Source organism: Anabas testudineus, chromosome 24, assembly GCF_900324465.2.
Source record: "Anabas testudineus chromosome 24, fAnaTes1.2, whole genome shotgun sequence".
In the NCBI taxonomy this organism is placed as follows: Eukaryota; Metazoa; Chordata; class Actinopteri; order Anabantiformes; family Anabantidae; genus Anabas; species Anabas testudineus.
In genome coordinates, this window is record NC_046632.1 from 12,825,798 (window position 1) to 12,969,976 (window position 144,179).

At 39.4% G+C, this 144,179-nt stretch overlaps 8 protein-coding genes across 10 annotated transcripts; 6 read left to right on the forward strand and 2 right to left on the reverse strand.

Annotated features, from left to right (window-relative positions):
- The first annotated feature begins 526 nt into the window (after positions 1–526).
- tagapb (T cell activation RhoGTPase activating protein b) lies at positions 527–8,204 on the forward strand. Its single transcript, XM_026341776.2, has 12 exons — positions 527–614; positions 1,408–1,572; positions 2,937–2,978; positions 3,375–3,459; positions 3,563–3,616; positions 4,054–4,123; positions 4,391–4,539; positions 4,852–5,013; positions 5,142–5,251; positions 5,503–5,689; positions 5,998–6,079; positions 6,301–8,204. The coding sequence occupies exons 4-12, from the start codon at positions 3,433–3,435 to the stop codon at positions 7,458–7,460; spliced, it is 2,001 nt and encodes a 666-aa protein (XP_026197561.1). The 5' UTR covers positions 527–614; positions 1,408–1,572; positions 2,937–2,978; positions 3,375–3,432; the 3' UTR covers positions 7,461–8,204.
- A 3,840-nt stretch (positions 8,205–12,044) lies between these two features.
- rsph3 (radial spoke head 3) lies at positions 12,045–16,376 on the forward strand. Its single transcript, XM_026340831.1, has 8 exons — positions 12,045–12,792; positions 13,132–13,213; positions 13,301–13,442; positions 13,527–13,672; positions 14,710–14,913; positions 15,424–15,586; positions 15,753–15,839; positions 16,246–16,376. Exons 1-8 carry the CDS (start codon positions 12,557–12,559, stop codon positions 16,320–16,322), a joined length of 1,137 nt encoding a protein of 378 aa, XP_026196616.1. The 5' UTR covers positions 12,045–12,556; the 3' UTR covers positions 16,323–16,376.
- Positions 16,377–17,948: 1,572 nt separating this feature from the next.
- Positions 17,949–41,818, forward strand: ezrb (ezrin b). Of its 2 annotated transcripts, XM_026341400.1 has the most exons (14): positions 17,949–18,070; positions 19,538–19,645; positions 25,443–25,526; positions 30,075–30,170; positions 32,038–32,312; positions 33,045–33,128; positions 33,225–33,371; positions 35,550–35,646; positions 36,118–36,281; positions 37,422–37,552; positions 37,963–38,123; positions 39,107–39,199; positions 39,442–39,687; positions 40,297–41,818. In XM_026341400.1, exons 2-14 carry the CDS (start codon positions 19,634–19,636, stop codon positions 40,459–40,461), a joined length of 1,755 nt encoding a protein of 584 aa, XP_026197185.1. In that variant the 5' UTR covers positions 17,949–18,070; positions 19,538–19,633; the 3' UTR covers positions 40,462–41,818. The 2 variants fall into 2 exon arrangements, with proteins under 2 accessions (XP_026197185.1, XP_026197186.1); XM_026341401.1 differs by lacking the exons at positions 17,949–18,070; positions 19,538–19,645; positions 30,075–30,170; positions 32,038–32,312 and having other exon boundaries at positions 25,468–25,526.
- Positions 41,819–43,115: 1,297 nt separating this feature from the next.
- On the reverse strand, positions 43,116–50,427 carry sytl3 (synaptotagmin-like 3). Its single transcript, XM_026340948.1, has 14 exons — positions 50,407–50,427; positions 49,146–49,409; positions 48,406–48,621; positions 47,223–47,290; positions 46,803–46,854; positions 46,635–46,701; positions 46,468–46,540; positions 45,964–46,091; positions 45,588–45,710; positions 45,269–45,438; positions 45,088–45,184; positions 44,820–44,990; positions 44,537–44,609; positions 43,116–43,533 (listed from the first exon to the last, which is right to left on the reverse strand). The coding sequence occupies exons 2-13, from the start codon at positions 49,241–49,243 to the stop codon at positions 44,577–44,579; spliced, it is 1,296 nt and encodes a 431-aa protein (XP_026196733.1). The 5' UTR covers positions 49,244–49,409; positions 50,407–50,427; the 3' UTR covers positions 43,116–43,533; positions 44,537–44,576.
- A 1,306-nt stretch (positions 50,428–51,733) lies between these two features.
- enpp1 (ectonucleotide pyrophosphatase/phosphodiesterase 1) lies at positions 51,734–73,543 on the reverse strand. Its single transcript, XM_026340947.1, has 23 exons — positions 73,201–73,543; positions 69,958–70,030; positions 66,772–66,832; positions 65,497–65,594; positions 65,334–65,413; positions 63,640–63,759; positions 62,552–62,661; positions 62,368–62,433; positions 62,213–62,285; positions 61,714–61,822; positions 60,842–60,973; positions 60,687–60,718; positions 60,421–60,548; positions 59,831–59,900; positions 58,432–58,519; positions 58,048–58,232; positions 57,775–57,814; positions 57,524–57,684; positions 55,964–56,099; positions 55,591–55,665; positions 54,428–54,560; positions 53,526–53,670; positions 51,734–53,370 (listed from the first exon to the last, which is right to left on the reverse strand). The coding sequence occupies exons 1-23, from the start codon at positions 73,327–73,329 to the stop codon at positions 53,218–53,220; spliced, it is 2,397 nt and encodes a 798-aa protein (XP_026196732.1). The 5' UTR covers positions 73,330–73,543; the 3' UTR covers positions 51,734–53,217.
- Positions 73,544–85,776: 12,233 nt separating this feature from the next.
- On the forward strand, positions 85,777–111,638 carry kcnk3a (potassium channel, subfamily K, member 3a). The gene is made up of 2 exons (XM_026340842.1): positions 85,777–86,122; positions 109,210–111,638. Exons 1-2 carry the CDS (start codon positions 85,840–85,842, stop codon positions 110,127–110,129), a joined length of 1,203 nt encoding a protein of 400 aa, XP_026196627.1. The 5' UTR covers positions 85,777–85,839; the 3' UTR covers positions 110,130–111,638.
- Positions 111,639–123,732: 12,094 nt separating this feature from the next.
- Positions 123,733–128,976, forward strand: slc35f6 (solute carrier family 35 member F6). Its single transcript, XM_026342010.1, has 6 exons — positions 123,733–123,924; positions 125,480–125,552; positions 125,830–126,001; positions 126,117–126,332; positions 126,757–126,867; positions 127,243–128,976. Exons 1-6 carry the CDS (start codon positions 123,848–123,850, stop codon positions 127,728–127,730), a joined length of 1,137 nt encoding a protein of 378 aa, XP_026197795.1. The 5' UTR covers positions 123,733–123,847; the 3' UTR covers positions 127,731–128,976.
- Positions 128,977–136,828: 7,852 nt separating this feature from the next.
- hlx1 (H2.0-like homeo box 1 (Drosophila)) lies at positions 136,829–140,564 on the forward strand. 2 transcript variants are annotated; one of them, XM_026340651.1, is made up of 4 exons: positions 136,833–137,431; positions 138,013–138,192; positions 138,336–138,520; positions 139,665–140,564. In XM_026340651.1, the coding sequence occupies exons 1-4, from the start codon at positions 136,990–136,992 to the stop codon at positions 139,995–139,997; spliced, it is 1,140 nt and encodes a 379-aa protein (XP_026196436.1). In that variant the 5' UTR covers positions 136,833–136,989; the 3' UTR covers positions 139,998–140,564. The 2 variants fall into 2 exon arrangements, with proteins under 2 accessions (XP_026196437.1, XP_026196436.1); XM_026340652.1 differs by lacking the exon at positions 138,013–138,192 and having other exon boundaries at positions 136,829–137,431.
- The last annotated feature ends 3,615 nt before the right edge of the window (positions 140,565–144,179 follow it).

Sequence of the window (144,179 nt, forward strand, 5' to 3'; positions counted from 1 at the left end):
CTTGCAACCTGAGTAAAAATGTCTTACTGTTTTAAAAAATCTAAGTGGTAATGCTCATGTGGCGTTTAAGTAACTTTCCACTAAAGTAAATGACATGTTGGTACAGTTGAATGAAAGAGGAAGTAAAAACAAAACGTGTATTTTTGGACCCTAAACTCGGGCTCTCAGGGAATCTCCCAGCACGCAGACTGTTTGTGTTTAGTCAGAGTGGATTCAGACTAGTAGAAGAAAGCATGGTGCTTCCCTTAAAGTGGAGTCACATGAGGGGAAAGTCAACACTTTGATTTCAACACACTGGTTATCTGAAGTACTGTAGACATTAAAACATCAATCAACATACTGTATCAATGCTTTCACTTTAAAAAGCTCAATATTATAATGAACAGAGAGTAGAAAAGTGATCCAGACTGATCCAGATTTCTTTAACATATTAATACAAAGAAGCTTTAACTTGTTTCCAAAGCAGGTTTCTCAGCTTAGTCACATTCGAGCTGTTTATTAAAGCTGGTGGAAGTTTTATAGCTCGTGAGTGGGAGGATATTCACACTCATCTCTGTACCACAACCTGCCCACTGTTCCAGTAGCTCACACAGCTGGGACTACGCTACCATACAGTAAGCACACCTTGAAGCCTTTTGAGCTTATATGTATGAGCAATGATTACGTCTAGGAATGATTGTACAGGATACTACTCACTGTTCATTTTAGTCTTTATGTTTGTTGTTGAAAAGGTGTCTTTTTTTTTTTTTTATTATTCACGTTTACTCATCGCGAGCTGCTTCCCAAACTTGGAACATGGTTCTGTTTGGTTTGTCTCAGATGGTTTTTTGTGAGCATTTCAAGTGAGACTTACTTTGTTGAGACAAGTCATAGTTTCACTTATGATATAAAAAGAGTCTTAGAGGAATAGTTCAAACTTCTTGGAAGAAGTACCAACTTCCCCCTTTTCTTTTTTTGCTGCAACTTAGGCAAAAGAGCGATGCACTTTTGTGTCTGGTCATGTTTGTACTGTGACACTGGGTCAGCTGGAGCACCCATTCATATTCCCAGAGAGCCCTATGAGATATCTCTCTATGTTTATTACTCACAGCCTTTCAATATTACTGATATTACCCAGCCGTGCACGACATTTCTCTATTTTTGAGCCATAACACCTTATGAAACTCCAAGGTCCTTCCTTCTGTCCCCGCTCCTCACCTCAATACACATCACACAGGTCAAACAGAACAGGATTGCTGTTTCGACATGAATTGTTGCCAAATAGAGGTGTGAGACTTTATATTTGTGACTTTATTCCAAACTAAACGATGGCACAGAGAGAGAAATAATTGCAATGAGACCTGCACTGTAATTTTGAAAAGGGCAAAGACCATTTAGGGGACATGTTATTTTACTTTGTTTTAATAGGTCAACTGCCAGCTACCGTCTGAAGCACAGAGTGAACCTTGAGGACGTCTGGATTCATGGTTTTGAAGATGAGCTGGAGGAAGAAGAGGGAACAACGGAGGATATTGACCTTAGGGTGACGATCGTCTTGGCCTGGACGCTCACTTTTTGTTTGGTGTGTTTTCGGTAAGCAGACACACGATCGATGACAGCACCAGCACACTGGTTGTTGTGATTCCCATATATCTGAATACATAACCACAAACAGTTTGTGGATGTGCAGATCTTCACTCTCCTGCTCATAGAAAGTAATTCTTGGTATAGTGTGATTAAAGGAATAGTTTGACACTTTGAGAAATATCCTCAGGCTGAGCAATGTGGCAATGTTCCACAGAATACGTGACAGAGGGATCTATTTTCTTGCACGACTCGCGAGGCCAACATGACTATTTCCCAGAATTATTACTTAAGTCTTAAAGTCAGACTGATTCTTGCACAAACTGCACACTCAGTCATGTTATTGTGATTAATGGCATCAACGAAACCTGAGCCTCAAACGTTCACAAATGTAGTAAATTATTATTTTCACATGATCCATGACGACCACAAAATATGAGGAAGTAGCGGAGAGAAAGTCCTTTTTCTGGAGCGTCACAAGACGAGCGGTTGCAAAATAGGAAGTCCGGAGCTGGCCACCAAACCGAACTCCATTAAGGGGATTAACATCAACTGACTTTATCTGGAAACACTGACCTTTACAATAAAGATGAAATGTAGGAGAAACACAGCCTTGTACTTGTTGTCTAGACAGTTAGTTGACTAAAATGATTTAGATGGTGCTTATCTTTACTGTAAATGCTGTTGAATGTCCCCTGATCAACCACCGCCATCGCCGACAAATGGCCCCAGTTAGAAAATAGTTCACTGCTTATAGTCATTCATGTTTTTCATTGACTCCCACGTTTCAAGTGAAGTAATTAGAATCAAACATGAAGCTGTTTGTCAGTCGTTAGTGTATTCCAAGAAGATGATGAATCCCTGTTTGGGTTTTTAGTGGCTTTGTCTGAAAATGAGATGTCGTTGTCAGATTGACTGTTTGGCTTTGGTAATGATTCAGTGTGTGAAAGTTTCATTCCTGCTCACTTGTTTAGAATTGATCAACGAGTCCCCGAGGAACCATGCGCTCACTTGTTGACACTTGCTTCATGTGTGCACACGACGCTTGGCATTAATAAGGCCACAGCGTGTGACAGGTTATAAAAGGTGAAGCCCTGCAGGTGTAAACGTAGGCACACGTATCTGTTTCGTCGTCATTTTTCCACTGATGGACAACAAGCCGCAGCAGTACTAGTCTACGAGGAAGTGGAAGGAGTTTGGTTGGGGGCCGCCGTGACGCAGCTTCCTGTTCCCATGACTGACTTACAGTTTCCACCAGAGATGTTAAGAGGCAGTGCCTGTACGCTTCGTCTCATTCCTCCCACTGTATCTGCTGCTTGTTTGATTCTCTCTGTGGATTCGTAACTCATACCATGCTGTTATTTTGCCCACAGCTCGCCTGAGGTGAAAGAACGCTGGTTAGATACACTTCACAGGTAAGAAACATTATTGTTATTATTATTATTCAGTCCTCCTACTTGATAAGTGACATAGTATTTATAATTTTGACAACTAAGGTTTAATATCTATGCTATCAGGATGTTATATAACACATGTTGAGTACAGCAAGATAACATCTTTGAATGAACAACAGAGTTGATTTTCTTGGTTGTTGTTGTTGTTTAAATAAATATAATTAAATTAATTCTCTCTTAAGTTGCATGGTAATTTCAAATAACAGCTAGTTTTTCTTTGGTTATGTAAAGTCAAAACCAAGACTAAACATGTGAAAACACAAGCGCAGGGTGCAGAAGGTTGTAAACACATTGTAAATGTACGTATGTGTTTTATTTATGCTTTTATTTATTTATTTATTTTTTTGGTTGCAATAGAAAAATTAAAGACGCAAAAGCGAGAGCTGGTTGTGCTTCTTCACCTCCCGACGTCCTCATGAAGGTGTTGAGTGGCAACATTGCAGTAAGTCTTTCAATGCCAACATTTCCATGTTCACTGCAAATCAAGATGTAGCTAATAAAAAGTACCTCTTACTAAACAACAGGTGTTTTCGTTGTATTTTCAGACTAAAACTCTAACAGGAGGCGGCATGGAACAGTTAACAGAGTTTCCACTTGATGTAAGTAAAACCCCTTTTGATGAAGTGGCTGTTTGAGATTAAAGATATTCAAGCGAAACCATTGTTTGTGAAAGACACCTGTGCGTTCCCACTCACGCTGAAAGGAGCCTATTAAACAGATTTTAATGGGTAGATACTGAACAATCTTTGAAATGCATCAACAGTAGATCCAAAAAATACAGTAAAGTGTAACTGAGAGAGTTTATATTCAATTAATCCGACCAATTCACAACTTTTCTTAGTGTAAGTCTTCGGTAGTATGATAACTTAACACTCACTCATACACGTGTTAGAAGGCATGAAGGGTGTGTGTGTGTGTGAGTGTGTCTGTGTGTGTTGCATGGTGGTTGAAGCCTTCCTTCTTTTCTCTTCTTTGCATACCCATGTTCCTCTTGTCTACTCATCACTGAATTACTTTTTATTTATTTTGTTTCCAGGGTGATGCAAAGATATCTGCTCCTCTGAAGCAGTTACATAACCAAGAGGACAAGTCGATGCAGCCCATTGGTGAGTTTGAAAGTCCAATGCCAGTTTTGGTCGGTGGGGGGGCGGGGTTCATTAAGCATGCAATGTGTGAGACCACAGACAAAAAAAAGGAAATAAAGTACTGGTGACACTGGTGACACACTGGCACTCTGACTTCCACCCATCTAATTCTGTTGTTCTGCTATTTTGCACCAACTCCGTCATTCAGTGATTCAGTTTAGAATCATTCATTTAAATATAAAGTTGGACTGAATAAGCTCATGGATGAAACGTTTCTTCTGTTGTCAGAGACCAAGTGGAACCTGGTGAGGAGGCTGAAAAGTAAGAGTTTCATCAGCAGAGCCAGTCGAACTGAAACGGACGCTAAGCCTCAGCTGTTTGGACAACCTCTGTGCAAGATATGCCCAGACAACTACTCACTTCCCAAACCAGTCTCAGTAAGCATCATGCCTTCTCTACTACCCACAAATGTCACCAGTTTCACTTCATTATTATTCCCTTGTTTCTAGATTGACGTCTTGCCAGAATTTCCTCTTGTTATAAGCAATAGAACTACAGAAACTAGGACAGCTAGTTAAGACGACTGTAATGAGCGTGAATAATAAATAGGCATGTGCTCAGTTGACTTTTGACAGCACAGGAAACCATTTGTGAGCTGCATGAGCTGCATGTTGATTGATCTCACTCGCGCAGGCAGTTTCTGCTTTGACTCTAATAATCTCACCTCTCGCTCCTTCTTCTCTCACCAGGAGATGCTGGTGTTGCTGAGGAAAACAGGGCCGTCCACCGAGGGGGTGTTTCGGAAGGCGTGCAACACCAAGAACATGAAGGACATCAAGGAGCAGCTCAACAGCGGCCTGGAGGTGGACTTGGAGAGCAAGCCTGTTTCTCTGCTTGTCGGTCTGCTTAAAGTAAGTTCTCATACTTGATAACTTACTAAAACTACCAATACATCTGATGATCCTGCCACGTCCCTTCAGCCATTACCACTGCTGGTGCTGTATGATACTAATCAACATCTATTTCTTCATTTTTGCAGAGTTTTCTGAAGGAACTTCCTGGCAGCCTGCTGGTGTCTGAACTTTATGACAGCTGGATGTCAGCTCTGGATAAAGAAGACGTCCAGGAGAGAGCTGTGGAAACCAGAAAGTAAGCAGTCAGCAGAAATCAGCATTTCCATAAACATGTATGTGCTCAAACATAAACAGACTTAGATGGTAGATTTTTTTTACAAAAAAATCCCAGTGATCTCCATATGTAGACTGAACACTTCTCTTTTTAGTCTGTTTTAAAAAAGGAAGAAACTTTAAACAAACAAACAAAACAAAAAAAGAGCGGCAGACTAATCTTCTTCCTGTTCTATTTTCTTCCTTCCTTTTTTTTTGGTGCCCGCTAACCAGGGTGGTAGATGAGCTACCGGAGCACAACAAACTCCTCCTGCAGCAAATCGTCTGCGTCCTCCATCACATCCTGGAAAGAGCTGACACCAACAAGATGGACGCCCACAACCTGGCGGTGTGCATCGGCCCCACGCTGCTACAGGTGGACGACACCCCACTGGATGAGCAGAAGGAAAAGATGCAGAAGGTGAAAAGACTTGTTATGAATATACTTTCTCACTTTTGGTGCTTTGAAGCCTTGTGGTTTGCACTGCAGAAAAACCTCAAAAGGTTTCATAACTAAGGTTATACTTGCACAGATGCCTGTTTGTTTAGTAAAGTTCAAATATAAAAACACATTGTATCTGCTCAGAACATCAACTTTGATTTTCGAAATTCTTTATCAAATGTTGATAACTTTACATAACAAGTATTATTATCTTATCGCTGATTATTACGATTATTAATGTTGTTGTTGATGTGACTCATAACATTTCTTATTCTGATTTGCTGCAGGTCACAGATCTAACTGAGTTCCTGATTGAGCACTGGGAGATACTAGGAGATAATATCCCAAATTTGCTGGATATTGATGAAGGTACGCTGCCACTGACACTCAAATCTTTTTAATCTCCCTTTAGGGACTCGAGACTTACAGTAGGAAAAATTGTTCTTGTGCAAAAAACTCAGAAGTACAGAGACATGATTGTTGTTTTCTGCATGTACCTCAACACATACCTTAATAATTCATTGCACAGATTCAGCAAATGTGAAATTTGTGAAGATTTTAATTATTTCTTTCCTTTCCCCACTCTATAGACTCACTGTCCTCCCAGCATCCTGACTCTGCCTATGACAGCACGGACCCCGATGGAGATGGAGAAGCAGGAGAGAGCACAAGCTCTGCACATGGAGAATGTGGTTCATCGTCCTCCCTCAGTCCCAGCGCAACCACTTCTTCCTGGACGTCAGATGCTGTCTTCACCACAAAGCCTGAATTCAACCGGCGCTGCTCTGAGCCCATCATCCTCCTCCCAGCGGATATCCAGAGCCTACGCAGCCATGCCAGAAGCCATGATGACTGCTCTGTGGAGAGGAGAGACTTTGAGGAGCAGCCTCTGAAAAAGCAGATCTCAGATGACTCCCTTTTGCTGAGAGGCCGAGGAGGAGCAAGGCCAGTGTTGTTGTTTCCAAAGCTAAGCAGCTTCAACGTGGACCCAGTGCCTTACATGGAAAGCCGTCGCATCAAGGACTGTTCGTGCTCTTCCCTGGAGAGCGCTGCCTCCAACCAATCAGAAGGCTCAGTTTTCACCAGTTCCCCAGTGGGGTCACCGGGCTGCTCCAGGAAGACAAACACCACCAACCAAGCTTCACTGGCAATGAGGTCTCAGCAGGACATTACCAGGCCAATTCCAGATGAAAGGAAGCGCTCACAGTCTATGAGAGTAGCTACTAAAGTCCTAATGAGGACAAGGAGCTTGGCAAGCTTCAACAGGAGCAGCCTGAAGAAAGACTCTCAGAAGGAAAACCCCTTCCCTTGTGAAACTCTCCAGGAGGACTCTCAGAGTGAAGCAGATCCAACAGCAGATCTTGTGCATAAAGCTCGCCCACTGTCAGCCATTGAAGTATTTAAGCACGTGGACAGCAGGCTGCCCTGCCAGCCTCCAACATACAAGCAGGCAGTGCAGAATGTGGGTCTTCCGCCGCAATATAAAATGACTGTACAGGATGCCATCAACAGGAGGTCACGCCCTTCCTCTGTAAATTATGACTTCCCATCCACCTATTCTGTCAGTGAGTACGGAGACAGTTTCCCTCAGGTGGGAGAGGATAAAGCCAACGTTGTTGAACGGCGACAGCCTTTCCGCCAGAGAGCCATGTCTGAATCTGTGTCGGTGGGCCATCATGAAATCATTTCACGAAGATGTAGCCAGCCCGTGTTTGAGGAATTTTCTTATGCCAAAGAATCTTATGTTTGATTGGCTTTGGAACTTTTTTCACAGACTGAACTATCGTTATATAAACATTTTTCAAAGACTGAAGTAATTTAGAGTAAAGTATCAGTGGGCAAAGCCAAAGGACCAGCTTTCATACTGCAAGGTAGCAACTCACCAACCTTAATTGGGACCTTGTGGGTTTTCATTTAGCAAGAATTCTTCAATAGCAGCTACTTTTTGCTAACTCATTATGGTTTTACTGTTTCATTGATTAGGATCTGTGTTTTAAGGCTGTGCCCACAGAGCAACTCTATGTTAATGCAATCTTTGTATATGCACAAGTCCAGTCTGTTTCTTTTTCACTGTTTCACTTTGAATGAATGTCAGTTATGTGCATCCTTTGTGATGGCACATGTTTTAGTAGTACTGTTTAGAGTACAAATATCAGCAGATGGTTATGTGGTTAACAGGATAGATATTTAGTCTATCACAATGAAGCTATAAAACCACATTTAGCTGTGGATAATATGCTAAAAGTCTTGACTTTCTGTGAGTGTTTGACATGTTGTTGATATAGTGATATATGTATAATATAGCACACAGAGCACACTTTTATTTTTTGGCTTTTTGTAAATATTTTTCACCTTGCATAGTCTACTTCTTCCACTACACTAAAGCACTTTTCTAATGATGAACTATGCTTGATTTTACTTGTATTATGCTAAAAATTAGAGTAAATGAAATGGAAAATATATTCAATAAACTAAAATAAAGTGAAGAAATGTCTGCTTGTCTGTTTCTATGAGACCTTTGATAAAGTTTTTGGAAATAGATGCTGCAACACCATCCATTTAATTAGTGGTAGATGTAATGAGAAAATGGAGGACAGAGACTAGTTTGGCTCATCTTCTCTCTCAAAGATGTGTTGCATAACTCAAGCTAACAGCCCTCATTGAGAGAACACCATGTTCTGGCACATATGCTAAAAGAGAAGGAAACCAGACAGGGTCATGTGGACGGATTTGGTTTTTCTCTGAATTTGCAGTTCCTCTCTTGTCTCTGAGCTGATGCCATCTCGTCTTCCTTCCTATCTACAGTGTTTTAAGACATTGTTTCCTTCCTGAACAAGTTGATCTAATTCATAAAATGCATAAATAATCCCAAAACACTGCAACAAGATTAAAACTCAGTCTTATTTAGGGAAATATAATGGTGAAAGGGAAGCTAAATACTGTTTATCCATGATAGCGCTTATGTTTAATAATGACTTCCACATGGTAGGGACAAATAAGCTGCTTCTCTAAAATCCAATACACTAGGTGTGCAGGAATAACTCCTTCTTAGAAGTTTATTGTATCACAAACAGTCGTTGCACACTATACTTGCTATTTCAATGTACATAGGAACAAAACTATGAAGATTTTCCAGTGTAATGCAATGCACTACCACAATTTAATTAGAAGCTGTGACACAATATCAGCAGAAATTCATTACACATTACAAGCTTCAATGCCAGACTTTACTGCAGGTTCTGTATTTCTTCCACTGCATTTATCTTGGACAGGCTTTCATTCATTAGCTGTCAGTCAACACCATTCATGCACCATACGTTTAAGTGTGAAAGGAAACTCAACTGGGGTCTCACATGATTTGTTAAGTGAGATCTCACACATCATACCAACTGCATATCATTTATTATTATTATGCATAGAAAGTACCATGAAGTTGCAACATGTCTGCAGCAAGCCTTGTGGTCTGTTTTGATGCCACGGCCGGGGCCAAGATAAAGTAAGATAGCTGCAAAACGAGCACAAAGCAGCTATTATTCATTGTAAACTGCACATAGATGTTGAGCATTTCTTCTCTGCAAAGAAACTTCGAGCAACATTTTAATCTTTTATTATAGATATGAATGAGCTTTAGTCCTCACCTCATATCCATATGCCTGTGTCCGAGTTCCCAAACATGGAGGTTGGGCTGCAGGTTCTTTCCCAAAAACATGTAATTAAAATACATTTAATGAAGGGGACAACAGCCAATTTGAGCACTAATGAAAAAACGACTGGATGGGAAATATCTCTGTCTAATTATGTCCCTGTCTGATAACAATATAAAGTTTCAGTTGTTTGAAACAAATTAATTTTTCTTATTTACATTATTGTGCCTGACCAGTGTTTAAGACTTGGATATCTGTACGCTGTATTTAAAAGTTTACTGTAGAATAACTCTTAATCAAGTTCCATTTACTTGTTTTGTCTTGGTTTTAAAATAACAAGGTTGCATGTACCATGTGCTGTAATTGAATTTGAATTCCAACCTCCGTGCTCTACCTGCTACCATTACCACCTCTTACTACCTTTGATAAGTGAACTGCTTAACTAATATCTTTTTCCATTCAGTTTCCTTATTGCTTAAAATGCCACATACTGCTTAAAACAGGCTGTGTGAGGGAAATTATTTAATAGCACACTGAGGATAGCTGTTTGCTCATTATTTAGAAATCTAGTATTGTGCACATAGTGTAAAGGTGAACCAAACCAGAGGGTGTGTGTGCACGTTACCGTGCAGAGAAAAGATGAATGTGTGTATACCCTGATGGTTGCGTAATGTCATGGCTGACAGTTTACACTAATGAGAAAAGGCTAGCACAGCCGCAAGCTGAATGGTTCACCCTTTAATAACAAGTAATGACTTGTGGCAGCTGAACAATAAAGCATATAACATGCAGAAAGGAGACAGAATCTGTCGTTTACAATATGGTGCCATCTTCACTCATTCATTATTGCTTCTAAAAAAAGAGGTAATAAAACACATGACATAGCTCCAGCATGGCCCTCTCTTCTAGCTCTGCCTATATTTAGCTATTTGTGTTGTGCCGCCTGTTATGCAACGATCAAATATACTCAGTTGCAAAACTGCGGCACAATTATCTGATTGTACTAGTAGAGTTGCAGTTGGTTGGAGTGGTAGTGGTGTTAAAAGTACATTTAAGCAGGGACAAAAAAAGAGAACTGTGGTACGTCTTATTGCATTTATAGCCATTTGAAGCGTTTCTAGTTGTACCATTGTATTATTATAGTTGCAGTAGAGGTTATATACAGAGTCATAATGGTGGCATCATAACCGAAGTGGAGATAGAGCTGGTAGTAGCACTATTAGTAATAATAATAGCAGTAGTGTTTTGATGTTTGCATCTAAAGTAATGTTTTACTACAGTTACTAGCAAATGCAGTTGTGGTGATGGTAGCAGTGGTACTAATAAAGGTAGTAGCAATAGTATAGCATTAGTAGTACTAATGGTAATAGTAATAGTTGTAGTAGAACCAGGATATTGGCTGTTTGAGTTGTGACTAGTGGTAGGTGATAGCTTTAGTAGTAATGATAGTAGTTATAGTGGAAGCAGTAGTGGTGGTACTGCATTAATAAAGTAAAGTTAGTTGATGGTGATGGTAGCGATAACATGAATTTCTGTTCTGTATTAGTAGTGATGGGGTACAGGTAGAGGTAATAGGAGTGGTAATAGTAGCTATTAAAGCGGTCTTGGTAATATCAGCAGTATTTGTTTTCTAGGAAATATTACACTATAAATGCTTGAAGTTTGTGTTTAAAGTTTCCTGTTTTGTCACAAAACAAACTTGTTTCAATGCAAAACTGTGGTACAATCAATCTTTGTCATAAAATCTCTCCATATGAAAATGATAAAAGGTTCAGTCATCACACAGCGCTTTCACCTTTGTCCTCACAAATACAGCGCTCAGTGAATTCAAGTGTCCTATTTTCTGTGACACTTTCAGCCTTTTTGAAGAGCTGATACTGCTGTCTGTGGTTAACGTGATCTTGTGTCGAGTTTCTGTTTTCCTTTACTAAATGTCTCTTGCCACCCACCTCTCATGTGTTGCCTGCAAGTAAAACAATCTGTTTTCAAGTGCAGTTTTGTTTTGCTGTTGCTGTTAAGTGTGAAATAAATAGCAAATGCCAAGCCTGCAGCACAGCCAATCATGTGACTCCTAACTACCCAATCACTACTATAATCTCAGTAGAAATGTGTACAATGAATACCAGATCTTTAAAACACTTTTGTAACTTTGACTAGTTCATGAAGAGCAGCAGTTTGTTTGTCACCTTCTGACTTCACTGTGCAGGAAGTGGAGCCTGCATCAAAAGGTTATACTCAGAAATTCTGTGTTGTAATACTGAACAAGCAAAACCACTAAAGGTAGTGACTTTTTTTTTTTTTCAGCACAATCTTGTTACCTTTGGAACTTTAGTGATACTATAGCCTACCATGTATGTTGCCCTTTCATGTTTGGTAAAGTACCTTCTGGCATGATTAAAAAAATGGTGAGTTTCTATAATAATTTCACCAAAGTTTGCTTAGTGATAACACATTGACTTGATATTGATTTAACAACATATTGCAGAGTGTCGTAAACATGCACGGATCATCTTTGTGGTGAATATCGGTGCTTGCAGTTTATTGTGAAAACCTGCAATTTCCTCACTTGTGTCATTTTATTTGGGTAAATGGTAGTAAGAAAAGAAAGAAAAGCAATCTCAGTTTTTCTCATTCCAGATAGAACTGAACTCTAACCTCATTACTCAGTTTTCATGTACTAATGGCACTGTGCAGTTAATATAAATACAGTTGACTGCAGTATTGTACTGTGATGTAGAAACTATAAATGTGGCATTATGGGAAATGTAGTTTATAGTCAAGTATGCGCACTAAATGCGAGTTTATCATGTTAACGTAGCTAGCTGCAGTGGTGATAGTGGAAATTGTATTTTTTGCTGCTGTAAGAGTGTTTAGTTAGTTCCGTTTCTGGTGGTGAAGTAGCCTAGTAGTTAGTAGTACAGTGTTAGTAGCATTAATAGTAGCTGTTAATTTAAAGTTAGCAGTAACGTTACCAGTTGATGTTGCTAATTGCTTGTAGCCTACTGAGCAGCCTAAAAACTAAAGTATAAAGTTGTGTGTTCTATGTAGTTCTTAGCCAAATAGTAGCAGTAGTAGTAAAAGCAGTAGACGTGATACATGTAATAGTTAGAGTAGCAGTACAAGTAACATTAGCTTGTAGTAGCAACAAAACATGGAACGTGTGTGGCTAACAAGAATAAGGAAGTGACGTAACGACGGTGTTATGACTCTTCCTGGAGACGGTTGCTACAACACTTCGTTGCCTGCTTCCCTCTTGGTTTTGGTGTCAGGCCGCTGCCAAACAGTAACTTTAACTATTACAACTAGAGTCTCGGGTGGTTTGCGACAAATGGCTTTTGTTTCTCACAGCCAGAGAGAGCAAAACGGAACTTACACCTTCTCAAGTCGCCCCAGACCCGTTGAGAACCGCTCCAAATACAGGGAGCCTCCGACTGAACAGTACGTTTCTTGCTAGGGTTGATATGTTTTAATGTGAAGTGCTCAAACTAGTATCATGTCGTCAGGCAGTGCAAATAATAAGCAAAACTGTGACTTTTCAGCACGGAAATGTAATGTCAGATCCTGCAGCTGATAAAATATAAGCTATGTGGATGTGCATTGAGTGCGATGGATATAGTTGCTAGTTACTTTCCTGCTAATAATAAACATACATATAATCAAACAACATGGAATTAGGTATCTGAATCAGTTAAATGGGCTTCGCCTCAATCACAATAATGCAATCATAATAATAGTCTTCAAATTCTGATACCTATGTGTTTTTCCTTGACTATGTAGGACTCACAGTAATTATGGAAATATTATGTATGACCGTCGTGTTGTCAGGGGAAACACTTATGCTCAACACATCATACCAACTGTAAGTATGTAAGAAACATCCATTTTACCAGTCTTTCTCATTTCTAAATCTAGAAAAAAAATGTGTATTATCATCCACCATTGACAGGCAGCTCAGCCAGATCCAGCTGAAATTCAGAGACAGCAGGAGCTCAGGAGGAGAGCCATTGCTCGGAAACATGCCAGAGAGCAGTTCAGATCCAAGACTCCTGAGGCTCTGCAAGGCAGAAAACACATTGATGTGCAAACAGGTAAAATATTTCGTTTGACAACTTCACAAATTGTGTTTATGGATATGAGAAATGTGTTTTTGCTGAATTTGACCTTTTTTTCAGAGCTTTACCTGGAAGAACTGAGTGATGTTATAGTGGCTACAGACATTCAATGCCAGACTGATGCTTTCCTGGACAGACCTGCCACTCCACTCTTTATACCTGCTAAAACTGGCAAAGATGTTGAAACACAGATAGAGGAGGGAGAGGTAGGCAATCTGTACAGGAATATTGTTAACTGTATGGAGGGAAATACGTTATTCTATCTGTTTAAGGCATTATTAAAGGGGAATTCAACCGGCGAACTACTGAAGAGGAGTATTTCAGTAGAAACAGCTGTAAAATGCTCTTGAAGGCTCTGGAGCATTGTCAAGTCTAAGAATATAACTGACAGTGACATTATAATTAGGATATCATAATAGAAAACTTCTTATTTGTTTACCCAGACGTTCCACAACAGGCGAATATGAAACACATGAAAGACCATGACTGTCAAACTTACTTACAATCTGAACTTTCCTTCATGTCCTTTGCTCCAAAAAAGCACCACTAATGATCAGCTGTCAAAACAGATACACAATCAGTAATTACTGCAGATGTGTTAATCACATCCCTGTCATACCGTGCTAGTAATACTGTTACCACAAGATAAAACAAGGTACCGACCACAAAACTCTGAGGAACTTGAATTTATTGAGAAAAAAAAAAACAAAAACTGAGCAGCTGAATTTTTATCAGCATGAAACCCCAAAGATCTGTAAGAACAAACATGGTGCTGCTCTCTCTTTTCTTCAACAGAAATCATTAACTGACTCCTTTGTTTTACTTTTATTCAGTTAAGGTATCATCACACAAATATCCTAACCTCAACTACTGGTCTGTTCTTCAGCTTGCATTACAAACTTTGGTTTGCACATTGACAAGTGTTAATTGACCTTGACCCATATTAGTAACTGAAAGTCAGCACCATATTAGAGTGTGCTTTTTACAAAAAATATGTTTTTATATGTATATATCTTTGTGGAAGTAAAATACTAAATTGCTGGACTAATTATGAAGGACAGTGTCATGTGGGATGATGATGAACAGCTAAACGTATTAGAAACCATTTCATTTTTATGCTGTCTTGTTCTGACAATATAAACTAAAATCAAGTGTAAACATTTTGTAGCTTTTGCTGAATTGATCTTTATTTATATTAATTGCATTACACTGTAATACCCCTCACTGCTCATATCCTCCGCAGTTGTTTGACTTTGACAGGGAGGTGCAGCCAGTCCTGGAGGTCCTGGTGGGTAAGACTATAGAGCAATCTCTGCTGGAGGTGATGGAGGAAGAAGAGCTGGCCTGTCTGAGGGCCCAGCAGAGGGCCTTCGAAGAGCTGCGAAACAATGAGCTGGCAGAGGTGCAGCGGCTTCAGGAGCAGGAGAGACGCCACAGTCAGGAGAAAGTACGTACATTTTAAAATGTCAGTTTTAAAATGACTGAACAGGAACTAAGATTACTTACAAAGATTTTAAAAAACTAAACTAAATTTTCTTCAATTTTTTTCTGTTTATTTAGTCACACAATATTTCATGTTATAGAAAATACGAAATAATATGAAACAAAGTTTTATTACATCACTGACCTTTTTAGGATTAATTCAATAATGTAATCTAGGAAATAAACCGTTTCAAAATCATGTCTCTAAGTATGTTTTATAAGTGCTGTGGTGTTTTTGTATTGCGTTTCCTAAAGACAGCTTAGCAAATAGTATGTCTGCTTTATTTTCTTTTGTTTTAGAACAAACTTACACTTGTTAAAGTCATAAAAAGCTTCTGTTTCGGGGTGCAAGTTTTTTTTTCACAAAATGTTTGCACCAAAATGCACCAAATGTGAACATTTAAAAGATATTTGTTGTGAATTGCATTTGTGTCGCATAATGATGATGCTGTTTTAAACTATTTTCTGACCTCAGGAGCGTAGAATTGCTCAGCAGAAGGAGGCACTGAAGAAAGAAAAAGAGACTGCAGAGAAGATTGCTGCCAGGGCATACACACAGCAGTACTTAGATAACCTTCTACCGGCTGTTTTTACCTCATTAAGAAGCCACGGCTACTTTTTTGACCCTGTCGAGAAAGGCGAGTGTTCCTTTGTGTTGGTGCCTTCTCGTAGCACTCAAACTCAGCTATCCGTTTCTAACACAAGAGGGCATCACTGCACAAACAGTGACATTTTACATAACACCACCTGTAGCAGTAGATGGGTTTTTATCCTTTTTATTACATCTATGGTTCTGATTTCCAGATATTGAGACTAATTTCTTCCCATGGCTGATGGCAGAAGTTAACAACAATTTGGAAAAGAGACACACAGCAAGAGAGCTGCTGGACAGTAAGACAATTCACTATAATGTTTTTAAATTAAAGCACTCCTGCACTTGATTTCTACTAATTATTTAGTTATAAAATGTTTCTGACTGAGCAGTAGATGAATTCAGTATTGTTTAATAACAGTATATGAAATGACACACTTGTAGAAATTGATAAAAGCTAACGAAATGTATCTGTCGGCAAATTTACAAGATGTAAAAAATCAAAACACTTGATCCTTTGGTTAAAGAATATGTTTAAAATGAAGCCAATCTATGTGCAATTTCTAAAGATGATCTAAAGATTCTTCTTACCTGAGGGGTTGAAGGGGTCATCAGGTCAAAGACATTGTTTGAGTGCCATCTAGTGGGTAATGTTTAAAATAACAGAGGTCGTTAACACGTTTTGTTCCTGTCTGTCTGTTTCAGCTATCATTCATGATGTCAACCAGAAGAGACTGGAGAGATTCAAAGATTTGGAGAAACAGCTGAAATCTGACATGTAGAGATTCAGTGATAATAATTTACCGAGATATGTCAGAGCATGCATGACCCCCCCCCAAAAAGTCTACTGATAAAATCACCACAAGTACATTTGATCGTGTATTACATGTTATAGTTCATGGTGAATCTTTTATTAATATATTGTTGTGGTAAAAGTTATTCTGTGATCCTAGAACACAAATTTGTGATGAACTTGTAAAATTGTGGAAAATTCAAAGGGAGTCTTGTGTTATGTGCTTTCACACGTATGCAGTACTTTTAGGCTAATATTATATTAAATATCAACAATTTCTTCTATTTTAATACAAGATCTGAGGTTCCTAAACACCTGGGGCTTCACTTCTGCTACAGGTTTGATAAAAGAAAAAAAACAGGCTTTATCATCAGCCTCATATTTGTGATAACCAGTCAAACAGTCACTATCCTTCAACAAATGTTTTATCTTAGAAATGGTATTTATCATTGCACAACTGAGTAGTTTTAAGGAACTCTAGATATGCAGACCATTCAAAGCGACTTTCTGTGACTTTCTTTATCTATTTGCATCTTGCACCACTCAGCAAACAGTTCATTCAAGTGTCCTGATAAACAAATTCAGAAATGTTTTGCATTGCTTATAAAGGCTCAGAGAAGAAGTGTATTTAAGACACTGAGTTCTTTGTTTTCATAGACCCGCTTTAATCCAGCCTCCAACATATTTAATTTCTATTCAAGTCTGATTTACGGAAGAGGTGGTGGTGGTAACAATGGTGGTGACAATAATCGGCTACCTAGTGAAAGGTGCTAGGTCTGTCTAGTAAGTCATAGTTTGGTTTCGAGTGATGGTGAGAAGTAGGTCTAACCTCCGATATATACAGCGCTATTTTAATCCCGTCACCTCATTGGTCAGTTCACCTGTGACGCGTCGCTTTTCACTTAGCAGCGCTTCCTCGATTCAGGGCCAATGACGCGCACTTCCCCAGAGAAATACTGAGCAACAACAACAACAAAAAAAAGTTTCTACTGTGATGCAACTGTGCTCGGGAGGACAGGTGACGCCTTAGTCTTTACACAGCTGAGAGATTAGGTTGAAATGTGTTTATCCACAGTCATAGTTTGTTTTTTACCTCTAGTTCAAGCAATCAAAATCTCATACTCATAATCTCATACATAATATGAGGTATGCTATTTTAGGTATATTATTTTAAGCCGCGTACAGCAGCATAAAGAGTTAGATGACATAACATAAAACACTAAAAAACACTCTGTCACAGCACTTTCTTCAAAATGATCTCAACCTATAACCAAATCTTCATTAATGCGCATTAATCAGACGATGTAGGGCCAGCTTCACTGGCTTGAACCATGCTTTCACAAAATCCTACAATGGATGACCTAGAATCTTTATGAGCTTTATTGATCCATAAAAGCCATCTCCAAAAGGCTAAGATGATTAATTTCAATCCTTATTATTATTATAATTCTGTGAAACCCTCTGCAGGTGGGGAAAGACCCGCTAAAGTTAAAATGTCCCTTATTTAATAATGAAACTGTTTTGGTTTTTATAGGAAAGTCCCTCACGGGTCCCCGGACCCCGGGTTGCGAACCCTCCAGCCTATCGGTGGCAGCAGGAACAGGCTCCACCGGGCTCCACGATGGGATGGACGAGCGCCATATTGCGGCTGGCTGAACAGAGGGAGGGGAAGTCTGCGGCTGCGAGCTTCGGACCATCGTACAGTCCTCATCTCATCTCCAAACCTCACCAGCTCCGGTAAGACTTGACGCAGATCTGTTGTGCTGTCTGAAGCCCGCAGCACAGCGATTTGTAGCCTGCGCAAAAAGACACTTTGCGCACTTTTGCCCTGGCACTCTGTGCCGCTGTGCACAAAGGAGGTAAATCTCACAACAGGTGTCAGTGGGATTATAATGAGGATGTGGCTCACTGCTGCGCAAAGAGCAACGCTGTTAAAGACCACGTTAAGTGTTTTAGGATTTGTTTTAGTAGGAAATCTTTGGCCTCTGTCTCCGTCAAAGCTAAAAAGCTGGAATTTCTCGTTTGCTGAGCGCATCGTTTTCCTGTTTGATGTGGGTGTGTGCGCCTTTGATCCATAATAAAGATGAGAATATACCTTAAAATCATCACTTTGTTATATTTTAACACTGTAACCGCTTGAAAAGGTTAGAAAGATATAACAGTGTGACTGAGACAGTTGCCCTGACCTTTGATGGTTAGTTATATTTTAATCCAGGAGCGTTTCTACGGTTTGTAAAGCGGCGTTTTGAACGATAGGAACAAATACGGGTGGTAATGGCTTCTATTAATTAATTAGGGCGTGTGTTTGTCAGCAAAATTAAAGCGTCAAGTGGCTAAAACAGTGCAGGGTGGAGACTATAAGTTTATCATGGTTAGGGGTGAGGCACGCTGAGGACCATATTTAACTTGTCTAGCGCCTCGATGATTCAGCACCGTCAATGCACAAAAGAGGTTTAGGATTCCCGGTGCGTAATTTCAGAATAAAACGATTCATCACGCTCGAACTACAAAAGGGTCTGGAGTGTTAGAGTGAGACTCGGTTTGACTATTATTAGATTCTTAGATTTGATAAAATAGATTGAATGTTTGTTTTGGACAGAACAATAAGAACCCAGTGTTCATTACTATTTTTTACTCTTAGTGTACCACCAAGTCATGTCAAAGGTAAGTAGCTCTTTGTTACTTCAGGATTATGACAAATAGGTAAGTAAAAGCTGTGACTTATAAAAATTTTAGAAATCAAACGGAATGGCTATTTTGTTTGGATTCTATCTAGACTAAACCTACTAAAAGTATCATTAATCGTTCAGTGTAAATAAGAGTTAAATCATAAAGAAAGTGGTCACACATATAGTACCTATAGGCTATAGTACCTCCCAGCTTGTTCAGTTTTAATTAATCTACAGTGCAGTCTTGACTTTAAATGAATCTAATCACCCATCAATACATATATCACCAAGGTCATTGCTTCCTTGTCAAAATGGTTGAATTCTGTAGGAATGACACATTCCTGCCATTAGCGGCCCTAAAGCGCTCTTATTCTGAAGGCCATCCAGGTGAACTTCCTGTGCTGAGTCAGGTGGCTGCTGTTCACTTGTCGGTTTTCAGCGGTGATTCATCCTGATGAGTGTCGCGCTGCCCTCGACCCGGTTTAAGTAACGCACAAGTGGCTGAAACTCGTTTCTCTTCTTTCTCTCTTCTCAGGAAGGCGCAGTGACAGCCGCACGGAGCACAGGTCTCTTTATTAGAAACGGTTTTATTTATCAGCTCCTCGCATAGAGCCAGGAAAAGGACAGAAAAATGCCCAAAGCGGTAAGTAGCCTTTGGATTTATTGATATTTGAAGTCATTGCTTGTTGTAGCACTGCTGTAATCTTTAAAGGAAACAGAAGTCCCCAAATCACTATAATATTTTATTATAGCGACTTGACCTTGATCAAATATTAAAACTAAACTAGTTTTTAAATATTATATGTAGTGTAAATTGGTCTAATTTACTGACAGTTTGTACAGACTTTGATTCACAGTGAGCTTGTAGAGGTGTGACTGTGATTTATGACGAGCTCTAAAATGATGGGACTTTTTTGTTGCCAGTTTTTAAAGAATATCAGTCACTTCAGGTCTGTGAATCTGACCTGCCCAGTTAGTATGTGTACCATGTTAGGTCTCCTAAAACCCAGGTCCACCTTCACAGACTGAGTAACAAGCAGAACAAAACACATTTTCACTAAATTCAATATATAGTTGTGTCAAACAGTCAGTGGGGTTTGTGTTACAGGGCAATGCCACCACAACTGTACACTACTCTTAAATCTGAGGGTGCTCATAGGAGCGTTAACTTCATCCACTTTGCTCCAAAGCTAGAAACAAGAACTGTACCGCTCTATGTCATAAAACGCATAGTTTACAATGTGTGTACGAAGTAGGAATACTTCAGGATCAAAACCATTTGCTGTGCGACACAACTTTTGTGCAACATCATCAAACAGGGAGGTGGAAACTCTCTTTTTTACAGAGGTGCTGGAATAATCCTTGAGCCTTGCAACCCTGATGAATACAGGGCTCCCTCTTAGTCTTTGTAAGTTACACTAGAGGCTGAAGATTGTGGGTGTGTGGCTGCTTCCTACATAATATTGCTTCCCTATGGTTAACTTTAATCATATTTGTACAAATCAGTGACGTCTTGTCATTAAAAATGCAAAACCGAGGACAAACAAAGAATATTTGACATGGTTGTTTTCTAATATTTGATCAGGGTTTTGCCTTCAAATTGCTCTCGACTCATTCTGCCCCACCCCAGCTATTACACACTGTACAGTTCCACATGGCACATGTCCCTCCCTAAGTCTCACCGTTTCATATTATATTTTCTGTCTGAAGGAAACTGTAATAGAAATGAGAAAAACATATTAACCTTTTTTTCCAATACTCAGTAAAACTTTTCTGTGCTTTCTGTTCTTTATACTTGTTCTATATATGTTGTCTTTATGGCTGAGATGGCTAAAACATATAGTTATTGAAGTTTATTAAGGAACAGAGAAAAGATTGGAAAGATTTTTGTAATAATGGACAAAGAAAATCCAGCTAAAATCCTCCCAGATCATGACAGAGACAGGTTGAACAGAGCAGTGTATTGTGATGACTCTGACTAAAGCTGCAGTCATAAAGTTTGTTGTCATTTTGTTTAGAATAGCTTCAGGGTTGTCATGAGCGTTACTGCGGAAGTGACGTCAGTAGTGTCTGATAGCAGCGGCCCTGGTACCACAAAACCAAACCTTTTTGGATGAGAAGGTCTGACTGTTTTCTTTTCCATGACATTAATGATTTAATCAGCTTTAATTTTAGTGTTATCCCCTAGTTGCTCACTGACTGTTCAGTACGTGGCCTCTTGACTGGCCCATTTTCCAGTTTGTACAGCATGCCATGAGAAATATCAGTGGGGCACTAAGTCTGTTATAATGAAGTTTCTCCTTTGATGCTATTTGTAGCAGAAAGCTTCATAATCTCTAATTAATTCTGCATAAAGCGAGTTTATTTTTAGATTATGTAAATAAAGGTTTATATTTTGGCATAAACATGTAAAGTGTGAACTTAGATTACTAGTTTGAAGAGTGTTAGTAGCTGAAGCCAGCGACACACGAAGCTACAGTCAGATAACACAGGATTATTTTAGGGCTGCTACTTGTGTTAAGTTCAGTTGAATGATCTGAGCAGTTTCTTCAAATCCTGTTACAAATACTGTTGATTAGTTTATCACAGAATAGATGCAGCTCTAGTTTAATTACCTGGTGTTAGGTATACTGTACATGGAAGAGAGATATTGAATATATAGATTCAAGTCTTACCTTTTAAAATTACTTGTATTCTTCTTGTTTTTTGTCTTTTAAATCATCATGACGGTGTTCATTTCTTAGGCCACCTGACACCAGACACCTTTTGTTTTGTTCAATAACATTTGTAAAATCTCACCTACATAATTTTGACCTATAGCAAACTGAGTAAAAGAACTCTAAAGACAAAACATTTTCTATACTGTTGTGACTTGAGTATTTAGGGAAAATGTGTACAAGACTGTGACAGTTTTAGATGTGAGATACGTGCATCTTCAACTTCAAATTCAAGATTGACAAAAAATATAAAAAAACAAAATTTAAGGGACATTAAGAAAAAGAAGTGAAATGAGACCAAGCAGTCACATAGGCTACAAAGTTATAAATAGTGTATTCTCAAAAGTAACTGTAGTTGCTGAAAAGCAAAGATCAAAGAGGATTCAATTGAATTTTTATCCTTTTAAATGTGACACTAATTGGCACAGAATCGCACATGCACTCTGAATTATTACACTTCAGAAAGTTGGCGTGAAATCAAACATTCCAGTATTGTGTGCTTGGAAAAGAGAAGAGGAGGTTGGACCAGATTTAAGGGGTAGTGAAGGTTCCTATATTGGTACTTCTGTGACTCATGTTTCACTTATCTGAATGACACATTGTCAGAAGAAAATGATAGAGCTCCCTGGTTCTCCCTGAATCCTGCTTCCTTGCGGTCACAGCCGCGTGACACAAACCATACAAGGCGTAGCCACAATCAACATGGATGGGTGTTTCCTTTTCATGTCCAGTACCATTGTTAGTATTTGTTTCTTTAAATAATTGATAATTGGAAAATGTGTGGAACGCCCTTCTGTGCTGATTCACAAATCCCAAAATGGTTGCAAGTCCTTCAGCTGTCATTTGTCAGTGGTGTGAACCTGTTAATGTACACGTCCAACTTATCTGCACTGAAATGGCTGAAGTCGTTTTTGGCTATATTGCTCTCAGACCATTTTCAGTGAAATCCCCATGGTGACTCCCATTGCAGAGGACAATTGTGTTGCAAACTATGTAGAAGGATAAATATTGAATGGTCGTCACTGAAGAATGCAGAGCAACCTATGTACAGCTTAACGACTGAGGTGACGACCACTTCTTTTCTTTCACTTGAGTCGGAGCCCCTCCTTAACTTAAAAGGCCGAAAGATAAGATTTTTTAGTTAATGATCATATCCGACTGGGAAGGGAGGTGTAGACGTATACTCTGGATCGGAACTAGGAAATATTTGGGATTCTTTGGCGTTGGCTTGATTCGTTAATTGAGAGAATCATAGGCCCACCAAGTTCTGTGGAATATCTCGAGACAGTGGATCTGGGATTTTTTGGGGGGATTATGAGAAGTTACTGATATTTGCTGTTGAGGAAGACGGACGTTTAGTCAAAGTGACTGAAAGTGTTACCTAGAAGCATTTAAAGAAATAATTAATACACTTTTACTTCGTTGTATGCTAGGCTAAGCTAACTGGCTCCTGGCTGTGGATGCATATTTGTTGAAAATAGCAATTTTATCATCTAAATTCAAAAGAGTGAATAAATATATGTCTGAAAACCAAAATGTTTCTTTATATTGCAACATCTATTTTCATTGTAGGCGTCACCATGAAAGCATCTCCTCCTCCACTATTGATCACATGCACTTTGTTCTTCAGTATGGATTTGTTCTACTGTTTTGTTACCATGGAGCTGCTGTTATTTGTTATCATTTGTTGTAAATCTATAGATGCTTTAGGTCATTGTAGTAGATTATTTGAAAACCTGTGCTCCTGTAGTTAAAATTATTGAGCCATTTCTGACTGCGCTGACTAGTGGAGCTGGGATGTGTACGGTTAATATGAATGGCTGGACTTTCCTCTGACTAAATTTGCTCATTGTGGAACTCTGGGTTCTCGCCCAGTATATTTTTAGCATATGTGTCATGTTTTCTTTATTGCTGTGAATGGCCCCAGTTTATTGTGAGTTACTGTTGGTTGACTTCACGTTGAGCTCGGATATCACTCACTCAGTAGTTTCTGTTGGAACCACACATTCACATATTCCATTTTGTGCTGGTTAGGGTGTGTGTGTGTTTTTTTTTTTTATAGGTTCTCAGTCTGTCTCTGCTGTAAATATAGACTCTGATGCTGAGAGAAGCTTCTCAAATCTGTCAGGGTTTCTGCCTATTCACGGAACAGGGGAAGATTATACACAGCTTATGACTTATTAGAGTGGTTTATGATCTTCTGATGCCAGTTTGTGTTGGTTTTTGGTAATCTGGCTCTGTGATGATAGCAAGGAGCTGCTGGGTTTCTGCAGCTGAAAGGATCTCTTTGTTTTGCTGTGTAAAGTAAATGCAGTGTTGCCTCTCCTTCCCCTGGTTTCTAGCTGTGACTTGAAGCTGGTATAAGTCGCTCTGTCTCTCCAAAAATCTCAAAGTGGGCAAAACAACAGAGCTCAGAGACTGCTTAGTTAGGAAAAGTTCCGCTGATTCTCGGTTTTAATCATAAGTGAGTCGTGTCTGCTAAGCTAACATGACAGCAGCAGATATATGGATGATAAAACGGGGCATCCCTGAATATCCACTGTCTAGACTGCTAGTTCCTTAAAGAATCCCGTACAGCACAGTTTTACATCCAGCGCTGTGATTGGATTTGCCTTCTCTGCAGGACTTAAGCCTGTCAGTTACTTGCTCAGCCTGTGCATCTTCATAGGAATCGACCCAGCTCTGAGTCACCATACTAGTCACTGCAGCAGCCCAGACGTCCCTTTTTGAGTAGGCGTCATTGAATTTGTTTCACCGCTAAGCCTCAGCTCTGGTCACAATGGGCTGGAGTTGAAAGATGTCACTGGAGGCTTTCTGTTTGGCGAGCTCTTAACTCTGTGTCTACCAACCTCTTTGTATCTTTTTCACTGTGTATTTATAAATTCAGTCAATAGTCTGGAGGTGGTTCTGTGTCTTTTTATGACCTCCGCACATACCAGAGACATTTGCCATTAAACCAACAGAAAAGAGATTCAACATGTACATTACCTCAAAGCAGCTATTGTAAACATTTGTGCATTGTTGCATGGCCTTTGTGAGAAATTCAGATGCCATTTGCTGATTACAGATCAAACTTACAATGCAGAATATTGTTTCTACCTATTATGAGACACGGTTGACGTCAGTTTTTATTATTCTCTGTGGTACACCAGTCATGTTATTTGTAATGGTTTTGAAATTGCGGATTAATCACTGGGGTGTGAGTGAACATTAAATTACATCAGGTTTCAGTTAGATGGAGCGACTCTTTTTGTGCACAGTTCATTCTGATCAATCATTAACCGGGGAACTGAAAGAAGTGCCTTTTTTCTGTGAATGCGAGTGTGTGACTGGAGTAGCTTTTTAGAATAACGTGTCTTATCAGCTTGTGAAAGTCGTGCCTGATACTGTATGCCTCCAATTTTGTTTATATGGTAAAGAATGACATTTTTTATATGTATTAATTTCTTGAGTTAAAATTTTAGATCAGCTTCATATTATACCTAAGAAGCCAAAGATTTTGAAGCAGAATTGCCTTGAATCAACTCCTCTGTCTCTGAGAAAGCATAGATAAACACAGAGCCCCATGTGTTTACTGTGCAAATACACCCTCTACCAAACACACACACAAAGCACTATGCAGTAGTTTGGCATACTTTACCATGTATTAGTCTTTACTTGTGAGAACCTCTCTGTTGCTCTGGGTCAGCTCTTGAACTGCTGTTTCCTTCTGTTTCTCCACAGGTCAATGTTCGCGTCACCACCATGGATGCTGAGCTGGAGTTTGCCATCCAGCCCAGCACCACTGGCAAGCAGCTGTTTGACCAGGTACAGTGGTTTTCAGTTGTGTATTGACCTCTGGCATCAGTGGTGTATATCAATAAGTATATTACAAAAATCCTGTTTCTAGTCTTTCTACAAGTGGCTGCAGCTACATATTTACAATAAGCACCTTCCCCCCCCAAAAAAACACACATTGATAAGATGTTGAAGAATAATGTAGGTGTTTCACAAACATAATGCAAAGTGGTCACAAACTGCTACGGCCTCCGTCTTCATGTCAGTTAAGTGGATTGACGTAAGTCATGAGAAAGATCAGTGTTAGGAGAAAGTGTCTGCTCTCATTATCATCCCTCCAAAGCTCTTTCCATTCATTATGTCCAGGTCCGACAAGTTATCTCCTACAGATGAGATTACAGGAGCTTGTGGCCTCTTTAGCGTCTTTATCAGTGTCTGTCGTCTTGGTGAGGGTCATGGACTCTCTCTCTCTCTATATAAAGATACATATATGGTTTCCTGTGAAGATAAATAGTAGCTTAACATACCACAAATAAAATGTAAGGCATTTATTAGGTTAATGATTAATGGCATTAGGGAAGAATGTGAAGAAGCTACAGAGGGAAAGGTGTGGCCACAGTAAAGGAGAAGTTGTCTCTCTATAGTACAGGACACTTTGTTTTGGAATGAACTTTAGTTATTCTGATTACTAAATACTGGTTTGATTATTTTATGGAGAGAAACCTGGCTCCGTGGTGTCTGGCACCATTTTAAGAAACCCCACTCCCATTTTCCTACTATAGCTAATATAAAACGTAGTCTTGTTGATAGTAAATAATTATTTTTGAACACATAACACTACAAACACTTGTGTGTTTACTGGGTGAATATTTGTTATGTCATAACTACAAATATGTGTCATGGTCTTTTATAGGCACAGTCCCAACGACTGGTCTCTTGCAATATGATTAAATTAGGACTTTTCTTTTATGCACGTTTCCTCTCATTATACAACACTATTGTGAGCTCAGTGCCTAAAATCCAAATGTAGATGACATGTCCTCAGCTCCCTGTAGGCTGAATGACAGCACCGGGGGAGGAAAGGCATTGTTTTAGGCACTTCCTGTTTAACTCGTTTTTCAATAGCAAGTGGAGTGAGTGTGTGTCTTGAGGATACATGTCAGGGGATTCACCCTTCGTGTCAGCAGCACTGTAGAGAACATTTTACTCAAAATAGATTTGAATACAGTCATATTGAGCATAATAACGCAGGATAAGAACTGTAGTAAGATATTTGCATATTTTATTGTGATATTGATGTCACTGCTTGTGTTTAGATGGGATTTGGTGAGTTTTTTTTTTAATAATGACAGTATGCATGTTTGTTAAAGGTAAAAACAGCTTTTCACTTTATTTCTCTATTTATTCCCTTCCCTACTTGTTAGCATAGCCCTGAGTTAGGGGTGCCACAGATAATCAGTCATTCTCTGTGATAGTGCCAGAGGCAATTCAGTGCTTTATTTCAGCACAAAGATACAGTTTACTAATGTGAAGATGTGAAAATGTCTCTAAAGTTTCACACCTTGTCTGAAGTCCAAGCATCTGAATGAATTCTGCTGCTTAAATTTAGCTGGAGTAGCTGTAGCATGGGTATAATCAGCAGCAAAGACGCAGTCACTGTCTGTGACAAACTATGCCAAACATCTTGCTGAGTAACAACAGTGAGCTCACGGTCCGGCTGAGTGTGAAGCATGGTGTGGCCTCAGTGGTCAGCGGGTGGTAGTTCCTATCACGCTGTTCTAAAAGTAGAACATCTGCCACGCCCCTACACGCCCTTGTATAGTTTCATTACCGTATGACTGTGTTCTGTTTCACTTTACTGAGCCATCATCGTTTACAGTAGACGTAATAATTAGTTATATTTATCCTCTGCGTGTTTGCCTTTTTTTCAGATGTTGTAAACCCCGTGTCCTTTGTTGTTGTGGTTTCAAAAGACTTTCAATTTCAGCTTCAGCTTCGGAGACCTGGATTGGGTTAAACAGCTGAAACACTGGCCACATTTTACACAGTCCTATGGCAACCTATGATGAATGAGTCCAAGTCATAATTATACAGTAAACAATAACAGACTGGCTGTGCAACACTCCCTTTACTGTTTCGCATTGAACCTGTGGTCTGACAGTCATAGAGCAGTTTCCTTTGGGCCGGTACCTACTGCTCCACACTAACACTCCCCACCTCGAAACGTACTTCTTCATCTTTGCGTCAGCCTGACTGGGTGAACCCGTCCCTTCCCCTCCTCAGCTGCTAGAACAGTCGGAACAGTATATTATTTAACCCAGGCCACGCAGTGAGTAATGCTGTTTCAGCCCAGGGGCATGCCTCTCTCTCACCACAGGGCCCGAGCTCCTATAGAGCAGGAGGAGAAACTCTCACTCACTGACAGACGAGTGCAAGATGAGAGTACAGACATGCTGCTTTTGCCTTTGTGGCACCACAGATGTTTGGTCCTTCGACATACAAGTTTGTTACAATGCAAACTCATACAAAGTTTAGCATTATTGACGTGGCTGCAAATGTTTCACAGAGTTTACAGTTTTGTAATCATTGCCAGAATGAACTAGACGTCTGCTTGTATCACCTTATAAATAATAAGAAATTTGGCCTACAGAGATATTTTTATGCTAGATTTTATTTTTAACAAGGCTGGCTTAAGATATTTAAAAACGACACATGGTGTTTTGTACATCATGGCAGGATGTCCATAGCTTTCAAGCGTTCTTGATGTACATTGGAGCAAACTAGCAACCCATTACAGACATGGCAGCCTGCCAAACCAACCTGCTGTGATGTCTATTTACCAAATTCAAATTTAATCCCTCACCAATGAACTGTATTATTTTCAGAGTCCTTTGCCAGTGTGTTTTTCAAGCTAGTTTGCCTATCTGTTATGTGAAGTACAACATTATTAAAGGTTGGTAAGGTTACCCAAAGAAATGGTTATTTGTCCGACAGTGCCAATGTCATATCAAGTCTCTTATCCCCTGAGAAAAACATTCATTTAGGAATCTGTGTGGGAGCCCACTCTGTTCCTCTGCCTCTCACTTTACGCACCCCAAAGCAAAAACCACCATGAAAGGGCTGATTGTTTTCAGATGCCTTATGAGTTTCATTACAGGTGAGGTGCAGCCTCAAGTACTCTCTCATTTCAGGGCCATGGTAGCTTGTTGTTCTTGCTTTAAAAACAGTCCACCAGAAAACCCATTCATCTTTACTCCCACAGGTCAGCCTGCCTTGTGTTTTGTGTCGGCCACCAGGAGAGGTGGAGAGACCGATTTTAATTTGAACCTTATCATTAGGAATGGGCCTTGCAGGAGTGCCAGCGTGTTGACTCACACTTCACCCAGGCAATTTAGCACCTCACCTGGTGACTGGGTGGGGAATTTGGCAGCGATGCGTTTAAAAAGGGCCTGGTGTCGTTTGTCAATTCAGCACACACATAAACACACAAAAAAACCTGAATTTCTACGCAGTTCTTCTGAGAAAGTTGCTCTCACTCTCAAAAGACCATAAAGAGACTCTGGCAGTTGAGGTTTCTCTCAGAAGCCAGTGGAAAATGGCATCTCCTCTTACTGCACAAGGGATTATTCCAGATCTGTAACAGGGTTTTCCATTTTCTGTCTTAGCTGCAAAAAATCTATCAAAATGTGATTGAAAAAAAATGTAAATTTGCTGATCTGAAAACCTTATTTTAAATGTTTCCAGTGCGGGTGAAATTAAAACCGGGCTCATAACTTGCCTTTTATTAATAATAAGGAGGAGTAATGGCTGCTGCAGCTATGCCAGAAACTAACAGGCTTTATAAGCTGGAGCAGACTCCCTCCACCCTTCTCAATCTGTTCCTGGAGTCGGAGACAGGATGCTAGTCATGCAGCACGCCCTTATTATACAGTATCACTTCTCCACAGACAATGAGACCACTTTGTTTAAGACCACTCTGCTAAATGCTACAGAAAACTACACATTTCAAAAGGTTCACATACTTTTTCTTGCCACTCTATGTAACTGAAAGGATCCAGATTTCAAACATGTTGAGTTTTTAAGTTTTACAGTGTACTTTTGTTTGCCCTGGCAGTAGTAGTTGTACTTTGCCAAGTCCATACTCAGGCCTGGGAATGTGTAACATTATGAGGCTTGTCCACCAGATTAGCCTGGTACCTGAGTATGTCACCTGAAGGTTAGATTCTTCAGACCTTGCCAGCACCTGAAAAAAACCTTCAAACCTTTTTATGACTCATGCTGAAAGAAAAGTATCAGTAATTCATTTACATTTATTGGAAAATACGTATTAAGTATGAAAACGAGTATTAATCTCTGCTAGTTACAGTTTCATATTATATTAGAACATTTTCAACCAAATCAGCTGGTGTGAACCCTGAATCTCAAAATGTCCTTTAACATAAATAACTTGAGCTTTTATACTTAAAATACTTACTTTTATTATTTATTATTGTCAGCAACAGAAGTAATTGAATATTCAAAAAGAATCAGCTGATTATGAGGTGTAATAATATTAATTTTTCTTCTTTCTCTGCGTAGGTGGTGAAAACCATTGGCTTACGTGAGATCTGGTATTTTGGACTCCAGTACATGGATGGCAAAGGCTACTATACTTGGCTAAAACTGGACAAAAAGGTAAAAAAAAAGTCCAACACATTTTGTTTGGTTTTCTTTCATAATGATCCTTCTATCTTTTAAATTAGCACTAGCTGTATTATTATTATTGCCGATAATCAGCCCATGCTGTGTTTTTTACTGTGAAGTTATTCAGTATACACACACGTTTTCAAATTATTGATAGGATTATTTCAGATCCTGACCAGAAATTCCTCTGTGATTACATATGATGATACCGACAACCTGCAGATCATATCTAGTTTTAAGTATGTGTCAGCTGCACACATTGCAACACCTATTCCTGTGGACTAATAGAGAAAGAATGCATTCTTATGAGGGGACAATGCAATCAGTGCTTTCCCTTTCAGTCAATCAGTAGCCATGATATTACACTAAGTCTACAGTCATTTGCTGTATTGTTGTTTCACTTCTGACATGGCTGTTCATTTTAAAGCCCAGTCTGGTTTCTTTCTGTGCACTGCATGCAATCATCTGGAGCTGGGTTATTTGACAACAGTGTGAACTCTTTGTGAACTATAACTGCTTCTGTGTGTTTTCACTGAGTAAACACAGCTGTCTTGGACTAACTCCTATTCCTGAGTTATAACCAAACCTGTAAAAAGCAAATCAGCCAGAAAAATGAAGTTATGCCCGTAAAAACGCAGAATACCACATATGCGAGATTGCGTTGATATCGCAATTTCAATGCTATCTAGCAACCGCTGTAGCTTTTTAGATTAGCTGCTTCTTCATTGGGGTTTCCCTTAAAGGAGAATGCCACCAATGTTTTTACAAGAATTGGAGAATACTACTTAGTATGTGGCATAAAAACTGGTTAAAGTTCTTTGTGGCTCTGCTGTATCATTTTTGATCCCTTGTTTCAACTGATAATGTTATAGGAACGCTACTTAAGTGCTCTTTAAATATATATACCTCACTCTACTGGCCCTAATTTTGCAGCTTTAGCTGGAAATTGTGAAGAAATAAGAGGATCAGAAATGTATTGTGTGTAAAGTATCTAATGGGACTGGTTGAAAATGTAGGAAACCAGAAACTACAAAAGTTGCACTTTTTCATTTAGTAATCATAAACAAGTGTCACACAGAGTGAGAAAAGATTATGCTTACCTCAGTCATCAGCGGTAAACTGTTTGCTGACACTGCGCTGCAGCTCATCAGCACAATGCAAAGCTCCAACTGGAATATTCCCAAGCATGTACAATCCAACCCTCTCCATCAGGACCGCTTGATATCTGTTTCGATATTAGGGGCAAATTGTGTAAACACATTACATACACTGTAATAGGGCGTTATTATAATTGTATTTTCCACAAATCCCATGGCAACAGAAATTGGTGCTTCCTACTATATAGTCTTGACAGTCAGCATTTATTTAGATTTGTAGCTTTTTGTTTATTACATAAAAATCTATTAAAAAACATCAAAACAGAATAAAGACAATAATATAGTAAAAATACATGATATAGCAATAATACTATAGAAATAATTAAACTTAATCTGAGAGATGAGATACTCGTAAAAAACTAAGTGTGTTACTACATGAGAGACACCAGCGACATCACATTGACAGGAGCTTGAGGCTTTGCAATCAGGCAAATCAGTCTGAAATTATCTGATTCACTCCAGTGCCCATTTTTCTCATTGCTTCCCTCCACCTCTTCACCTCCGCCTCCTCAGCTCCTGGTAGATTAGTCAAAAAGAGAATGTTAATCATGCATTTTGCTTCAGTAAATATATTTTATAGAAAGAGAGGTGCAAGTAACCAAATCAATGTATAAGCATATTTATTGAAATATCGATCTGTAGTATTACTTAAATGCTCATATGATACATAATGTCACCAACTATGTTTTATTCCTCTCTAGGTATCATCCCAGGACGTGAAGAAGGAGAACCCGCTGCAGTTTAAGTTTCGGGCCAAGTTCTTCCCAGAGGACGTGTCAGAGGAACTGATCCAGGACATCACCCAGAAGCTCTTCTTCCTGCAGGTGAAAGACAGCATCCTGAGTGACGAGGTCTACTGTCCACCTGAGACAGCCGTGCTCCTGGCCTCCTACGCTGTTCAGGCCAAGTTTGGAGATTACAACAAAGAAATCCACCGATCTGGATACCTGTTGTCTGAACAACTGCTGCCACACAGGTGAGTTGTACTTTTCAATCTCTGTTGTTTATGCATGAACATTTAGACCAAAAGTCAAGTTTCTATTTCAGTCCTGCCTTTGTCACTGTGGGAAGTTGCTAATTAATCTTATAAGACACTTGGATAATCATACGTGTATCTATCAGATCAGTGTGCATGCTGCATTTTAAAAAGATAACAAATGTACCTCATTTGTTGCAACAGAGCATTCAAGATAATGAACATAACTTTGCTCACTGCTGCTAATTGTGCAGCAGCTGATAAAACTGAGCAGCCTTGTTTTTAAAGCAGGCGGGGCACCTTTGGCACACTGAATAACAACATTGTCATAATAGAATTTTTATATGACAACTGCCTGTGTTAGTAGCTGGTAATAATCATGTCCAGTCGGCACATAAATACTTTGATGCCCTGTGTGATGATAGAGAATCTGAACCTGTTTCTACATGCATGTGTGTCAACGTTAAACACTTTTTTTGTACATATAATGTGTCTGCTTGATTAACAATGTATTAGTAAAACTTGCACAAAAAACTCGTTTGTCTTGACACCAAATTCCAGAGCACTGCTCCGTTGTGGCACGCCCCCTTTTGTGCTTTTCCTCCCTCTATGGTACATGAGAAAATTTCAGTATCCATAGAAATGGAGTCTCTAATGTCAATTAACACACTGGAGCCGAATATATGTCTGACAGTGATGGTGATATAGCTGATGTTTTCTCTTATTGTGTAGAGTCCAGGAGCAGCACAAGCTATCCAAAGAACAGTGGGAGGAGAGGATTCAGGTGTGGCACGAGGAGCACGGTGGGATGATGAAGTGAGTGTGTGTTTTTTATAATGTCACTCATCATATAGTACATTTAAACACCAACGTAAAAGTACATTTCAACACCAACTCCGTTCATTCTTGCAGGGAGGACGCTATGCTGGAGTACCTGAGGATTGCCCAGGACCTGGAAATGTATGGAGTCAACTACTTTGATATCAAGAATAAGAAGGGAACAGAGCTGTGGCTGGGAGTGGATGCCCTGGGACTCAACATTTATGAGAAAAATGACAGGTAAGCACTGTGTTTGGACAGAGTTGGAAGTAAACGGCCCTGCTGTTACAGTCTGCTCTGGCTCTCGTTGCCTGCACCCTGCTAGCTGCAGCCCTGTGATACAGAGCTAAACTGGCTGGACCAGGTCCATGTCTGTACTTAATCACTGTTCCTGTTTCTCAGCAAACGGTATGACAGGAATAACAATGAAGGCCAAATGGATACAGACTCTGGGAGGAAAGAATTGGAGAGTTTAACCCAGCAGTTTGCCTCTATCTCTTGTCTCTTTATTATAATTTTTACAGTGACATTATCTAGGTTTCAGAGCTGAAATAATCACTTTAATCTGAAGATTTTAGGTATATTTGCTGAGTAAGGTCCAATTATTAGTGAACCATTGCCTCCATTTTAAAGAGAACCAGTAAAAGTGAACATATTTTATTCTCCTTGGTTGAGTTTTTCTTTGTCTGGTGTTGTGTTTTAGGTGGAACCTATATTTGCAATCTGTCAGGGTGTTTTGGTTGTGTTTGTCGCTTTGTTTATAGGATGTGGCTGTTTAGCAGGTAATTACCCCCTATTTGCTTAAATGAGTTCTGAGATCTCCTGTGGCTGGTGGCCTCGTCGGTGGGGTTACATGGGTGAAGTGCACTGTGTTAAAGGAGCACTTTGTCTCAGGTGACTTGCCTTTCAGTCAGTGACCCTGAGCTGAAATTGCTCCAGCTGTGCTCTGGTGGAGTTGTGCTGTTTGCTCCCAGGTTATAGCTTTTCCCGTATTACAGTAGTAGCACTGTGAGCTCTCTTGCCTGTGTGTATTGAAGGCAGCTTGGCCTACTTTGTTTGCCTTAGTGGAAGAAATCAATGCATCTTGTTGTTTGTTGGCAGGATAATGACAAAGTTTAGAGGGTCAATTGCCGGTGAGGCCTCTAATTGACACTGAGTCTAAATGATTTAGAAACTGTAACTGCTATTGTGTTAAAGTTATCTAGTCTGTCATTCAGCCTTATTGCAACTTAACTGTGGTGTGAAACTTTATTCAGGAACATACTGGGTTCCTCTGACCTTGTGCGAGTCTGTCTCTTTATGTGCTCCCTGTGATCAGCAAAGAAATGCCTCTCTTCCACGGTGCCCTCTGCTGTAACCATGGCCACGCCGACTGGTTTTTCAAGCTGTGCGGCACATAAGAATGTGAGGCTAACCTACAACACTGTCTCTGCAATCAGGGCAGCTGGCCCAGTGCAGCCAAGGCTTCGCCAAGGCACAGTCTGGTGCGGCTTTAACTCCTTGTGCACCACAGCTCTGCTAACCACATCGCTGCTCATTTGCAGGACAGAGAGTTTTTTTCCTTAGCAACCACAGTAAAACACACACCCACAGTGCAGCCATGAATCCACACATAAAGGGCAGCTCCATTAACTGCAAGTCTCCGGCAGAAATATTCAATGCCTGAGATACCATCCACGCACATTGCTTTCTCAATTCCATAAGCATGTGTCAGGGTCAATAATTGAGTGAAATTCCAGTTCAGGCAGTGCGGTTTCACAGGTGAGTTTCGCTGCAAGGTGGAAGGCAGCCTTTCAAGATTACAACACTATCAGCTTGTCAGTGTTTACAGTACTACTTTGTACTGTGTTGAATGAGAGTGGCATCCATTCAGTTTGTCTAGCGCAATTGAACAATGAGCCACACCCTAGATTCAGCCGTCATACTTGAACAGTGGATTTACCAAAATCATTGTTCACCGACGGTCTGAGAGAGGTTTATTCTGACTCTGCTGATTGTTTAGAATAGATAGAGAAGATGGCCTATCCAAATCCTGAAACCAGGGAACGTTGATTATCCAAATAGTTGCAGCTCGGATACATGTGTCTTCTTTTAGGCTCAGAGTTAAGAGGGAGAAACAGCTGGCTAAGTGTGGAGGTGCTAGCCAACTAAAAACTTTAAAAACAAGTGCTAAAATTTTAAAACAGAGGCCTGAAGCCACAACAGAAACAGAAAGATGTGCTTCTTGAATTCTTGAACTATTTCTCTGCTAAAAAAAAATGTGATTCAGTTGTGTGTGCTTCACGTAGCTAACCGATAACTGCCATTGTAGAATTTGCCTCATTGGGACTTTAATTAAAACAAATGTAATTAATGTGGGAGGCTGAAATGATCTCATTTTGTTATCGCCTTAAATTGTTCCTATGGTCACTTCCTCAGACTGACGCCAAAGATTGGCTTCCCCTGGAGTGAGATCAGAAACATTTCCTTCAATGATAAGAAGTTCATCATCAAACCCATTGACAAAAAATCTCCGGTGAGTAAAAAAACCTAAGGATCAGCCATTGTTAAGGTTTTACTTATGATGACCCTTCTTCTATTAAAAGTCTCTTTTCCCTAACAATTTTCTCCAAATGAAGAGAGAGGGAGTTAAGAGTTAATAGTTCTTGCTCTTCTTTAGGTAAAATTCTAACTCTTTTAGGATGCAGTGAGTTTTATTTAAGCTCTTGGCGGCATCGCGTTTCTCTATGCTTGAGAAAAGAACCATTAGATGTATCCTCAGTCCGATCTAGCATACAGAATAAACAAGGCTACTTTGCAAACAGTGCAACTAGTGATGTACCCAGACGTAAGTGGAGCAATTTGTACTGTATTAAAGGTTTTCTTGCACCTGGTCAGACCCATTACTGAGCAAAGTCCTATACAAAGGAAAGCACAAGGTTATTAACCCCACTGTTTGTTCACACTTTTTCCTTCTGCTCTTCTTTCTTTCTTCTCCTGATTTCAGGACTTTGTGTTTTATGCTCCAAGACTGCGCATAAACAAGCGCATCCTGCAGCTGTGCATGGGCAACCACGAGTTGTACATGCGTCGCCGTAAGCCAGACACGATTGAGGTGCAGCAGATGAAGGCCCAGGCTCGCGAGGAGAAGCACCAGAAACAGCTGGAGAGGTATGCAGTTAGTTTCAGTATCAGTTTGATTACTGAGTATGAGTTTTCTTAATATTTATTATGATATTAAATGGATATTTACTTTGTCAATAAAAATGTAAATGAAATGTTAATTCAGTGTTTGATCTTTTAATATTCATTTTAATATTGTAATAAGGATTTCCATCATATTGTAGATTAGTCAAACAAACTTTAGTTTTTAGTTTATTTTGTAGTTTATTTTACAGCAGTGACAGAAAGGATGTAAGAGTTTACACAGCTTTTATAATCAACATCTCAACGCGCTGCAACTTAACAAAACACATGCAGAAAAGACAAAACACGACCAAACTAAGAAAACAGCTTCACCAACTTAACATAGGTGCAGCATTCAGAAAACAACACTGCAAATTGTCAAAATACAACCAAAAATCAAATGCTCCCTGTATACATTTCTGTTAGCACCTGGTTTGACCTCTTTTTGTTGACACAGTTTTATCAATGGAATTTTAAACTCAGTTTGGTTTCCTGACACAGCTGAACTTAAAGTAACTTAAAGTGAAATCACTATTTATTTGTTGACAATACAACACTCATATTTAAATATGAGGAATATTCTTCCTGAATTCGCCCCTTGCTCTCAGCTACAGCTGTCGTCGCACTCTCTGTCCTGCACAGCTGTTCAAACACGGTGATGTAACGCAGACAACACAGTAAATACCAGTGGGAGAACCATTAGATCACCAGACCCCAGTAGACAGTTAGGGTTCACACACAGTAGCTCTGAGTGGTCAGTATCTGTGAACGAAGCTGGGCTGGAGTCCAAACAATCACACAGTCATTAGATGGTTTCTGAGTCCCTCAAGATGCCTCAATGAAATATAATTAAATCCTTGGGGAGATGTTGGGTTGTCGCTGCAGCTTCAAGAATTAAATAATTAGTTTAAAATAAGCTCATCTCTCATATCAAAGAGTCAGAATTTGTGCTAAAAAAAAACGTACTGTACTCTATTTGACTATGACAAAGCGGTACAGTGGTAATAGAGCAGCTTCTGCTTCTCTGAATCTCAGTTTGGGTGTTTGGGGGGGGGGATGTAACTAGGTGTCAGCTATGTGAGCTGTTTCTTTTGTGGGCTCACAACAACTGTCTCTTATCTGCAGGGCCCAGCTGGATAACGAGAAGAAGAAGAGAGAGGCCATCGAGAAAGAGAAGGAGCAGGTGGAGCGAGAGAAGCAGGATCTGATGATAAGGATCTTCCAGTTTGAGGAGAAGACTAAGAAGGCAGAGAAAGGTGGGAGCTGGGGGTGCTCTGTGGCTTATCGCTCACTTAAAAACGAGAATAGAAAGTATGCAAGTGTTTTATTGTGTGTATGGGACAAAACAGTAATGTATTCAGTATACAGGAAGTTAGATTTTGTGTTTTGATTTTATTTGTCCAGACTGGAAAAGCAAAAGCTAATTGTGAAAATTAAAATCTTAGGAAGCAGTTAATTCTTAGGAAGTAGTTAATTTCTGTTGATAAAATTACAAGTAGCAGATCTTCCCTGCTTCTAAATTGGTGCCAAATGAGCTGTTGTTTCTTTTTAATTATCATCAGCCGATTGTGTCATTGGTTAAGCAGGTAGTTTTGTGTTTTTCTGTGTGTAGTAGCTTAGTATTTGTCTCATATCTCTTCTTCTCTTCTTCTTTCCTGCATTTCAGATCTGCAGGACCAACTCCAGAGAGCCATGATGCTGGATCAGGAGCGGAGGAGAGCTGAGGAGGAGGCAGCTCGACTGGAGGCAGAGCGCCAGGCTGCTCTGCTGGCTAAAGAGGAGCTCACCCGTCACGCTGAGGACCAGAAGAAGAGTCAGGATCAGCTGGTTAGTATTTTATTGATGCTGTGCAATTGACTTAAAATCAGTTTTAATTCTAATAATGTGAACTTTTCCAACAGAAAACACCCTGTGCTTAAAGTAAAATACATTAAAAGCTTCTCTCTCACCACATTGAGCTGTTATTTTGTCCAGGTCTGTACCAGGCACATTGCACCGTTAGTGTATTCAGCAGTGCCTAGCTACTGTAGCTCCAGAAGAAACCTCATTGTAGTGTCCAACTGGACCACACCCCATTAGTTCAGACAAACCGCACAGAGTTGCTGGGCAGTGGACCACCCACAGGAGTGTGTGCTTCCACTTTAACAGCCTGGGCAGTAAAGCTGTGGCTCCTACGACACATTCAGCCGCTGATAGTGTCGGACAGACACCTGCTGCGACACCCTTTATACTTAAACCCTATTAAAATAGTTGTGCAATGGATTAAGTCTCTGTGCAAGTTCCACCCACTGTGATTGAAAAAGACGTGGGAGTGTTATCAACAGGCTACTAATGTTTGAAAGCACACAGAGTAACTGATTAATAATCGTGCACTGTGTCCCTGTGTTTCCACTGAGTGACCAGTTTTCTAGCTCAACACTTTTCACATAACAATTTCACGGCCAAGTGCTCCATTGAGGGCTGCAGTGTGTTTAGCGTCTTTACAACTCACACAAACACACAGAACAAAGCAGGTGCAGCTTCACGGTGAAAGACAAGCTGTTCACATTGTTGTGGTCGGGAGGAATGTACCACAACCCGCTGCTTGTGCTAATTTGTGGAAACAAAACACTTTAAGTTTAAGATGTTTTGTTCGTGGATTTGATGAATAAATATATGATCTCATATGGGAGATTTAATTATTATTATTTTATCTTTATTTTAGAAAGCAAGACTAAGCAATAATGCAAATATCTTAAACACGCTTATCACTTTTATCCACCTGTTTGTATGTAACTTGGAGTTTTTTATTAATTCTCGTTTCGTATCAGGCTTCAGAGCTGGCAGAGCACACGGCCAAAATCGCCCTGCTGGAGGATGCATGGAAACGCAAAGAGGAGGAGGCCAGCACATGGCAGCTGAAGGTGAGAGCTTTAACTGTGGGCAAACTGCAGCGTACTGTCTGCTGAGGCTCGTGCATCTATTTCTGTTCTGGTGGGAAAATCGGAGATGGTGATTTATGGCAGACAATTATAGTGTGTTGTACCCACAAAGGACTGGAATTGTATTAGTTTAGACCTTTTCTCCACAGTTACAACAAACAAACTAAAGAAAGGAACCTAGAGTATAATTAGAGTGACTGACTGCTTTTCTCCGTGTTCCCCAGGCCAGGGAGGCCCAGGATGACCTGATCAAGACTAAAGAGGAGCTGCACATGGTGATGACGACCCCAGCACTGCCGCCTCCTCCTCCTCCTACTATGTACGAACACATGGATGACAACAGCGACAGCGAGGAGAACACCAGCACACACAGCGCCGAGCTGCACATAGAAGGCATCAACGATCATCGCAATGAGGAGGATCGCCTGACCGAGGCCGAGAAGAACGAGCGCGTCCAGAAACAGCTGAAGGTGAGGACGGTGTGATCTGAAACAGAGAAAATGAACGTCAGTCGTTCTTATTATGCAAATATTACATTTCTTTCATGTGAAACAAAGAATGAGGACCATGAGGAAATAACATGGTAATAGTGAAAAATGAGCTGACAAATTACTTTATAACGTGATAGAGCACGATAGATTCCACACCTGCACTGCGGTGGAGAAATGTCGTGCAGAACATTACTGTGGTTTAAAGTTATCACAAAGCAATGTGAGTTGCAGTGTCAAAACAATTCTGTTTTGACACTGCTCCAGTTTCAGCCTGTCAGACAGTCACAGCTCAGTTCTTGAAGTTTAAACCAACCAATCGCTCCACAAACTAAATAGGGGATCAGGTTCTCATGCTTTGAATTGAATGATTTCTGCTCTGGTGCCTCAACAAAAAATGCTTTAAAGAAATGTAATCTGGAGCTTGTTCAGGGCAGTGGCTTAAATCACCTCCTGTTTAATGTCATTTTTATTTGAGTAAGAAGTGGGGATTTTAAATTTGCTTTTATCCTACAACTGTGTTAGCAGCAGAGTTGTTGGTTGTGTCCTCTCATGCTTCTTCTTCTTCTTCTTCTTCTTCTCTGCCTTCAGGCCCTGACCTCAGAGCTGGCTCAGGCGCGCGATGAATCCAAGAACACCCAAAACGACCTTCTTCACTGTGAGAATGTCCGCGCCGGTCGAGACAAATACAAGACCTTGCGACAGATCAGGCAGGGCAACACCAAGCAGAGGATCGACGAGTTTGAAGCCTTATAAGAAGCCTTCACCTCTCGGCCACGTTCCCTTTCTGAATGGTCACTACACTTTGCTCCTCAGCTGACTCATACCAACACAAAAACACTCGAAGGACTCAAACACACATCAGTTGCAGACTAAGGTGGAGCAGTAAAAGCACAGCGGAAGCATGACTTACAGAGAGAGAAACTCCTGTCGTGAGTTTGTTTGGCAGCGTGTAGGGCTTTGCAAATCATTTTAGTGCCAAAATCTTTTCTTTTTAGTTTTTCAGATGTTATTTCTGTATTTGATTTTGTGTAATTTGATCAACTCAGACCAAATAAATTTTGTTTGTAACCAGATGTGAGATGAAGTAGTTGGAAATAGCCAAATTTGATCATTATTTCACGATGTGCACATAGAATATTTGTAATCAAAGCCTGGCAGCCTGGCTTTTTTTTTTTTTTTTTGTGTGTGTGTGTGTCTGTCATTTGTTGTGTAGGAAGAAAAGTTTGTCGACTGTAGTGATCACTCAGAAAGGGGAAAACAGTATAAGCAGAGAAAATGTTTTTGTTTTCCATTATATTTGGACACTTTGTTTTATGTTTATTGGTAGTATAAAATCTCATCTAGTTTAATATTTATATTGTATATGGGATATTAAAAAGGGTATTTCATCTTGGTTTGTATATTTTTGCTATCTACTAATGATAATGAAAACATTTAATATGTTTCAGAGGTTTTATATATTGACCAAAATAATAGCAGTGTGTTCCATGTTTTCTTTAGATCAGTCAATTAAATTATTGTTTTGTACTGAAGCAAATATCCAGCTGCATGCCAATAAATCAGTTGAGGAGTTTGCTATCTATCTACAGTAGGTACTTTTGATTAGTTTATTGCCGTGCAGTTCACAGCGTGCTAAGGAAGAACCATCTTCAGAGCACTGTGTTTACTGGGTTTAAAACTTAGGTTTAATATATTTTATTTCTATCTATTCTGTCATGTCACGGATGAGTGAGACATAGCACGTGTTGTGTGCATTTACCCTCCTAAGTGGCCTTTCTCTCTGGCTGTCCCTCTGAGCGGTGCACTCCCAGATAGTTGGTGTTCACTTCTTAATCATGAAAACCTTTAGTTGTTTTAGTGTTAATCCTCACGTGAGGGTAAATAAGGATTGAGGTGAAGGTTACTAAGAGTTTTCATTTTGCAGATTGATCACAAAGGGCGGATCTAGACAGTATAACAGCCACATCACTCTCGTCTCTCCGGACATGGATTAGAGTAGCACCTACTGACACTGTAATGGATACACACAGCTGTGCTGGCCTTTGTATATGAACAGGATTTTATATTGAGGTGTTCATTATATTGGCAATAAATATATGATTCCAAGTGAGTGTGTATTTACTTTATACACTGATTGATTACATGCATTCGGGAACTTCTGCACTGGACAAACTATTGATATGGTTTGGTTAAGCTTATCTTAAGTTCCGCTTTGCCATTAATAAACACACCCCTGTCTCCTTCAGAATAAACTTATATGAAATATGTGTGTTACCAGGTTGTGACAGAAACTCTAGCTTGATATTTATGTAGAAGAAAGAAAGAAATTATTTATCTCCTGGGCTCCAGGACGTATGTACTAAGCATAATTTATAAACAGTTAATTAACATTTACGATCACAGCGTTAATAGATCATAACACTCTATATGTTAATATGGTGAGTTACAGATTGATTTGAATTTATATATTCATAGCCATGTATGTTTGAGAACCCTACTGTATCTTTAATGGTAAAGTAATTCAGATTTGCAGATAATTAATAAAAATGTTAGGATTTTGTTCCACAGATGACTCAGTGGTCAGAAAAGCGTCGTCATGTCCTCCTGACATTGACCAGAAGGTTCACGCTGACGTCACGCCTGTTGTTCCAGCCTTTCTCCATGGTGGTTACCATGGAGAACCTGGAAAAGAGTGTGGTAACAAAGAATTCCAGGTCTATGACATCACTGCTCTTTCCACAGGAGCGTTCTGGGGCTGTGTGTGTGTTTTTTTTACGTCTGTGTGGTTCTTGTGAAACCAAACACTAAACATGTCTTTCACATGCTGCCTAGAAGGACACAAGAAAGACTTCACTGTCAAGAAAGAAACACTGAAGAGTCATTCACTGAAATAACTTCCTGTCACATGCACACGTTCCAAGGTTCATTTGTTAGAAATATTATCCAAGTGTGTTTTACAGTATTATTATTTAAAGGATAATTTTATGTGCCTGGATGTTTAGCTGCTTGACTCCTTTAATACAGCTTCACAGTAGAGAAAACATTTAATTTTGAAAGATATCTTGAATCTAGAAGAACATATACGAACATATGTAAGATTAATATTCTTAAACACCTCATTTACAGTATTTTTACACTGAACTTTAGATTTATTTTCATTCTTTCTCTACATTTGACATTGTGGTAAATATGTTTTTCCTTTTTGTTGATAGATTACTTTTTATAAAGCTATAACTCTATATAAATATAAAGTTACAGTCAGCTGCTCGCTTACGATTAAAAAGAAAGTGTATTAGAAAAGTTTATTAATATAAACTAATCATTCACGAGTGGGTTAAAAAACACTTTGTATGTAACAATTTGTACAGTTGTGATGAAGAGTCAAGAATTATTCATAAATAAATACTTTATTAATAAATAGAATGAACATATGGGAAATAAATAATAAGACATCACATTTGGTGTTTTTATCAAATCTGAAACCACACATTATTTCTTATATTAATTTGTAGAAATATTTTGCATTAGAAGTTGTTGAAGTTTCATTGATAATCACTTAACTTAGTATTCTAAAAGTCTATTTTAAACACGCTTACAACTAATATATAGTGTGCTTATATACAGTATTGCTTATAACTAGGTGGGGTTAAAAAGTTACAAATAAATTAGTTATGTTGGATTTGAATAAGGAAGTCTCTGCTGTTGCCATCGTCTATGTGGTTCCACCCAGAAGGTGCATCATGGAGTTTAAGGGGCTTTGGTCCCACAGGTCCAGGTTCAGAGAGATGTTCTGGAGCTTCTGTCCCATAGCAGCTGGTGAGACACCTAAACAGAACACAAGCAGGTATTTGAACACACCTTCACGACTATTAAATGCCACACTTTAATGCATTCATAAACACACACCAGAACACACACAACACACCTTGCAGGCCTGCAGACACTGAAATGCATGCATGCAAGAGGCATGCAGGAACACAAAGAGGTGTGTTTACACAGTGACGCAGGTGTTCGGAGTCATGTTTGCACTAATGGGAATGGTTTTTGGCGCCTTTGATAAGAACAGTTAGTCGATCACTGCAATGTGGCCCATTGTTAACCTCTGGAAGAAGCAAGGCAACATGACTGTATCCAAAAGAAATGTTCTTCTGACCCCTAGTGCTGTAAAAGAAGAGTGAGGCGCTGATGCTGCCGACGTGTGCTGTGTTTTACACAGTTTCAGATCATTGTGTGGGACTTTTATGTTTTATGTTTAAATGTCATTGTATGATTTTGAAAAATTTTGAATACCTACAGTATACTTGAGTTGCTGGTTATCACACATATAACATCTGTGGTACATTCAACACTTTATAACCACGTCATAAAACACTATACCATCTACTTTAATGGCACTGGACTGTATAAGACTCTTATAATCTACCTATACAGAAACCAACACCATGCTTCTTTGATCAAATTTATGTGTAAAACCTAAAATCAGATATGCTGACATAGTGGATTCCAATCCTGAGTCCTCTAAAGAAGACAATAAAAAGCCTTTGATGCTAATTTAGTTTATATTATATATATATATATATAATGCTCTGTGTGGTTGGAGAAAATAAGAAATATATGAGAAAAAAAACAAAACACAAAGTGGCTGCAATTTCTTTTCAAAGAAAGTGTTGTATGAGCATGATGACAATTTCAAGATTTAGAGAAAACATTTTTCCTTCATTTCCTTAAAAACGTAAGTTTATATTAAATTAAACTAACATGAAATGATCTAGCAAAAAAACTGATGTGCTTGTGTTTTTCTTAAGGGTGCAGAGCTGCAGGAGCTCACCTTGATTCTGCTTGACTCTTCTCAGCCTCTCCTCTCTGTCTTACTCCACAGCGCCTCCATCTGGACTCTCAGACTAATGGACAAAGAAGAAAATGAGCTGATGTGGTGACTTAAAAGAACAATGTTTAACTTAAATATGAGAATTGGAATAGCAATGATTAATGCAGAATTAAAAAGGATTAGGACATGGATAAATGATCAAAGATACAGTCAAATCTTTTTTAAACAGCTAAACAAGGGGCGGAAGTAAAGCTGGATATTTGAAGTGTCTGCTCTGTTTTACCTTTGGACACAGTGGGTACCAGTTGAAACGCTGTGAGTCCATGTCTTCAAATCTCCAGCCATCCAGTGGGATCAAGACTTCACCCAGAAACACTTTCCTCTTCAGAGTCCCTGTGTGCCACACGGTGGCCTGCAGTCTCTTACCAAACAGCGAGTGGCGCTCTATCTGATACTGTCCGAAAACAGGCAGAGAAATATGTTAAAGCTTGACAAAACACCTTATTGACTATTAGAATAGCTACTGTAGGTAAAAATCTTTGTCTTTTTACCTTCAAAACCTCATTATACACTGGATCAGTTGTGTTTTTCTTCACTGACGTTTTCATTTTGCCACTTTTTTCTGGCAGGACATACAATTTGATGTATCTACACACAGACACAAGGTGCTTTAAGTATCACAAATCACAGTTATACTGTACATCACTAATGTATATGTATGATTTTCCTTACGGCTGACACTTCCTCTTCTTCGTGTCTCCATAGCTGAGATTTCTGCAGGCACCGACTGTGATCTCCAGACAGGAGGTTTTGGTGTTGTAGGCCAGACGCAGCTCCAGCTCTCCTGTCACGCTGGTGCTCTCGAAGAGGCCGCAGTCTGTGCTGATGCTGCTGGTACTGCCCTGAGGGAGCAAAGGACAAGCTGGGACTTTACCATTTTATTTTTAAAACAACATCACATTCAGAATGAAGATGATGAAATGATCACATTCTATAATCTGATATTTCAACCACAGGATGTTGCGTGGGGATTTTTTCAGATGCTACTTACTCTCCATCCTCCGGAATACTCAGAACTGAAAGAGGTTTCTTCCTCTGCCCCGGTGGAGGAGCCTTCCTGGTCGCTGTCTTTGCTTTTCTTGAACAGGTTCGGAAGACTTGGTCCTTTGGAGAGCTACAAAAAGAGGGAAGGATCATTCTACTGTGCTTTTAGATTTAGTCTATTAGATGAGATTTAGCTTAATAAACAACACCTACTACATTATCAGAACTATAAAACCATTATTACTTTAGGGCCTCACTCAGTTTCTCAGATACGTCCACCTCAACCCAGATTAAAGCGTGGAGAATCAAACAATGTGTGTGTCACGGCGTCTTTAGACTGTCAATGTGTATTTGTAATGTCTTCAACATATGCCATAACTCACATAGCCACATTTGCTAATGTCGGTGTCAGACAGGCTCTTCTGAGTGCTGTAGATGAAGTGCATCCTCTTGCCTCTGCCATCAACTGTCAGCAGGTCATCTTGCACATCGTTTTGTGAAGTTGAAATCCCTGCATTGACAAAAGCGAAGTCAGACGCACACATAAAATATTTAAGGCAAGAACATTCATCTAATGTCATAACAAACATCAGTGTTTTTGCAGTGCAGGCAACACGTTGTTGATATCTGGGCCCATCATCTTATGCAACTTCCGCTGATACATAGTATAGTGAGGTCACAAGTCTTTTTTGTGCATCATTTTATTTCAGGTACATTTCCTGTGAGGTTTTCACTGTGCACGCATTCAGTTCATCGAGGCAGCGACGAGATTATGAAGCGATACCACCCACAGGAAGTGAAGGTTGTGATGCTGAAGAGCTACACGCTGTCGGTGTTAACGTGTTCACATTTTAACTCATGTGAGGACGCGTTTTGTGACAACTTACTTCTGATGTGACTCGTGAAGGAGACCATTAGATTCTCCACCGATTTGTTCAAAGGTTTTGAGTGTTTCAAATCCTGCAGATCAATACAGAAAATGATTAATACAAACCATATTAATGTTTTTACTGTGAAATAATAATGGACATAGTCAGTATTTATTCATTTTTACCCCAGATCTGTTTAGAAACTGATAATCCAAGTGGGGAGGAGGGGTGGGAGGCACGACTGATATGTGGCTGTGATAAAAAAAAAAGAAAAGTTACTTTTTATTTTCAGGTTTCAAATGAATCAAAGCAGGAACACAGACTGAAATTAAATATATGAAGCTTTTTCATACCTCAGCACATTGTAAGTCTTCAACAGCGTCTCTCCAACTGTCTCATGTTTATCTGTAAAGAGCATAAATATTATGAATGACCAAATGTTTGCAGAGTGTCAAAGAGGTGGATGAAGTTCACTGTGTCAGGACTGTTTATATCATACAGTGTCAGCTAAAGTGACAAAGTCATTATGCTGTGGCCAAATCACATTCTTCATGTAGGCAAAGAACACTGGATTTTCTGATGGCAATACTTTACTACACTGTTCTGTAAACAGCTTCTACTGAATTATTTAGTCATTTCATTTAAGGAAAATGTCTTCAACAAACATAACTCATATTATTCATATTTTATTAACAGGTGTAGTAAAACTGAGTGATATCAGGAGAGCATCAATAATTAATGACGACAAGACACCAATTGTGCCTAAAACAAACCTGTCTTTGCTGTAAACTTCTTTGCCTTTTCCTCTAAAAACCAGTCTCCAGATCTGATCTTCACATCCCTGGAAAAAGGGAGAAGAAGAAAAACACTGTTAAGCAGATAGATAGTCAAAGAAATTAACAGTCAAGTGTCCAATAGAAGAAGCTTTTGGTATTCACTTTCAGATTTCCATGACCACACCATGGACACCCATTGTCCTTCAGTGTTTTTTCAACATTGTTCATCGTATGAACGTCCAAACTATGAAAGAACATGTATGTTGGCTGCTTTTCCTTTATTCTCTGGTATATCTCATCTCTTGCCATCAATTGAATACACATCAGTTTACTGTGGTGGTCAGGTTAAATGTGCCCTCAGTTTTAACTAAATCAGTAGCTACTTTAAACAAACTAAAATATGATAAAAGCGTCTTTGTTCACTACTTAAAGAATTATGTAGTCATAATTTGTGTTTTTTTATATCCTCAGCATTCTACAATGCTAAATGAAAATATTAAAAATAAAGAAAAAACACTGAAGGACAAGATATGTCCAAATTCTATGCTGTATACAGCAGACTGCGAACTGCTTCACTAGCTTAACTAGTCACAGTGGTCTCTAAATGTGCCTGCAGGGCAGATAAGGGACACGTTACATGATCTCTATCACTGAAACAGCTTCCTGTTGAATATTTCTTCAAGCGTGAATTAAGTACCATGATATTAAAATCATAGGTTAAGTTAACTGCTTGTTGATCAACTAATTGATTAATTAATGCATATCTTTTTTTTGTTGTTACCATTTTAGTACCAGTTTCAACAGACTGGCTAGCTGGCATGGTGGTGCTTATGGTTTAGGGTGAGGACTAATATTGTGGACAGGTCAGCTAAACAATGAGCTGAAACACACTATGAAGGTTGTTAAAGCTGAGGGAAGCTGCAGATTGAGATGATAATTCTTTTTCACTCTTGGGATAGGTAGCCACTTTAAATAGAGGTAAAATTACATAAAAGTTTAAAGGTGCATCACAAGAAATTACGTCTTTGTAGTTTCCAGAGTGAGGTAGTACGTTGCAAGTTACTGTACATGCAGTCACAAGCTGTTTCTGCAAAGATACATGCAGTGTCATTGTGGTCCGAGCACAGTTGAGTCAAATAGGTCTGTTCTCTGGTGGTTAGGTGGTTTAGCTCTACTGTACCTGTAGGCGTGGCAGACTGTGCACTTCCAGCCCACCGTTCCCACGCCTACGCGACACTTGCTGCAGATCCGGTGGCTGCAGCCACGGCAGACCGCTCCTGAGTTCCAGAGCTTTCTTAGGGGCCTCTGGCACCGGGCGCAGGTCCGCTCACCGTACTGCCGGGCAGAATTCTTTGCACCTCTCCGTCGAAGCTCCTGGAGCTCACATTTCATCCTCCTGAGGGGAGAGACGATGGAAAACACAGACATCATGAGTCCCCACTGGCAATTTAGAAGTGTAAAATCTATTTTTAAGCAAAATTAGAAACACGTCTTCACAATGATGTCATACTACAAATTAAATATAGTGTAGGAGTATGACCAAAAATAAAATAGGTTTAAATTTTAATTTGCACTTCCCCTGATGCTCAGAAATACACTTCACTTTCCAAGAGTCATTGATCCTGTCATATCTGGATGTTCAGAATGAAACTACAGACAACAGCTGTTCTCTGGAAACACGGGGGAACCACACGCTTTGTGCTGCCCAAAGGTAAAATCTGCTCAACAGCATCTCTAAAACCAATTTACTAGCTTAAAACTACTACCACTGACTGATTTAAAGCTTACTGCATGTCACATAAGGGAGGAATCAAATGCTGACATGCATCTGATGATCACGGAGAGGAGGAAGATCAGCATCAACAAAAAGAATTTCCCACACGTCTGTTTGTCACAGAACATATGAAAGTGATTACTCACCTGATCCTGTCTTCTTCAATAATACGCAGCTGTTTGTCTCGCCGAAGAACCTCCAAGATTCTTTCTCTCTCCAGAGCTTGCAGCAAACTTAAATCCATTTCTGAACAGCAGTCTCTGTTGATCTGTCCCTGTCACAGGTCTTCTTCACTCTGTCCTCCTCTCTGCTTCAGTGTCTTCTTTTAGTTTCTGTCTCCTCCTCTGCACTTTAGCCCTTCCCCTTTGCTGCAACCAGACTCAGACCTACTGGTTAGTTCCTGGTTAGAGCTGAAAGAGTAAAAGATAGTATCTTTTAATTTATGCACTGCTGCACGAAGATCCCCCCTCCCACCTGATTGTGATCTCCTCTGACTTAACATCCACGTCAGAGTTAGATATGCACCTTCCCAGCGGATATAACTACATGTAATGTTTCCACTTGGATGATTAGATCTCACTATCTAACCCAACAACAGTGAAAATAACCTGCTTTATGATTTGTTTCTCTGAAGGCAAGTGAAGAACTATACTTTTTCTGCCTGGTAGTGCTGATAGTTACTCAACCAGAGTATGTAAGTTGTATTTCAACATTACACTTGAGTTATTTTCTGGGCCCCTGACCCTTTCTTCACATTGTTCATGTCCTCATCTTCCCCTCTTATGTCAGTGTGACAAGCTTCCCCCCTCCCCAGTTTTCAGCTCTCCTCTTGGCAAACCACCACTGCTTCCTCAGCTGCTGGAAGAGCAGTGATGCTTCACTGATGGCAGGGCTGCAAAACAAATCAAATGCCAACCCCTGAATTATTGATGGCTGACGTGTGCGCCTATGTCTGTGTACTAGTTTCTTCTTCTTTGTTTCATAGCTCAGTAGACTCATTTAATTTTAACCAAACAGCCGAAATGCTGAAGAGGAAAATGGTTTAGCATGTTATAACTGATTTATTTATCCTGTTTATTTCTTGGTTGGGTATAGTGACTTTCTGAACACTTTATTTAGTTGTAGAAAAAAAAGAAGCATGGTGTTGGTAGATAAGAGCTTGTCCTTGTTACTATCCATAGCTACCAGGAGGCTGGAGAAAACAATCAGCGTCAGCTGTAATTTGGGCTAATGGTTCACAGATGAGCACTGCTGTTATCTGTCCTCTGCACCACGCCTGCAGGGATTCTCAATCAATGAGGCAAGATGTGAAATATGTTAGTGGAAAAGGGTTACGATGCAGGGGCATTTCTTTATACTTTGAAACCTAACAGCCCCCAGGTTGAAAGTTTGATAGCAGGCACTCACTTGTATTGCATATGATACTGATCGTCGCCTCCATGTATGAACAGTCATTTCACACTTGCCACTACTATGCAAGGGACCATAATGATTCATGCTACACGTGGTTTAGTGGCTTGAATGACCTAACATCCGAGAAGAGAGGGTGGAAGCCCATATCAGACCACCATGACACTGACAGTAAAGACATCAACAGCCAAATAGGGCGTCTGAATGCAGTGAGAACGACCGAACAAGTCACAAGCCCTCTGACGTTTCCCAGCCAGAGCAGAGCTTCCTGGAAGACAAGTGAACGCATACCTTAAATAAGCTCTGATTGCGTGTCAGTGGCCAAAAACAAACCTAATCAGTTGTCACGCACACTCACATACAAACTCTCACTCACTCTAAAAGCGTGGACCCTTATTTTTTTAGAAAGATTGACCTGTTTTGCCAAAAGCCTGACAAAGTCACACAAAGCATCTGTGTAATTTAAAAACTGCGCTGTGCATTTATTTCCAAGTAGTTTTCAACAGTGTAGGGTTCACTGGGTTGTTCACATGGACTCTAAACTTGCACGTCAGCTAAAAATAAGCTCAGCAAATCCTGCAATAACAATAAGACACGTGACAAACATAGAAACTGTATGTTTCACTGTACTGCTCTGACAAACACGTGCAACCTCCATGTATACTTTTGCAAAGATATCTGCCAGTGAAAAAAAAAACTAAACAATGATTTGTTACATCAATGTGTTCTTCTACATGTGCGGTTTTATTAAAATGTGTGCTCTACAAATATGCTCTTGTGGAAATATGTGACACTAGAATATCAATATACATAGAAGACTGGACGGCGACAAGAACTAGAAATTAGCCCATGTGCATTAAAAACAGCCAACTTACGGTTTTCCACTGACAAGTACTAAAACAAATGAGCTGTGATTGCGCAACACTGACATAACAGCCTGCTTTGTTGCTAAATCTCAACCAACAGATCACAATCATAATGAGACAACCAAGTCTTACACCAGTGCCAAATAGAAGGCAGATTAGTGATATGATAACTAGGTCGCTGCAGATTCAAGAGGTGCAGAGCAACAGCAACTGCAAAACCTTACCTTCATGTGCTCTGCTCTGACGGAGTGGTCAGCCTGAGGAAGTGGCAGATTTTATACGACATACTGAGCTCAGTTTCCTTCCGTTTTGTGCTCACACATACTGCTGCAATTTGTAGGGCTACACTGCAACTGCTGTTTGGTTGCATTCTCACGTATAAGACTATTACTTTTTCTTTGCTGTTGTCACTTGGATTTAAAGAGTATTAAGAAGAATTAAGAATTAAAGTCACAAAGTCAGTGTAAAGAGAATCCTTTATATGAAACTGTGTATTTGCCCATAGCTGTCGTTCCTGACAATAATGAAAAAAAGCTTCAACACATGATAAAACTTTTCACAACTAAGAGGATCAAAGTAAATGGAGTCAAAAGTTGAGTTCAAAAAGTGTGTTGATCCAAAACATTAATATTCACAAACATACATCTCCACACACACTCATAGACAGATTCCTTAAGAGGCCACAGATAACCTGTCTCTTCTACATATACAGTAGTACACACACACACACACACACACACACACACACAATCAAACACTGAATCATCTTCTCTTATTAAATGTCATCAACCAAACAACAATTAAAAAAAGACAATAACAATACTCCGTGACAACATTTTGGCAAGTGAAGCTTTAAAATCAATTCTTCTTGAGCAACAACACTGTTTCCTATTAAATTTGCATGCTGTGCGGTGTTTTTTCCCAGCTGCTGCAGCAGAATTTCGTAACCAATGATGTTTCCAGAGTGTCAGGGTGTTTCCTAAAATGGCCCTGCCCATAAAAGCATCAGTGGTATGAAACCTCTGTAGTAATAGTTTGTAATTGACAAGGTGATAGAGGAGTAATATCTCAGTAATAACAAAGTAACTGAATATGTTAGTAGTAACAGGATAGTATTTTGGTAATAATGATGTAACGGTGTCAGAAAAATCTATTTTTGCATCATAATTACTAAAGTATTATAATAACCAGGTATAAACTTGTGTTGTATTAAAGCAATGGAAGGCCAGAAACACATGGGTAATAATGGGAAAACCAAATACTAAGAGCAACAGTAATTTGGAAACACATGGTTTTAAGAGACAGAGCTGTAAAATAGGAAACTACCTCTTTTTACTTAATTTCATTATATCTGTAGCAACAGTTCCAGAGAAAAAGGCATCTTAAGCCAGAATGAGTTATAAATCACACCCTCTCCTTGTCAGCAGATCGTTACGATCATGTCACCCATACAGACATTACTGTCATATTAACCCTATTACTTTGCAGTTACGTTGTTTTTACCAAAATATTACCCACTATTACCCGATGATTACCGAGCTGTAAAGTGCTCCTGTCTTTACTGATGACATTAGTTCATCTTTTCCCTTTCATTTCTGACGCCCCTTCCCTAACTGAGGAAACGCTTTGGAGCCATTTGGCACATGCGATGGCGTTGTTGTAACCCCTGACTCAGTTACAGTATCTTTAAAAACACAATCAAAAACAAAAAGCATGATTTTCACAAACTGAATAATTATAAAATTGGTTTTGGAATCAGACATACTACAAAAACTAACAACAAAAATGGACGGAACTGGATTCATTTGGTCTGACAACAAAGAGCACCTGTTAAAGCCACTCAGAGTAGATCAACTGTGTGTCCATGTGGACAGAGGCCTGTTGTGCAGACCAGTATGGCTTCCTTTGGAAATTCAGAATTGATTTGAAAATGTCTCGGATATTACGAAGTCTGTAGGAACGTCTTGAGCTGCAGCGTCTCCTCCACTGATATTCTGTTGTGATAGAAGCTGAGTCCAGTCAGGAGTTCAATGTCTCGGACCCGAGCCGTGTGAAACTTCAGCCAGTCCTCCACCCATTTCAAGTCAGACCCATTCTGAAAGGTAAGAAGAGGAAAAAGGAAGAACATGTATTAATAGCTGATCTATTTAAAATGAGCTCTATTCAGTTATTTTTCCACTATGTGATTTGTCAGCAGGTTTCCACAGCAGCGTAGAAACGAGTAGGTGGGGAGTCAGCGCTATTACTCACAGCACAGGTCTCTGTGTAGTCGGGTCTGTGGGGCAGGATGAAGGACTTGGCCTTCAGTGGTCCCTTGCAGTTAACAGGGCTAAAGGTCGAGTTCCTACAGCTGGTCAGGATCACAAAGAAATGTGTCGGGATAGGAGCCTCATTCCTTGAGAGACAAGAGATCACGGGGGATCAACATTTCATTCATAAAACCTGAGCTTACAGAGAGGAATCACAACTCCAAAGTTCGTTTTAAAGCATCTTCACATAACGTTAAGTATTTTAATTTGAAAGTAAAGTGCTAATCTTATTCATTTTACTTTATTTGTTAAGATATTAACACTTAGCTAATCTGCTCTACAACAGATACAGGTCAAATGCACTACAACAGAGTATCTGACCTGCACAGCATTGTGCTCAGGTCAATGCTTAAGAAAATATTGATTCACACTGACAATAAAACTGTAGAGAGGCTGGTTCTAACTGGCTATATGTGGTTAAACTCATTCCTGTTAATCAAAACATTTGATGTGTTTGACTGTTGGTCTAAAAACTGAAAGCTTGACTTCATTAAAAGCCTGAAGTGAGTGTGCACAGCTCTATTTTCTCAGCAATCATTCATAAAGGAAAAGAACAACAGTTCGTGGGAAACTGAAACCTAGTAGGCCGTTTCATTAACAACCACAAGTTAAAGACTGATGCAGGCAACATCCCCTCTGTGTTCCTGAACTACGGATTTTTAAAAGCTTAATATAAACTTCCATCAAAAATAACTTCAAAGAAGGAAAATCAATTGACGACTATTTTAATAAGAGTCACAGTTTTTCTTTTTCATATAAACAAATGTTTAATATACGCCTTAATGAATAACAATAACCTCTGGTTGCAGCTCTAACTGACTGGACTGTGTGCTGCAGACTTACCCCGAGAGTGTTTTGAATGCATCAACATTTCCATCATAGTCTTCATCGAAAATCGGCCCACTCATCACATTGACTCCGTTCAGCTCTTGTGAATACTTCAAGAGCAGGACGTCGTGGATGTGGATCCAAACATCTGCGGTCACACAGAGTATGGTTAAAAACCTTTTAGTGCCCCAACAATGCATCACAACAAATGATTAGGTGCTCTGTGTTCTACGGAGAGGTTGCAGCCAAAGTCCCACTTAACAAACAGGCTCAGACACAGTGTGGGAAAATGAAGGTGCCAGCAGGGGGCAGCATGAGCTGCATGATATGTGGTCTTCCAAAGAACACAGGCTATAAAGTTTTGATGGGACTTCATACAAATGAGAAAGAGTTTCTGTTTATAGCGTGGGTGGCCCAAGTGGAAACACAATATGGACTGTGTTGTCTGAAACGCTCAACTCCTCGATTACCTAATCACCCAACACAAAAAGCAACAAAAGCACGGCTGTGCAGCTGTGTGGTCCACAGTCAAGAATCAACAAATAACGCCAACCCGACAACATACTTTCACATTTGACACAGGTGATTTTAATAAAGCTATGTTGTGGTGGTGTGAGTGCGGCAATTAAGCAAAAGAACAACCCTTAAGGTTGTAAACAAACACTGATCCAAGTCAAATTAGTGCATACGCCAGATTATTTATGGCCCAATACGCTGTGTTTTGAGCTTTTGAATCAGCTCAGATAACAAACTGAACCATCTTGAACATAATCTTTTAGTAAAAATAAAAATGTGGCGTCTACCATGAGATGACAGGAGGATTAAGTCTGGAGAGGTTCCTCAGACTAAACCTTTAACTGGGCTCTACAGTAAGACTTAACAAAATGAATGTAGAGTATACCCATATAATCACAGTAGTTAGATGTTTGGACTGTGGGTATATATATTGAAGAACCAATAGGCTGTGTTTAGAAGAAATCGGCTATAAAAAATATAATATTGAGAAGTAAAAATGGGAACAGGAAAGCCACAAGACTTTAACTAAACAGAGCATGACCTTGTGTGTGTCTAGTGATCCAACTCACTTTTTAGTTCATCTATTACCACAATTCCTATTTACAGTTTTGGATGCAGCTAAAAACACCAGCAACCAATAAATATTTGTAAAACTGACTCACCTTTAAAAGCAGGAAACATCGGTGCCATGTTGCTTGTGATTAAAGAGTCTGCCTCATGTCCGTTAAGACTCAGATCTACAAAATGACAGATGGATGGGGCAAAGGGGAATGGGTCTGTTACTTTGTTATAAGGCACAATATACATTAAATGTTCATTTTAATGTAATAAAGCCAGAGATTGTTTAACATAAAGTGTGAGAGAGGTCTGAGGCCTCCTGTCTCGCAGCTGTAGGACTCCTTCGACTGTGTTGCTTTCCTAAGGCACATGAGAATGTGGTGCTTCGTACACGTCAACCTGGAGTCAACACCCGGCTGGAGAAGGCACGCTCTGACCCCCTCCCCCACCGCCACACACTCACTAGCACACACTCACTGGGGGGGTGCAGAAGGCCGTAGGACAAAACAGGGTTGCTTCTGTAGCGAAGACACATCTGGCTGGCGGTTGGTGGGATGCGTACGTCAGCACGGACACACGCCTGCGACTCCGGGCTCAGGGGTTGGAGTCTGGCCTGAGAGAGAGAAGAAGTCAGTGTTGGACTATGTTGGAGTGGGACTGCAGGCCAGCACTCCAAAGTGTTGTGTAAGATCACTTGGTTTGGTTTGGCTTTGCCTGTGCATGTGGGTCAGCAAGGCCATTGGAAGGTTTCTGCTTGCAAAGCTCTCCAAAAATAATAATCTCTTCCCTGGTCCTCGAAGCCAATGGTAATTGGAATGAAATGTGCTACTTGGGAATTGTCAGTGACTTTAAGGGCTATGTCACTGGCTGCTAATAATAGGAAATATTTTTATGATATAAAAAGAGAAAGAACTGCAGGGTCCAACTGAGAGAAAAAGTGAAACTGAAACTGCGGAAAAGCTCATTTAAGCTCATTTTCTTTGGCGTCACTTCTGTATAACAGCTTTGCAAAAAGAAGAAACAAACATTTCATACATGTAATATCTGAAACAAGTGTAGATTCAGTACTTCTGTTTTTAGTGGATTTTTAATGAGCACCATTTCCCATAAACCTTTAACATTCACAAATGACTGAACAGCGGAGGCAGAAAATCTCTAGAAGCACGTTTTTTGAAGGAAGACCTATGAAAAGAATGCTGAATGAGAGACTGCACTAAGTTCCAGTTGTTGTAATAAACGAATAGTCAAACCTTGAATATTTACCCGGGTTTAAATATATACATTTCTATTTTCTCTATAATTACCACTAAATTACACAGCTCTTTCAAGGAAACTTCAGAGAAAAATATCTCAAACTTATTTGAAAATTACAGGCTGGCAAAAGAAAACATTTCCAAATTCCCTGCGACTGATTACAGACAGAAAAATGCAGCATCAAAAGCTTTGCATATTTCAAGCGTTGCATGTACAAGAATAGAAATGCGTCCAGCATGGCTTCAGTCTTTTATTGATTAATTGATTTCGAGTAGGCACTAGCTTGGAGCTGACTTTATATGGAGATGTTAACTAACAACCTGTGAAAATGAAGCTTTCTGTGGGTTGAGTATAATACTGTATGTTGTGCCGTGACAGAGATTAAAACAAATATTTCAAGCCAAAATGAATACAGAGAATACAGTACAAGTAGTATTTAGCTGTTCTGTGTTTGGATAAAGCTTGAATGAAAACATCTACATCCTCATTTGCTCCATCACTCAGACAGTAACAGTGTAAACTCTCCTGGGAACACATCACTCCGCCTGAGGTCATGATTTACACCAAATCTCCACCACATAATGAGAAAGACAAGAACTGTTTGAGCTAGCAAAAGGAGAGAAGATGAGTAACAGCTGTGTGGAGGGAGAGAGAGGATTCAGATGCTACAAAACTTCTTACACTCCGCCGCCAAAACTTAACCGCAGTGGAAATACAGCCGGGACAACTCAGCTGAAAAGGTTATGTTTAGACATAAAAGACGGCTCCAAACAGAGGACTCACCAGAGGCTGGATGGTGTACGACACCCAGAGGGGCATGAGGCGCTTTTTATTGTACCCGTTGACGTAGTCAGAGTGGTAAAGGAGGCAAAATGAGGCGTCTTGTTGGACAACTTGAGGAGTACCGAACGGACTGTGGAGACGCTGTAAGTTGGCTTTAGCACCTGAAGAGGGATAACATCAAAATGTCACCATAAGTTTGTTTATTCTTCCAAAAGCACAATAAATGCAAGAGAATAATAAAGAGAACTCACTGGAATTTATGGCCAAGAGGCGCACGTTCATATTGGTCTCCTGAAAATAAATGTACTTGTTGTTAGCATGCTGGTGGTAAATACACTTTGACAATTCACTGAAGTCTGTATGATCCAGCTTCTAGTGACCATAAATGTCTGCAGACTGGTCAAATAGTTATCAAACTTGAGGACCGAGGTGATGGACCAACCAAAATTACCAACTTAAACAACTGATCCATGACATCAGTGTTAAGAACGAATGCATAGCAACATCAAGCTGTTCGCACACACCATCGCCTGAGTTTGTGATGCACAGGTGCACTGCAGGTTGTCAGTGGGGGTGGGGCTGCTGGCCTCGCACGGGGTCTCATAAGAAAGCGCTGCAGGATAGCCAGGCCGATGAACGGGGCGATTCAGGAGGTGGTTCAGACTGCCGTGAGTCCCGTTGTTTGGAGCAGGGCGGACACCGAGGAGATCTGGACGAGGAAGACGGAAAAACAGAGGACAGACATTTCAGATAGACTTATGTATTTATAGGAACACTTATGGAAAAACACTACACATCCTTGCTCATTATCTTTGTTGGCAGTGCACCTGACGTTTGCCAAAGACACATCTTGACCCTCCACAATGCAGTACAGTAAACTTATGATATGATCTCACAAAGCGACTTACCACACATAAGGTTATATAGTTCAATGTTTTCAAAAGTGGGTACAACAGTGGTGCTTTTAAATCCGGGACCATAGCCAATGAAGATCGCCTGCAAATGTGAATTAGACATTAACATATTGACATTTATTTGTTCATTTATGTGGAGAGAGAACTGCAAAGCATCCAAACAACATAGTTCAACAGTTTGTGAACAGAAAACCTCCATGTGGAATGTAAATATTTGAAATGAACCAGTGCTATAAAATGCTCTTACATAACCTTTTATATTAGGACACTATTTCAAGCACACTTTGCTCTCTGTTATGTGGAAGCAGCAGGCTGAAAAGTGGTGACTTTTTTTTGTTTTTTTTATGAAGCAGGACAATGGACCCTCAACATCGATGTCACAGACCTGTTTTTAGAGAAGTCGGCATCTGTGTCAGCTAATTTGATCAAATTAGCTAATGTGCAGACACCGCGAGTGACGTACTGCGATGATTAACACGAAGGTGCTAGACAGAAACACATTTACAAATTTAAAAACTGAGCGGAGAGCCGAGAAATGTGGGCGTGCAGCAACTTCTCCCAACAAGTATAATTACTGGTGTGTTTGCGTTTGAGAGCACACACAGTATTTGTGTTTCTCGTGCACATATCCTCAGTAGACTTCCAACTACAAGACAAAATATCAATTATACCATATGTCTTTATGGAAAGTAATTAAGTAAAGAAGAAGAATTTATTGTAAGAACTGGATGAACTACTCTTGTGGTTTTCTCCAAGAGCTGCATTAGATTCTAATGTTTGTTTTATCATTGCGAAATTCTGGATAGTTTTCAGCTTAATGAAGCAACATGGACAATGACATCACTGGTGAGAGATAGGTCATTGGTGAGGACTAACAAATGTGAAATCTATAACCTTCTGTTGACAAGTAACCAGCGTCCATTGTTGGATTTTAGCTGATTGCTTTATTGGTAGCTAATGTGTAATTTACTAAAGCCTTCCAGGTAATTCATAAAGCTTTAGTAGGAACAGGTCTGTTTATTTTACAGCGGACTCTTTGAACCCCTTATCCAGAGAAAAGCTGCAGGACAAGACATGTTTATAAAAAGCGAATTAACCACCTGATATAACTTTCTCTACAAATTTATAAATACACTCCTAATAGCTTACTAGCATATGAGAAGCATGCACATTTATTAACCATTTAAGCCATTTAAGCACGGTCAGTTTATAAATGAGAAGCTGAGATGATGGCGATGTTTATCTCTTAACAGTGAGGTAGGAATTTGTCAGACACCTGTTGTATAGTGCACTTTGCTGCAGAGCAAATATTAAAATACCCAAATAGGATGTTGTAACATTGTTGTAATATTTTTCATCAATCACAAACACACACATTCTTCGTTTCTCTGACCTGCATGTTGGTGAAGAGGTTATCTGAGCCATGGAATCCGCCTTTGCAGTACTTAATTTCGTAGTTATTGCTGAGAAAATAAAATACAAATAGTTTATTTGAGGTGCGAAGACTGATAGGAATGAAGTCACTGAAACCAGAGGAGTTTTTTTTTTTTTCAATTTTTCACCCTGAAGCTAATTTAAAATTTTCTGTTGCAACCATAAAGCAGTTGCACAACTCCTCTCTCAGAGAACATGTTTTATTCATTATATATGGTTGCTAACACTAATTATTGGAAATGTTGCAACTTCTGTGTGGTTAAAGACATTTTTGTCTTTTTTTTTTATCCAAAAATCTGTTTTAATCTGTTTCTGTTGCACTTCCTGTAATCAGTCTTCTCTTATTTTGCATTTCCCAAAACATTACTTGCAACTTTTTTAATTTTTAACTTGCTTCCTTTACACTCTGTTGTAGTTTGGGGAGAAGACAAACACGAATGTACGTTCTGTCTCTGTCTTCACTCGTTATCTAGTAATGTATTCAGTATTACCTGTTATTACCAGTAGGAATGCATGTAAAACTACAAACGTTCAGTGTTTGTGACTTACAGTGCTGCCTGCCAGCCTAATTTCATATAGAGGTGTCCCCTCTCTATGCGTACGTTGTTTGCAAAGTGCATCCTCTTGGGCAGGTTTTCTTTGAGGTATGGCCTCATTGGCTGATCAGGGGTCCTGCACTTCAGAACAGAGACACACATGAGAAGAATCAGCACTCAGTGGAGTGGAAATGTGCTTGTTTGACGTGAAGCTAAGCAAGCAGATAATTTTTATTCTTCTTGTCAATACAAGAGTCACGTTTGGAATACTTTGCATACCGACAAGTTCTTCACGAGGCCTTCGTAGTCGACTGGGGAAAGAAACACAAGACGCAGGGCAAGGTCACAAAAACTGGCTTCAAATATTTGAAGATTTGCAGATTTGCTGCAATGCTGGGAAGGAAGGCAAACACGAGTTATCAACAAGAACTTACAAGAAAAGTAATCCTCTGGGAGGCGAGTGGGCCTTATGCGGGCAGCAGGACCTTGAATGACACTAAAGCTATGTGTGTCGTCCTGGTAGGTTGATACATATGCTGCCTTTTCGCACGAAGCCTCCTCCATGCCTGAGGAAGGAAACATTCATTTATTACATTGTAAAGACTTTGGACAAAGGTGGAGTGAATTTTTATAGAACTTTTTCCTTTTTAAATCCATGACTTTGTGCGAATAATTTTGCCCGATACTCATGTTGTTTAAGTTCTTCTCCCGCAGGGTTACGAAGGTTTATCTGATCAGAAGTGGGCCTCCCTTTTGACACTTTGTCAGCTGTTAAAATTTATAGCACATGCAGGGTGTGACTTGTACATTTGTACTTACAGTATAGCGTGTGTCAACTAAATGTTGGGTGTGACGTGAACCCTGGTGAGTCCTCCTTTCATGATGATGACTAGCTGCCAACAAATTTCAATGTCAAAGTGATCATCTTGTCGGGGAGGCACAATGACATCTGGGTCCTTCCCATTTAGTCTTGTGTAATGATCTTTAATTACAAGACTGAACATAAGGTCTCCAAATGTTCAGGGCAGCTTCTCATCATAAAAATATTCTCCTAACGTGCTGCTGAGAACTGTTTTTACCGAGTGTACAGAGATTACAGAGATATCGTGTCTTTTCTGCCACAGGTTGGTAGTTTTCCTGCAACAGGTGCTGTGACTCAACCAAGTCAAACATTGGAAGCTGACACAAGTTTCCATCAGTGGTATATGTGCTTCAAAATGATGCTTTGTCCAACTATTGCAAAACCACAGATATTATCAGACTTCTATTGTTGATTATTTTGCTCATATGTGTGCAGACATCTCACCGTGGTCTGATACAACTATCAAGTTAACACAGTGTTGCAGGTTTCTCTCTGCCAGGCCATATAAGAGCTTGCCCAGAATCGTGTCCACATTCTTCAAAGCTGAAACAACCTGAAGGTACAAAAACAGTTAAAGTTTTAACAGGCTTAACATGTGACTGCAAAACAATGTTCACCAAAAGCCAAATTAAAGAACAAGCTGCATCAGAAAATAAATAACTGGCTAATATAATGAACTACAGTGGCAAGAAAAACTTTGTGAACCTTTTGGATTTTCATGGTTTTCTGTATTAATTTGTCATAAAATGTGCTCTGATCTTCATCTAAGCCACAACAATAGAAAAACACAGTCTGGTTAAGATAATAGTACACAAACATTATATGTTTTCATGTTTTTATATTTTCACATGGCTTTGTTGTCAGTGCTCATGAACTTGACTTTTTTAAATGGAGGTTATGAGCAACCAGCTAATAGTTGTGTGATGTTAAGTGAGTGACTGACCTGTGAGCTTTCTGGCCCATAATAATGTCCTGATGAGTCTGGTTCATCCAGGTACAAAGTGTAAAAATCAGGTCTAAAATCATAAACGCCACAGTTGAGTGTGATGCTCACAGTTTTTAAAGTTCTTTGTAATGAGGATAAAAAAGATGCAATACCTTTGTCCCTCAGGTAAACTGAGCCATTCAAGCAGAGTCGACACTCGTTTCTCAAATGGAATAGACCTGTGCACAAAAAAGGGCAACGTGTCATTTAGAAACACATCAGTAATGCCCTAAGTGTACGTTATTCTATAGAAATGCATGTGTTTAAAAGCATGGAACATGAAGGCATCACTCTTACTTGTCATACATCTTGTAGTAATTTGGAAGGGTGCCATTGATGGCTACATCTGAACCCGGCCAGAAAAAGGTTCCTGTTTTCAAATTTTGACGCATGGCAGTGATCCAGACCTGAGGACCAGAGGAGAGAGGAAAGAAAGGAAGAGAGAGGTAGAAATGGGAATTGAAGGAAGGAAGGAAGCAAAACAAAGAGTAAAGGACATCACGGAGGTAGAGGGTCATCTAAGTGTATGATTAATGCAAACTCACTGGGCTGTAACAGACTCATAACTAACTCATTCACCACAGCAGCAGCCTTTAATCCATTAGGATAAAAGCCCAATCCCTCACATATCAGTCTGCTCTTATGAAAAATGTTCATGCAACTAAATCAATACCTATTAGACTGATCAGCAGGTAGATGTGTTTTATTTATGCAGGTGTATTTTAACTGATGCACTTAGTTGCATTGGACCATATGTCATTATGGAAGTGTGCATTCATGCAGAATAAATCACTCAGCGGGGGGGGGGGCATCAATTTCTTATTCCCCTGGAAAGTCATATGGACTGCAGCATGGTGCGTTTTCGAGAGGAGCTGCCTGTCACACAATTGAGGGATGAGATTTAAGAGGCCTGTCATTTAGATGGAAACCACGAAGCATCTAAACAAGCACAACTCGCAGCCCTCACAAGCTGTCATTCAGCACAAACAGAATCCATAATTACATCAAGAGGCTCATTAAAGAGGGAGCCGAGCCTCAGCAATCAGACTCCCTCACTGTCAAAAACAAAGTCTCTCGTGCCGTTCATAGACAGCTAATTACACTACAATTTGAGTGCAGTGCTTCCTGTTTCTTACACAACATGTGTCTCCTCTTGATTCATGTCTGGTTCTCCACAAATCAGGATGTGTGAAATTTCACAACTTACTTAGTAAGTTACAGTTTGACCCAGAAATCTTATATATGTGAAGAAATATGCTAGGAAAGCATTTTTCTAAACTGTCGTGCTGTGAGACAGTTTGCTTAGGTTTAACATTAGCTAATAATAAATATTCCACCAACAGTCCATATTCACACAACATCATAGCAAGAACAAGATCACTTACTGGCTCTCCTTGATACCATTTTGGGTTTAGCTTTTCATTAGTTTTCAAACTGAAGAAAGCATTTCGGGTCACATCGTACATCTTGTTGTCCACGATCCCGTGAGACTCTGGATAAAGACCCTGGAGGAATCAGAGTTCAAATAAACAGTAAAGGTGAACTGCTTTGTTACTGCGGCTGCAGGGATTTCCAGTGATTACCTCCTCTCTACAATCTTCCAAACCTAAATATTACTGGTAACCACATCTGTTCATTTTAATTGCAGGGTCCCTTTCCAACCATAAGAGGCGAACTCTACTCTGCAGGCCCGGCAGTTGTGCTGCAGCTCTTCTTCAAAAGCACATGCAAGTCATTAGGCCTCAAAAGTATATTCCTGCACAAAGTGAAACTGGCTTTACAATCGCATGAAGAGCCTCCATAGTGTATGTAGAAGTTCATTGTTGAACTGTAAATATTTCCTCTCTGAATTTCCCAAATTTTGTCACTCAAGATAAACGTTAGAGGGAAGTGAAGTGAAAATCTATTGTAAGTTGAACTGAAGTTAAACCGTAGCCCAAAATCTTTACATTTAGCTTTTTGTTTAATCCCCTCCTCATCATAATCATTCCATCGAAGAGGCCTGAGCCACAAGTACCGAACCACTGAACAAAACTGGTTTCCTAAACCTTAAAGGAGCTACACCTCAACTAGCTGCAACAGTAAAATGCTTCTTAAACATCGTTCCTTCAAGAAATATCTCTGTACTTTTAGCTATATGCAGGATTTTGACTGGATATATTGTATTTTATATTTTATTCAACAAAGAATTCTCATAAGCTGTTTTGGAAACCTACACTGATCAGCTGGATGTTTGGCGTCTAACTTCAATCCCAGAATAAAAAGTTATCTTAAAGTTGAGCAATTGGACAAAAAGAACGCCAGTTGCTACAATGGTCATTAGGCCTACTCAACTTCCAAAGAAGTTCAGTCACAGCAACATTGCCCTACAGTAACCCAACTTCCTGACACTTTCTCCTGGATGACTGATAATCTTAGCAATACAAACTAATTATTATTGCAAATTCTCAAGTGCTGCTACACTGATCAGCCACAACATTAAATCTATTTGGCCCCAGTGAAGAGTAAAACCAGAAGCGACTGGACGGTGTACACTCATTCAGGATGAATGCATGTAAAGGGAAAGAACCTGTTGCTGCACAACCGAAACTCGAACAGGGTGTCTCAGAATGGTAGGAGCATGTCCAAGGTTCATAACAGCTGAAGTCACTCTTTCAAACGTAGCTTTAGAGTAGCTAGTGTATATTCATCCAGCTTAGTAACAGAAAGAAACAATGTTGAAGGCATTTGTTTTGTGCTTCTTTTAAATGTAAAACATCACAACGGAATTCAATTCATAATTGCTCAATCTTGATTTGGGCATTTCAAAATCACTTAACCTATAGAGACAACATTTTGTAATTCTACAGCGCAGGAGACCCCTAACCCTCACACTATTGTATCTCAGTGCTAAATTATGTTCTTTTTCACAATATGATTACTTTAAAACCACGTACTGTATCTTTACATTGTTCTTTACATTTGATTGCATAGCTTGATATAGAGCTTTTCTTCACTGTCAAAACAAGTCACCCTATCTAGCCATTTGGATCCAATAAATCAACATTTGGCTCTATAAAACAGACCAGAAAAGACTTACGGTAACAATAGCGTAGTGGTTTGGAAATGTCTTTGTGGGATAAGCAGGCCTCATGTGTGGTGTTGTTGTTCCGACACGTCCTGCAACACATTAATGTTTACTCATACCAGGATGCTGAGTAAACCTTGAAGAGCAGTGAAGCCCAAAAATGTTGGTGACTTACGCAACTTGTTGATGACAGGAAGATGACTGCCATGATCTTTCAGATACTCTGCTCTAAATCCATCCAAAGACACCAGGATGAGAGGCGGCTTGGAGAAACTGGAGGGGAAGACAGAGGGAAAAGATGATTCCTAAATAGGCCACTGAGGTGGGTTTGTAAATGAAGACTGAATTAATTACTCAGCAGGAGACATGGCTATCTTTGGCACCAGTAGTTGCCATTTTAATACAGCTGGTTTGTGTAGAAGGAAAACAAAGCAGCTCTTTGACTCAGACGACAGGAGGAAAAATAAAGTGAAAACGTAAACCAGACAAACACATAGAGGAGGAGAGGAGGAGCAGAAATGTGACCTGCTGAGAGACTCAGGGAGGCTCGGTTAGTATCAGCAGATTTCTTTGTTCACAATAATCTCCTCTTTCAGTGGGAGGATTATAGTCAATACATAGCTACAGGTTGAATATCATACATTCATCATTATACGTTCATCCTTGACCCCAGGTCAGAAATTGTGCATAATCTGAAGAAATTCCCCTTTAACATATTCCAGACATATCAGTTCACAAGGATTGAATGAAAGTAGGCTCACTATATCCCCGACCTTTAACCTCTAATCAGTCCATTTACTTGTCCATTAACCTTTCAATTACAGTTGAAATAACACTTAGATCCTTGGGAAATAATCAGATGACAGAACTTGTAAATAGAGAAAGAAATTAGCATCGGTCAGCATTTTCCAAAACAGCTTATTTTTTTTATATGAGAAGACAAAAAACACACATTAAAGGAGTCACAACTTCTCTTTTCCAGAGTCTGATGAGTCTGTCTGGGGTCACTCCCTTCACCAAAGTAGAAACACACACATGACCACACAAACCCACACACCAACACATGCCTGATTACTTAGAGTCATTGGCCCAGTTTCCATAGAAACTTTTCCCATTAAACCAACAAAACAAGAGTCATGAGTTTGGGTTGTTTACACACTACTTATACAAGACTAAAACTAATAGACCCAACTGTCTGCCTGATTGTGATAAAAATGTTTATTTTTCCATTTAGCCCCAGTTTAATTTCTGCAACACTGGTCTCAAACCAGAAGGAATGTGAGCGATACAGCTCATTAGCTTCATTCTCCACACTAAACACGCCTGAAGATATCACACGAGTGTAGGGGAGAAAGTGATGTAATCAAAACTTAGCTAAACTGAGGTTTGAGATATTAGTTTCTTTTAGAAGTTTTCACATTACAACAGTCAAACAGAAGAGCTGTATTACCCAAGTGGACAATGTAGCTGATTGTTTTCATTGTACTGCTCCAGCCAGAGGTCCCCTTCCCCTGGAAAAGAGGAGTGACATCAGTAGGAGAAAAAAAAGTACATTTACAGTCGCATGCATAATATACAATATGTTTCTCAGTGCTACTGTGACTATAAAACACAATACTGTTAACAGAGACCAAATCATTTAACAAGGAAAACAACCAGTCTCATTTTGGACAATGAAATGTGTTAAAACAGTTTAATGTGATTTTTAAAGCAGCTATATTTATCAAATGCAAAGGCAAAATGAAATTGTGTTTGTATGCTTCTGCCAACCAGTCAAACTGTAGTTTACATACACGTCGGCCCAGACTGATATTCTGATCAGTTCATCTGTAAGTCCATGTGGACGTTTGTACCAGATGTCATGAACTTCCTTCCAGTCAAAGCTGACTGAATTACCTTATTGAAAATGAGACAGCTGTGAGGTCACAGTGACCCTGACCTAATGTAATCAGCTCATCCTTAGCTTCAAACTAATGTTTGTGCCAATGAAGAAAGAAATTCCTTCAAGGCTTTCCTGTGATACTGCATTCCCAAAAATAGGACGGATGGACGGACAATCTTACAGTGCCGAAAACAAAGATTTATCACCGGCTCCCCTTGGTTTAAGTTTCCCACTGTTCAGCTACAGCCTGTTGTGTCATATTCAGTGAAAAAGCTCTGTAGTGCAGAAGAACATACACCAGGTAGACACAACACAGCTTCTAATATAGTTTGGAAAAAAGCAACCTTATGTACTGTTTAAGAGTTTCATGTGGGAGTAGTTGGGTAAGATTTAACAGTGAGCGTGCAGAAACAATCCCGCAGCTGTCAGCATGTTTTCATTCTAACTCTGCCAAATTGTATTTGGTGCATGAAAATACATGACCTCACCTTTTTCCAAATGGTAAGAAAGACAGAGGGCAGAAACAGAAATAGAGAAATCTCTCATTAAACAAGTTTCAAAGCTGCGCAAATTCTCAGTAAAGCTACTTTGGTCATGTACATAATAATGAGCTGACTTAAGACAAAAAGACACTGAAGGTTTCCTGTGTTTCCTGGCCAGTAAAATTTCCACTGTTTCTTGGAACAAGAAAAGAGCGCAGCTCTGTAAAGCACAAGGACGCGTTACATAAAGGCACAAATGGGTAACAGCAGAGAAAGACAAAAGACAAAAACAACAAAAAATACTTGGCTATCCTGTTATTATGCCAGATTTAGTTCTGGACGTATGCTCACACAAAACAGACACTGTCTCAACTTTATGCTCACGTAGACGGAGAAAACAAAAAGTATTTTTAAAGAAGAAGTGTGACGAATGAACTGGTGATCAGTTTATGTTTATTTTAAGGCCATATGTGCACTTGAAACAAGAGACATCACCCTCCCACACTCACTTAACAATATTTCAATTGTCTGGAACCTTCACCGAAATATTTCAATTGCTATAAATAAAGTGAAATTTTGGGAAACCAAGACAGTAAAGTGAAAAACTAACGTTCAGAGGTGATAAATACGATAATACAGATACAATATACTGTGTTCTCTATAGTTTTCCCATTTAAATATTTAGAACAAATTGTGCTCCAGGACTTTCCCACGGACAAGGTGACTCCAAGCAGGAAGTTTTGGGCCACCTCGTTCACCTCTCGAGCAACTGCCTTCCCAACACGTCTTTCAAATCTGCTGCTGACTGGACACATGACAAAGAGAGTCTTAACATGTTGGTGAGAAAGCCCCTCCTCGCTGCCTCTTGAGGCCAGCATTGTGGTTTGGGCCGAACACGGGGATGCTCTGTCTCAGGAGACAAGTTGCTGTGGTCTGTTATCCGTAGGAAAACCCCGCACTCAGCTTTTAACACCGCACACTGGTGAAATTGAGTCATGTGCTATATTTACGTCTTTTGATCTGTTTCCAACGTCCTTAGCAAGAAAGTGGCCTCATAAAAGATGTAGAAGTCCCAACAAAGCTGCATGTATGCGAATGACCCTAAAGATAGTCTGTTCGAGTGAAAACTTGAGGGCTATTCGTTCCATATGGCTTTAATGTGAGCTGGTTAGGCCAGTTAAAGGAAAATGCCACAGTAGAAAAGTGCCCCGCCCAGCCTGGGGGCAGCTACCCACAGCCACCGCCACTGCCCCTGAAATGGAAGAGGGGTGTTTTGGCACAGCGGTTTGCAACAAAGAGCTTACTGACGCCACTGCCCATGTCTAACCCGAGGGAATCTATAGCTGCACAAAACATACCAACCACTGGTGAACATTCCTGTCCGGCTGACTGTCATGTGTATTTATGACATGGTTTGCGACGGTGGGCTAAAAAAGATGTGTAGAATCCACCCTGACTGAAACATATCCTGTTGACAAATCCCATGCAGGGTGTTTGTAAGGGCTACTTGTTAACATGACTCTTTCTATCCTCTATATAGTCAAAGTGTACAGTTTCTGAGGGATCTGCAGTGAGACGTTAGCAGGCTCTACATTACTGTGGGTATTTCTAGGAGCCAGCAGGTGGTTAGTCTCACAGCGGTGCGATGATAGGTTTGTTTGTTCCTCTTATCACTGACAACTTGAGGACTAAATTGTTATCACTGTTGTCAGCAGTATACTGACAAGTGATAACCATGCTTCAAAGGAAAAACATTAAGGAAGCATGGCTCATGTTGATAGATATGTGAATAACTGTGCAGTGTTTCATTTTGACAACTGTAGTTTTTCAAGAGCAAAGTTGTTTACTGGGAACACTGTGTCAAAACTTGTTTCCCCTTTTCATTTTTCACGTACCATAACTACAGAGACTTTGTGACGTAAAGCCCCTTTTTGGACATTTGTTTATGTGACTGTCTTTAAAGTTACACTGATAATATTTGTTCTTTTCCTGTTGAGAAATGAGACAGTCCCAGTGAACATTAGTGCAGTTTGTTGGTTTTAACTCATAAATTCCAGTGACGAGAGTGGTTTTGTAAAAGAGATGTTTGCCATAGTATAATATTTTATGTACAGTTCCCTGTGCCGATGAGTCGACCTGTGTGCAACAGCACACGCAGACAGTCCTGCCGATGGTGCCAGGCTACATCACATATGTCACCAACACATGCATGAAAGAAGAATGTAAACAATTTACTGCACAGCGGGTATGTAGGTTAAGTAATGTAGCTCACCTCTCCCGCCACTGCTCGATCTCAGAGATAACACCACAGCCAGGATGATCACCAGTAAACACAGCAGCAGAACCTAAAAATCCAAAGAACAATGTTCAGGATGTTTATTAAAGTGACAGAAGTGCATAAATCACATATAGCTTTAAAAAAAAAAACACGATGGAAGATGTTTAGATGATATTCTTGGCTCTGGTGAGTAGAAGGTAAAACACAAAGAGAGATGAGAAACTCCACAAGCCACAAAGTCAAACACTCAATAACAACAGTGTTCAAGGCATGACACCCATTTAGAAACCAAACTTAGTCAAAACTGGAACAAAAAAAAATAATAATGACATTGGCTTCGTCTGCTGGCACTCCAGACACAGTCTGGTGTCAGTCACATACCTTTGAGACCATAATATAAACACACTGTAACAGACTTCTGGCTCTGTGAGAGGAGCCGTAAATTAGGACATTCTGCAGAACCAAAAATACATTTTCAACTAATGCAACAGAGAGTGTAATATAACCACCACACGCAGCAATGTTGACACTAGGGATGGCAAAGCTGACCGCCGGATAGATTTCTGTAACATATACTGTACAGATTGTTAGAGACTGGATCCCTTAAACAACCCCAGACTAGTTTTTTTGTATGTTTTGTGTTTGTTTTTCATCATTCTCTGTCTGTTTGTGGTCATTTTGCATCTCTTCTGGATATATTTGGTCCTTGTTCATAATTTTTCTGTTGTTTAGCATCTTTTTAATTGTTGTTCTTTAACTTTGAGATTCTTTTTGTGTTTTTGTGTCTTTCAAGCAAGAGATCACTTTGACATAGAGGCCCTGACCTCTTGAGTCCTTTGGCCTGTGCGTGGTAAGCCTGTTCTGAAATCCATCCATGCACCCAAAGCGGAGGAGTCTCAATGACTGTGGTGAACACCTGTCTCTACAGTTTCTCTAAAACCCAAGGGAGCACTGACAGCTACTGGACGGGCTGTCGTGAATTCATGAGACTTACCATCTTCGTTCAAGATGGGATCATACTGTTACGTGACGGTTGTTGAGCAAACAGGGACTGACCGTAATCATTTCAACAATCCCTCGCACACAATCTCCAACTGTCCAAATGCTGCTCTTGGCCCTGTGTACTTGAAAAGTCAAAGCAGGGACAAGGTCTAGCTGTTTCTCTATCTGCTGCTTGAATCAGAGATGGCTGCTCACTGGCGTCAAGCAATTTGTAATTAGAGGGGCGTGTCAAAGCAATCTGAATCAGTACAATTAGAGATGGAGGGTGTTCAGCAGTCATTTCATTCATGCTTATTTTAAAGGAACTGGTACACCCAAAACAGGCCTGTAGTGGTTATCATGGGTGTTAATTATCATGGCGTTTGAGACTAGGTTTGAAACCACAGTTTAAAGTGTGTTGCCAGTTGGTTAAGTCAGTGGATTTGTTAACTCCTTAGCTTGTGACCTCTTGATGGTTTATTAGAGATACCTACAGGATGATTTGTGCCGAAATATACCTCTAATTTTCATGTGCCTCCATAAGACGGAACCATATTTTTAGCTTATTGTGCCTAAAAAACTGCCAACGGGTACATGACTCAACACTACATCAGATGCTTTCGTGCAGTAGTCAGTCCCAACCATTAACTGTTTCATGCTAGAAAGCCCTCACGTGCAGTTGAGAACAGGACGGTGGGAACGATCCACCACAAGTAATCCATTTAGTGTGATTCACATATACCAGCCTTGGAATTCCTAGACAATATGCTGCACTTATTTTCGCCCGCTATAGGTGAAGGGAGAGAGAGACTTGGCTCCTTGGAGGAGCTTTTAGACGTGGTCCTTGTGGGTTGTGAAAGTAAACAGTCTGTCTGGTGGAAACCTACTTGTCTGACACTCTCACACAAACACGGCGGTCTACACAGTAAAGATCTGATTAGACTGAAGCATATAAAGTTCTCGCAAAGTGACTATTAATCTGAAAAACTAATGAGTAAGCTGTATGCTGTTAGGCAAAAAAATAGTCATGTGTTTTCTCGTCACTTCTCTTCCCACAGTGTTGTAATCTCCATTTTTCGAGACATTAAATAATAAGAGCATGTGTTCTCTAGACACATGTGTATCTAATCAGTGCCAGGAAAATTGTTTCCTGTGGCTTTAGTTGTTTTTTTCTAGTAAATAGTTTTAACAATGTGTTCAATCTGAAATGATTTTCCTTTCTGTGCAGTTTGTATTTCAGTGTTGTGTTCAATGAGGCAACAATTTCTATTTTATTGTTAAAAATCATCACGTTTCCTCTGATACGGGCCTGACCACAGCTATATACAAGAAGAATTCAAAACACATAACTACATTTTTCTTTGCAACTCTTTCAATTATGGTTTTAGTCTTCATGTAAACACTGAAATGTATTCCAGATTTAGCCTCCATGCAGAATATGTGGTTAGTCTCAGTGCCCTGTGAATAATAAATGGTGCTGTTGTTCCAAAGGTTTTGTTTTTTTACCTTTGAATACCACAGCATTGTGCAGAGATATAGATAAATTGCTGTTGGCTGTTCAAAACACATTATCTGAGCGTCACCTGATAATCTAGCATTGTTTTCACAGAGATTTTATGGGCTGGAAAGCTAATAGGAAGGTTAATGTTTAAAGTAACTCTTAATGTCTCCCCCCAACTGTTCCTCCAACACGGCTGCTTCAAACTTTGTGACTGCACTACACTGTGGACTTGAACTTCTATTCCTGCCTTGCGGCTCATCCCCACCGGCAGAGACACTTTCTGGCCTCTGACTTTTCACACTAGTGTGAAAACATCTAGTTTCCACATTCAGACTGGCAGTCTCAGCTGTGTGACAGCTGAATGACACTGAGAGCAAACAGTAAAAATTCAGATTAATGACACATCATAAAGCCTCATACAATGAACTGAATGATTATATTGATTACTCAGTACGTGAACTGTCACTATCAATACTTCCCAGAGCAATAGGTGACATATTGAAATCTTTTATTCAGTTGACAAAAAGCCCAAACCTCAGAGATGTAACCATATCTGTCGAAATAGGAAACCCTGTCAACTTACAATGTATAATTTGTGCAACAAGACCCAGTGTCCTTCGGGTTAAATGTGCCAAACTGGCACTTTGACTCTTAAATCAGTTGTAAAGTTGCACTGAAACAATGTAAAAGTCAGCAAAGTGGCCACATGTCTCCAGTTTAAAGAGACAGGTAAGCTTTAGTGCAACTGAACGTACCCCTGCAATGATTTTCCATCGGTTGCTCCACTTCTTCCCCGAGGCTGTGTTTCTCCTTTGACTCTCCATTTCTTGTGTCCCAAATAAAGTCGCAGCCTGTTCAGCAGACTCTCCTTTTGTTGCTTCCATCCTGGTCGACGTGAAAAAAAAAAGAAAAAAGTCCTGCCAGTGATTTATTTCCTAGGAGGAACTGAGTGGCCACAGAGCTTCCCTAGAATAAAATGAGGAATAAATGCAGCGACCCTCTGCTGGACTGTAGCACCGCCTCGTTTCTCGACGTCTCTGAAGTTTAAAAGCTGCTGCATGAATGATCTGACAGAGCAGGAGGGAGGATGAAGGTAGCAGAGCCCGACAGCCTGTCAACTCATCTCAGGTGTCACTTTTCTCTCTATCGGATCGCCAGGAAGTCAGAGACTTCAGAAATAAATATCACAGAGAGCACGCTCACAATAAAGCACCTTTCGGATATTTAGGTTTAGACATAACTCAAGCTGATCAGGTTCAAATCATCAGCTGCAAGGCAAGAACAAAGTAACTGAGGAACTTTTAAAGAAAATTATTACTGCGAGGACACTGGCTGCTGGCGCCATCTTGTGGCCAGATTGTAGTAGTGCGGGAACTCAGCTTGAATGAATAGTTTCCGCTGCTTTGAATGATTAGTATTAAGTATTAGTAAAATAATAAATTAGAAATGTAAGAAATATAACAGTATAAAACTAAATTATCAAGTATTTCACTGTCTGCTATAAATTTTGAAAATGTGGACCATGAACTTTATTGTTCTAGCTGAACTAGTCTTATTAAACATTATTATTATAACTAGGTACTTTTATTATTGTACATAGAAATGATTTAGGATTTTTAACACTGGGAACAGTTATTTAGAGCAAACCCCATCAAGAAGTGATGTAAATAAGGTTCACAGTGTGTCACCGCATTAGATGATCCTCATATTTGAACCCTTTATCTCGACCTGTTTGTTTGACCAGCCACTAACTCACCACTCATTACTTCCTGTGACTTTCCAAACAACTAGCAGCTGTCAGTGCCATCTGACTCCAGCACCTGCTTCCCATTCCTCACTCACTGGATTGACACTGGATTGTCACCTGAGCCTTTTCGTCTGATTACTGCCATTTTCTGATTTTGGCTGTTTGCGTACAGAACATGTGGTTTGATTGTGTCACGTTGACGACCCCTGACTGAACCCTGACACTCCCACTTTTCCTGCAGGTATGTCTGTGTTCTCGACACCTGCATCACCTGACCTGCAGCTCGTATTGTCACTTCAGCATGTTTTTTAGGTACTAGTCATTTGAGGATATCTTTTAATTTACCTCCACTTGACCATGTTTGAGAGAAAAGTCTTAGTTCTCTACCTTTATCTTGCAGAGTTAAACCAAGTAAGTGAATTCAATCTGAATGTACCAGCATTAAATGTATTAAATATGTGTAATATGTCTGTAAAATACGAGTCGTTATGATGGTGTCCACAAGATGGTGATGTTGCAGCAGTTTTAAAGTGACCGTAACAAACATTCCCTGTTGTAGATTTATTCAAATAAGTCCTATTAATACTATATTGGACTGCTTCTTGTGTCTGACAGCACTAACACAGGCATGTTAGAGCCCTGCAAGGTCCAGGTTTCCTTCCGACCCAGTTGTATCCCACAGAGTGACAATGGAGCTTCTGACCCCTGCCTTGTCTGGCATTCATCAACAGCCCAGGGTTAGCTGTTCACACTGCCTGTTTGTCTTTGTCTTCCGCAGAATGTGTGTGTTTGCATTTCTGTGTATACTCTGCTGTGTTTGTGTGTGAGTCTCTGAACCAGAAAGTAAATCAGTGTTTTTAAGGACACACAGACAAAGACATGTTCATATATGGGTTTATTCTATATATATACATATGAGTGTGTGTCCTGCTCGGTGAACCGCATGTTTCTCAGCAGAGCGTCTCCCTACAGCTGTTTGCAACACAGCCGGACGTTACCATTTGACCTTTAATGCTGACCTACACACGTAGCACTTCCTGTCCTCATCTTCCTCCCTGTTTCTTTCTTTCAGTGTTTTCATGTGACATTTTTTCATCAACGTGACCGACAGCACTGCTCAAAGTGCCACAACCATCAAAATGAAAATGTTTCTGTGACTTGTTGCTATTACAAAGTCACGTTGAGCTGCAAAACATTATTCAGAATTGCAGAACATAGTTTTTATCCTGTTATCCAAATCAAGATATTTAGAAACATATATATATTCTTATGCGTGAGTATTTCACTGGATTTTATTACATAAAATAATCTTCAGAACAAGCAGAATCTTGAATTGAAAATGTTTCGGAAGTATTTGTTGTAATAACAGGTTTTAAAGCATCTTAAAAGAACATTTAACATTAACATTTAATTGTTAATTCTTCCTATAGTGAAGAGCATGTTTAATCAATTTCATTTTAGCAGCTTTCTACTGCACGTGCTTATTTGTTTCCTGTACAGTCTAAATTGCATCCAATCAGTAATCAGGCAGCTTTTAACAACCTTAATGTTGAACCTTTTCTTTATCTGCAACAAGTGAAAGCAACAAGTGACACATTTATTTTATGAAATCAATTAGACATTGCTCAAATTCCCCAGCGAAGTGGAGCGGCCTCGACTCAGATTGAACCATGATGTATGAATAAAATATTATAGAAGAGCAACAGTAGTTATGCTTAAAGAATTCATTAGCTGACAGCAGAGCTTCCCCATGAGACCTACTGTACGTGACACAAACCTCAGCAAATTAAATTTGAAAGCTTTTGTCTTCCCAGGCAGGTCTGTCAGCACCTGTCAGCCAGGATTTACAGTAGAGCTGAACATCTTTGAGTGGCTGTTTGCTTTTGTTGTTGTCCTGAAATAATGAGGACCTTTCAAAGCTTTTGATACGCACTGACCCACAAATGGATCATAAAATAATGCTCCCGGCCTGTTGACTTTGTATGTATGCGTTCATTTCTTTCCCACTTTCTGAGCTCTTGATTTAGGGATTGACAGTGTGTGTCAGTAAAATATGCAGCATACATGTTTTTGACGCTTTGACACAGGTTATTTTACATGGATTGTATTTAGAAGGATCAGCACCAATCTGGTTTGTATGTTGTATAAATATATTTGACGCAGTTACTGTTGAACTGTAAAATTAACATTGAAAAACCCTTAAAAAGCTCCTTCACGTCCACATGAGCCTGTTCAGGGGGAGCAGATCCTGGGGTGTCCAAACTACAGCTCTGTGCCAAAACATCTGTGAGCTTCATTCTTGCTTGTGATATGTGCTGATATAGCATTTCACATAAATAACACATCTTGAGAGATGCTGTCACAGTATCAACTCAAAACATCTCATGCCAATATGATTTATTTTAAATTATATCCATCTATTTTGCAGCATGACTTTACTGGGGATGGTGTTAATCAGTCATCCCACCATTTTGTGCAGATTGAAGTATTTATTCCATTGCAACAAAACTGGTTATGACCAAAAATGTGCAAACCTAATGTCATTCCCATCATACTTAGGAAGCTGTGCTTTGTGTTTTGTGCTACTAGGCAAATGTTATATCTTTCCCTCCTAGCCTAGACTGTACTTAAGAACACGGTAAACATTATACAGTACTTGCTAAACACCTAGAACTATCACTGTACGCTTGTAAGCTATCAGCTATGAGCATAAAGCACCCTCAGAGCCTCCCTCTCTCTCATATGTCATTAATCAGTCTTATGCAAAGAGGTGACTTATTTTATTTTACTTAAAGCATTGGAGAAAGCACAGCTTAATACTAACACTGATGAAACAGAAAGCAGACTCTCCTCCAGTGGAAAAAAAGCAGTGAATGTCACTGTGTGTGTGTGTGTGCGTGTGTCTGTGTGTGTGTGTTGTGTTTTTTTTTTATAAGATATAGTTTTGAAAATGTACTCCACTGCCTAGAGATCAGCAGGACGACACATCCGTACAGTGCAGCATGATAGTGGACCAGAACATATCTCTACAAATAAATGTATTTGTGGAAAAAAATATGGTCAGTGTCTCAAGCTGCAAACCTTTTCAGGCCAGGATTAAACTGTGTCATACAAGCTGCCAACTCTGCTTAAGAGTAACATGTTACCTCTTCTTACACTCTGCTCGGGTCGTGCCCCATGTTCTTTTTCCTCGTACAGCTTCTTCCGTCCTCTGAGTCTTAAGGCTTAAAGTTCCTCCATCCCATCAGTGATCGTTATAGACGTTTGGCTACAATATTGTTGCAGAAATACATGTTTTGTCAGAGAACAACGTTGTCAACACACAGTGTTTCTTTGATGCAACCTCTGAATCTTTAGTTATGTATAAAAAACTGTGTTGAACTTAGACAGGACAGCAGCACCCAATCAATTGTCGACAGCAATCAAGTGTGACTCATTCACACTGTCCCTTAAGACTTGTACATGAGGACATGCAAACCTTCAGAAAGTAAATAACATTCAAAGAGATTGACATCCAGATTGTGGGAACGGAGGTCAGCGCAGGAAAGATTTCCTGTCACAAAGTTAAGAGCAGAGATGATCCAGATTTGCTCTGATGTTACCAGTGAAACAAGCCAAAAGTGATTATAAATCATGCAGCTGAGTTTTGCATGTTATTACAAAAGACTGAGAGCTAAATTATTATTTTGATTCTGTTCAATGTTTGTGGAAATTTATGTCATGTTTGGATAGTAGGCTTATCTTTTCAAATATTTATACTGAGAGTTTGATAATGTTTGTGTGCTGTTAGCAGTTAATTGCCAGACGTTCGCACTCCATCTTTTACTTACATTTTCCTTTGATGAAGTATACTGCAGGGTTTGTGCAGCCACAATGACGATCTCACGTCTTTCCAATTTTAACTGACTAATTCCTTTATTTTAGGCAGCTTTCCCTGCTGCTGGTTCTTAATGGTGTGAACACTGATAAACTGTAAATCAAGTGTTTACATTTACAATCAGACTGTGGACGTAATCTCTCGTCACCTCTGGGAAATGGAGCCAGTTTTGTTTATTTACATAAATTAAAAAGATTTTCTCATAGGGCTTTACAGTTGACAAACATCCCAAGAGCCTTCATTTGGATCATGTGAAAGACTATACAGTGAAACCTGAAAGATAATGTGCTTTTCAGTTTCACAGAAATGAGATTTAGTGCTGCTTCGTGCTAAAAGTTTTACTGGAGGAAATTTTCAGACAAGCACAACAGAGGAAAGATCTGTCTTATAGAGCGGACGTTCACTCTCTTCACTTTTTCAAACATGAGCCCAGCGAGAACAAAACAAGAGACGTAAAATTCAAATAAAAAGACCTGTAGTCAGCAGCAGCTGGACATAAGACAAACACTTGAAGTGCAGTCATTAAACACCAAGATGTTTTTGTCTAATCTAAACCGGTCTTAAATTCTATTCTGACGTTTACATAGATCGAAGTAATAACATTTGAACGTGAAATGTCTGACTAAGCAAAAAAACAGGGATTGTTAAGTGTCTCATTACCGTGTGTCAGATGTGTCTGTCAGTGGGATGCTGAGCTGCAGCAAGAACCACAAATTTACACAGTAAATCGTTTATCATTGATTAAAATTACAACAGTGGTCAACTGATCAAACAATAAAACAAGGTCTTTTAAAAATTAATCAGTTATTAAATTCTAAATACACAGAAGATGTTAAGAGCAGTGTTTTGAAATCTTAGTTCTCTGATTAAATTTGTATTTTCAGCTTTGTAAGACATCAAAAACGAAATTAGTATCTGCATTGCCATCAGTTTTTTTATAATGTGGTCTAATTGTAGCATTTTCTTGTTACCTACAGTACTTTGGTTTTGTAGCATGGTCATTCCTGAAGCCTTATAAGAAATCCTTGTGTCCTCGTGTGTTCATGATTTATAATGTACGACCGGTATATTGTGTCATCGATCCATTTCGAGCTGAATCAATAACTCAGAGCCAATTTGTGACCTTTTGCACATTAGCTTTAATGGGGGTCATGCTGTCGATGTTTATTGTGAGATCTATGGAGAAAGCTGGTGACAGGGTGGGTAATCACTGGTGAAATATTCATATGGAGGGACATGCGTTATGCAATAACACAACAGTGACAGTGTTGATTAGAGTGGACGGTGGGAATGCATGCAGCAGGAGTGATTTGGAAGGATAACACAGCACAGGTTCTTCTTAACTATATGTTAAACAGTTGTAGATCAACTATCAGCACTGACGTTTGTTAGATGAATAGTTAAGGAAAAGTCTCCAGTTTCAGTGAGCATGTGTGGCTGGATGCTGCCTTTTTGTGTTGCGTGATGAGCCACACATCATTGAGACTGTGGGTCAGACATAATGAACAATTTAAAAATGTCACCTTGGGCGCTGACATATTGTGATGAATGATTTTCACAGCTTAATTAAATCTCCAGAAAACAATGTATGACCAAGACAGTATTATTATAAGATGGTGAAAAGGCTGTCGTCTGTTCTTTGAGGCATTTATGTTTTTCTCTAGCTTTTAAATTCGGCCATATTAGACTTTATTATTAAACTTGCATTCTGATAATGAAAGAAATTAGGGATAGTGTTTTAAAACACTTACCTTAATGCGGAGTACTGATTTTTATTTACCCTGTTCATGACCCCTTAAGACTCAAACTTCCACGTCTGTCTTCATAAATATGCTGATGATAGTCTGTTATACTTTCCATTGAATTCTTGTGAAACTAATTCAATTAAATCCAACCTTGACTGTCTCCAGGACGTAAAATGCTGGTTGGTAAACTAACTGCCTTCAGTTGAATGACAGTAAGACCAAAGTGTTTTTGGCTCCCCCAGAATTCACCTTGACTCCTTAAAGCTGGACTGTTGTAATTAACTGTAGTTTGGCACTAGCCAGACATCTCACACTGCAACACTCATTACTCATGACAGATAGCATAACATCTGTACTAGAGCCTTTTCCATCAAGTGTTGGTTCAACTGAGTTCAAGGTTTTTTTAAATTTATTTTTTAATTTAGTACTGTATTGACACTTAAGAACAATTTTGACTTTACTGCTTCTAATCCAGTGCCAGAGGCCTTCAAAGTGCTGGAATAGTCTGCTTCATCCAGTGTCATCAGGCTGAAGAGGCACCCTATAAACAAGATCCGTGTTTGCCCACTTTTAGGTATAGCTGGGTCCTACTGATGCATAAATATGTGTTCACATTATTATGATATTGCCTTTGTACTTTATCAGTGTCTTATCATTGCCACCAGTGTGCCTTATATTGTAAGGTTTGTACTACATGACTTGACTTTAAAAAGAGATCAGACTGTCAAGATGCAAACTAACAGAAATTAAGATTGTCCTGGATTTACCTGTTCACAAGGTTTTATGAAAAGATCAGGTGCTGCTTCTAATGTGTCATTTAATGTGAAACTGCACATAAAATGGTTTAATTGACATCAGTTAAGTTTAAATGTATAGTGAGTTTTTTTTTGTTTTAGAATTTTTATTTCATCTACATAACTTTGTGTTAGCTGCATGAACTTAAGAGCTACTGGTGTCCTTATTTCCTCTTAATTTATAAATGTTTTCCTGGTTTATTGTCTGTCATTGATCCTAAATCAATAACTCAGAGACAATTTGTGACCTTTGGCACTTCAGGTTAAATGGGGGTCATGTTGTCAATGTTTATTGTGAGATCTATGGGTAACACTGATGACAGGGTCAGTAATCATCGCTGAAATATTCATATAGAGCAACATGCCATGTGCAGTAACGCAAGAGACGTGTGACAGTGTTGATTAGAGTGGACGGTGGAAATGCACTCAGCAGGGACGATGAGATTCTTCCACCTGGATGTAAAACAATTGCATCCTTAGAGCAGACGAGGATCAGGTATTGACAGAAAATGTATCAGCGCCTGTTCTCATAATTGATAATTGATCAAATAGTTTAGGTAACTGTTTAAGCAAAACTGACGAACCTTCCCCAGTTGTGAACTGTAAACATTTTGAAGCAATACTTTAAAATTATTCCCAGATTTTGTTAGTTATGTAAGTTATGATGCCTTTGTGCATAATTTCGAATCCATGTCAGATGCACTGGATGTTTTTTAACCGGTGTCAAGTATTTATCGAATTACAGTTTGTAATCAATTTTTTGACAAATCAATACTTCACCCAGTTAGACAGAAAAACATCTGTAACCTCCCAGAAGTCATGCATAATGATCATAGGTTTGACCCAGAGTCATGGTCATGGTCCAGTGGTACGATTTAACCATAATAAAACATTCAAAAGGTCAGAGGTGAAAACAGTGAAAAAGAATTCTGTGACCAGTTGCTTATTTGCTGCTATTCTATGTTTTTCCATCATCTGTTGTCCTTTTATTGTGTGTAGCAGCGCAGGTGTGTCTCACTCAGTGGGGTGCCACAGCTAATAACCAGATTCACCTCTAATTGAAGGTGTGTTTGAAATAATTATCAAATGACAGCAGGAGCAGTGGCAAAGTCACAGAGGCAAAGCGAATGATGAGAAAATGAAGGACTTTAATTGAATGTCAGCAGGAAGCTGCAGGCCATGTTGATAATGAGATGCAGGCTGCTGAAGGACACCCCTCCCAGAATGTTCAGCTTGTAGGGCGGAGGTGGGGCTGCAGATCGGGTGAAAGTGATGGTGATGTAGGGGGTGTGGGATGGCTCCTGTCTCCCTGGCATGGTCTTAATGATGTCCTCATATCATGGCATTATGTAATGCACGCTCCACTAATCTTTAGTCATCCTTGCAGTGTACTCCTCCAGCCCTGCCAGTGAGTGACATGGAGCTGAGTGTGTGTGTGTAAGTACGTATGTCGGAGCTATTTTTGTCATTTGGCCTCTGAGTTTTCACCTTTTCTTATACTGAACCCAGACATTTGTGACAGAACATTGTTTGTCCTATTCTGTACGTACAGTACTTGCAGATTCACCTGCAAGACCAGAGATATTAGAGAATCACTAATTACTCTCTCGTTCTATATATTCTGTGTATATAACAAACAATGTAGCTTCACTGTGTCAGTTGTTTCATTGTAATTTTACAAATTTGGAAAAGATGTATCACTCTATTGCTATTATTAAATTAAGCCCTGGACATAATTGTCCTGTGTTCAATGTCAAAATCTAGTTGCTAACCTGTTGTGGTAATTTAGTCTAGAAAGTCTTTTTAGGTTTTCATTTTTCCCACTTAATGACACAGTTAAAGGATCCCAACCCATGAGTGTCCCACACCATTTGCAGCTTTTCTTACAGTTAAGTTGGAGTCACACGTGGAGCCTGGTGACTTTGCTGTATCTGCTGTATTGTTTTCTCATCCTAAACTTTCTGCTGAGCTCCTTGAGATTATCTAAATGTCTTTGCATAACACGAAGGACACATTTCAAAGAGTATGTCATCAAACTGTAGTCTTGTTTATGTGAGACGGGATGAATCACAGTTAAATCACAGTTCAGACGCACAGCAAATACACTGTGACACTTATGATGTCTCTACCATGAAGTTAAGTTAAACAAAGTCACACTGGACGTGAACAACTAAATATTCCAAACATTTTACTTTTGCAATTAGTAAATGTGACTTTTCAGATCACAGGGAGTACACTCTGGAGATTCCCTTTACAGTTTAGTTATTTAAAATGCATTCTTAGTTTTCAGACACCTTTTTAAAAGAACACAACTAACGCAATAAAATTAATTTCTATCTTAATAATTTTTCCACAGTGGAGACTTGTTATTGGAAACTTTAGTTATGCAGGAATAGACTTTTTTGACTGACTTCAGCGTGGACTTTGCAGCTTCTCCAAAATCGCAGTAATGAGGGTCCAGGCTCGAACTCAAACCGCCGTGGGTCAGAACCTGCCACTGGAAAATTTGCTCTGATGGGTCAGTGGGTGCAGGAAGTGCTCGGGCTCATGAGGATGTATCGTTGATTACACAGTGGAGAAGCTGCAGAGCGCTGCCTGGCTCGCAGCTGAGAGCCTGCAGGTCTACAAGACTCTACAGCTGAGACCCATCGTCTTATTTCAGATATTACAAGGATGCAGGACCAACCTGGGAAATGAAGAACACACACACACACAAACAGATATTAAAAACAATGTTTTTGTTTCTGGTGTCCTGTCAACTTGTAAGTCATTATTTAAATTTGTTTAGAACATGTTGGTGGCCAGAAGCCATAGGATACATTAATATTTGTTGTTTCACTGCTGCAGATTGTAATTATAACAATTAAAAGACAATATTTTATACATACAATAATATTATTTTTTATTATTACCAACAAATGGCATGAAAATACCAAAAACAACACTAGTAAAATGATCAAAAGTGACGTTTATGTTGTCAAAGTCTATCTTTAAGCCACAAATTTGCAGCGGGTGACATGTTCCTTTACTGTGACAAACATGGACATGGAGTTAATTTGAGCCACTCCCACAGAAGGACATGTGATGTGTGATGTTGGGCTATACAGATAAAATGATTACAATTGTTTTACTTATGTAATTACTTTGATTATTCATTCATTATTTGACACATACTAAATCACCTATTATTCTTTACATTCCAAATAGCATCATTTGAAAGACCACATTTGTGATCAACGTGTCATAGATTAATTTAATTGATCAGACCGAGGTCTGCAGCACTTCAGTTTGTGAAGGGAGGATTTAAACACGCTCAGCCACGGTTGACTTGACTGACCTGGTTATTGAAGCCAGAGCTATTTTTGGCCCCACTCGCAATGGGGAACTTAAGATTGGCCAGAATCTATCAGTCAGTGATAGAGGCAGTGTCACAGGTAGGTAGAAGTAGTGGGGATGGTTTCCATGTGCTGTATGTAGTTCCTTCATATTGAAACAATATTATAGTTAGTTATAATCAAGAAATTAAATGATCTGAAATGTTTTGTTTTGAGCTTTGGGTTTGAGTGTTAAGAGGAACTTTAATTTCATCAGTGGACATCTGACTTTAATTTAATTTAGTCATGATGATCATGACTTGTGGAGAAGTTTGTGTTGTTGTTTTTTTGTGCAAAAAACACAACAAAACGTGATTTTCGTAGTATCTCGCACAAACATAACTCCATCTTTCTTTGTTTAACACTTCGAGGAACCTCTGAGTGGAAACCAGTGACAGAGGTCATCAAATTTGGCCGTTTTACTTTCACTTGACATTTTGTCTCTTTGTGTGAAATCGCCATCACCTTTCTCTTTCACTTTAAACGCGTTATGGTCACACAGTGTTCTTGCTGTTGACAGGTTGAAAACTTTTATGTGAAGTTTATTTAGTTTTAACTTTAAAATAATAGCGTCTGGTTTTTCTTTGCTGTAGTGGGAGGAAGCTGAGGTCAAAGAGCGGACATTAGAGATTTACACTGGAGCCAGAGTAACAGCTGGAATCTGTAGAAAGTTTGTAGTGAGTCATGTTAAGAGCATCATTCATAGATGGGGACGTTTCCTTTGAGAGAGAGAAAGAAAACTCTCTCACAGCAGAGAATGTGAATGAATAACAAGGCTTTTTACCCCCAGCTGCTCTGCTGAAGTAGCTCAGTGGTCACCAAAACAAAGTCGCTGAAGCCGACTTGGTCTCACAGGAATTTTTATGACTTTCTCCAAAAAGTAAACATTTTTATATTAAGTAACTATTGTACTATCTGACACTTTGGAGGAGTTCTGCAGTGAGATCCCACTTTATAAAATAGACCTTCAGGTGGAGCCTTTATATTACCATCCCAAAACTAGAAAATGTTTAAAGGATTGATTATTTATCAAATTAGATGCTTATATAATGATTTAACCACAGTTTCAAGTCACAAAACTTTCCAAAAAAAAAAAAAAAAGTATTTGTTATGAACAGAACTCAAAATGTTCAAATAACTGTTTAACATAAATTACAAATAAAGCTTAGATTGGACGTGTACTTAAAAAAAACAAAACAAAAAACAGCAATATAACAACAATATACAACTTAAGAAATCTTAAATTTGTGCAACTACTGTTTACACTTATATCAAATAACAGAACAACAAACACCTTTAATAAATATCTGCTCTGTGCTTTGAAACATAACCAGTAACCACATCTACTGTAATCTTTTTGTAGTCAAAGGGTTAATAGATGCAACACACTTGCCTGATCCTATGTCCTGGTCTAGTATGTAAAATGTTGCATGCATGACTTGATGCTACCTTCAGGCCAACATGTGAATAATCTCCCCAGTACTGCAGCTAAAATATGACACATGCAACCAAGTGAAACGTGTTCACACTCAGTCCACAGTCAGTGTTTTGCAATGGGGGTTAAGCTGGGATACACACAATGCATCTTCTTCATCTATGAGCTGCTGTAAAATCAGAAAGAGAGGGAGACATAGGGAGGGAGGGAGGGAGGCAGGGATAGATGGAGGGGGGGAGGATTCCTGTAGTGGGAGGTGAGGGAGGGAGGGGTGGTGCTGAATGAACAGCTCCTCTGCTCATAAAGTAATCAGAGAGCTCCTCTGCTCCGTCAGAGCAGCACAGCCATGAGCCAACCGAGCTCCCCGTCCTCCAGACCAGCGCCGACACTCCGCCTGTCCCCCTGACACACGCCGCACCACCATGAAGAGGCAAAACGTGAGGACGCTCGCCCTCATCGTCTGCACCTTCACATATCTGATCGTCGGCGCGGCGATCTTCGACGCGCTGGAGTCGCAGAAGGAAACGAGCCAGAGGAGGGAGCTGGACCAGAGGAAAGTGGAGCTGCTCAAGACGTTCAACTTGTCCAGGGAGGACTTTGACGAGCTGGAGAAGGTGGTGCTGCAGCTGAAGCCGCACAAAGCCGGGGTGCAGTGGAAATTCGCCGGCTCCTTTTACTTCGCCATCTCCGTGATCACGACCATAGGTAAGAGAGCAACACGGAGATCATCTCTGGGAAGTTTGACTTCAATGCTGCACTGTGACTAAAAGTTCAAGTGCGTGCATGTAAACCTTTAATTGTGAAATATTTGTATTTTAAAATGACCCTTAAATATCAATCCTGGAGCCAATAGTAGGTTTATAGCAGTGACACCATTAAGACTACAACAGGTGGGTCAACTATTAAGAATATGTAGTGATGAAGCGACTTAGATATTGATTTATTAGATATTTTCCTACATAAAAGTAACAATTCTGCAATAAACAGTACTGCAACTGCTGCATTACATGAGCAATGCTGCACTGAAACAAGCATTATGAGCTTTAAAGTGTGCTCAAATATCAAAACTAATAGTATCAAAGTGTTTTACTACTGTATTTTATATTATTGTGTTACTGCTACTGATGCATTAATGTGTATGTGGTTTACTGTAGTATTGTGCTGTTAAAGTGGTGTCTGGTGGGTCATTTATTGTAATTTTATAACTATGGTATGGTATAATACTGAATTGTATTTAATAAAATTATCATTTGCTTGGAGCTTAAAGTCTGAATCTGCAGAGACATGAATAAGTCTAGTTTGTCAGCTTAATAGTGGAATAAAAAGTATGATTCAGAAATGTTATTCACCTCAAGAGTATTTTAAAATATGTTCCTAAAACAAAATCAAAAGTATCCATTATAAAATCTTGTTCTAATTATAATGATTAGTGTGTACATCACATGTTATTGGTACTCAAAGCGCTTTATACTGATTCTCATTCAACGATTCACACACACTCACAGAGCGATGGGGGCAACTTGCAGTTCACTGCAGGACACTTATATGTCAACATATGACAGGATGAGCCTGATTAGAGGATGACCCAACCCCAACCCCACCCTGCTTCTGGGGGTCAAAATGCTTTATATTTATCTTAAACTAAAGCTACATGTAGGGGAATAGGTAAAGTACAGGCACCTTCAACCAACATCCTCTTCTTCAATAGCCAAGCACCAATAGCCAGTGTTATTATATGTATACTATGAAACTAAAATGACTTTTAAAACACAATAAATAAGATAGACACACACAGCAAGCTCAGTACTGACAACCACATACATATTCTATGGAATATTTTTCATTAGGCAAAACGAGTTGGTAGAGGAGAGATGTTTTACACTGAACACAAAGAAAATTGTTCCACAAACACATTGTCATCAGAGCTTTTTATACCGGAGCGTTTTATTAAATTGCAGCGTTAAAACGGGTCGCCTTGAAGTCAATCTGCAGCAGCCAAGCGAAGGACTCTTAAGGACAAATGACTGTTAACGTGAAATTCGGCTGCTCGTAATGAAAGGTTGTCATTAGAAAAGATGCTGCAGGAAAATTAAGTTGTGACACATTCATGTTCCTCTTCTTTTGTGCTCTTACTCATTATTCCCACTCCTAAAGGCCCCTGTACCATCACAACTCTTGCAGCTCTTTGCTTACTGTATTACACAGCTTTCAAAATCAGCTTGTTTGCTTTAGGGATTTTATTGCCACTGTGACTTCACTGAGCTGTTTGGACGACACACTACACGCAATTACAACTCCAACTTAATTTAACCCCCATTCGGATAGGAATAACATTACATTAGGAGGTGGGGAATAAAATATTCACTGTGATCCTTAGTAATTAAACTCATTGTAAGAATCACAGAATTACAAGAAAGAGTTAGAATAAGACATTCAGCTGTCCGAGCCAAAAGACAATACAAGTATGTGCAGCTGGCTTTATAATAGTCTATTTTATGAGTTTATTATGATGGGGGCTTGCTCTCCTGATGGCTTTAATTATTTTCTGCCATTGTGTTGCTTCTCATATAAAGTAGGTCTCAATATATTAATGCGATTTGGCACTTTTGCTTCCTCCTTTAATATCAGTAAAAGCTGACAAACAAAAAAATACAAAAATGTTGCTTAAAGTTGAATAAAAAGAACGAGAGGACCAGTTAATTAGTAAATAGCTAATTCCAACTGTATTACTATAATATATATACCATAAATGACTGGTCTTTCTCAGGACAATGGTATACTGAACATTTCTTCTTTAGCAGATAAAGATACTAAAAGTCAGTGTATGTACTTATTAATATTAGTTACAGTGCATCGATCTATAATTTGCTAATATAGCCAACATACTGGTAATAGCAGACAAAGTAAGGCTGTAGTAATAATGATGAATAATGACACACCCAGCAGCTTATTGCTCAAATGTTTGTTATTTATAAGCAAAGGAACAGCGCTATTTCTTCTTGGAAAAGATATACAGTCTCGCTTTAGCATCTCCTTTTAATCTCTTTAGTAGCTGCCTTTATCACCATCTCCTATCTGATCCTCTGCACGCACTTAGAGACGAGGGGACAGTTGTCAGCAGCGACCTTTGACTTGTAAGCCTATCAGATGCAGGCAGCTAATTGCACTCTAACTCAACCCCAGGTGTCTGTAACTGTATTCTGTAATTGTGAGACCAGAGGCAGCTTCAAACACAGTGATTGGTATTTCAGCCTGCCATTAAGAATTAATGACAACACCAGACCCTCAATGTTCCATTGGTCTCCTGGCACACACTGTTACACTGTAGATACTGTACTGTATGAGTGCTGGGTGCTCAAGTTGATGTGAAACAGTGTTCTCTGTCATGAGGAAAGGAGGAACTGAGTCACACTTGACATAGATACTTTGAAACACATCGTTTATAGCCTGTCAATTCGGAGAAAATAAAAAATATCATGGAAAGCTATGGCTTAATCTACACTTCAACCCCCATTTGTAGACTGCACAACTCCACAAAGATCTGGGCAGATCATGCTCTACTAAATGTGTAACCTTAGTGAAGAAGGGAGGAGCACTCGTAATCAGTCGCCACTTTCAACCGAAGAAAGTAGAGGTGGAGGACAGGGTGTCCATTTACTCACCAACTGTGGAGGGTGAATTATGAAGCCATGCAAGACAAAATACAAGAGGCAAATAAATGAGCGAGAAAGGACGTTGTGAACCGGGTCTGATAAAAGTCTGGGGATATGATCTGTGTTCCCTTGTGGCTACCAACAAAATCATCCACCCTCTGCCCTCACCTACCTCCGGGGGTAATTGCCTCATCATTATAACATCATTGTATGCAACTGTAGCCCTCACTACATGCGCTGCAGTTCATGATAGTCCAAACTGTGTTGATGACAAGCACCCAACACAAGTTGTTGGATTTCTTGTTTTTCATGGACACGTGCTTTGTGTATTTTAACTTATGTTGACACAGAGTCTTTGTGTAACATGCAATATGATGTCACAGCATGTTTACACAAGCTAAATTAAAGGATCAGATCACTCAAATTACACACATGGGCATGCACAGAAGCAACAGTGACTTAAGATTTGGGCATTAGAAATAAAACAAAAAAGCAGCACTGCATAATTAAACTAATATAAAACAATTTACCATGCTACAATCTACTGTAACACAGCTTTTTGACTATGTGCAAGTCTATCAGCTCACTTTCTGCAAAAGAAATAGTCTATAAAAAGCTGTTGTTCATTATACAGGTTATAATTTTTAGACCATTGTTGCTTTTAAATAAGTTTTTAAATCTTTTAGCTTTAAACTAGAACGTTAATGTTTTTGCCTTCTCAGCAAATCTAGTCATCTGAAGTTGCACAGAATGAATCTTGTAACAAATGCACTTTGACTTCTGATCTTTTGTCTAACATCTAATCTCTGAAGTCATTAACCTTCCTTGTGGACTCATAAACAAAACATTTTTTCTTTCAACAGGACCCTTTAAAGTCACCATGTGGTTGCAGTTAGAAAAAACATTCCTTCAAAATCACATGCTTTGCTTGGATTTTTATTATTGTGAATCACCTCTTGTTAAATCGTTTTTGTTCGAAGATCATTTGGCTCTTTGCCTCTTGCTGATTTACTAGACGTGAGCTAAGTGTTTTCATAGACGACCTCATGAATCTGTATTCTGTGGAAGAGAGAGAAACCCAAAACAAATGCTGTTGGTACATGCACTGTGTATGAATTGCTAAAATCCCAAATGATAACATCCAGTCAGGGTTAAAGCCTTGGGCTGGTTAGTCTCCAAGCACCACTCTTCCATCACATTAACAGTGGCTTGAATCAGAGCAGAAGCCCTTCCAGCTCTGATTTAGTTGCTCCATCACCACCGCTACATCAGTTGTCGATTCACCAGGCAAGTGTGGAAGCACATTGGTCTTTTAATATGTACTGTAGCAGGCTGGTGCTGAAAAAGCGCAGACATCCTCTGCAACTCCCCTGGGTCGTTGAATCGAATGTTTCTATAAGTGGATTGACTGTGAATAAAATATCTGATCATTTTTCTATTTCCACTGCTGACATGGACTTTGATTTGGCAGCAGACATGAATCCATTTCCAGCTGTTGCATAGATACAGGGCTCGTGCTGAATTATTAATACTAATTACTTACATTAGTATCATCATTATTATTCAGTTAGCTTAAGAGGTTAGTGCACTAAGTGGTTGGTAGCACAAGGGCCATAACTCTCACTGGCTGTTCCACATTGTCACCTTTCATTAGGAGATGGATATTTGTCATAGGAGATCCTGTTAGCACTAGAATGACAACAAGTGACTGATAAAATGACAGTTCTAATAAACAAATAGCTTTTATTCCAACATATTTATTCCAACTTCAATAACTTCAATAAGTATATGTCCTACCCTAATTCTCCATACATACCTTAACTTATCCTTGTAAGGATTTGTAAGGAGTATTTATATATAGTAGTATTTTTATTACATAGTTTGGTTCTGGCACCAAACGCACTTGGTTAAAAATGCTATGTTATCCATAATGTGGGGTTTAAATTTTTATCTACTGTTATTAAAAACTGAAAACTAATTGACCAATGTAGTACTTCCTTTTCAGTTCTCTTTAAAGCTCCACTCACCCCCAGTCTTTGGTCTAATTCAGCAGATTAGTGAGCCTCGGATGCAATAGATGGAGTGGGCGTGACTGGTTGCTCTGTGGGTGTACAGATGCAAAACTGAAGCCTGTTTGACCTTTTGGGAATGTTTTGGTAGTAAAAGTCTCAACAGAGTGTCTCTCAACAGACAATATGGTCGTTTTAATATTAAAAACACATTAGGATGTTGAGTAGAAGGTGGAAATGTTGCAAAGGTTTGCTCCGAGTTTGCTCCACAGATATTCACATTATCTCATCATTTTCATAGAAAGCTCCAGTACCACTCACAATTGGGTGCAATTTGAGCGGGAAGCAATCTGAGTGGAGCGTTGAGCGATAATAAGCAGAGTGGCCTGATGCAGCTTTTGGCGAGGAGCGGAAATTCTTGCCGCTCCTTGCAGTTTTATGTTTCTTGCAAATGTTACAGTACAAATTAGCAGTATGAAAATGTAATTACTTAGAATGAAAGTAGGCAGTTAAGTTGCCATTAAGAGTGATCGCATTAAACTACATGAAGTTATTTCTTAGTTTTTCCATGCAAACTGTCTGCTTTGCCACTGGAACTGGTGTTTTTCATATCAGGATTACTCTTACAGTGGCAATTGTAAACCATCAGTGTGCAAAATTGCTGAGAAATTGTCGAAATGGTTCAAACTGCCTATTTACAGTGAATAAGTTCAGTTTACAGCTTAATTGAATTGGGGGGTGAATTGATCCAGGCCTCGCTGGGGTGCTGCTGCTGCTGTTTTAAGTGATTTCAGGGATAAGGTAACTGGAACTCTCTCTGGTGCTTGCATAAAAGGGCCCTAAAAGAGAGTAAATTACCTTATGTAACCCAGTGTCGTGCTCTGCAGTGATGCACTGCCCCACTCGCTCATCACAGAAACACTGAGATGTTGTCAGAAAAAATCAGGCTTTTTCTAACATGACATTATATTTTTGATATTACACAACATCTTCACACAAAGTTTCAGTCTCCCAAAGTTTTCACATATCCACATTTAGTTGTCTTGTCTTTTGCCAAACAATAAGCTGAACTCGAAGTAAGAGGTTTAATTATTGGTCACGTTCTCTCTGGAAGGAGCTTGGACTGGGACAGTAGTTCTCAATATTTTTTTATCTTTAAAATTATGTGAACTCACAACCTGGCATGAAAGAAACCAAAGAAAGTGAAGTGAAGAAATGAAAAATGTTTTATTATTAAAAAAAAAAATGCTCTTGCTTGACCCTCGGGAGTTGCTGAACGTGGCTGTGTGATCAAATTAAATGCCTGATTTAAGATGATGTAGCAGCAAGACCCGTCGAGCTCTGCTTTCATCTTGTTTCAACAGAGCAGACTTCAAACTCTATACCAGTTTGAATGGTGTTGATAAGCCAAGTAAAACCAGAGTTTTGATAAATAGTTCACATGCGTTAAATTGTGGAAATCAGGACGTATCTAGCGTTGCCTTTTCCCGAAGATTTTCGTCACAGTGGTTCCTGACTTTTTTGTCACAGTGACAGTAATAAACCCACAATTAATGTTGTGTAACAGTCACGGATAAAAACATGCTTCACATTGGAATCAAAACATCGGCCTCCGGTGGGAAAGTCCTGGATTTTCTGACCCATCCATTCACCCTGACCTCCTCCCTACAGGAACTTTCTGTCTCTATCACCACGTCATCTAACTTTCTCCCTTGCATGTGTCATTACTACTATGACCACTAGACTTTTTCCGAACTCTAACATGTTATTGTTATTCGTAATACTCTGCCGGCTCAAATTCATAATGCTTAGATTTTCAGCATTTAATGCACATAATCAAGCCCTTTACCCTGTGCAGTCTGCAGAGGGGAACACAGAAACATCCCCAGCTATTATTGGCTGAGAGAGCTCGTTGCTGCTCTGAAGGAGTAACGTCTGAGAAAGTTGATAGAAGCGACTCTCATTGCCGCTGCTGCTCCGTTCACATGACCAGCCAGTGTTTACCTACTGTATGTCTGCTTTATGCTCCGCTGCCTCAATGGAAATTTGTGTGCTCGCCTGACTCACTAAACAAAACACGACTGTATTTATTAGACTTCATAATCCAGAGGGGGCTGACTGGAGTTTAACCAAATAAAATAGTACACAGTAGTGAGATCTGAATCTCTTTAACTTGAAGTTTCCTACTGATTCTGTTCCAGAGTATAAATATACACCACACCACGTCTAAAGACTCAGCTGTACTATGCCAGACTCACTCCCATGAGGTTTATTTGATCAGAAATGTGAACTCTCTTCCCTATTTTTTTCCCTTAATAGAAGAATGCCTATAATCTCATGTCCTGGAATATTGAATTATGTGCCTCTTTCACAATCCAGAGCTTTTAGTGAGGGTTGGACTCTCGATTAATGTCCTAATCCTTCCAATGGAAATTTGAGATTAACTGAGATGTGTCCCAGCTCTCCAGACACTAAATATGTGTTACAACTCCATCAACACTGTAACTGTGTAGAGGAAATATACTGCCCGAGTTACATGACGATGAGCAATTTGTGAAATTGTATAAATCTGGTGTTATTATAATTGTAAATGTAATTACAAAAGAGATCAAAGCTGACAACACATTAGTAGACTTCAAATGTGGTCTATAATTTCCCTACCCTCTCTGTGCAATCCCCAACAGATCCCTTTAAAGTTAGGCCCGCTGTATGTTAGTGGCATTATCACAGTGTTGATTTAGTTTAGAATATCATCAGACATCTGCTTTAGCATGCATTGAATAATATTAACACAATACTGTATTTGCATGTTTGTGTGAATTTCTAGCATTATTTAAAAAACAATGTGCTCGCCCGAACTCATCAAAGCCCCTACGATTGATCAATGACAAAGGCCATTAGTCCTTAGAGGCACAAAGGGAAAATTGGATATGTAATATGACCCTTTGTGTAAAGCAGATTCACAAAGCTGTCACGGTGCTGTCTCTTGAATAAGGCTGTGTCACTGTGATGCTCCTCTTGTGACCTGAAAAGGAAAGGTATTGGAAACTTGTTCAGTGTGCAGACAGTTGGGATAGAATTCCAGGAACAATGCTGGTAATAACGCTGTGACTATTGTGGCTCTGTGGTTTTGCAGCGGCATATGCCATGGAAAGAAAGGCTTGGCAGGGATACGCTGTGTTTATAGGCTGCTTCTCATCTATTTGAGGTGTTTTTTATTTGATTGTATAAATGGAAATGTCCACCGGTTCCACTTGCTTGTCTCGTTCAGCATTCCCATCATCACCCTTCCTGAGGTTTTCTTCTCACTTACTATCACTTGCCACCTCACATTTTAACAAAGTTAAAATTATTTCCGAGTATCGCAGCACTCCAGCTCCAATTACTTGTTACGAATAACATGGTCTCGTCCATGTCTATGAATTGCTTTCTTTTTATGGTTATCTCTGCCATCTAAAACATCCTCTCTTCCTGTTATGACATCTGAAACAACCACTCATTCATATTCACCACTTCTGTTGAGCCATGATGTTTAGCTTGGTAATGTCTAAGGCTTTTACTGTTTGACACTGTATTTTTCACATTTATTAACAAAATGATTTGCAGGGACTAACACGCATGACCAACAAAATCAAGTAATATTTCATCTCACCACAACTAGACAGATTTAGAATTATTTTTTAGTTTTACCTATGTGTTATAAATATTCATAACAGTGAATAGTTATGTGAAATCCATGATGGAGATAATTTTACATACTGATAAAGTGAAAACCAAATGCTGTCTACAATTCTCTTGCATTTGTTTTATTCATGGACAAATACAATAATGGCCCTCACTCATGACTATGTTACTTAGCTTTGTTGACGGCATCTCCTTGCCAGCGTATTTGCTTCCAAGCAGCAGGCATTTGCATTTTTTGCTAAATATCATCAAAATCTAATCCTGATTTGAAAATGAAAAGCTCAGATTTAGTCTCCCAGAATTAATAATGAAACTAATCTCACATTATCCAGAGATGCCGAAGGAGAAACTGACACAAAAGCATCTAGATATTTTCCTCAATGGTTGTTAAGATCCCACACCAGAGAACAGTTTTGATGTTAATGAGAAATTCACACTAAAAAGCTCATTATGTGTACATTAGTATACGTGTGGTGTGCAAATGTGTGTCCTTGTATGTTTTGCTGTTTTAATGCTCTCCAAGTCCTTTCCATAAACGTTAGAAATGCTGTGCAACACAGGTGAGTAGAAACACTTATACATACAAACATCCTAATGGACCAAAATAAATAAAAATGTGAATACTGATACGTACAGAAAAACATGTGTCCAATATATATCCTACAATATCTGTACAAAAACATCAAAAGAACTAGTTCAACTTCATTAAAAACGCCAAACGAAGCTCTCTGTAGATTGCATTGCAGGTCCTAAAAACAGAAATCACAACTAGCTCCTAGCCGCTATAAAAAGCGAGCACACAGCCAGTCACACGACCACACCAGAGAAATTCTTCCTACACGTCATGAAACACAGCTTTTACACACATTTCAATCAGATGGAAGGGGGGTTTATACCAGCCAGCTGAGTCATGATTTTGCAAAGCACCGAGCTGCCTCCCTGGGGCCTAGAGGTGGTGGAGCTTCAGTAGCCTGTGAGCGTACATGTGTCAAACAGAAAAAAAAATATTTCCACATAAAGCATCGTAAGATCCTCAGCAGTTTGGAAGGTGTCTAAACACTGAGGTGAGGAGCTAATGAGTTTATGGTTAACAGAAAAAATGGAGAGCTTTCATTGCTGTCCTTATCATAACAACCTGAAGTGATTTTCTCACAACTCACTGGCTCCTGACGCCTCCGACTTGCCCTGCATCCAGAAATGGGGATTGTGTTGAATGCTTTGGTAACCGTGGCGCTGAATTAGCTTCACACTAATTGAACTGGCTACGAGCTGCAATGATTCGGCCAACAGTGCCAAGCGAGTGTAGCGCGTCTGGCTTGTACACCGTCTCCCAGTGGAATTTGTTTTCCTATTTGTTTCCAGCATCTGCTTAATCTCTCGAACAAGCCAACCTGGATGAAGTGGACTGTCACACACTGGGGCGTAATGATAATAACAATAACAGTGATAGGTGAGCTGTGTTTACCCCTCAGGGCTGTGATCGGAGTGCAATCTTATGAGTACACATTTAATATCTTTACACAAAACCAAAGTGCAGTGTGACAACCTTGGGCTAAAACAACAGGCTGCTAACCTATTGTCTCTGGAATAATCCCAATATCACATCTGTCAGAGGTAATGTGCCTGCTCCCCATTCACATGCTGATGCGCGGTGGTGGAAAACAGCGCCAGGGTATTTTTCTGTTTGTGGCAATTTATATCAGTTGAATCTGATTGGTCAGAGATGTATTTATAGGCTTTAAAGGCTTTTAACTGTGCTGGTGACACCAATAACAACAGTGTACTGAGTGCTGCAGTGAGATGCTTTTCTTTGGCTTTCTCGTGTCTTTTATTTGTTCCACATTGTTTCCAGTGGTAAAATCCTTTCACACAGGGCAATTTGAGAAACCAAAAATATCTAAATTGAGATATGCAAAAGGAAGTGATGCTGTAAGTCTATTACTTCATATATCAGTGAGGCGATGAGGAAAATTACAAAGAAGATAAGAAAGAAAAGTCTGTAGGCTCATCAGAGGATTTAAAATGTCTTGTTATTTTATCATAGCTGACTTTGAGATATAGGATTCACATTGCAATTAATCTACTGGAAATGTGCAGTCACATGTAATGAGGCTTTGAGTACAAGTTCAAGCATTAAGACACCTGTCAGCCAGCTCGTCTCCTCATTAATCTAAGACTCCTCCTGTGTATTATTATTCCATAATTTCACCTGGTCCTGTGTGTGAGAACCCATGCTTTCCAAACATCTTCCTGTAGGACTTTTTAAATCACCTTTGCTCTCTCTTTCCACTGAAAATGGATTATGTTTCACCTGACTTTTAGTGTGATTAGTCAGCAAAGCCATAAACGCCTCTGCCTTGTGACATGGTCAGTCAACATGGAAAGCACAACTTTACCTACCGTTAACCATATCATGTCCGCTATGGCCAGCAGAGAGAAGATCTTTTCAAATGTTGGCATTACAAACAAATTTTAGGATTAGTTAGGATTGTTGGAGCATTATTTGTCTGTTGACAATGTTGCAGGGAAGACGAAGAAACCATTCTTCTTCATGACTATGAGCATACTGTTGATTTGTATCTATGTATAGTAGAAACTGCCTCATCACTCATCACTTTCCGGCATTGGTCCATTACATCCTTTATTCCTGTAAACTACAGATTACTTAGTGGAGATAAACTAAGTATAGAACACTTAAAAATGAAATACTGTTTTGGGGTTACTGCATATTTTTCCTATGTGTTGGTCCAATGCGACTGATTAAGGCTCTGAGTAATCCTATACTTGTTTTTATTACACTACACTAATGAGGCAGTGCTTCCAGCTTTTGACGCTTTCCAAACACAGACCAGGGAGTTTCTTTGAATTCCTTCTTTGGTGCTGAAATAAAAATACATCACCAAAAAGACATGTGCACAGCTTGTCAATGAATTTACAGGCTATGACACATTAAAAAGTAATGGCTAGTAAAACCTATAGTCTTTGGTTACTGTGCACTGTGTGGGTCAATAAGAAAGACTTGTCATACAGCACGAGAGACGTATGACAGTCAAACAGACAGAATTGACATCATGATCATCTTATCGAGATGGGTTTTAGCACGTTTTGTTTTGTTTAGTTAATTTAAGGCACATTCTTCCTGTGTCAACATTGAGTTGAGCAGTGGAACAGTCTGGTCTTCTGGTTTCTAATAAATTTCAAGCTGGAACATTAACTGACTTTGGTGATTTCTTGCAGCTTTAGCTCTGACATGATGATGCTGATGAGATGGGTTAATCACATTGTGCACACATTCCTGACGCCTCACTATATATAAATGGTTTGTTTAGAATAAAGAGGGTACATAGTCCTTAAAGCAATGTAAAAATATTCATGCAATAAATAATTTAGTATAGTTTTCATAGTAATTTAAAACAGCCACAGATGGATTTTGAGGTAGTGTGTGATCCAGGTCTGTAAGATGAACCTGCAGGCTGAGCAGAGTTGGAGCTGATGCTCTGCTCCCTGTCTGTCCGCTCCTGCCATATGGGCAGCCTGAGGCAGTGGTTACCTCATGGAGGAGACAAGGAGACCTGACACACAGCGAAACCTGGATGGTTACTGGGGTTTGGACAAAGTTATGACACACTATTATTTCATTAGGAATGTATCCACATGTCACAGTGCAGGCTAAAGGGGTGCAGAAATAGCTTTCACAGGCAGTTTATTTATCTCTTACCATGTATGTACAACATTTCACTCAAGGAACTGCATAGGAGCCAGCACAGAAAACATTATAAATAAGCTTCAATCGAGGCACTGAGTGAATGTTGTGAATGACAGACGCTGTTATGAAATAGCACTAAGGCAAATGTTCAGACTGCTCTGTAAGTTTTGCTCTAGAAGATTAAAATAGTCAAAATATAAACAAGAACGAATATTTTTTTCAGTAGTGAGGAGAAGTAAGAGCAGCAGGCAGTGCTGTTTGGGGTTCATATAACACCTTAATAAGATCCATTACTCCATTTAATTGCATCTGGTCATTAAGCCAGGTGCCAGGATTAATCTTGTGCGTCACATAACAAGACATTTGATAGTTTTACAATATGGCAATAGACCCAGTCAGACAGCTCAGCCACGACGTTGATGGGCACTTATGTCTCCAGGAGAAAGCCATTATCGAAGGACCACACACACTCCTATCTGTGTGAGAGCGTTGATGTGTGTGCTGTGTGTTGTAAAGCGCCCACACAAACGTCCATGTGGACTTTTGTTTGGATAACTCCTTGTCAGATCCCATTTTCTGTCCTCTGAAACATCAGCTGGGCAACAGAATGGCAACAGTATAGTATAGCATCAGCCTAGATTTAACTATGTTTTCTTGCCTTATTTAACTTCAAATAAAAACAAAAGCTAAAGAAATATTTCAGATAATCCAGGAACTGAAAGACTGGCACTTTTCCCATATGTGTTGCTTTTTTCCATTCAAATCTTTTGTGTAACAGGCTGTGGATGTTTCATCGTGCCGCTTCCTCCCATTTAATACATATTATCTTCCTTTCTGCTGTGTAAACTGATCTCTGTGTGTTATGTGCCATGCTACGCTGCCTCGATCATCTTTGCCAGTGCATGTCGATTTAGGAAAGCATCTGCTCCCTGTGAGCAGCTGAACAGGCCGAACAGCGGTCAGACGGTGAACGAATATATCAGTAGAATCAGGTGACAGAAGCGGGTGACTGTGGTGCACACGGATCCTTGGAAAAGAGGAGGGGGTGATGAAAAGAGTCAGAACTGGTAATAAAGCAAATTTAAGAATGACGATAGTCAATAGTTTCAGGAGCAAGACAGCAAAACAAGCAGCAGCAATTTCTGAGCATTCAGTTGAATAAAACATCAGCCTGCTGCAGTCCAATTTACCAGAAACCACAAGGCAGGCGTGAAATAACCATGTCACATTATAGCAGGCTGGTCACGTATGTTGCATATCAGTGACGTCAAACATTTAGTTTCGCACATACTGCACAGAGAGATCCACTGCAATGAAAAACAGCCACATAATGTTGTTTATGTTCTACAGAATCAGCTGCCACTTCATAACAAAAACAAAACAAAAACAAAACACTATTTGCAGTTCAGATGAATCAAAGGCAGTTAATAGTGAGCGAATTTTAGCTGTCTTCTGATTCACACTTGGCCCAGTTTCTAGCCTAGATGTAAGTGTGTCTCTGCTTTTTATATATTCCACAGAAGATGATTCTCATCACCCTTACTGCCACCATCAGCAGTGGCATCTGTGACTAATTATGCATAGTGTAGTCTAAAGTCTGGGCCTCTGCTTTCCAGCCTTTCTATCTGATGTTCTTTGACTACAATTATATAAAAGTGTTTAGGATAGTTCCATATTAGGTCTGTTTGACCATGTTTGCATTTCTACTTGCACCAGAAGTGGCAGAACTTGGACTGTCTGTACCCTATTAGACCATTTCACCATTTATCATTTACTTCAAGACTTTCGTTTCATTTCTTGGCTATTTATGTTTCAACCATTTAGCCACTGCTGTTAACATTTTTGTGTTTTGCAGTTTTAAGCAATATATTTAGTTGTCTATTTCAACAATGCATTCTCAGATGTTGTCATTGTTTAACTGAAAATGGTTATCCATTACTTTATAAAGCTATTCGAAGTCTTTCTTCATTACTTCTAGAGAACCATTTCAATCATTAAGCCGCTATTGTTGTCTAATGTAATGTAAATTTGATCCATTGTTTTAAGCTAAGTACAAAACATAGAAACATTTATGCATCACTCTTATCCAGAAGACTGACTACTGAGGAGTCCCAGGTATTTAAACTCTGGAGAGTCATTAACACCTTTCTGGTCTGTCCTGTTTGTCTTATTAGGGTCACATGTGTCAAGTCTAGTTTGATGTAGACAACTTCCTTCACTCCGCTTTTAATCCATCAGTCTTTTTTGGCCAGTGTGTGTACACTAATGTCCTCAAAGGAGTGTTCGTTGTCCTTCAGATGCAGATGGACCGCTGAGTCTTGCCCTAAGGAGTTGGCTTTCCTGTGTTTCACCATGCACTTGAAGTAGTTGTTCTGCAACATGTCTGTGCATTCGCTAAAGTGTGTTTAATGCACTGCTCGTCTGGGTGTTTTATTTTTCCCTGGTTGCTTAAACAAAGCTTTTTCCTTCACCGAGGTAGAGGTTTTATATATATAAAACCTTTCTACAACCAATGTGAAGTCTCTGGTTGCAGGCAGGGCCAGCTGCAGAAACATGCTCTGAGATGTTTTTGGCTTATGTACCAGGTAGGCAGTTCTTTTTAACCAAGACTGGACAACATCTTTAACTCCAGTATTCAGCTGCTGTAACACATGAGGGGATTAAATGCCCCTACACACCATCTGTCACTAGAAGCCTTTCAGATGAGCTGTGAAACATCTTCAAGAACCTAAAACAAATCCGTGTGCCACCACAGAGTGCTTTTGGAGAGTAGCCATCCACTGTATTTTAACCATTCATCACTTTTAAATGTTAACATGGAACGCAAAAGAGGTCCAGAGGACTGGTACAGGGTGCTCTGCGATAAAGACATAAACCAATACCAAGAAATAACTGTAAGTAAGCAGCACTGTCTCAGCGCGTTCTCTGCAATGGTGCAAAGAGCAGCATTCAGAAAAAATAAACGTGATTACTGTAAAATAGGTATAAAACACAGCTATGTAAAAGGAGATCAGTTGTGACTTCTTCTGCTTGCTAAGTACAGTACCTACACTCAAATGTCGTGTTCAGCTACGATTGACTTAAAACAATTCTTTACGTACACCATGCTTATAACATCTACTCAAAATTCAGATTTCAGCTTCATATTACACAATACGTCCTCTCTTTCTCTCTACTCCTTCTCTTTTCATGCCCACACAGCCACACTTATAAAGCAGATAACCCAAATGGAGCACTTGAAACAGATACGCCTGATTTTTGAGTTGACCTCTTAAAAGCCTAGAAAGAAATCCCAACTCGGAGTTCCCACATTAGCAAAGACTACAAATTAAAGACTTCCTACCATACAGTATAAAATTAGGATGGAAAGATTTAAATGTGTGTCAGCTTTTCTAATCGATTCTTTATATAAGTTCAAGTTATGTATTCAGAATCTGCTTCCCTGCTACATTTCATCTCAGTTCCTTCCTCCTCCTCCTCCCTGCTCCACAGCTGTGTACAGTATCTGTGTATGTGAACCCCACTTTAATCCAGCTGTGTTGTGAGTTTTAAAAACAAGTCCGTATCAACTGTGTATCAGGTACATAAATCACGTGATTTATTTAATTAGCCAAACCTCCTAGAGATCTCACTCTCTGCTTGGAATGCCTTGCTGACTGACCTCATGGAAAAGTACAGCCTGCCAAGGTTTCCTCTCATATCCCCTAAAAAGGAACCTACGGAGTACGTTTGGAAATAGACCCTGATAGGGATTTTTTTTCTTTCACTGTGAAAGCAAACCATAAGACTTGGATGGTAGGACACACATAGACTCAGACTGGTGCTTTAAATCGGGGATGCAATGCTTCAGCAGATAGCGTGTGAATGCTGTGGGTGTATCGCACCATGATGAGAGAGTTTTACTACAAGACAGGTAAATTCAGGGCACTGACAGCCCAGTCGCAGCGCTCTGATCTAACTCCTGGTCGCTTTGGTCTTCAGGCTTGTGATTTTTTAGTGTTTGGGCCTCAGGTGTGTGCTGTATGAGACGGGACGCACATGCTCCCAGGCCCACACAGGGGTAACTGAGTTAAAGTGAACCCAGACAGACTCTTTGCCAATGTGCTGTCTCCTCTGGCATTACATCACATTGCTAGTGTTGAATACATCCTGTATCCCCCACGTTCTCTCTCTTGTACTGGCAGAACAGGCACATTGAAATGAGGGTTTGATTAGAGAAATTATTCTTACTACTTTACAGCCTAGTGACAAGAACAGCAGGGTAATGTACACGCTGACATCCATCATTACAAGTATTGAATCTTATTAAGTATATGCATGCACATGCTGATCCAGGTTAAAAGGCCAATATACTTTACAGTATATAGCATAAATAACCTTTTTCTCTCTTTCACCCACTCACACACCAATGGCAATGAACCACCAGCCTCTATAGAGTTTGATTTAATCACGTTGTTATCCAACTAACACTTAAGTTGAGACAGCACAGAATCCAAGTCAAGACCAACTTAACCGTGAACTTTGACGTTTCATCAAACTCATTAGCTTCCACTGATGATAACAAGTTGATGCTCTTGCATTTGCACTTATATTTCACACGGTGTGTTGGAGCCGTTTTGATATTAAAGGATATATTCACAATTTTTCATGTCTGCTTTAAAACATTTGTTAGCTTCAGTGGAAGGAAATAAAAGGAGAGAATATCGTTATAAACAACTTTGGAGGAATCGTTTTTCACTTGTTGGCCCACATGACCATTTTTTTATGTTGTCTATTGAGTGTTTATTGAATACATTTTTCACAGATGCAGAACTGGGGATTTTTGCCCACATCACTTGCTATTAATAAAATGTGTTTTAGTGTGGAGTGTTGTTTTAAGACACACTTGATAAATCATAAACCTATTATTTAGTTCACAAGTAGGAGTTGTTTCAGAAGGAACTTACAACTCAACTGCTTTGTCGGTGCTTAGCTAAAACTACTGTTGCCTCAGGATGCCGATCAGATTGTAGCTGACACTTTTACAGATCAAATGAATCAGTGAAATATAACATGTTATTTGTACACTAAGTGCTTTCCCAGATTATTGATATTCGAGCACATGATATCACCTCTGTTTACATTTTTGTAACAAGGACCTTCAGTGTTTATGGGACCAATGGGTTATGTCTTAATGCCTATGAAGAGTCATGTTTCTCATTTGCTTCTTTGCATTTGCATAAAGTCAAACATATTCATGTTTGATCGCTCCCTTCTTTTGCATCACCGGTACATCGCCTGATATACCATGATGATTTGCATGTCAAATCACTGGTGTTGCATAGACAACAGGTAAACGCTCCATTTCGCATCACGTTCAGTGGATTTTTGTTGTTACAGGGAGGAGGTTGTGGTGGATTGTCGTGTCAACATATGTTTGCACCCTGTCTCTTATAAACAGTGAACACTGGTTTGTTCCTACAGGAGCACAATATTTTTCTACATTTAAACTGCAAAATGTAACCATAGAATTGCATTTTGTCATTTATGTTGGAGAACTTATGAGATCTGACAGTCCCATGCACTGACTAATAATAGAAAACTGTATTTTCTATATGTTGCTTCTCAATATTTACCTCATTCCCCCTGCATCAGTGCTGCTCTTCTGAATAATACTGCACTGATGAAAAAGCTTAGTTTCTAATCCATAAATCACTAAAAATAAATGAAGCTTTGGTGCTTGTATTTTCTAGATTGATGCTTGCACTCACTGAGTCTAGATATCGATATTTTTTCTAAGATAACGTATTCCTAGAATTCTTTGCTTTGATATTCAGACATTACGCAGCAGCTGTCATCGAGCCCTTGTGGGTCAAAAGCTGGACGGTGTAATGGAGGGAGGTGGAGGAGCCAGAGCTGTGTTTGAGTGCCTGGATAAACAATCAAGGGGTCATCTAGAGTTTGAGGTGTCTGTGATGAAGAATTGATGGGGGTCTGTGAGTCCATGTTTTAGATCGATCTGTGGGAAAACCGGAATCATCATTAACCTTTGCTCTAACATTATTGGGTGTCACCCATGGACATGCTTGATGTGGACAAGTGAACAGGAGTTACAGTTTGTTGGGTTGTGTAATGATATATTTGGCCAGACACAGCCGGAGATGAAAGTGAGCTGTGGCGAAGGCATGCTGGGAAGCAGAGTAGGCTTCTGGTCAAAGACATGCCTGTGCCAAACAGATGACACGATCTTTGTTTATTTACACAGACGTACAGAACATTCCTCCATCTACGCAGCATTTTGAGGGTGGTGTAAACGCAGATAAGAGTTACGTCACAGTGAGCTGGCTGATCCGGCCACCTGCCGGTTGAAGAACTAGGTTTCCCATATAAGGCTTAATATTGTGATTGTGTCAAACACCTCACCACACTTCCGCTTTGCAGAAGGAATTGGTTTAATGACCCCTACAGTTGCACATGTCGTCTTTGAGGAGGTGAAAATTATGGGTACTCACAAACAAATTACAAATGAGCCACTGGCGACTGTGAAAAGCTTTTATTGAACATTTGCATCCTTTACATTGAAGCATTGTTTTGAAAGAATCCTGTGAATCACTTTTAGGAAACGATCTGGCCATGTTGGCTCCAAATTCACAATTAAATAGTGTGTAAACAGTTTAAAAGTTTTATAATGTTACCTTCATACTGTAAGATAAATACATTTAAACCTCATATGCTGTGTTTTTATGGTTGTATCATTACAGTAGATCAAAATGAATCGCAAAAACAGAACAATAAGAGAATGTGGGTTATGCACAGATAGACAGACATAAACAGACCTTTATCCAGATAGCAGCATGAGAAGTTAAAAGTAATGCTTTAATTACACTTTTACAATTATTCAAAGACGACAGAATCCAGTTGGCTCCTGTTTTCACCTTTGCCTCTGAGTGAAATCCTGCACCACACACACACTGATGAGTGTGTTATACAGAATTGCACTGGCTGGGCTTCGGGGTGTTGAGATGTCTGAGGTCGTTATCAGTTACCACTGACTTCCAGAGAAAGCAGCCCTGCCACCAACATTTCTCTTACAGAGTCTGCATGTCATGAAGTTTCTGTGTGAGTTTCCAACCTGTTAGGTGTACAACAACATCATCATCATCATCATGTTTCATAACTAAATTTTTAATCCCACAGGTGTACACACCATCTGTACTTGTGCATATGAAAGCATATATATTCTCTTTGCGGTCTTCTACTTTGCATGTTGTGGACATTTAACAGAGATATTTTAGCCATGCATCTCTTTCACCAGTGTCTGCTTTTGACAAATTCCCTGATACATTAGCCCCTGTTAAATGCACCACCTCTTTGAGAATGCTTGCCCATTATACGAGGTGATGTACTTGATAAATAGGTTGTGCTTCTCAGCTTGTTAATGAGAACAAATTGTGCCTGGTAATCAATGAAAATTTAATTGAGTGACACAGAACTGGAAGCCCAAACAGCCACATTATGCCATTCTTTGATGTATTTTCAAGCCCAATTTTATCCCCACCTAATTAATCAGTATAATGAAGACTTTAGTTGCTGTGGGTGATGTGAATGATGTTGTGTTTTAGGCAGGGGAAGAAACAGTAATGTTTGTGGTGACATGTTTAGAGACAAATGTGCAATCACAGGACTGAAAAGTGAAATAGTAGGCAGCACCAGAGATATTATCTGCATCACTACAAATCAGAAGATGTATCATTTAGAAAATCAGAGTTAGGGTTAATATGCCACAGCACTGAATAAAGCTGCGCATCCATCTGCTAAAATTACAGGATTACAATTTGTGAAATGAAAGAGAGGGTAAAAAAAACTGTTAGGGGCATGACTGAAGTCTTGAAACTGAAAATATTCATATTAGAAACTTGTTTAGAAACTGCAAAATATCAGAAATCCATACTTCTCCTCTGTATAAGATGGTTTGTTTTGAAGCATTTAAACAAGGTCCAACCTGCTCGAGCGGCATTATCTTAAATGCTTGGCTCTAAATGACGATTCAGTAATGAGCAGCAGCACCGAGAATGGAACGAGAGTTTAGGCTCTGCTGACATTCATAACCCTCCGTTGCTTGTTAGTTTTTCCCGATAAGTATTTTAAAGGGTGTTATCACATCTCAGTGTTATGCAATTTTCATATTTTCTTTCACAAGATAATTACACAGATTAGGTTATGAGACAATAAGCCCTAGGCTGCTGTAACTCAGCGAAACTGCTTTTATATGTTGCAACTGTCCTTACACAAATTGAGAATATTAGCTACAGCCATTTTAGAGCGAATTACTATTTCTTAGGAAAAGAGTGGTAGCCTGTAATTTCCCAGATGTCTCTTTTCTGCCATCTATTCATATGATATGTGAAATAGTTGTAGCTATTTTTTCATTTTGAGACTGCTATTTTGAATTACACGCTTCAGACTCAAATAATGCAAGTGCACGAGCGTGGTGTCTGATGTCAATCAAACTGCTGTGGTTTTTATAAGAGTGATGAGGCTGCACTTTTCCTCTGCCAGTGGCAATGACTGTAATCCATGTAAACAGATCGAGTGGCCCTGGCGGCTTTCCCCAGCGTGCCTGAACAAGCTGTGGAGATGTCCTGTCTCATGATAACTTTGTCACTGTTGGGGGAGAGACTTTGAGAGGAGGGGGGAGAATGAGCCTGTCACACAGGCCTCTTAACTCTCTCACATGGCGGCAGGACTGCTGGACCTGTCACCTCCAGCTCCTTCTTCTTCTGTTGATGGGCGCCGCTGTCACTCTGGTCGTCTCCACGTCTCGATAAGATGCTCCCTGCTGCTGACAGCTCCTGACAGGCTGCAGCTCAGCCTTTGTGCTCACCTGAGCACACTGTCCTGTTATCTCTCACTAGTGAATGCTTAATAAATATATTTACCTTTTATCACTGTCTTAAATAGGATATAACACAATATTTCAAAAGATAGACATCAAGAAGACATCAACACATACTGTATATTGTTGAAACACATAAAAGTAATTATAAATAAACTAAACTAAATTGAACTATCCATTGGTATATTTGTTCAAATAAATACCAAAAGTACTAAATAAGTAGTTTAAATAACTAATTTTAGCTTCACAGATTTTTAGTTAACCACTTCAGTAATATATAAACAAAAAAATACATATTTGCCCAAAGTTTAACCAACCACTCACAGGAGATTCAAGATTCAACTCATAGTGTCATAGTGCAAGTGCAGAACCAGCCACAAACATCTGCGGAGCTGCAAAGTTACCACTACTTCCTCTGCCACAGATTCCCATATTAGATGATTGCGTTTACTGCAACACTCGGGTTAAAAACTGGAAAGACTGTGGGAATACAACCAGCAAATCTAAAGCTGGGAAGTACTGGACACCAGCATCATGTTTAAGATCATCAACTGCCAATAAATCTCTGGTAAAATGAACTGTTTATAATAAATCGACCATTATTCAGAACAGCGTACCCATCAGTCATCTGTCTGCCACTAGAAAATGGGGTACATATGGTAAGATAAGACTAAAAATGGCAGCGCTGCTAAGAAACGAACCTGACCTGTCCATGTTTGGTGGACAGGTCAGGTTTTTCCTTCCATAAAGAGATTCATCAGATGTAATGATCTCATTTTGGCTACACAACTGGGAAAGCTTTGAACAGACTTGACAGACAAATGGCTCGACCGCACGAATCAGTGTGACAATAAAACCAGAGCCCAAAGAATTAAATCAACCCCCGGAGTTATTACATTCAATCAATCTTTTCCATGTGTTGATCCAATTTGTATCAGGCCTCATCTTTCAGCTCCTGTCTGCAACAAGGTCCACACGTAGGGAGAATATTTCAGGTGGTTATGGTGTTGCATGCGAGGGCAGCGCACCAGTGGGACAATAGATGTGAGAAGATGACATAATGAGACAAAAGGCTGACAATTAACCTGCAATGTGCCTGAAGGGGGGATCACATCCAGCCTGAAATTCATGAGCTCCACTGTGTCAGTGCATGAAGATTCACATGACATTAGCTGGTGGTGAGGACCCGCTAATAAGTGGTCTTTACAGTAAGTGCACGTCACAGACAGTGAGTTCATATAGTAAGTAGATAATAAGCCATTGTTTAATGGAGACTAAATTAATAGAACTTATCTGATCTTTGACATGACAATCTGTGACATCAAGTTGCCAAATTAAACCTAAGTTTCATTAGGATTTTTTTTTTTTTCAGTGTCACTGTTCATAAAACTCGGTGGTACCAACATAAAACAAGAAGAGTCTGGATCTTTGCAGTACAAAGAGAGATTTTATTACATAAACAAAATAACGACCAATATTTGTAACCGACCCTGTGGTGTCCATTTTACTTGATGTGGAAAATGTAGAAGACTAATTAGTTGCAAATATACTCATTAGCTAAAGCCACTCTGCAGAGACCAATTGTCAATGAATTATTCAAGCTCTCTCTCCCATATGCGACATCAATACTTGTCCATTCCCGCCACACGGCTATGCATTCTCATCTCCAATTGCATTCTGCCGCTGTGAAATGAAGAGTGTTTGAATTTATCAGAGGTGCTGTTCAAAGAATACAAATCAGTTACGAACTGTATATCTGTCTGCTCCAGGTTGCAGCCTTCTCCTCTCAGACTCCTGTCCTCTGCACTGTAGATTTAATTAGTTCTGCCCCAGTAACCCTGCTTCTTTCTCCCTTTTTCCCTCAGGATATGGCCATGCAGCCCCCAGCACAGACATAGGGAAGGTGTTCTGCATGCTCTACGCCCTTCTCGGCATCCCTCTAACTTTGGTCATGTTCCAGAGCGTCGGTGAGCGGATCAACACCTTCGTTAGGTACCTGCTCCATCGCCTGAAGAAGTGCCTTGGCATGAGGCGCACGGAGGTCTCCATGGTCAACATGGTGACCATCGGTTTTATATCCTGCATGAGCACATTGTGTGTGGGGGCACTGGCCTTCTCTCACTTTGAGGGATGGAGCTTCTTTCATGCCTATTACTACTGCTTTATCACGCTCACCACCATTGGCTTCGGGGACTATGTGGCGCTGCAGAATGAGCACGCTCTGCAGACGAAGCCAGAGTACGTGGCCTTCTGCTTCATCTACATCCTGACCGGTCTGGCTGTGATTGGAGCCTTCCTCAACTTAGCAGTGCTGCGCTTCATGACCATGAACACTGAGGACGAGAAGAGGGATGCAGAGCAGAGGGCGCTCCTCGCTCATAACGGTCAGGCAGGTGGACACATCCACTGCTCTATAGACCCGGCCTCCTCCTCCTCCACGCCCTCAGGCTGTGGCGGAGGGAGCGCAGTCGGAGGTAGTGGAGGAGGAGCAGCGAGCCGAGGTCTGCGCAATGTTTACGCAGAGGTGTTGCACTTTCAGTCCATGTGCTCCTGCCTTTGGTACAAGAGTAGAGAGAAGCTGCAATATTCCATACCCATGATCATCCCACGTGACCTCTCCACCTCGGACACCTACATGGAGCAGGGAGAGGCGTTTTCCAACCCCCTCCACTCTAACGGCTGTGTGTGCAGCCTGCAGCGTCACTCGGGCATCAGCTCAGTGTCCACTGGTCTGCAGAGCATCAACACCTACAGAAGACTGAATAAACGTAGAAGCTCCATCTAAAACAGGAGGACTTCATGCTTGGAGAGGGAGGGCCTTGTTACTAGTACTGTGGACATCAGGGGGACAAACCTCCAGTCCTTTAGAGGCACCGTACTCCTGATGTTTGGTTCTTTCTGGCACTGAAGACTGTCCAGACCCCATTCATGTGTTTAACTTCCATTAGCTAAGCACAAACCATTTAGGACTAACATCATGACTGATGTCACTGAGAAATAGCACTAATAGTTGTTTAAAACCCGCTCATAACACAAACTCTGGAACTGTTTCTGTTAGAAGACAGGAAGAAAAATGTGTAGCTTTCTTAGCACCTGTGAATTCAAATATTAAATATTATACTGAATTCAGTTGTTTCTTTGTTAATTTGACAGAATTTAATTTAATATACAGTAAAAAAGGGATATAACTAAAGTGTGACAGATGTTTGAAAAACATAGGGGTTTATTAACTGTATATAATGCCCCAATAATAAATGTTTTATTAAATAATCTTAGGTCCACTTTTTCCAAAAAAAAAAGAAACTTTCCATAAGGAATCTTTGCTTGTTATACTACCAAATGTGTATATATTTGGACACTCCACTTGTAGGTGTTACTGAGGGAAAGCTTATTTTTTCAGTGAAAGTTTTCAAGAGAATAATCTCAGTGTCTTCTCTTGTGGATCTGTAACTACAGTTCAGGTTCAAGCCAAACTTTCTGACGTGCTTTATGTATTTTGCTTCCATTAGAAGAGACACATTGCAGGCATTTAAACAACAGTTTTGACTGAGAATGAACAAGCAGGCGCGGCTGAAGAATGGGACACGTGTGGTCGTGGGGATCAAGCCCTGTGACGGTGTCTCTAGCCACTAGGCCTCTCTGCTGCTCCTGTCAGACCTCACTGTATCTTGTACAAACTGCTATGAATTTCTATTTCATAGTTGTTGTTTTCTGCATTAGCAATTTTACATACTTGTTGCTTGTCATATAGCACAACTATATTCTTATCTGTTTAACTTAAAGCATGTAAACTCACCTGTACATACTATAAAGTCATATCTTATTCACTGCTGCACCTTAGAAGGTTATTGTATATGCTTTAGGGTGGTGGAATTCAGTCCACTATTTTTTAATTGAATCACTTTATGTTTTGTTATGTGAATGACACGTGCTGTTTCTTCCGTTAATAGTCTGAGAAATTTGCATTAATACTGTGTTGTGGGTGATTCAGAAAAATATCAGCACACCTCACTCATACTCTCTTTGAGTATGCACCTCATGCACTTATAGGGGCATGTTTGCTCCTGCCCCAAAACAACACACTTGATTCAGCCAACTGAGGTCTTTATGCAGTGTCTACTTTTGTCCTCCCAAGGAGTTTTCTTACATTATTTTATCTTATTTTTGTTTTGCTATGTCTCAGTGTGTTACTCATATAAAATTAATTTCAGTCACATGTTCATCTTTTCAGCTGCAATATGCCCGTTACTGTTGTTCAGCATCTCGCAATAACTAATAGAGGGACTGCAGTTGACTGTGTGTGTGTGTGGCTATACATTTAAAGTATGTTTTCATTATCATAATAAAATATAATTTAATTGAAGATACAGGCTTATTCAGTGTTTATTTAGAAATATGTGAAATATATGTGCATGGTAATTTTCCCCTCGTTGATCACATCTCTTCTGAGGTATCAAACAATATATATTAGTATAAATGTTCCCCTGAGGACATGAACAAGCATATTGATTCACATATTCACTCAATATAAACATGTACAATGTAATTTTTGCAAGTCAATATTTCTAAATCCAATGATCCAATGATAATTTATAGTTAACTAGTTAACTAACTTAGTTACTGATACCAGATACTGGATACCGCTCCTCGTATTGTGGAGACATAATCAAAGAAAGCAAACGTTTTATTCATCTGAAGCAAAGTCTACATATATACCTGTATAAAGACAATACACAGACAAAGTTTTAGTTGACACAGGAATAATCTGGTGCTATATTCATGGACTGTGTCTACCGCTCCCCTGCTTTAAGTATTAAAGGACTCTGTTTTTGTCACCTCACTATGCATGGGAAAGTGCAGAAATGAAAAAACAAATATATAAATATATGGATTCACTGTATATTAAACTGTATCACCACTGCTTTTGTCCCATCCAGTGCCTCATTACGCCACCAGAGGTAAAATAAGGCAATGCCGTGATACAGTATCTACAGTAGGTGATGAGGTAAGTTTCCTCATCCTGTCATGATGTGTGTTGTATAACTATCACAGCTTTATAGCTGCAAACCATAAATTCTTCTCTTACACGTCAGAGGAAAAAGTTCCCAGATGATCTGCTGACATCTCAGTGTCCTTCATTACAGTTTATCATTCACTCTGTGAGACCTGACCTGTTGCAGCCCTCTGCAGGTCACCAGTCACACAGCATTTCTCTACAGCTCTTTACATCACCTGTCACTCTGATGTCAGCGGCTTTAGAGCTGTGTACTGCACTGCGGAAATGTTAGTACGACAGCATCAAACTTTTCTTATTTAGTGTTCTTGCGTCCCCTGGTTGTTCTTACATAAAAGTATTAAGATCAGTATTATATCACATGCAGAGAGCACAGACATGCAGCGCTGGACAGTGGCCTGCCACATGAGAAGCACCAAATCTGAACAATGACACGCACAAGTTTTCCTGCTGTTCTTACAGTATCCAAACATGAAAAGACGGCTCCTGCATCTTAGCTTATTGAATAAATGTCCTGCAAACCCTTCTCACTCTCAGCCCGGTTTAAAAAACACAAATAAGCTCTTCTTTAGAGTTGTGAACATCATGTACTACAAAAATCACCAGCACAAATACAACAACTTATGGGTTCAAGGGCAAAGATGACATCTGACAAGCTGCAGTTCTTCATGCTTGGACAGCCAAGCATAACTAAAATGTGGAAAAACTAAACCTCCAGTGATCCTTACATTAAACCATTTCTGCTTTAACTGATATCAACATCAGAAAGCACTGATAGCGTACAGATAGCGGTCTTTACCTCACTTCAGATAGAAATAAAGGCACTTAAAAGTGACAGATGAGCGGAAACATTATACGCAATGCCACTCTGGGCCAAATCCATGCAGGCTTAATGTTTTCCAGTGTAATTAGATAACAGTATATGGAGTGTTCTGCTCCTGTGTATCAGACTCAAGAAGCCATTTCTATCACCAAGAAATCAGCTTGAAAGGGTAATTTTTACCTCATGTGCTCAAAGTGGATTCGACACTAAGCATCAGTTCATGGCATTGGTTTTAAGAGGAGCAACATTTGTGTTTTTAAGATATAAAAGGTGGCTGCCAGCGGAAGAAAATATATGAATCCTCAGTTTTTTACTTATTTTTCTTAATAAGGAACCAAAATTAAAAACATATTTCAGCATTTTCACCTCCTCATGCTTCCTGGCACTCTGTGTCCTGAGATTAGAAACTTGAAGAATACCCTGTCATTATTCCACAGAATAACCTCCTTTTCAGAGTTAGCAGAGCATATTCACATGAATGTATGACAGAGGAACGGACGGTGATGGGTTTTCAATCTTCCCACTGACATCCAGTATTCAGTTCCTCTCACATCTCAGTCCCTTTTGCATCGTATTAAGCTCGCAAATCTTTCACAGGAAACTGAAAATACGCTTGTCTGCCAGGACCTTTATCTCACAAACGGAGAATGCCATTAATGGCCTGCTCCACTCTGTGCTGTTAATCACTGGGAGAGGAAATGTCTTTTTATGTGCTGGAACCATGTCTCCTGAATAAAGCAGCAAGATGTTGTGTATTACTAATGAGCATGTCAAAATTACAAACTGCACGCTTTTCTGTATTGTTATTCTAGTCTCTCAGTGTGTTATTTGATCTTTGAACAGCCGCAGACACTTTATTTGCTTTAATTTGCAACTCGTCATCTATGATGACGTGGGAATTTATCACTATGTTTTTATTTATTTTTATAATTTCCCACTGACTGGAAGAATTTATTCTTTTTATATTGTTCTATTCTTCATTACTCATCTCTGTCTCACATAACATTTGAGCAATTATGAGAGGTCAAATTAACTGTGATATCTACATTTTTACTGATTTAATTGAGCTTGAAGATTCATTCCTGACATTGCAAACAGCAGCTTTTCACAAAATCGTAATTGTTCTAATCTAATTAAACATAAAAACAACAACAAAACCAATGCAAAATGGAAACGCCATCCACTGAGGAAGACCAAAACACAAAGTGGAGTAAAGTAAGTGGGCTTTGTGTCTAGATAAGATACTTATGCACTGAATTTTTAGATTTTTGAAGTAATGAAAGTATAGGCAAAGTATCCTAGCTTAGTGTGAAGACAACAAATCGGAAACAGTTCTGTCTGAAAGTAATCAAATCTGCCAGTTAACAGGCAGTTTTTGTTATCTTTAAGTTTAACTGGCGTTGAACGATTTACTCCGCACTGTTTAGCCAAGATAGATGTGTTGGCTTTACTGCTGTAATCTATCCTGCTTTCACTCTCTACTGACAGCTAACTGATGTTGGCATTGGCATTGTGATGATGCACAGATGTTGAACATCTGCTCTCATTAACACTAAGGGCACACGTTTTTAGAGCAAAATCAGAATTCAGACAAACTCCTTTTATCCTGTGAAAGAACAAAGCTCCTATCCTGAATCCATCACTGTAGCACAGTCTGTGCCCAAAAGTTCCACTTGATCAACTGACAAGGGATGAGAAAGGATCTACAAGATGGTAACACAGAATAAACTCTAAAAAATAATTTAGATCATTTTGATTAATGGTCTCTCTGTCTCTCTCTTTAAATTCACATTTTAAAACAAAATTTCAGGCCTCATATTCTCAGTGTGAGTGTAAATCATTTCCTCATAAGACCTCAAACTGATTGACAGTATTTTCACTTTCTCCCACTAACACCTGGAGCATTTCTCTCTGTCTGAAGATGAACTGTTTAAATGTTAATCAAACTGGCAGGTAGAGTAAGTAGATAAAACTTCCTCCTTCCTCTTCAACGTTTCCTGTTTTTTGTGTTATTAGTAAAGTATGAAAGCAATCACCAGGTATCCACATGCAGATCTTTTACTTTAAAGTGATTATTTTAACAGTTTTAGGGAGAAAATGGTACCTAACAACAGGGATGCTGGGCAGAGATTCATCTTCTGCGATGGTCTGACATTAGCTGAGTTACATAACTCTTACCTCCGGCTCTTCTGCCACTGACTCTGGTGCTGTTTCCCCCTCTTTCCCTGCAATCTCCCATCTCCTCTGTAACGATTCTGCTTGCATGGTTTCAGACACAAGTCCAGCTTTTACGGCCAAAAAGGCTGTTGACACTTGCCGAGATGTTCTTCTGATCAGTTGATACCATTAGCTCAGACGAGAAGAATTATTGCATCTTATCAGATTCAAGAACAGTGCAGGACTGAGGGTGTCTTAGCTGTACAGTTTGCAAACCAAACCACCCAAGGTAATTCGTGCATTTGTGATATTTTCACTTGACTTGACTAGAGCAAGCAGACGCAGGCATAACTGATTTCACTGCAAACTGCTGCTGCTGTTAGAAGGAAGTACTTTTTTTAGTTGTTGGTGTTTGGCACATTAAATACTAGATCATCAATGAGATTCACCATTGATACCACTCATGAGTCTGCTCAGTATAAAGTCATTACTAGTAGACAGATACTTAGACTGGCTTGAAGACCGGAAACTGAGGGAAACGTAACAAACACTGCCCCACTCTACTTTACTAAAGCAAACTGATATAAAACACAAAATCCCAAAATAACAGGAATGATTATATATGCCTACTAACTATATGAACTAACCATACAGGTGTGTTCTGTGCCTTAAGCATTTGCCTTTGCCTTGACCAAAACTTGGCAACTTTACAAAGCAGTAAGTGGTGGAAGTCTGTATTTGTCCTTAAAAATGGGAAATCAGAAGAAAACCTAGGACTGAAATTATAGACAAACAATTTAAAAAAAAACACTTTTTTGATATGGTACTGGGGTCCAGTTCTCTTTTTGTGAAGTGATTTGCTAAGTTGAACAGCCAATCACAGTAGTAACTCTCACAGACATGTCCACTGTCTATGCAGCATACTGTACTGAATCTTCTGAAAAGCCACAGACGGGGATCCAACCAGTGCCACCAGTGCAGATAAACTGCAAAAACTAGGCAGACAGGCGCTGAACTGATGACCAACTGTCAGCTTGGTCTGTCACGGGCATAAGTGAGTATTTCCCAATCTGAGAAGTGGTTTGGAAACCATTCTAAGGGGCCATTAGATGAATAGGTTAATAGAAAACAGAATAAAAACATGTTTTTGTGAAGTGAATTTTGTTTGCCTTTTCAAAATGTCCTCTTATTTTAGCTCATGCCTTTTTGAACAACTTAATACTTTAACCTCTAGAAATTAGTCAAATACATAAATCACAAGAAAAAGTTTGGGAACCACTGCTCTAATACATATCATAAATGGTATTCCTTTACCTTGTACATTTTGGTGATACAAAAAGGAAAATCTGAAAACCAACATATAAACTTAAAATGACTAAATCTCTATATTAAATCTATTTATTATTATATTATATTATAAACACAACAGATGGTTAAGTGCTGTGCAAATCAGGGAACAAAGCTGCTAAAAGAGAGTGTCTGCTACTGGTATGCTATCTGATAATCTTTTATTTATATTAAACTATACTGTTTTTCTTTTTGAATGTGCTGCTGCTGTCTCAGCTATAAGACGCCCATTCTCTACAAAGAGAAACCAGGTGAGGAAAAGCTGGGGGAAAAAAACAGCACTGCAAAAACTCTAAATCTTACCAAGAATATTTATCTAATTTTCAGTGAAATATATCTAATTACATGTGACATAAGACAAGGGATGAAGGTTTTTTGTTAACATTTCATTTCGTTTTGTTATATTAGTAGTTGTAGCAGGTTGTGGTCCTATTAAATGACATATTTGTAGTGATCACAATAGAAAAACAGTGAAATAGGAATACAATGCATTACTGTGAATTAAGAAACAGTGCACAACTTTTTACTGTCACAATATGTAGGAAACACAACGTTTTACAATTAAAATATGCAATTTTGGTGAAAATCAATGGGAAAATTCAGTAATGTCACAAGAAAGTAATGCCCCTAAAATAAAGAGTATAATCACGTCAAGTTTACATTTCAAAACCTTTTAAAATATATAAATGTGCTATATGTAATGAAAAACAACTTGAAATCAAATAAATGAGAATGATGAGTGCTCCATCATCTGATCACAAAATGACCATAGACCCCAGGGTGAAAGCTTACCAAGCCATAAAACCATAAAAAACATCTTGCAATGATTTATTTTTGAAGTAGGATTTTTTTAGTGAGGCCTGCAGGTGGAGTCTTTTGTTGATAAAAGTGTCTGTTGTTGGATCTTCACTAGATGTGTGGTCTGTAGTCAGAACAAACACATGACTAATAGGGTTTTGCCGGGTTGATTTGATAGAGCAGCACTGCAGAGAGACCATCAAAAGAGAGATTTCCAGCCATTAGACATCAAAACCACGCAGCTCCAGCATTAACACGATCTCAGACTGAAGTAGCAGAAGCCCTAATAATCCTTTTAACCAAACATCTCATGCCTTACCTGTCTGGAATATTATCTTCTCTTTACCTACTGCTTTTGAGGCTTTTTCTTTCTGTGTCTGTGTCACTGTGCATTGAGTTCAAAACTGAAAAAAGCAACACCCTGTTTTACAAAAGAAGACAGAGCTTCAGGCAGTCTCATGTCACGTCACATGTCAGCCTTGGAACCTCAGCTCTGCTTTGACAGCCAAAAAATAGCACCATTGTGTATTTGTCATTGTTGTTGTTTTCATCCCACGTGTTCAACTATAATAATGCGCATAATAGAAGCAAAGATGGATTCAAGTAAGAAAACAGACTTGATACCTAACACAGTCTCATGCATATGCACTGTACAACAAACCTTTCATTGAATAACATCGCAGAGCAATATACGCCAGAGCAACAGAGAAAACCCACAGACACAAGCTGCTGTGCGTTGTGACAGTTTTTACTTCAATGCCTTTTTTTTTTTTATACTCTTTACGCGTAGCCTAAGGTGTGAATTGAATGACTGAAATAGGTATCTCATCACAGCATTCATGGCACAATTGCAGTTGTGCCCTTTTATCTATAAAGAACCGCTGAGAGCTTTGGAAATGTTTCTGACTTCAGAATGGATTAATGTCAAATCTGCAGTTCTGCTCCTGTGTCACTTGTGATTAGGTGTCCTCCAAGAAGATATGCAGGAAAATTTGCCAGGCCCTCTCTACCCCGCACATCCCGGCCATGTCGCAAAGCTCGTCCACAGTTATCAGCCCAGAGTTTAATGATGAGTTTAATACCCCTACTTTAATCAGAATGGATACTGATGTAATAAGGTTCCATTTAAAAACCATGTCCAGTGATACAGTGGTATCAGTGGGGTCATAGGATTGTTATCAAAGATTCATGTTTCACTCTAACCTCTTTCGTGATCTCAAAATAGCCATGATAAAGCATCTTATGATGACGTATGAGCATGAAAAAATATGACACTTTTGCAATTAAAATAAAGACGCATCATTTGTAAAACTGCAAACAATATAAACTAATATCATTATTAGCTGAGTTGCAAAATTGCACATTTATTCCTAGCACAACTGAAATGTGACAAATGTACTTTTTAAAAAGGAAGAAATTGTTTTAAAGAAGAAGAAGAACTATAGAAAAGCCTTTCCTTCAAAAACTACAGTCAAACTGGTCTATCAATGTAAATTATGCATCATTTCTGATTGCGTGAGTCAAACATTTAAGTTTGATGTCAACATGTGTGCAATGATGTGATTTGCTGCATTCTCAGAAAAAAAATGCTTTTGTGTGATCAATGCAAATTATACACAGACATGTCCACATGTGATTAATCTCAATAACTTCTGAGTACTTTACATTAATGCAGAGGAGGCTCAGAGGGAAAAAAAAGAAACATGAATAATAAACAAGGAAAGTACAATCCCCTGGTGAGTTTGATTTTGTGCTTCAAGAATACTTTACATTTAAGTCCTCCTCTCCTGAGATCTCTTAAGAGGAGGAGATGCTTCATCATTTTACTAAAGCTACGTGTGCTCCGTGGCCTCTTCAGGCCACAAAGGGACTGAAAAGCTCATCGGCTACTAGCACACTGAGCACCACTGGAGAGCGATTGCATAACCAATGACAGCCCTCAGCGGCTGATGCACAATCACAACAACTGTCCTGGTGTGTTGCTGATACAGAAGATAATAGAAAGAAGATGAGTGGACAGGGGAGACAGTGGGTCACAGGTCAGGCATGTCTGCACAGCATTTTATTAACATTTTGCAAAGCCAACAGAAAAGTTGTTGAATGATAAAAAAGGTCACAGCCTGCACTTTGTGTCGCAAATGAGAAGTCCTGAAATTAAGGTGGATTTCATTTATTTCTCATATCTGAAGGCTGCTATTGAAAATAACAAAACCATAGATCCATAGATCGGTATTATGCTTGTAATGTATTTATTTTTCAGTAGTATTTTGCCTCATTTTTATGTTATGATCAGTAAAGAATTCTGTGTGTCACATGACATCCTGTCGGCACATAAGCATCCCTATAGTTTCATCACACCACATTCGTTGTGACGATCTTTATTTCATTTTCTTTTAGGTTCCATGCTTTAAGAATCTGCTGGTTCACAGCGATTGTTGAAATGTTCTCTGAGGGTTAGTGCATTTTTCATCCTGCACATTTTCAGCGAGAGAGCAAAAACTGTACGTGGGGAGACTGCTAGCTTGTGTTTGAAGGCTACAAATAACTTAACTTAACTGTTTTTTGAGATTATATTGTCAAATTTTCCTTTATTATCATTTAATTGCTTACTGTACAAAAGGTATGGTTGCCACTGTCCCATTACACGAACTGAACTGGAGATCAATACACAATTCAACCACTACTTCAGAAATCGGTTAAATTATTCAGTATCTGTCCTTTCTGTTGTTTCTTTACACTAATTAGTCAGTGTACTTATTGAGTATACCCGCATTGGTATGGAGTTGCACATCTCCTTGTTTCTGTAGACATTAAAGAGTCTTACTCCTACAGCACAAAATTGCACAACCAGTGGTCCTGTTGCAAACGGTTAATTAACTTATTTGCTCCTAATCAATATGGTTCCAGCTCCCCTGTGAACCCTGGGTAATTTGCTTAAAAGAAAAATGCATGGTCTGGGATATTCAGTGTGCTCAGCAGGGCCAAAGGGGCTAGAAGAATAACTACATACTTTGATTCATGCCAAATTAAGGTGCATACATGCATGTATAGCTGTGAACCTCTTTAATGCCACTGTGTGGTAACAATTCTCAACAGCATTGTGAAGTACAGGATGGTATATAATGGTCTCTCATGTCTTTATCCAGCTTTAATGTCAGGTTTATTGCTGCTTCTCTGCCGCAGCATGCGCCTGTCAATGTATCACCAATCGTACTAGCTTCCACTAAATGTTTGAAATCTTGGATTTTGCTGCTTTAATCCAGTTCTACCCTGACGACATAAGACCATCATCTAATTCAAACATAGAATCTAATCCAGTAAACACTTCCATTATTACTGTGCATGTTAAGGTGATCAGTCAAACAGAATATATCAAAACTAAACAGTTACGTCGACGATGTAGGTTGGAAACAGGTCATCAAACTGGTCTGGTAAGGTTTACAGCAACGTAGCAACAGAGCTGATCAGGTTAAAGCCACTCTTCTTAGCTGCCATATGCCCTTATCGGTCCAGACACACTTAATATGATTTATCAACGTTATGTACGGCACGGTCAGTGCAACTGTGGCAGCTAATTTTGATGTTAAGATATTGATGTTTGACTGGTGAATTCTTTAAAAGCCAATCAGACCTCTGCTTCCCCAGAGAGCCACTACAGCTTCAGTTAGAGACTTGGTGCAATCATGTAGGCGGAAACAACAACGTGTAAACTACAAATAAATCTTCAAACCAACTGTTAAGACATATATTTATCAATTCATGTACACCCCTAAACAACCAGCACTAGTACTGATCATCTACAGTACAGCGTAGTAAGGCTAAAACTGTCGCTCTTCGTTAACATATGTAATAAAATAAATCAATAACAGTTAAGACTTCTTTGATACTGTAGACAGAGAATTTAATTATAGTGTGCTATAATGCATATATACAGGCTGTATAAATAATCAATATGACAGCTATTGGATATAAAATAAAAATAAAATAATTGTTTGCGCAGCATTTTAGTTATATTCCTAAAATAAAGACCAAAGATATAAGCACGCTAAACTTCAAATACGGTACAAATAACCAGTAATCACATCAGGGTGGCGATTTAAAGCCTCCCTGTGAATTACATTATGTAATTTGTCAGCAGGTGATCTTTGATCTGTACAGCCCTGCTTTTGTTCTGCAGAGTGCAGATGCACATGTTATATAACAGGTCTGAGTCACGGGGTCACAGTGACATCCATACGCACAGGTGAGCAATGCTGATCACAAAATAATTCACTGGCCAGTTCAGGTTGGACTGCTGCAGAGAGGTGAAGGGGGCTAGCATGACACTCTTTAACAGGTTGTCACCCCACCGCCTCAGTCTGCTTAGCTGACCCTGCCACGTGACATTTCAGTGGCCTCGGATGGACTGTGTGCACCTAAAGTGGCCCCCTGTTACCTTTCCCTCCTGCAGGTCCAACCTCACACCACTGGAGGTCAGCTGTCAATCAGATGTTTCCAAGCCATTGAAATTTTAATGCTACTGGGCACTTTTTTTTAGATACGACAGCTGTTGTGACTCTTCAAGGGCAAAGAAAGGCACATCCACTGTAGATGACATTTAGCAAACAGGTTTGTCTGTTTGTTTGTTTGTTGGTGCGAACGTAAGTCGCTGCAGCACTGAAATTATACTGCAATTCAAGCAAGTCAAATGCACAGGAAGGACAGTCACAAGAGCCACAAATCCGGTTTTAGGCATTCATGTCAACGCTTGAACAGAGTTATGATAGCTAAATGTTAAGTGGTAGGAGCCAAGAGGTTTTACTGCTTTTGCAGTGAGAGGAGAGATGAAACACTTCACAGTCACTGAGCAGATGACTCCTTCTTCTCATCAACTGTCTGGGAAGTCACCAAATATCCTGTTTAACACCCTGTGAAACCAGAGGAGTGGAACAAGGAGAATAGCTCAAAATAAGGCCATTTTTGCAGCAAAGAAAATTCTGCTTGTGATATCTTTATTCCCTCTAATGTTTGCGTGACCTGCACCATAAAGATTTAGGGTAGCTGCAGCGACTAACACAATAAAATGGCTAATTTTAGTATCTTTCTTGTGGCATCTGTCTTTATGATATTGCTTATTTGTAGATTTAAAAACCACATACTGACCTAATAAGGGACAGTATCCACATGGAAAGTGGAGTGCATGTTCTAAATTTAAGCAATGTGAGGCCTCAGAGGGGGGAAATTTATTGTGGTCCCACTTTCAAATAATGAATGTCCATATCTGGTCTTTGACTCCCCCTGGTGTTTGCCCATGAGGCCCATCATGATACCTTTAAGGTCCTTTCATAAAATCCTATTTTGTGTCTCACCGCATTAAAATATTGTATGAGTTCACTTAATTCTGCTGCAGCCACACAGCAGAAAAATGTAGCTACTGAATAACTAACTGCTGAAGGACTCTTCTCATAGTTTTGTGGTCTTGTGGAAAATTGTAAGAAATTCCCATCATATGTTCCCACAAATCTGTCTATTAAAGCCCAAGGATATTACATTTGTATAGTTTTAAAAACGTATTCAGTGATATAAAACAGAGCAGAAAAAGTGGATTTGTTGTCACGTACTGCATATGCTTCTTGTCTTTTCAGACCACAGCTTCACCTTATTCGATCATATCTGAACTTTATACCAGATTTTATTCTTTAAAATGATGGATGCAGCACAAACCTGGTGTTCCTGTGTCCATGCAGTTATGTCCGTTAGAGAACTGTATATGTTTCTGATACAGTGCTGCCTGAGAGCCCAGAGATCACAGCCAGTCACTAATAGTTTTCAACCTTGTGCTTTGCAAAAAAGCAATTTCTCTTGATTTTTTGTAATTTTATGCTGAGAAACATTATTCTTAAATAGTCTTACCCCTTTGATTACTTCTGAAAGATATCAAACTTCTCAGTTCCTACATTTGACATATCATGTTTGTATTGTTTTCATTAAATCATTTCTGAACCACAGGTTTTTACATTGTTAAAATTAGATAGGCTTTTACACTCACTTAAGTAGAATTTATCCATTACAAATTAGAAAAGATAACATGTGATAGCTATATATAGTTATTAGTCAGGTTTTTACATTAGAACAAAATGTTTTTGGCCGCTACATGCATTTGTATGCACAGAGTCTAGTTTCACTTCTGTTTTGAGATGTCCGACAGGACGTGAAGGCCCCGTGGTGCTTACGCAGCAGTCAGCTGACTGTGAGCTGTCATGTGGCGTTTACAGACAGAGGAGGAGATCCGGAGAGTTTCCGAGTAACAACCTGGGTCTTCAAACACAAAAACAGCCCGGTGTCGGTGCTCTCGGTCCCTCTTTGTCCCGTTCACTCGTCCATCATGGCGTGGACCAAATACCAGCTGTTTCTTGCGGGACTCATGCTCACGACTGGCTCAATCAACACGTTATCTGCAAAGTGAGTTATTCTACTGCTGTCATGTGTTTTTAGTTAGAGGTAATTAGGCTGTAGCAGAATTAGCTGGTCCCACCGGCATATATTTGCAAATTAATGCTGTTTAATACACAGCTGTTACAAAATGGTGCATAACTGCTAATTAATGTGTAGTTAACTTAGAGCTAGCTATTAGCAGGTAACATTAGCTGCTAAATAACAAGCTAACCTGCTAGCTTCTCTAACCGGCTAACATCCTTATGAAGCTGTGTGTGTGTGTGTGTGTGTGTTAAGTAGCTTCATTTTCATTTTGTCAGACCTTTGAGGTCAGACATTTTAGTGTTATTGACAGACATGATAAGACTGCTGATTGTTGGATGTAGGCTCTTCATGCAAGTCAATTGTTCTTATGACACTGGCAGTGCAGCTGTAATGTCAGTATCAGCTATCAGGAGCAAACAAAACCCACATGTTTTCATGTCCTGTCAGAGGTTAAGCAATGGTCTGCTTTGTTGTTCACAAATAAACACATTAGATGGTATGAAAAGGTTGAAACTCACTTCAATTCATCACTTTTTGGGCTTAAAATCTGCTAAACATTGAGAATATATTCACCTAATGCTTGGGACGAAGCATTATTTTGTAATTTAATTGATAACAAACTGTGTTGATTATGATTATTATGTTGATTAGTCTTTTATTTTTGGCTTTTTTAATCTCTCAATATTTTTATGGTTGCAATAGATTTTCCATTTGATTGAAACAAGAGATTCAGCTTTTTTTTTTTTTTTACTTCTCTAAAACTCTGTGAAGTCAGCTCTCCTCTGCGTGACACATACGTCTCTGCACTTTTATGGGTTTTGTTCAGTGTAACAAACCTGCTTTGAATCAAGTTTGAGTGCATTACGTTGCGCTGATGTGTCAGAGAGAATCTGCCGTGTCATGTTAGACACAGAAGAGCACGGCAACAAACAGGTAAAGTTTCACTACAGCCACCTGAAACCTGCCGCTTCACTGCCTTTAAAGCCCCACAGCTGAGATCAGATACAGTGTCTGTGCCGATAGCTTTGGGGCAAATTCCCTCCGTGCTTCCATGCAAATAAGCAAAACCCAAACCACCATATAAAGCCGCCTTAGCTCAGCTTACAGGCTCCGCTCCACTGTGCCGATGACCTCAGAAGCTGTTGCATTGGAAGGAAGTGCTGTGTCTTCATTTTTCGGGACCACATTCCCTTGTCTTGCACGTTGAAATGCTGAGGACACTCACATGCCGGTCATGCTTCCTCTGACTGTCTGGTTATAAAAGTCAAGGGGTTATGCGCACCTAAGCATTCATTAACTTCACAAGTAACGCTCAGCTTCATCGGATCAGTTTGTTTGTCTGTACAGTGTGAAACAAATCAATATGCAGTGTATTGATCCAACAAGCCAAAATGCTTCACATTAATGTTTGATTACAGTAAAATGGTCCTTCTCACTGATGAACAGACAACATGGTTTCTTGATAGGAGTTTCTGTGTTTGTTTGACTGTGTAACATGTACATAACTACGTTGTTTTAACATTGTCGTGTCTGACAGATGGGCTGATATGTTCACGGCGAGGGGTTGCCACAGTGACTCTGAACATGCATTCTCCCATCCATTTGTACAGGTAAAGATTTTCTCACTTTGTTTTTAGTCACCTCCACAAAGGAAAAGTGTGGTCCTGTCTAAATATTCTGTAAAACCGATTAACTTAATTGGGTTTATTAGTGTACATTATCACTTTTAGACTATTATCGCTGCTTGTATTGAGATGTAAAACACAAAACCTAAGATGAAGTTTGGTTTCTTTTAGTAAAGGACAGTGTAGAAAAGCATGTTTGTCAATCAATTTGTTATACTACTGTATATCTTAAATTTGCATGCCTTACTCGGTCCCTGTCCAGGCAGTGGGGATGTTCCTGGGTGAGTTCAGCTGTCTCGCAGTCTTCTACATCTTACTTTGCGTTGACCGACGAAGTCCAGAGCCCAAGATGAACCCAGGCCAGACCTTCAACCCTCTTCTCTTCCTCCCTCCTGCCATCTGTGACATGTTGGCCACCTCCATCATGTATGTCGGTAAGTGACCACACGATTAGCTCTTATTGAAAGTGCTCAGGTGCATTATTTTGTTTTATAACACACAATGAACACACGGCAGTCATATTTAATTAAACCTCTTTTCTTTTCCCAGCTCTCAACATGACCAGTGCCTCCAGCTTTCAGATGCTGCGGGGAGCTGTTATTATCTTCACTGGTCTGCTCTCTGTGGCGTTTCTGGGGCGTCGCCTGCTAAAAAGTCAGTGGCTCGGGATCTTCATCACCATCCTGGGTCTGGTGATAGTGGGGCTCGCTGACTTCTTCAGTGACCGCAAAGATGGCGCACACAAACTTAGTGACGTCATTACTGGTAGGGTGGATTTTCATAATGATGTGCTGTAAGGTTTGTGGTATTCATTTAAAGGTACAGTGGGTAAGATGTGAAAGATTTAGGGACTGACACCTGAGACTGCAGAATGCAACCCTTCACATCCCACCCACCTGTTTTCCAGGGTGATGCCTTTTTCTACAGCTGTATCAACTACTAATATGTCAAGTGACCAGGTTACTTTAAGTAGATATAGCATATCAAAATCCTACACATTGTACCTTTAACAGTATTCAGAAGAAACTATTATTTTCTATTTTCATGCTATTGTAGAAAAACAGCAAGCAAACAGTGTATTGTAATGTGATGATCCCCTTATGTTATTGGTATATTAATATTCTTTCCCTAATTATTTAGTTTGTCTTCAGCATTAAAACAGACTTCACTTCTCTGTTGTGTCCTGCAGGAGACCTTCTGATTATCATGGCTCAGATCATTGCATCAGTGCAAATGGTTCTGGAGGAAAAGTTTGTCTACAAACACGACGTCCATCCTCTTCGGGCTGTTGGTACTGAAGGTACAGCAATTATATTCAACAGATTCAAAGATGAAGTACTATGTTCAGAAAAATTCCTTCCTCAGAAGCCAAAAAGATTGATTTATTATTACAGTTATTCCACTGTACCTGGAATAATTTGACCTTTTGGCATCTGCAGAGTCTCTCTGCTGTTTTGTCACTGTGCTGGCACGTTTTCTAATTATGGGACTTGCCTATTATGATAATTATGATTATGCTATTAGTTTTGTTGAATGCAAAATGGGTGACTCACAGTGAGAACTATAGAATTATATAGGGGTCAAAGGTAACGACTAACTGAGCATTCTGTCAAACAGGTTGCTGCTGTTTAGTTCATGTCAAACTCATGTAGTTCATGTTGCCCTCTATCTCCAGGTTTGTTCGGTTTCTTTATCCTGTCGCTGCTGCTCATCCCCATGTATTTCATCTACGTGGGTAACTTCAGCAACAGCCCTCGACATGTTCTGGAGGACACCCTGGACGCATTTTGTCAGATCGGTCACCGGCCTCTCATCCTGTTGGCTCTGCTGGGAAACACAGTAAGCATCGCCTTCTTCAACTTTGCCGGTATCAGCGTCACTAAAGAGATCAGCGCCACCACTCGTATGGTGCTGGACAGCCTGCGCACTCTAGTCATCTGGGTGGTGAGCCTGGCCCTGGGCTGGGAGCAGTTTCATGGCCTGCAGGTGCTGGGCTTTGTAGTCCTGCTGCTGGGTACAGCACTCTACAATGGACTGCACCGCCCCCTGCTGGCCAGGATACCTTGCTGCGCTGGACTGGTGGATGTAGAGGAAGAAACCAGCCCAGAAGAACAAGAAAGACTGCTGAGTGATGGAAGGGTGCAGGCCGGTGATGAAAGATAAACCCTGGTTAAGGTCAACACGCTCAGTTCGACAGCTGTCTTTTTAAAGACACTTCACTCGAGTACTGTCAGTGACAGTCTCTTTTTTAATTGTTTTTTGTTTACACAACATTGTAAAATGTGGGAGTGCTAATATGTTTTTTAAAGAGATAGTTCAACCACTTGGTTAATGCTGAACTGGAAAAGTGTTAGTTTGATTCAATATGAAGCTCAGACGACTTCAGTATGAAGCAGGAAACAAGAAATTAACTCGGCTTGAACAGGGAAACATAGACTGCAGGAGCCCAATGCTTGTAAAATCACAAGGTGGTTTATTCTGATACTTCAGCATTTGTTCGCACTGAACAAAGATATAAAGGGTTAATTATTGAGCTTGAGTGGTGCCTGACAGGTTAGCTGTTTCCAGCCTTCATGCTAAGCTAACCTGCACAGACATGAGAGTGGCAGCAATCTAACTCTCAGCAAGCCAAAGCTTACTGAAAGAAATGTTGAACTGTTCCTTTAAACAAATAGAGGGGATGATCTGAAGGTGCTTTTACCCTATAATCCAGATTTTTAAACTAAATAATGTTTATCCACATATCAACATTTTAGTGTAATTAGTGCTGAATCACTAAAGCATTATGAAAATCATCATCACAAAAGACAAATGATGAACATTCAGATACTTTTTAAGTACTCTAAGTTTTATAAGATTACCCTGTGTAGATAGATCATTGTCATGTTGATTTTAAGATGTTAATAGGTTCAACAGGTTATTATTGTTTGATCTGTTTTATTTTTCTTATCCTTGCTGACTGTGCCAAAGTGTTTTGAGTGTGGAGATTGTGCAGTTGAATGCTCATTCTTTGCCTTATGAAAGGTGTTTGTCTGTTATTTCTTTGCTAATCTTTTTACTTTGTCTTTTTTTTAATTTTCAGTTTAGATGATACTGAATCAACTGTGTGCACAAAAGCGTTTTAAAATCTCTCTACATTTGCTCTGTGACCCCTCCTCCCTCCCTGCAAACATTCAGAGACTGTACACCTCTGGAGTTGTTGTTGTAAATTTTACTTCTACTTCCCCATTAACATATCTGTAACATACTGTACAGTAAGAAAAAAAGGGAACTGTCATTAAATGACACTTGTTGAATAGTGTTATGGATTTTTATACTCAGGGTGTGTTGATCTGCACAGAACTACAGTTATTTGATGTAATCTAACAACAAAGGAAGGGATTTAAAACAAATACATGTTTAAAACAAACCCAAAAACATGTTTGTGTTCTGTCATTAAATGTGTAGCAGGTTAGGATTTACCAGTTACTAACAAAATCCAAACAGACCTGTCTGAATAAGGTTGAATCGTGTTTTGAGGAGAACAGTTTAAGAGGGGAATCATACTGACAATTATATGATACAAGACAACATTGGTTTGAGATAATATAGAGCCTATTTAATATACACATGTAATGACTTCCTGTTCGTCTCTAATTAGTGAAAAGGTCTGGAAACATTTCAGCGGCAACAGGACAAAAGGAAAATAAGTGAATAGTCAGTAAAAGGGTCCAGTGTCACCAACACCAGCAGCTGACACCTGCCTTCACTTCCTGAACCAACCTAACATCCTCCCTGGAGACTGCTCTGATGCTTTAATGGAGGTCAAAGGTTAAAGCCAGGACTCCCCTGAGATCTGTACACATGACCCTGTGACAGAAACTCTGATAACTGAGCCCAAAAAACAACAAAAATGAATTTATAAAGGCCAACAAACTCGTTATTGATATAGTATAGTATATTAAAAAACAGTGTAAACAGGATAAGTACATACAGTACTGCTGTAATATATGTCATTAAGTTATGTTGGTTGTTGGGTTTTATCATTACATTTAGTTTTAGATAACCAATAACATCTGCATGATGGTAGATGTTATTTGTGTATAAATTAACCGGTTTTGAATGCAGACTAGATGCATAGTAAATACAACTATGCACCTGTATTTAGCTTTTGGAGAGTTATTCACCCAATTAACTTGTGTCCTCCTTTTTTCCTTGATTTCTGTGTCACTAAAATTATAAATAATAGTCCGATAATCATGAAGTGTCTGATAAAACGACTACTAAGTATATGCCACCTGATTTTAGGGTGATGAGGAAGGATTTATTTAAAAAAATAATAATTAACTACGTAGATCTACTATATAGTCTCCAGTTTTTTTAAATAGTCATATAAATTGTTAGTTAAGCACATGTAAAGCGGTCTGTGGCCTCTAGATGGAAGCGTTTTGCTAAATAAAAGCAGCTCCTCACTGTGTGTGTCTGTGTTTGTGTTCTGCTGTCCTGTCAATGCACTGAGGAGGAGGAGACATCACATCGTGTTGTCCACAGTAACAATCAGGACATGAAGCAGAAAGACTCTACTGTAAATATACATGTAGGCCTGTGCATTTGAAATAACTGTAAATAAGCTATAAAGCGAATTAGACACTATCTTTTGTTAAATTGACATCATTAATCTAAAATGACATTATAGAAATATCTGCTTTGACACAGTATTTGAGGTCATGCTGTGAGTGATGATATGACAAACTCTGTAAACTCACATGAGTTAAATACCACAGCAACTTCTTTATTAAAATTTAAATAAAAACATCTTCTAATTCTAATTAAAGTGCGTCTCTCCTCACACTGGAGTCTGGACTGGAGTCCGGGTCTGCGGTTGGTCAGTGCTCCGTCCACCTTCCCCTGATAAATACAGGGCTTCATTCAGAAATAAGTGGCTTCACAGCTTGATCATAAAATGATGGTGTTCGCTTAAACTCAATTTTCAGAGGACAGGGTTGATCAGAGAGAGTTCGGACCATACAGCATTAATATAAAAACAATATACAACCATCTTCAGCTGGAATTGAATTGTTTTTTCATTTGATTAAAAATAAAATCTAAATTTGATCATTTAAAAAGAATAATTCAAATAATAACGATAATAACAAACTATTATTAATTAGACTAGGTTTATGTTTATAATGTATCTAGATATTAGATTAGTGGTTAAACTGAGTTCCTCGGAATCTGACGTTAAAAATAAAATAAAACTTTAAACCGGCTCCTGGGACAGTGTGGAAAAACATTTCCAGTAGCTGTTTTCTTGTCCCACTGCGATGTGTCCTCCCCTGAGACAAAGAGACTAAAAAACCCACAATAATAATAATAATAATAATAAAAAAAGCCTGTGAACGGACTGACTGGATTGATGCATGTTCCCTCTAAACCGAGAGCAGATTATTTTTTACATCGCATGAACCTGAGAGGAGATTTGAAGTTCATGGAGGCAGTTCAGCAAACCTCCCTGCACCTTCAGAGCTGCTGCTGCTGCTGTCTGGAGTTTCTCGGCTGATGAATCGTGTCCTGCGTCTTACTTTTCCACCGCTGCGTTAAACAGCATCGGATTGATGTGAACTGCCATGACTGCAGGCTGAGATGCTCTGCTCTACATCACACCGACTGTCCTCGATGCATCTGCAGAAACATTTCCACGCCGTGTCTTTCCAAACCTGCAAACTCATTTTTTCTGTTTTTTTATGCATGAAGCTATACATTAAATGCAGCCAGATCCAATTTTCTGCACAAATGAATTATTTTGCTTTATGTTGTCCTCCTTAATGTCTGTGAATGCATCACTGATTGGAATAAACTGGTCAATTAGAAGTTGCATCAGATTTGTATTTAATTAAAAGTGGATTTCAAACTGTCTCAAATTGTTTTATGCTCTGATGTTTTTTAATGCTCCTCATGGCAGCTGGCCACCCCGCGGGAGAAGCTGCAGAAGGCCCTAATGGTTTGTTATTATGACCTTTTGTGTTTCCATTAGTCTCCTGCAGTATTTAGCCCAGAGTTTGCCCGACGCTGCTTACAGTATATGTGATTTAACCGTGTGTACATTTGCACACATGGAGCTGCAGAGGGCCCTGAACTGCTGCACAAGTGACGACTTTAATCTGTTTCAATATAAACAGATGGTTTTGCTCAAAGGCACTGAGTCACCATCATATTTAAAAGCTTCCATTAAAGCAGCCCCTTAGGTTGTTTACAGTAGAGGGCAGGCTGGGGTGAGTGTGATTAGTCTACCACTCCAATGTCCAGCTAATGACCACTTAATGTTTTAAACTCTGACTCTGTGAAAGCAAAGAGTAAAAAAAAAAAAAAACAATACCACAAAAGGAAACATGGAGCTGTTATGGGATTTATATGATCTGGATCCATGGACTATTAAAGTGTGTCCACCTGTAATATTCAACCTATTTGAAGTGGCGTTCATTTAAATTATCAATAGGTTTTCGCCCCAGATTTCAGTTAAGAAATACAATAATTTACCACTGAGGGTTTCCGAAGCATGGTTTCTCTCACAGTGAGACTTGTTTAGAGTCAAGAGGGTCATCCCAAGTCAACGCCACTTAATTTCCAATAAAAAAAATCAGTAAGTAAAAACACTGGAGACATATAGAAAGTGTTTTTCCTGAGGTATGTTCACTGTATGGCTATTTTTCTGTTTTCTATAATGGCAGCTGCTGCAATCGCTCAACAGTCGCTGCATGGAAAAACAAAACTCAGCAGCTCCGTGTGATATTGTAGTCACAAAATACAAAAGATCTTTACATTAGGATAGTTAAAACAAAAAGCTGACTCTGTCTGCCCCCACAATTATTTTATGTGCATGTGCTTGTTAAATTTGAAGTTTATTATTATTGGTTTTCATCAAAACCAATAAATTAAAGTTGCATCTACTGATTATTTTCTAGTTTTGTGGAAATTTTTGCTAAAGTTTCTAATTTTCACCTTTTTATGTGCAAAAATAAATTGCAATAATCAAACAGGGACCGTGAAATGTTGGTATTTTTTAATTGAAAACTGACACATGGGTGAATCTCTTTTTAAAATAGCTGCCTGTTAATTTGTCAGCTTGACTTCATTTTGGGATTTAATCACAAAAACCTACATTTGGCACAATCAGAGGAGAAGAGAGAGCATTTTGTCACTGGAGGGAGCTGCTTGAACATTTAGCGCTGTCACATGTGCATCAGTATTTTACACATTATCTGTGTGAGGAATCAAAATTCAGTTTAACTACAGTCAGATGATGATATGAAATAACTCCATCAGTAAATATGTGCAGGCTTGAAACATTTAAACACCAAACATTAAATATAAAATGATGCATTGTTACATCATAAACTAACAGTGTTGAGTATTTAAAATGAACAAACATGAATTAAAAAAATGTTCAAATGAGAAATTTAACAAGGCCCCGTGTTTTGCTTTGGATGCATTTAATATATTTTCATGATAAGACGTGTGAATGCAGGACTTTTATTTGAGAAGAATTATATTTACGCTGTTGTGTTACTATTTTTATTTAACTAAAATGAATATTTCTCCCATCACTGGTCCAAAAATACTACTTAATGTGAGCTTCCAATCTGCTTTAGATTTTATCATAAGAACATATGAAGACGCACAAACAACAGCTGCTGTCTCACTCTGACATTGAACCTCTCACATGCAAATCAGACATCAGCTGGGTTCATCTCCACCTCAGAGCGAGTTCGCCGTTTGAGATGTATTCACGGTCACATAAACAGGACAGTCTTGCTTTGAATGGACTTTAGACACGTCCCTCGTCTCTTTTTTTTTTCTCTCTCCTCTCTCTGTGGAAATGATGGCTGTGTGCCATACAGAAGGCTGTGTACAATGGCCCAGGTCCCATTAAATCTGCGAAAGTTCCTTCCTGAGGCAAACATTGCCAGAAATAGTAATCTTGGCTTCAGCTGGAGTCTTACAGTGGGGAGCAATAATTCTCAGTGTAATAATGGAAATTATTTAATTCTGTCCAGCAGACTCAGATCCAGTTCAGATACAGTTTGAGGTGCTCATTCAATTTTCCTCCTCCTGATAAGGCTTCCTGAAAAACACACAGCGAGCAATCAGGCGACAACAATAGGCTCCGTCAGACGCTTCAAGCCTCAGGTAGTCAGCAGTGCACAGGAGCACGGCTTTGTTTTCATCCACTGTGAGCATGTGACTCATAAACGCTTTGACTTTTTGTTTTAATGTTGTTGTTTTTTTAAGTACTCATTAGGTTGGATGCCAGGTCAACAGACTTTCCAGTAAAGTCGATCTGCTGCCTCATCTGACCTGATTGTTTAATGTGAGTCATTAGTCCTTCAGATAACTGAGACGTTTTATTTATTTATTTATTTAGATAATTTTGTATTGTCTTTTAATGGGAAGTACACGGTTAGTCATTTATGGACAATGAGAGTCAAACCTCTTACACAGTAAAACGGTTCACAAACATGAATACAGTGGTGAACAAAGTACTGTGACATGCTACAGAAGTAACTTCACCTTAAACCAACTGCACAGTGTGTACAGCAATGTGTACTGTGCTGTTCAAAGTGGAGCTGTATTACAATTATAGCATTCTCATCCAAATTCTCAGTGTTAATGTTGTGTTACTTGTCAACTTATTATATGTTTTAATGCTAAATTGTTACTTGAATAGAAACTATAGTTTTAAAAAGTTTCCTTGTGTAAGATAGAGGAATAAAGTTATTAGCTTAATAAACAAGTATCTCAAAGTTGTACTTAAATATTTAATATGCTTGGTCACTTTCCTTGTATTGTAATCAAGTGCGTGACTGGGTCAATACTACTGCAAAATATTTTAGAAATCATGAGGGTGTAGGATTGGCAGACAGAGATTTCTATTGTTTAAGAGAAGATGAATTCTCCCAGCCCCTTAACCAGAGTCAGGAGTCGCTGGCACTGGCTGTAATCCTACCTGCCATCATTTATACAGCTCCACGGAGGACTGGCTGAGAAAAGGGAAACGAAGCTGAATAGTAGTGTCCAGAAGGACTGAAAAAGTATATTAAAAAAAAGTAGATATGAAGTATGAAAAAGTAATAATTGAGTTATTACAAGGTTGATTTTTTTTAGAAGGATATCATTTTCAGACCTAAACCTTCTAAAACCGCAATAATAAGAAGTTAGAAGTAGATTATTCTCCTTCTTGCATCTGCTGAATAATGACATTCAGCACAAGCACAAGGAAGGTTTATTCTCTGACTGATAACTTACATTAAAAATCTAAAGTGGCTGGTGCATTAATAAAGCAATAATTAATGTTACTACAAGAACAACTATCCATTTATTTTTGTTTTAGAGAATATAATTAGACTGCAACACATGTGCCACCTGTGAAAACAATTTCTCACCCTAAAAACCAGTGTGTTATATTTCTTTAAATATTATGTGTATGTGTGCATTTGTTATTAATTGAACAAGTCATTCTGCAAACAACCAACGTAGAAAGTTCCCATTTTATTGATAGAGCACCTCTTAGACTCTGACAGTTTTTTAATAATTATATTTCAGATTTTTATTATTAAAAAGCGACTTTTATCATTTATCATCACTGTTGAGCTGGTTTAATTAAAACAAAGACACTGATATCAGTTACATTTTAAAAACAGCAGTAAAAAAATTATTTGAATGATGCTAAAATGTTTGTGTGCAAAGGGCTGATCTGAGGCCGGTTTTTTTTTTTTAATGCTTCCCACTGAAAAGCTCATCAGCACCTGAAATAACTCGAGGCGTGCTGCGTCTGCTACATCCTCTTCCCTGGATTGTTTTGACTGCATGATGGAGGGCAAACGTTAAATCTAATTTCTAATTTTAACCCGGAAAAGTGTCACTCGAAAACACCATGATAGGAGGCAGTCAGGGTCATCAGCCCTTCCGCCCGCATGAATCAAGACTAAATGAATGCGGGCTTCAGAAGCCATTGTTTCAACACATGCAAGAGAAACATGCGAGGGTTTGAGGAAGGAGGAGGAGGAGGAGGAGGAGGAGGGTGGGGGTCAGCAGTATCAACACACAACCGCAGGAGAGGAGGGGAGAAAGCGAAACGTTTAAATTTAATTGACAGCTTCAAAATATAAAAAGTAGATTAACTTAACACATGAAAACAAATTTATTAAAATTATAGAACTATGTTGCACATAATTAAAATGTGCTGTTTCAGATCCACTGAGAGTTTTCACTGCAGGACACATTTAATTTTGCCTTTTTTTTTTTTTACTATTTGAAACCTTGAATGTGTGAATCTTGAGGGGCCTTGCGGATGAAGTATCGCCTCTGAAGTTAATTGTGTTTTCGTTTTAGAGGGGGGAATAGATTTCCTCTGTTTATTATGAGCATGGGGACGGATTTGCGTCACCGTGCAACTTGCAGGTCGAGATAAAGTTGCACAAATATTGAAAAAGGGAAGTTCTAACAGTCATTATAAAGTTCCCCCCTTCTGCTCCGGAAGAAATAAGGATTTCTGCTGTATCCTAAAATACTAAAACAAGTTCTATTTTTGGGGCAAATCTAGCAGGCATATCCGCTCATTTAACACGAATCACAGCCCATCAAAAACAGGATGAGTTGGAGCTAATAGACGCTCTCCTGCTTCTCAGGGTTACGTGAATTTGTACAGTTTATTATTCCGCCTGTATTATGTCTGTTTTCCTACTTTGTGCCACAGTTTGACTTTTTTTTTTTTTTTAAAGCTTTTCTCGCCTTGAAAATTCAGCGGCAGATCAAACATGGGAAAATATAAGAATAATGAAAATAAATAAAATAAAATATATTCAGTCCACAGCATGTAGAAGTAGAAAATCATTTATAAAAATAGAAAAACTAATATTAACATGCGAGTTAGGCTGACGTGTGTTAGCGCGTAATGTTTGTGTGTGTGTGTGTGTGTGTGTGTGTGTGTGTGTGTGTGTGTGTGTGTGTGTGTGTGTGTGTGTGTGTGTGTGTGAGTGTTCGCTGATATGGGTGAGGAGGGGAGTTCTCTCTAAGTGATCAATCCATCATCTCTGGATCAAAATTGCTCTGAGGTGTCCCCGGTCATGTGTGTGTGTGTGTGTGTGTGTGTGTGTGTGTGTGTGTGTGGGTTACACATCATCCTAATTTCCAAGGGCGTGATGTGAGTAAATGCAGAGCATCCATTGGCTCAGAAAGCAACCAATCAGTGTCAGCGGAGGCACTTCGGAGTGGAACTGCAGGGTTAGGATTTCAGAGCTGGGAGAGCGATTTTGGCATTAAGACAGAGAGGACGGTCATCCATTCCCCTCAAACGCTAGCCCTGCTGTTTTTTTTTTTTTTTTTGACGTGATTGTCTTTTTCTACCATCTTCTGAGAAACAATAAGACGCGTTAGAGGCTCCGGGATGTACACGGCCGGGCTCAATCCGTTTTACGCATCAAATTTTAGCCTCTGGTCTGCGTACTGCGCAGGGGGCTTCGCTGTGGATACGATGAAGAAGCCGTCGTTTTGCATCGCAGACATTTTGCAGGCTGGAGATGCGGAGAACATCTCCGGATCGTCAGCCCTCATGATGCATATGGGACACCACCACCACCGTTCGCAGCAGGGGCACTCTGGCAGCTCTCCGCTGCGCCCTTCTCCTGTGGCGCCGGAGCCGTACGGTACGAGGGTGAGCCCGGCGTCTCCGTACCACAGACACGGACTACATCTAACCTCAGTCTCCAGAACTGCATTTAACTCCCAACAAGCTCCCCCGCCTTCAAGCAAAGATCTCAAATTCGGAATTGATCGGATATTGTCGACAGATTTTGACCCAAAAGACAAAGAAAAGTCGTCGTTAAGAGGTGAGCAGAAAGATTTTATTACACCCACAGCTTCCAAGAAGTTATTCAACCTTTGGAGAGACGCTTCCTCTTATGCCAACCAGCGAAAACTGTAAATAGATGCGTTCAAAAATCCAGATTTATATTATTATTATTTGTTCCGCAAGACAAAATCTAAAATGTAGAAACTGAAAGCAACAAACCAATAGCAACTTTGCATATGTTTAAGTCCTCCAGTATAAAACACTGACAGATTTGTTTACAGAGTAGTTAGAGCACAGATAGCCTCATAACATGCACTAAGGGGCCCGGTGGGGAAATCCTCTACTCTCTTGCCCCCTGCACAGAGAGAGGTCAGAGTTCAGGACTGGATACAAACAGCAGCAGTGCAGCTGGAAGTTTGCTCAAGAGAAATTTAGTGAAGAAATTCAGCCTATGAATTCAAAACATGGTCTCAGTTTTTTTAAACTTGAGACCTTCTTGCCCACCCCCCCTACCCCCTCCCAAAGAGCAGAGTCAGTGATAGTGTTCATGTAAGCTGCCTGTGTGTCACTGTGTAACTGTTTCCCTACTCAAACCCATCATCTCTCGCCCTGTAACAGATCTCACGTCCATTGTTAGCTCGAACCGTCAGTCAGGGATCCATGTCCCCATTCAGCCTCCGGCCAGCCAGTACTTCTCCACCATAGACCCCGGGATGAGCGACGCATCCTCCATGATGAGTTCATTAGGCAGCAGCAGCAGACAATCAAGCCAGCATCAGTTTCAGGACACCTTCCCAGGTAGTCACCACATAGGACTGTGACAGACTGAGACACTGTCCTGTCCTGCTCTCTGTTTGAAGACGTGGGGCACCTGCAGTGAATATCCCTCTGGTTTCCAGACTCGTTTTGTTTTAACCTCATGTCCTCTTCCTGTCTTTTAGGTCCATATGCTGTCCTCACGAAAGACACAATGCCTCAGACGTACAAGAGGAAAAGGTCATGGTCGAGGGCGGTGTTTTCAAACCTGCAGAGAAAAGGACTTGAGAAGAGATTTGAAATACAGAAGTACGTCACCAAGCCAGACAGAAAACAGCTGGCAGCAATGCTCGGGCTGACGGACGCTCAGGTAGGAAGCACTGCTGACTCTTTGGGTTTGGGTTAATCTGCACAGGCCTAAATCCTATCCGTAGATTGAACGGTGAAAATGCAAATCAAAGGGTTTAGTGGTCTGTGGATTTTGGGCACAAACCACATCTAAAAATGGGAGATTGTGCGTAAAACAGCTTCAGGACTAAGTTGAATTTCGTGTTACTTTCCAACCAGTTTAAATGACTCTGTTAGATGTAATGGTGCAGTGGGCTGTGTAACTATTTACTGAATCACTGTTGATGTGTATTTTCTTTGAATGTGGACTCCAGGAAGAGCAGCGGGGATCAAATTGAACAATAAAACAATAAAACAGGCTCGCAGCCAGGATTTTATAAATACAGAGGCTATGAGCATGATTTACTCCACCATCTGGAAATTTCGAGCACACATCAAAAGCATTTCTAATAGTTTTTCTCATATTTAATAATTATAAATTTAATAATAATAAGTTTGAATTCTTCTTGTTTGTGGTGTTTGGATGTGAGCAGTTTTAATTGTGTTGCTCACTCCCAGAAAAATAGGCAGGGCAATGACCCCTGTGTCCTCAGTGACCCTGAAAGGTGACAACAGTGGACATGAACTGTGTGCTTCTAGGAAGATGTAGGATTTGGAAATCGTTCTTGGTGGAACATGGTTGGCTGAGAGGCGTCCAGGTCTCTGCCAAATCTCACCACATGCTGAGTAACGCATCACCAGCTTGTTGTCATCATAATGTGCATTCGTTTAACCAAGATATATCTTAACAGAGTCTTCTGCTTATTAGTTTTAATTAATATTGCATTTGTTAATGCACTCAGCACCAAAGCAATAAGTGTGGCAACATAAACTATATGTTGTTCAGGAGGATTGCTCCACTATATTTGCACTTCACCTGGTTCCCCTCACAAAACAGTGGGTTGGACTTATTAAATTAAATTTTAAAAATATTCCTGTAACCTTGCAGCCTCACATAAAAAAGCATCACATTAAAACGACAAACAGAATCTGTATTAGACTAAATGCATTCAATTTCCCATGATTTATATATTTATAAATTAAATAAAAGGGCTACACAACAGGGCTGCAGTAGCTCTGAGCAGCCTGCGTGCAGACTGTAATGTACAGACGTCTGTGTTTTGCAGGTGAAGGTTTGGTTTCAGAACAGGCGCATGAAGTGGAGACACTCCAAAGAGGCCCAGGCTCAGAAGGACAAAGACAAGGACGAGAAGGCGGACAAGAGTGCGTCTGAGTCCGGCTGCAGGGAGACGAAGGAGCCGCTGGAGTCAGAGTGTGAGAGCGAGGGCGGGAGCGAGTGTGAATCGGACGAGGCTGCGGAGGAGGACAACTGTGATGGACACATGGACATTTCCGAGCACAACAAAACCAGCGTGATCATGAGCGGGGGCGCACCGGCGAGCAGCGCAGAGGCAGCGGCCACAGCCACGGACACAGCGGCCTCACAGGTGCCAGAATGAAGGCAGAGTGCGGCCTTCAGCTGGTGAACTATAAGAAGGACTTTTATTTTATTGACAGAGGAACGGCAGTGATATTAAAACACACGTGGAGTGGCACAGTCAGTGCGTTAAATAATAGCGTAGGAAGAAGTCCCAGATTGTAGCATTTGCAAAACAAAAAGCATCGGTTTAATTCCTGGGAACAAGTGGAGCAAGAGGACAGTATTGTTTGTTCAGCAGTATTTTAGCCCAGACGCACAGAAGTAACTCTTAAATACTCTCTGGTTTTTATTTTATTTTTTTGGATGCTCTTTATTTCCTCTAAGGTCAATAACCACAGTTATGTCCATTTCAGAGTCTGACTTCCTCAGGTGTCTCCTTCCCCTCGTTTTCTCTGAGTTTTGCTCTGTGTGCATAATGTTTTCCTCATGTGAATGAACTGTGCGGTTGTGAATTTTATTCATAGGTTATGAACCACTCGTTTCACTTTATAAATGAATTCTCAGAACATCACGGCAGTGTTGTTTTTTTCTGAATATATAGTTGTGCTATTTTGTTAATAATAATTTGCACTGAAAATATTGTAAATAAAACGTTTCTTACTTTGAAGCTCGTGTTACAATGCATCATCATTATTATTATTATCATTATTATTATTATTATTATTAATTGCTCGCTCATCGTGATTCAGTCGCCTGGCGAGAATTCAAATGGCTTAATTAAGATATTAGCCTGTACTGTGTTGTGGTATATTATAGATATTATAGTATGTATTTAATTTTAATTGTTTCATTTGCTCTTGCGTTCAAAGTAGGAAGAATAAATAGAAGCTTCAGCAACAACTAAAATAAACAGGAATTCAAGAAGTTGCACATGCACGAACAGATAAGCGGCTTTACAAAAACGAATAACACACATGGTTTGCACGGGTTATGTGCATGCATATGTAGGTCAATAAAGCGAATGCATTTTGTTTTTATAAAATAATGCTGATTTTTAAATCCTAGTATCATGGTATAGGCTCTTGCAGCCATCTTCAGATCTTCTCCCATTAATACTAAATTTCCCCTGCAGCTCTGGCAGCGCACAGAGAACCAGAGGGTAATTTATAGTTTGTATACATTGACTGGCTCCAGATAGCAGGGACGACCTGGATATTTTATGTATCCAGACACAGATACAATCAACATCTCCCCCGTTAATACTGCTGCTCTTAACCTCCCTGCGCTGTTACCTTCCAGGGTGTGATGTTCCACATCACTTCTGCTTTTTATGAAGACGACTAACAAGAAAATCATGCAACAGAAACTACCGTAAGAGGACGGGCCGACTGTGATGTTGAAACGCAATATGGTGCCAATCAGCCTTATCAAGATGCCCAGCAGTGACTGTTCAAAAGTGATAACTTTATCACATCCAAAGTCACATTGTGCGACACGATAAAACCTGCTTGAAGATGTTTAATGAAGTGATGTTATGAAACTCTCCCTCCCTCTGCATCTTTATTGAGCATACGTGCTTCTAGCGGAGGAATTACGCTTTATAAGAAGCTCCTACGCCTTTAATAACCCTCTGTGGTTTCTCCTCAAGGCCAAATTTCATTGTTATTTTGATGACATACAAAAAGCCCTAAACCGAATAAGGGTTTTTAAAATGCTGCAGCGGTCCATTGACAACATAAAGATAGTGGAAGATAATACACCAGCACTGTTTATTATGGTGTTTGTGTATGTGTTGAGCACTCCAATGACTTGTAGAGAATTTAATGAATATGTTTAGAGCTAATCTGTCACTATAATCTTTTATAATGCTGCCTCGGTCATTAAGAGGTTTGCTGATGGAAAAATCAGCCTGATGGAAACAAACTCGATGAAGTATGCAGATCATTGACTTAGAGGCAACTCCACACCCTAAATACTGCATTACTTCATTCAAATTATTACTTGATGCACATAAACACATGGGTATTGGAAATAAAATGTGCTCAAAGTATAAAAGGTAAAAAAAAAATACTCATTGTGCAGGACTGGCTCTGTCAGCAGGGTCGTAAACAAAATCTTTTAAATACTGATGTCTAGTTTTTACTGAGGTCTATTTTTTAATTATATAAGACTATTTCAACTGTGTATATTTACTTAACCACTATACCTAATATTAGCTCAGTTTTTAGGTACTTGTACTTTCATTGCGTATTTCTATTTATGCTACTTTACACTTCTACTTCACTAAATATCATTAACTGACCTAACACCTTTGTCATTTTTTACTGATTATATAGTAAATACAAAATGTAAATCAACTAAACTATGCTACAATTTGCTGTTTTATTATAGATTAAGCCAACGGTGCAACTTTCACCAACATTTTCAAGTTCAATTCAAGGCTAATATAAAATATAAATGTCCCACTTCACATAATGAAGTTTAGAAAACAAAAATATAATGCTCCAAACACTTTAAAAATAAATAAGCAAATCATTTGGCAATACAAATGTGATAGTAAACATATAACATGGCCTCCTCATCGTGTAGTATTGGCCCTGTCAGTTTCATAATGTTAGTGGATGATAATCACTGATGCATTAACATCTAAGCAGTACTTTAAAGTTGCAGCTGGTCCAGGTGCAACAAATTATGAAGAATTTATATCATTTTTAACATTTTAATTATAACAGTTCATCATTTTTTATGAACTGGTCATGCATTGTTTTAAGTCAAACCTTAATCTGGAAGACAAATAAGAAAACATTCCCCCTGAAATTTATTGGAGTACATGAAATAACAAAACCTGTTCTTCTAAACTGTGTTTTATTGGATTCAAAGTGTAAATAATATTTATTTAACATTATTGAGCTGTGAAATAATGCAAGTTCTCATATTAACATGTCTCCTAAACAGTTTGAAAGTGGAGGAATGTGCTATGATATAATGTGCTGATGCTAAATCAAGTCCTGGCTTTTAGATAGTATTTTATCTCACTCACAAACTCAATGCCCTCTTGTATTCATTGTCATGTTAGCTGCAACATCATAATGAGTGACCCAAAAACCTGGACCACCAAAAACTCTCTACTATGGGGTCCACTTTCCTCTCCTCCGGAAAGAGGACTGACCCCCAGAGAGCTACAGTTTTTCCGTTTTAGCTTAGCATCTTGAATTTCACTTTTCATTTTTCCCCCTCATGCTGCTATAGCGTATACCTGCTGTTGTTTGTCTCTTTTCCATTAGGGGGATATTTTACCCCCCAAAGTCCAGCGCAGCTTCTCATACTTGGCGTTTGGCACTCGTCTTAATCTTCACTCTTAATTCATGCTGGATGAAAAATTGGCAGTCTTGTTATAGCCAGTTTCCATAGAAGGCAGTAAAACCCTGGGCACTTTATCAACCTAATATTAACTATTAAATGCTCACATATTAAATGTCTGTGTGGGTTGAGTCTCGAATTATCCTTGAAAAGCTATAAATTACTTCAGTATTTGCAAATGTACAATAACAATAACAATCCAAACGCTTAACATAATACTGAAAGGCCTTGATTTGTGAACTGTCCTAAGAACTTTTATAAGCAGGATGGGAGAAAGTCCATCTGGCCTGTATTTAATGTCATCCTCCGTTAAAAGCTGTCCTATATGTCCCTCTTGACAACCCGGGACAGGGCAACCCATAAAACATACCAGCCTCGCAGAGTTCGCCAATATTTAACACTTTGAAAAAGTAACTGTGTAAAACAAATTACATCTGTGACAGCAGAGGAGGGGGTTTCTGTCTGCAGTGGTTGAGAGATTAACGTGACTAAAAGCTGTGACGTCTCCAGTCCTTTGAGGCATTATCTGTGAAGTTGTTTGATAGGCTGATGGAGATTTCTCCTCTGCCGCTGTAATGCATCAGAGGACGCTTTAGAGCCTGTAGGGGGGCGGGGGGGCACAAAAGCTACACCATAACTCAACACGTGCTTAACAAAACTGCAGCCAGCAAATAATGTGTGCAAATATTTCAAGGTTTAGTTTAGTAATTCTGCTTCTTCCTCATTTGGCAGATTAAGATGATAATTTCAGTAGTTGTCATGATGATGAGGATGATACGAACATCTCTTTCCCAATTCATTTTTAGGACCAAGTAGTTTAGCGCTAAAGAAAGAAGTAGTGCAATTTTAAATATAAAGTTGTACTCTATTAAAGGAAAAGTGAACATTTTAAGTAGTAGTA

Bases quoted from the DNA above. Each gene is read 5' to 3' on its own strand.
- sytl3 (XM_026340948.1), bottom strand. From the start codon at position 49,243: ATGGATTTAAGTTTGCTGCAAGCTCTGGAGAGAGAAAGAATCTTGGAG. The intron at 46,092-46,467 runs GTAAGTTGTCAC...TTGTCAATGCAG, and splicing joins CTTCACGAGTCACATCAGAA to GGATTTCAACTTCACAAAAC. The intron at 45,711-45,963 runs GTGAGTTATGGC...CTCTTTTTGTAG, and splicing joins ACATTAGCAAATGTGGCTAT to CTCTCCAAAGGACCAAGTCT.
- rsph3 (XM_026340831.1), top strand. From the start codon at position 12,557: ATGACTCTTCCTGGAGACGGTTGCTACAACACTTCGTTGCCTGCTTCC. The intron at 13,214-13,300 runs GTAAGTATGTAA...CACCATTGACAG, and splicing joins CTCAACACATCATACCAACT to GCAGCTCAGCCAGATCCAGC. The intron at 13,673-14,709 runs GTAGGCAATCTG...TATCCTCCGCAG, and splicing joins CACAGATAGAGGAGGGAGAG to TTGTTTGACTTTGACAGGGA.
- ezrb (XM_026341400.1), top strand. The intron at 32,313-33,044 runs GTGAGTTGTACT...CTTATTGTGTAG, and splicing joins GAACAACTGCTGCCACACAG to AGTCCAGGAGCAGCACAAGC. The intron at 33,129-33,224 runs GTGAGTGTGTGT...TCATTCTTGCAG, and splicing joins GAGCACGGTGGGATGATGAA to GGAGGACGCTATGCTGGAGT.
- tagapb (XM_026341776.2), top strand. From the start codon at position 3,433: ATGAAGGTGTTGAGTGGCAACATTGCA. The intron at 3,617-4,053 runs GTAAGTAAAACC...TTTTGTTTCCAG, and splicing joins TAACAGAGTTTCCACTTGAT to GGTGATGCAAAGATATCTGC. The intron at 4,540-4,851 runs GTAAGCATCATG...TTCTCTCACCAG, and splicing joins CACTTCCCAAACCAGTCTCA to GAGATGCTGGTGTTGCTGAG.
- slc35f6 (XM_026342010.1), top strand. From the start codon at position 123,848: ATGGCGTGGACCAAATACCAGCTGTTTCTTGCGGGACTCATGCTCACG. The intron at 125,553-125,829 runs GTAAAGATTTTC...GTCCCTGTCCAG, and splicing joins TCTCCCATCCATTTGTACAG to GCAGTGGGGATGTTCCTGGG. The intron at 126,002-126,116 runs GTAAGTGACCAC...TTCTTTTCCCAG, and splicing joins CACCTCCATCATGTATGTCG to CTCTCAACATGACCAGTGCC.
- hlx1 (XM_026340651.1), top strand. From the start codon at position 136,990: ATGTACACGGCCGGGCTCAATCCGTTTTACGCATCAAATTTTAGCCTC. The intron at 137,432-138,012 runs GTGAGCAGAAAG...GCCCTGTAACAG, and splicing joins AGAAAAGTCGTCGTTAAGAG to ATCTCACGTCCATTGTTAGC. The intron at 138,193-138,335 runs GTAGTCACCACA...CCTGTCTTTTAG, and splicing joins GTTTCAGGACACCTTCCCAG to GTCCATATGCTGTCCTCACG.
- kcnk3a (XM_026340842.1), top strand. From the start codon at position 85,840: ATGAAGAGGCAAAACGTGAGGACGCTCGCCCTCATCGTCTGCACCTTC. The intron at 86,123-109,209 runs GTAAGAGAGCAA...TTTTTCCCTCAG, and splicing joins CTCCGTGATCACGACCATAG to GATATGGCCATGCAGCCCCC.
- enpp1 (XM_026340947.1), bottom strand. From the start codon at position 73,329: ATGGAAGCAACAAAAGGAGAGTCTGCTGAACAGGCTGCGACTTTATTT. The intron at 62,662-63,639 runs GTAAGTGATCTT...TCTGGTCCTCAG, and splicing joins AATGGTATCAAGGAGAGCCA to GTCTGGATCACTGCCATGCG. The intron at 57,685-57,774 runs GTGAGTTCTCTT...ATCCCTCTTCAG, and splicing joins CCTCTTGGCCATAAATTCCA to GTGCTAAAGCCAACTTACAG.